Here is a 144,179-nt window from a genome sequence, read left to right as displayed (position 1 = left end):
AGAGATTTTTCCAAACTCCCTCATCACTTGATGGCAGCAGATCCACCACACAGGCCTTGGCTGCAAGCTTCCCTGTGGAGGTACTTAACACACTCTCTGGGAACCCACATCTAAATTTCAGGGGATGCTAAAATTAAAAGTTCAACTTAAAAATAAATAAAGAATTTTTAGGAGACTTTGGATCAAATGTAGGTATTTCCACTGTTAAAAATACCAGAAGGGCTTTTCTGTCAACAAATCTTTTATCACAGTTATATAGTTCTACTATTTATATTCACTTTTAAATCACTAGCTAGTAGATTAGGATTAGAGAACACAAAAGTATTAAATAATACTTATCATAATCACAAATAAAATGCAGTTATATGATTATCTATAAGATATCTGGCTCCTGTGCCAAAACTCATCTTCCTGAGAGCAGGCACTCTGTCTGCCTTGTTCACTCCATCTCTCCAGTGCCTTCACAAGAGCCTGCTAGGTGAAACATTCAGTAAATACTTGTTAAGCAAATAAATAACAGTTACCAGGATTAACCAATTTACTGATCTCTAGTCCCAATCATATTTCCAATCAAACCCTGTCCTGGGCCTGTGCTAAAGCAATAAAAGCACAGCCTTAAGAAAAGCATGCCCAAGATTCCAATGCCAGGGGATCCCTGGGTGGCGCAGTGGTTTGGTGCCTGCCTTTGGCCCAGGGCGTGATCCTGGAGACCCGGGATCGAATCCCACATCAGGCTCCCGGTGCATGGAGCCTGCTTCTCCCTCTGACTCTCTCTCTCTCTCTCTCTCTCTCTCTCTCTCTCTCTCTCTGTGTTGTGTGTGTGTAACTATCATAAATAAAGAAAAAAAATATAAAAAAAAAAAAACCAAAAAAGATTCCAATGCCAGCTTCACCACATCACATTTGCTTTAGTGGGTGATTTAATTATCGGTTTGAGCATATTTATCTAGTGTATAATACAGAATATATAATGCAAATTAGAGCAGGTAACATAAACTCCCAGAATGTTAAACATGAAATGTGAAATCCTGCAGCAGCCAGGGCTCCAGTCCCTGGGCACCAGCTTTGGAGCTATAGGACACCTACATGACAGTCGGTGTGGTGCTGGGGATAAGGCCCAAGAAGCTGCATTTTAGACGAAAACTCCCAGAAGATTTTCATGTACGGAAAAAGCCTAGTTACTAAAGTTACTAAACAAAGAGCATAGAATGGAGACTCTGAATACCCCAGTGCTCCCAAGACTGACTCTGCTTTGAGCCAACCAAGTCACTCACGCAAGGTGGCTTTCAATGGGGAGTGGTGACATTTCTGGAAAGGATTCCTATCTGATGTGGGCCCTGCTTCCGTGATTTGGGTTTTAGGGCCTCTACTGCCCTGTAGGTTTCCTCCTCTGCTCTAATCCCTGGGGGAATGTCATGTCTCTCATGGGAGTCATTCCTTTATGAAGACCTCCGTCATTTATTCTCCTCCTGAAGAAGAGATGGCAGAGATCAGTTCTGAGGCTCCACAATTCTAAGCTTCCTCCTAAGCCACTTGGGTAAGTGTAAAGAATCATGACAGAGAGAAATCAAGTCAGGGAAGAGGATCCTGGAGGAGTGAGATGGTGAGGGCAGCCCCTCATGGGGGAGAGAACCACAATAAGGTCACTATCAGACCTGTTCATGTGGAGATGACATTCCAACCATTAAGGGGAGGATGCTGCCATGAAGAGAAAAAGGAAGAGCCAGAGGCCTTTGAGAGAAAGAAAAATAATAATGATGAATTAAATGAAGATGCAAACAAATGGGAACTCAAAGACAAAGCCTCATGTCACAGAGGATTATTCCCGGGTCTTGAAACCTAATAAAGGAATTACTGCTGAAGTTTGCTCAGGTGAATTTCCAAATTACTATGGAACAGTGACCTTTTTATGCCTTCCATTTTCTCTCTTTTTGAGTTGGAACCTGAAGAAATGTTATCCTATATCTGTCCCACTATTGCACTTGGGGAGTAGTTTCACAGGTCCACAGAGGAAGGAGACTTGTACCCTGTGCTTAATGGACACCCTCAGGAGTCTCATCCACAGTTGATATAAATGACTTAAGTGCACTTTTGGAATTTTGAGCTGATGAAAATTACTTTTTTTTTTTTTTTTTTTTACTTTGAACTGATGCTGCCATGGGATGAAACTTTGGGAATCTTAGGGGTAAGGTAAAAGTATTTTGCATTTGGAGGGGACATGTAATCCCTGAACCCAGAGGTTGGACTATAGGAAACAGAAGTCTAAAATGCTCTCCAAATATATCTCCCCCAAATCCCTGGAACTTGTTAGACTGAAGAGATATTGCTCCCATGATGCTGCTGCTATATGGCATGGCTGACTTTAAGATGGGGAGTAATCTGAGTGGGCCAGATGTCTAATTGAATGACTCCTTAAATATGAGAGTTCTCTCTGGCTGTCAGGAGAAGACAAAATCAGAGTCAAGTATGAGAAGGACTAAGTGCACTATTACTGGTCTGACAATAGAAAAGGCCCCATGGGGAAAAAAAAAATGCAGGCAATCTCTAGAAGCAGAGCATGGCCTTTGGTTGATAGCTAACAAGTAAACAGGGACTTCAGTTCTACAACCATAAGCAAATGAATTCTGCCAGTTACTGTATTGAGCCTGGAAGAGGAGCCTGAGAATTAGATGAAAACATAGCAAGCTGACACCTGTATTTCAGACTTGTGAGACTGAGCACAGAACTTACCCACACTATTCCAGACTTCCGAATCTACAGGTCTGTGAGATAACAATTATGTCTTGTTTTAAACCACTGTTTTTGTAATCTGCTAATATGCACCAATAAATAACTAATTCAGATGCTTATCTTTATATCTCTATTTTCCTGATTTTTATTTTCATTTTTTAAAGATTTTATTTATTTATTCATGAGAGACAGAAAGAGAGAGAGAGAAGCAGAGACATAGGCAGTGGGAGAAGCAGACTCCATGCAGGGAGCCTGAGGTGGGACTCAATCCCAGATCCCGGGATCATGCCCTGAGCCAAAGGCAGACGCTCAGCTGCCGAGCCACCCAGGTGTCCCTATTTTCCTGATTTTTAAAAAATAATTTATTTATTTATTTATTTATTTATTTATTTATTTATTTTAGAGAGAGAGGGCTCATGTGTGAGCAGGGGAGGGGCAGAAGGAGAAAGAGAATCTTAAGCAGACTCCCCAGTGAGCCCAGAGCCCACTACTGGGCTCAATCTTACAACCCTGAGATTATGACTTGAACCAAAATCAAGAATCACATCTTAACCAACTGAGTCACCTAGGTGCCTGCTAATTTCCTGATTTTTTTAATTTTCAGAAACATTATTTTAATTCCTGTAGGAAAAAAAAAATTTTAAAAGCACAGTAAAAATCTTGTGCTTGCTTTCACATGACTTCTCATGACATGACTAAAGGACACTATGAAGAGCATTTCAGGCTTGGAGAATTATCTCTCTAATGTTACTAACCAAATTTCTGAAAGAATAAAGATGGTATAATACTTAATTCCAGGTAACATCATCTGAGAATTCATCATCTATCACCATTTCATACAGTAGATTTGTTGTTGTTGTTGTTTAACTCCTTGTTCTCCTGAGTTACAAGAAAAGATTTTATAGCAAGTGCCACTTAGGAGCACAGGAGAACCACTTCAAGAAGAGCAATGGAATAGCCACTATGTGAAGTTCCCCCAAACAAAGTCCAAAATGCATCTTTCTTCTAATTATCACTAATGTAAGGAAACGATCCACTAAAAAAAAAAAAAAAAAAAAAAAAAAGGATCCACTATAGAAAGTCCCATCTAATAAATATTTGAATTTAATGGTGTCTGTTTCCAAATTGTTCTTTTGCTCAGGTGTAGTCATGGTGAGGCAGGGATTGACTGCAAAGAGGCTTGAAGGAATTTGGCAGGGCAAAGAAAATATTCTAAAACTGGACTCTGGTGACAGACAACCCTAAAAGTATACTAAAATCATTGATTTATACCTTTGCAATCATTGAATTTGTATAATATTGCATAAGCATTCTCCAGAAAAAATAGAACCAATGGAGATGTATTATGAAGAATTGGTTGATGCAATTATGAAGGCTAAGAATAAAAAGCCCAATGATCTGCCATTTGCAAGCTGGAGACCGAGAAAGCCAGTGTTGTAATTTCCGTCTGAGTCCAAATGACTGAGAAACAAGGGAGCCAATGGTAAAAATTCCAATCCAAGAGCAGGAGAAGACTGATGTGCCAGCTCAAGCAGAAAGGCAAAAAAGGAAAAAAGGGATCAATTTCTCCACTTTTTGTTTTATTCAGGTCCTCAAATAATTGGATGATACCCACCCATATGATAGAAGGCAACCTACTTATCTGAGTCCATTGATTCAAATGCTAATTTGATCTAAAACATCCTCATGGAACACCCCAAAACAATGTTAATCTAAGTACCCTTTGGTTCAGCCAAGTGGACAAATAAACTTAAAATGTTATTGACTTGGGATCCCTGGGTGGCGCAGTGGCTTGGCGCCTGCCTTTGGCCCGGGGCGCGATCCTGGAGACCCGGGATCGAATCCCACGTCGGGCTCCCGGTGCATGGAGCCTGCTTCTCCCTCTGCCTATGTCTCTGCCTCTCTCTCTCACTGTGTGCCTATCATAAATAAAAATTAAAAAAAATAAATAAAAAATAAATGTTTAAAAAAAATGTTATTGACTTAAAAAAATCAGGGCACCTGGGTGGCTCCAACGGTTAAGCATCTGCCTTCAGTTCAGGTCATAATCTCAGGGTCTTGGGATCCAGCCAGTGTTGGGTGCCCCGGGAATCTGCTTGTCTCTCTCTCTCTGCTCCACCCCTGCCTCACTTGTGGTCTCTCTCTCAAATAAATAAAATCTTTTTTAAAAAGTCAAACTAGGTTTCTATTCCAACATGAAAAGAACTTGGAAGTCCTTAGTCTAATCCTTACAAGAAAAAAATGCTAACAAAACTGAAAATCAATGACTCTTTATAGACCACACAAGTGAGGTCATAGGCCATGTCAGCCTCAAAACTAGAGAGAAGGCTAATGCAGGGAATCACAGCTTACTAGGAACAGAAGCTATTGGAGCCAGCAGCTAGCAGAAATCTTCAACAGTAATTGACAAATTTCTAGAAGCTGATTATTGAATAGCTTGAGAGTTTAAAATTCTTGGGGGCATGGATTTTGTGAGATATTACCTCCAGGAACCTGAGCAGGTTCTCATAGTGAAGATTAGGAAAATCCCCAAAGGATTGATGCTACCAACTTCAAGGTAATAAAGCAATAAAGCTATAGAAATCCAAACAGTGTGGAAGTGGTGAACACACAGACAAATCAATGGAACAGAATCAGAAATAGACCTACATAGAGTCAGCTGATCTTAATAAAGGAGCAAAAGCAACTTAATGGTGAACATACAGTGATAGCCTTTTCAACAAACAGTGCTGGAGCAACTGGACATCTACATGCTAAAAAAATAAAAAGACTCTAGACAGAGACATACTTTTCACAAAATTTAGATCATAGACTGTATAAAACTATAAAACTTCCAGAAGATAACACAGGAGAAAATCTAAGTGACTTTGGGTTTGGTGATGACTTCATAGATACAACACCAAAGGCACAATCCATGGAAGAAAAAAATGATTAGTTGGACTTCAGTAAAATTAAAAACTTCCACTCTATGAAAAACACCACTAAGCCAATTAAAGACAAGACACAGACTGGGAGAAGATCTTTGCAAAACATGTATCTGATGAAGGACTGGTATCCAAAATATACAAAGAACTCTTAAAGCTCAAAGATAAGCAAGTGAGGGATTCCTGGGTGGCGCAGCGGTTTGGCGCCTGCCTTTGGCCCAGGGCGCGATCCTGGAGACCTGGGATGGAATCCCACATCGGGCTCCCGGTGCATGGAGCCTGCTTCTCCCTCTGCCTGTGTCTCTGCCTCTCTCTCTCTCTCTGTGACTATCATAAATAAATAAAAGTTAAAAAAAAAAAAAGATAAGCAAGTGAATCACTGCATTAAAAATGGTCAAAAGATCTAAACAGATACCTCATCAGAAAAGATATACAGATGACAAATAAGCCTATGAAAGATGCTCAAAATCATTTGTCATTAGAGGATTGTAAATTAAAACAACAATGAGATACCACTACATATTTATTAGAATAGCTAAAATCAAATCACTGATAAAAAAAAAAATCCTGGCAAGCATGTGGATGAAGAGGCATTCCCATTCATTAGTGATGGGAATGCAAAATTGTAAAATCACTTAGAAGACGCTTTGGCAGTTTCTTACAAAACTAAACATACTCTTACCTTTGATCCAGAAATCACAGCCCTAAGTATTTGCCCAGATGAGATGAAAACTTATGTTCAAGCAAAATCCTGCAGATGAATATGTATAGCAGATTTTTTCACAATTGTCAAAACTGGAAGTAACCAAGATATCCTTCAATAGCTGACTGGATAAACAAAGTGTGACACATCTATAAAATGGTATTTAGCAATAAAAAGAAATGAGCTACGAAACCATAAAAGACATGCAGGAACCTTAATAATACATAGCATTAAGTGAAAGAAGCCACTCTGCAAAGTCTACACATTGTGTAAGTAGCTAGCTACAGGACATTTTGGAAAAGGCAAAACTATAGATAGAGACAATAAAAAGATCAGTGATTACCATAGGTCTGTGAGGGGAGGAGGGATAAATAGGCAGAACAGGGGGACTTTTTGGACAGCAAAACTGTTATGTATGATACTGTAGTGGTGTTTTCATGACTTGCATCTGTCAAAATCCATAGAACTGTATGACAAAGAATGAACTCTAATGTAAACTACGGGCTTCAGTTAATAATGTGTCAATATTATTTCATCACTTGCAAATGTACCATAATAATGTAAGAATGTATGGGGAAATTGTGTGAGGGAGAACAGAGTGCATATGAACTCATTTATTAATTTATCTGCAAACCTCAAATTGTTCTTTAAAAATAATGTCTATTGATAATAATAAAAAAGTTAGGATGTGACACCCTCAAGTCAAAGTGTTAATGGCATCCTGTAATGGTGTGGATAATACTGTCTTGAGCCTCAGTAACCTAGAGGCTGACCACTTGGTGATTTTTGAGGCCTGTGCCTTCAGCCTCTGGCCCCAGCAGTTCTCCTGGAATCCAGATGTCCATCAGCTAGGTCATCAGATGTCATCAGATGTGGACTTTGCACTCCAGATGGCACAGAGGGACCAGAGGCACAGAGGCATCTGGTAAGGATGGAAAGAAGCCATGGGACAGGGCAGAACTAGGTGAATTAAAGATGACTGAGACTTGTAGCTGCCCCAGCTGTGCCCGCAAATCAAAATGGAGTGGGGGGGTGATCTTGGAAGGGGGATACTGAGAGCTCCTGGGTGAGATCACCACTTGAAAGACAAAAGCAGCTGGAAAAGCTTTGGTAATTGAGAGCCAGAAAATGTGTTTAAGTAAAGATGAGAACTTCTGGTGATGGGCTTGAAAATCACCTACCTTTCCACTGACAGCGAATAGGTGCTGATTAGACCACAGAGACCAAGTTATTACAAAATTTTGGTGTTGCCATGGGTGACAACTTGCTCCCCAACCCCTCCATCCTCTGCTAAAAACACACTCAAAACCCGCTGGCACTGGAGACATTGAGTCTTAATACTTGGCACATTTGGGGGGCACTGATTCTAGCACATGGGCATTCAACACCCCATGCCAGGCTCAGGGGCCTCCCTGCCTGCTCCTCTCCTCCCCCTGCTCTAGGTGATGACCACAGGTTCATGGGCCTAAGTCATCCATTTGCCATTCCTCCCTGCGCGTCACCCCTAGAGCTCACCATGAGTTCCTTGGCCAGGACAGGTGCTGTGGGAAGGACACAATGGGCTGTGCCCCCAAACTGCTGCGTGCTCTCAGTGCCTCCAGAGGAGGGCTCCACAGGACAGGGCCTGGGGTCTACTAACCATGCAGCCCCCATGCACAGCAGGGCCTGGCACCCAGTAGGCACCCAACAGATGTCTGGTGAAGGATGCATTCCGCGGCAGGGTGCTGGGAGGGACCAAATATTTCACTTGGGCTAATAAGTTTTAGTCCTAGAAGAACCCCCGAATGGAAGGATGGGAAATGCTTTTAAAGGTGGTTGCTGTTTAAAACTTTTACAAGGGCAGCTGAATCATGTAAATGTCCAATCGTGGAAAGGTCTAGAGGGCACCACTTGGAATTGCACGGAGCTCTCCACTCAGGATCTTGCAGCAGCCTCAGCCTGTGAGGACTCTGGCTGGTGAAAGGTTGAAGAAGAGAAAGGTGGGAGTGCGACAACCAGGTGAGAAGAGAGAAAAACGAGAGACAGAGACAGAGATGCAGATATAGCCACTGAGGAAAAAGGCCCAGGAGAAAATGTTATCACCTACTTACAGCGGACCACACCACTGCGGGTCGTGGAGGGCCGCGAGACTTGCTCATGGGGTGGGGTACAGGGGCCCGGGCAGCTTTGCGATTCATAGTAGGGAGAGGACTCAGTCCCGAATTGAAGCCGGCAACGCTGTCTGGTTTTACCCTTCGGACCTGGGAGCTCTCCGGGGGCGAGGCTGTGCCGAGCGCCCCTCAAAAGGGCCTTTAGGTGTGTACAGGCGCTACGACTCGGCCCCAAGTCCTCGTGCGGGGACGCGGCTGTGCTCCCAGGACCAGGCCACGGTTGCGCGGCTCTCGGGCTCCCGATTCGGCCCAGAGCACAGGCGGGGGCGATTTCTTGGTAAGCGCCTCGGTCCAAGGGGACCTTCTTCTAACTGGGAAGTTGGACTGGTTTTCTTCTGACAAGACCTTGCAGCGTCCTAGGTGGTGCGGACCCCGGGATGCCGTCACCGCGGGCCATCAGGAGGCGCCGTGGTCCTGCCACGTAAAAGGGCTTGCGGAGGGCGAGGCCGCCGCAGGTCTCGATTCCCCTGGACTTCGCCGGCCAGACTGAGTCTTGCGGAACGCGGTGTGGCCTACGTAGGGTCGCCCCAGGCACCGAGTCGCCTTGGCTCAGCCTCAGCCGTGCCGCTGGGGCCACTCATTCCGCCTCCCTCCCAGCATGGACCCCCAAAGGGTCCTGACCAGAGACAAGTCTTTCTCACCGTCCTCTCAGGCTGGGTAGTCCATTCCCACGCTGGACTGGACAGTGGTGGTCTGGAGAGCCCGGAGCGAAGAGATGCAAAGGAGTAAGGAGTAGCCAAGAAGGAAGGGACGGAGGAGATTGGGGCAGCCACAGAAAATGGGTGTCGAGGAAGACAGCACGAAGACAGGAAAGAAACAGGGTCGGAAAGGAATGCGGGGGGGGACCCCGGGAAGTCCCAAGTCCCGCTCGGTCGGTCCCCCGAGCTCCCAGGGCGGTGGGAAGAGATGAGGCGCCAAGAGAAGGAAAGGAAGGCTTCTTTCCCTCTGGCAGGAACTTTACCCTGGGCAGGAGACCGCGCCTCCGGGCAGAGCAGGTGCACCCGGGGGACGCGCCCCCAAAGCCCGTCCCTGTCGTTCTCCCGCAAGCGGACTCGAGCTGGCTCCCCGAGACGCGAGCCCGGGGAGCGGCAGGGAGAAGGTGAGCCCCGGCGGGCCCTGGCGGACGAGGAGCCGAGCGCCGAGCGCCGAGCGCCGAGCGCCGAGCGCGAGGGGAGAAGACGCCGGCAGGAGGCGCGTGGCCGGCGCGCGGGGCGGAGGCGGGCGGTGTGCACACCTCGGAGAGCCGAGGAGGCCCGCCCCCGGCGGTTCCATGGTGTAATGGTGAGCACTCTGGACTCTGAATCCAGCGATCCGAGTTCAAGTCTCGGTGGAACCTTGCGCGGGGGCCGGGCCGCGGCGCCCCCTTTTTATCCTCCTCTCCAACACCCAGCGAGTGGCACGTGCCCTCTGGGTCCGGGAAGGGGCAGTCCGGGGGACCCCGCGCCGCGCGGGTGGGCGCCCCTCCCTGTCCCGGCGGGCGCCCCTCCCTCGCAGCCGCGGCCCCGCGCTCCGCCTCCTCCGCCTCCTCCTCCTCCTCGAAGCCGGGGACCCCGCAGGCTGCTTCTCAGAGCGGCGCCCCTCCGCTCCCCGCCCCCGGACCCTGCGGCCACAGGCGGGGGGGTAGGCGGACCCTGCGGCGGGGGGGGGGGTAGGCGGAGGCTGCTGCCGTCAGACCGTGCCCGGCGACCCGCTCCCGCCGCGTCCCGGGACTGCACCCCTCGGCCTGCGCGGGTAGAAAACGGCGCGAAGGCGGCGCAGCGTGTCCCGCCGCCGTGGTCGGTGCTGAGGTGCGGTTCCGGGTCCCGGGTTCGAGCGGAAGGTTGGGCGCATTTCATCTTCTTTTCCTCGGGCCCTTTCCCGCCAGTCTCAGAAGAACCTCGAGTGTCAGTCAGGCCAGGAGGGCCGCGGTCGTCCGGGACCGTGTCCTTGGGCGTGGGGCGTCTCCGTGAACCCTGAACTTGGCGGGAAAGGGAGATGCTGGCGGGGACTCCCGCTCCCCGACCCGCGGCCGCCGGCGGAGCCCCTCGGGGCGAAGGTGACACGAGACCGGGGGGCTCGTCCCGCCCGCGGGGCGCCCCCTCGCTCCAGGAGAAGACGCCTCGGCCCGGGATGCGCTGGAAACACGCTCGTTCTCTTCTGCTCCGTAGAAAACTCCGGTCACACGTCACGAAGGACCTCATAGCTGGTGACAGTGTTCGCCGCCAAATCTCTCTCAGTTTTTTGGAACTTCCACCGGGCTAGAAAGGGCTCTAAAATACCGCTGTTATTTAAGGGCTCGCTTTGAGGGTCTGGAAGACCAGGGGTCACGTGAGGGCCCGAGGGACGGAGCGCAGGGAGGGGACCAGCGGAGACGCCCGGAGACAGGAGGTCGGGAGGAGCAGGGCGGAGCCCGGGGTCACCGCGCCCTGGGTGGCCGCCCCCGGCTCCCTGTGGAGTGCTCCCGCGGGGGGGGGGGCTCGTGGATCCCCCGGGGAACTTTGCCTCTACCTGGAAAGCCCGAACCTTCGTGCCTGGCGTTTGTCCTTGCTCTTTTCGTTAATTGTGGGAGTCGGAGTCCGAGGGTAAATAGACCTGCAAATTATTAGGAACCAAGTTAGGGCTTTGTTGAATTCCTTGGTGCTAAATGGTAAGTAGCCTTTCCCTCTCTTTTCTTCCCTTCCAGGACGACTGCTGGCAGGACAGGCTTGGAGAGGGTGGAGGCACCCAAAACGACGAAGGTTGCCAGGACATGTGGTGGCTGAGCAGACTGTGCCTTTCCAAAGTGGGGGGGGCGGGGTGTCTGGCCAGGAGACTGAGCAAAATGAATAGTCAGGGTTAATCAACAGGTTTTCTCTGTGGCATGGCAGGCATTCCTTCTTGACCCGCGCCTTCTTTACTAGTAAAAGTGATTCTTTTCATGGAACTGCACTTATACATAGATTTTAGTACCCTTATCTGGCCAGCTATAGCCTCACTCTCTACCAAAACTGGACTCCAGACTTTTCTTCAAGGAGGAAAAGCCCTTTCCTGTATTTTTCCACCTGAATTGTTTTAGTTCAAGGCCAGTGTCTGCCTGGTGACAAAGACACTCACTAGTCTCCTCAGGTTAGGAAGGGCAGATCCTCATCAGCATCCAGCCCCTCTGCAGTCCCACATGTGTGTGCATAGCTTCAGCCCATTCAAGCATATCCAAGGCCTACATCTCTCAAAAATCCTTTCCCTTCACCTTGGATCCATACACTACTACATATATGCATTGCAGAGCAATATAGCTTTCTTGTCCTTCTTGTTGCCTACTCAACACCCCAGCATTTTTCTTCTTTTGTTCTTGGAATTATTGCTTCTTCCTTGTACTGTTCATGAAGGTGCTCTGCCCTGCCCTCATTGGCTCAAGGTAAGGGCATGACCCACGCTGAACCAATCATATCCAGTACTTCCCTGGAATATGAAAGAAGAGGGGAGGTGATCAGAGAGGAAGTAAACCTCAAATTTATCCACTTGAGAAAAAAAGTCCCTGAAAACATTGGGGTTTTTGTTCCTGCAATCTGTATCCTATGTGGCCCAATTGCGAATATAGAGCTTACATAATTAAAATAATATAATAATTGATCTATCAAATTATGATACAAATATACTGGAGGATAAAGCAAGAGGAAGCATGTTTGGGTGTGGGGGTGATGATGAAGTATGTGAAAGAGAGACAATGTTTACAATTTGAAAGTCAAGGAATAGTAAAGGGGGTTTGCTGTTTTTCTAAATAAACTTATGAGTATATATAACTTTGACAAAAATGTGTCCCCAATACAAAATAATTCCTTTGCCATATATGTACATATATGTACATTTAAAATTTATTGTTTGTGTCTCAAATATAGATTTTTATGTAGTCATAATATTGGCTCTTTTCATGGAAGAATTCTGGGTTTGGTGTCTTGCACAGAACGTTTTCCCACTGTAGGTCTATAAAAATGTTAACACAAAAAGGTTTAAACGAACTGGTAGGTAAGTACTATCCAGTTTTAAAAAAATATTTATTTATTTATGATAGAGAGAGAGAGAGAGAGAGGCAGAGGAGGAGGGAGAAGCAGGCTCCATGCCAGGAGCCCGACACAGGACTCAATCCCCGGACTCGAGGATCACGCCCTGGGCCAAAGGCAGGCGCCAAACCGCTGAGCCACCCAGGGATCCCCAGTACTATCCACTTTTGGCAAAACATTGGAGAAAAGAATATTCATAAAATGTGGGGAATATAACCTACTACATTTTCTTTTCAGGGCAATTAGGCAGGAATTAGCAAAATTTGATCTAACAATTCCCTTTTCAGGATTCTGGAAAGAAGAAGAAGAATGATGACAGATATTTGTAAAAAGGTGTTCCCTGCAGTAGTATTTGTGATAATAAAATAGGAGCCAATTGCATGACCATCAATTAGAGTCTGAATAGTGACTCATTCATATCAAGAAGGATCCTTTCTTTTTTTAATTTTATTTATTTATTCATGAGAGATAGAGACAGAGATTGAGAGAGAGAGAGAGAGAGAGAGAGAGAAAGGCAGAGGCACAGGCAGAGGGAGAAGCAGGCTCCATGCAGGGAGCCCAACGTGGGACTCAAGTGGGACTCAATGACGTGGGACTCAAAACTGGGTCTCCAGGATCAGGCCCTGGGCTGAAGGCAGCACTAAACTGCTGAACCAACCAGGCTGCCCTCAAGAAGGATCTTAACTAAAAAGAACAAAGCAGGTAATGAAAATGCTGATGGCAATGACACTGGTAAGAGCTAATGTGTATTAAACATTTGTTATGTGAGAGTCATCGGCTATGTGTTTCCCTACACATCTCATTTAAACTTTGGATAAGCCAAGTACTTCATGTGGCTCATTATATGTGTAAAAATGGAGGCACAGAAAACTCAATTAACTTTTTTGGACTGAATACATTTCCTGCTCAGAGCCTGTGCCTTCACCGTGGATATGACCGGGGTTCTCTTGTTCTCCATTTTAGGGATTTACAATGTTCCAAATACACTAAACTGAAAGAAACAGCCTCAGAAATAGTAGGAGAAGGTGTATGGCAGGTGTGCTCTGAAGCTCCAAAACTTTTTCTCCAAAGGGGCACTCTTTTTTTTTAGTGGTGCCTAGGAATTAGATGCACACATAAGCCTGGTATCCTAAGGAGAAACAGGAGGACTTTGAAAGCCAGTTTCTCCAGAAACACAAGCATCCCTGGATGGGCTCAAACCATCAACCTTTGTTAGCCAAAGGTACTAACAGATTGAGCCACTGAGACATTTGGCAAAGTCAGCTGTAGGCTATTGGTCATTTGTATTATATACATAATTGGCTCACGTTCCTGGTCAAAATCTTATGATTTCTAGTTATAAGAGAAATCAATACTGGGGATATAATGCACAACATGACGGCTATAGTTAATCCTGCTGTATAGTATATTTGAAAGTTGTTAAATAGTTAAGAGTTCTTATCAAAAGGAAAAAATACATTTCAAAAATTTTGTATCTGAATGAGATGATGGATATTTACCAACCTTGTGGTAATCATCTCACAATATGTAAGTCAGGTCATGAGACTGTATATCTTAAACTTATAAAGTGGTGTATGCATCTCATTTCCATCTCATTAAAACTGGGCGAGGGGAGTATATTGTACATAATCATTTCACTGTACAGAGTACAGAGAAGTGTTCTCTGTGTGCAAGCAACACTTCTGTTTTGCCTAACCTCCCTCCCTGCTCCAGAAGCCTAAGGGCACGGAAGGCTCTGAGTCCAAGAGTCGTGTGGTTACCCAAATTTGGGCGCTGACCAAAAGAGCGGAGAACTCCCAGGATCGAACATCAGGCTCCAGGGTGACAACTGCAGCCTCTCGTTCTGAAGTCATCCATTTTCCAGTTCGTTGCTCCACTTCACATGTCCTGCGCCTCACGAGTCCCCCTAAATCCCTGGGTGGAGGGGTGGGCAGAGCAGGCGCGCGCGCAAGTGCGAGGAGAGTCGGTTCTGCCTCCATCGCACTCCCCACCCTCCCATCCCCCCGCCTCACCTGAATTCCTCTAGTCGTGAACTCCACCCGGGCAGGGACTTTGGGTTTGCTCACGATGCACCTCCTCTCTTACAGAATTGCCTGACACTTAGTAGGCGCCCGATAAATGCTCGGTGGAGGAGTCCGTTCAGCTGCAAGGGCCTGGAGGGGACAGGAAGGGCACCAAGAAATTCACTTGGACTATGAATTTTAGTTCTGGAGAATGCCCTGAATGGGAAGACGTGAAAGCCCGCCATTCTTTAAAATCTTTATCCTGGAAACTGATTGAGAACCAGCTCAATGTCCCAATCGTGGAAACATCTAGAGGACACCACCTAGAACGTCAATGAGCTCCCCTCCAGGACAGTGTGGTGGCCTCAGTCTAGGGATGGGATTGGCACAGGGAGAAAGATGAGGAGGAGAGGTAAAGAGAAGGAGGTAGGTGAGAGTGAGAGCAGTCTGGAAGATGAGAAGAAAAGGGCAAAGGAATGAAAAGAAAGCTGAGAGACACCAACACTAGCCACGGAAAGAAAAACCAATTTAAAAAGTTGAGGTTATTTGGGTGAGTTAATTGCTCTCAACCACAGCACAGCAGGTTGTCGTTGGCCAACGGTGATGGTACAGTGGTTAGTACTCTGCATTGCGAGCCTAGTAACCTTGTCTTGAATCCGAGTTATGATGTTATCTAACTCACTGTTATCTAACTCATTGTTTTCCTCGTTAAACAACCCCCATTAAAGCCGCTATGATGAAACTTCCCGCTATGAAACTGGAGACTGCAAACAATTGAATCAAGCTTTCAAGGTCCCACCTGGTGGAACTCCCAGCCTCAGCTCACAAGGAGCAGAGACCTGCCTCATTTGGAGGAAAGGCCAACAGTCGCCCAGAGGCTAGGTCTGCAGCACCCCCAATCCTAACCCGAGCCCCCCGCTCCTGAGAGGCCAGGCAAAGGCAGCAAAAGGGCTTGACCCCCGTGCACCGGAACAACTCTTTTTATTTTATAGGAAAGATTGAAGAAAAGCACCCAGCATTGCCTTGGAAAGCAAATTCTTTGCTACTACTAGTTAGAAGGCAAAATTCCCCCCCCCCAAAAAAAAAATAGAAGACAAAATCCCAGCTGTTCATCATCTAGTTTGTTCAGTCCGTAGTGTATGACTTCCCCCTGATGTCCTAATTATCGTACTGAAATGGACTTTTTCTTTTGGTACAAATTCTCCGTAAATTTTAACATATATGTAGATTTGCGGAGTCATCACCATAATTAGAATACAAAACAGTTTCATCTCACCAAAAATCTCCATGCTGTTTTGTTACTGTCACAACTCCCCACAAACATAGCCCCTTGCAATCACTAATCTGTTGATCGCTATAGTTCTATCTTTTTGAGACTGTCCTAAGAATGGAAGCATATAGTACATAGCCTTTTCAGACTGGCTTCTTTTATACAGCATGGAGACTCTGAGATTCTTTTAAGTTGTATATATCAACAATTTCTTTTCATTGTGGAATATTCTATCCAGTGGGTATACCACTGTTTTGTATATCAATTAACACTTTGAAGGATATGTGATGATTGTAGCTTTGGCTTTTTACAAATAAAGTTTTTATGAGCATTCCTGCAGAGATTTTTGTGTGAACTTAAGTTTTTGTTTCTTTAAGGCAGATTCCTAGCAACCCAAGTTTGCTAAATTGTATAGTACTTGCATGCTTAACTTTATGAGAAACTGCCAAATCTTTTCTAGGGTGACTATACCATTTTACATTCTCATCAGCAGTGTTATGAGAATTCTAGTTACTCCTTATCCCAGAGACTTGGTACTATCATTTTAGTAGATGTGTAATGATATTTCACTATGGTTTCAATTTGCATTTCCCTAATATCTAATGATGTTCATGTACTTATATCCTTTAAGGAAGTCTGTTCATGTCTTTTGCCTAATTTTTCCATTTTTATTTCCTTATTGTTAATTTTAAGATTTGTTCATATATCCTTGTCACCAGCCTTTGTTATATTTGTGATTTGTTAATTTTTTTCTCTCAATCTATAACTTTTCTTCTCTTAGCTGTTTTTTTTTTTTTAAAGATTTTATTTATTTCTTCATGAGAGACACAGAGAGAGGCAGAGACACAGGCAGAGGGAGAAGCAGGCTCCATGCAGGGAGCCCGAAGTGGGACCTGATTCAGGGTGTCCAGGATCAGGTCCTGGGCTGAAGGCAGCGCTAAACCGCTGAGCCACCCGGGCTGCTCTCTTAGTGTTTTGTTTTGTTTTGTTTTGTTTTGTTTTGAAAACTTTTTAATTTCAATGATGTACAATTTATTTTTTTCTTTTTCTGGCTAGAACTTTTGCTGACATACTTAAGAACACTGCCTAACCCCACATTATGAAGATTTTCTCCTATAAATTTTCTATTTTTACATTTTACATTTAGTCTGTGCTCCATTTTGAGTTGGTTTTTGTATAAACTGTATGGTTTAGGTGGAATTTTTCTTCACATGTATGTCCAATTATTCGAACAGCTCATTGAAAAGGAGAAAAAAAGACTTTCTCCACCGAATTGCTTTTACACCTTTGTCAATAATCAATAGGACATGTTTCTCTAGTCCTATTTCAGGACCCTCTGTTCTGTTTCATTGGTCTGTGAGTCTATCCCTTTGCTAATCCGCAATATCTTGCTAACTGAAGCTTTCTAGTAAGTCTTAAAGTTGGGTAGTGTTATTCCTTTAACTTTATGCTACACAAGTATATTTAGTTCTTTTTAGGTCTCTAGCTCTCTGCCATTGCAGACAAACAAAATGAGACTCTGTTTATATCTACAGAAACTTTAAAACTACAAAGATTCTGTGAATAGAAGGAAAAGATCATGGCCTTCTTTTCCTATGGTGTCTTCTGGGTAGATCCAGGCAGGACGAAGGGGGAGCATCACCGGCGGCCGCGGGTCGGGGAGCGGGAGTCCCCGCCAGCATCTCCCTTTCCCGCCAAGTTCAGGGTTCACGGAGACGCCCCACGCCCAAGGACACGGTCCCGGACGACCGCGGCCCTCCTGGCCTGACTGACACTCGAGGTTCTTCTGAGACTGGCGGGAAAGGGCCCGAGGAAAAGAAGATGAAATGCGCCCAACCTTCCGCTCGAACCCGGGACCCGGAACCGCACCTCAGCACCGACCACGGCGGCGGGACACGCTGCGCCGCCTTCGCGCCGTTTTCTACCCGCGCAGGCCGAGGGGTGCAGTCCCGGGACGCGGCGGGAGCGGGTCGCCGGGCACGGTCTGACGGCAGCAGCCTCCGCCTACCCCCCCCCCCCCCCGCCGCAGGGTCCGCCTACCCCCCCGCCTGTGGCCGCAGGGTCCGGGGGCGGGGAGCGGAGGGGCGCCGCTCTGAGAAGCAGCCTGCGGGGTCCCCGGCTTCGAGGAGGAGGAGGAGGCGGAGGAGGCGGAGCGCGGGGCCGCGGCTGCGAGGGAGGGGCGCCCGCCGGGACAGGGAGGGGCGCCCACCCGCGCGGCGCGGGGTCCCCCGGACTGCCCCTTCCCGGACCCAGAGGGCACGTGCCACTCGCTGGGTGTTGGAGAGGAGGATAAAAAGGGGGCGCCGCGGCCCGGCCCCCGCGCAAGGTTCCACCGAGACTTGAACTCGGATCGCTGGATTCAGAGTCCAGAGTGCTCACCATTACACCATGGAACCGCCGGGGGCGGGCCTCCTCGGCTCTCCGAGGTGTGCACACCGCCCGCCTCCGCCCCGCGCGCCGGCCACGCGCCTCCTGCCGGCGTCTTCTCCCCTCGCGCTCGGCGCTCGGCGCTCGGCGCTCGGCGCTCGGCTCCTCGTCCGCCAGGGCCCGCCGGGGCTCACCTTCTCCCTGCCGCTCCCCGGGCTCGCGTCTCGGGGAGCCAGCTCGAGTCCGCTTGCGGGAGAACGACAGGGACGGGCTTTGGGGGCGCGTCCCCCGGGTGCACCTGCTCTGCCCGGAGGCGCGGTCTCCTGCCCAGGGTAAAGTTCCTGCCAGAGGGAAAGAAGCCTTCCTTTCCTTCTCTTGGCGCCTCATCTCTTCCCACCGCCCTGGGAGCTCGGGGGAATCCTCAGATTTTTCTCTCGCTGCGCGAGCCTTCGGTCGGCTCAGGAGCAGCCCGGAGCTCAGGACGGTCCCGGGGCTGGGGCGCTTCCAAAGTAAAGGCCTGAGGCTCCGCGCGGCTTAAGGCCGGCTGGCCGAATCCCACCAGGTTGAGCCTGGAGCCCCGTTCTCTGCTGTCCCTGCCGGGGGATGCGATGCGCCCGGTATCGCCCCAGCGTCGCGGAGCCGCGCACAGCGCTCGCAGCTCCGCGCAGAGCAGGACTGCCTGGGCCAGAGGTGCCGGAAAATGCACAGAACGCTGCGCTGTACTCAGGACCTTGAAATTAAAAGTCAGACCATCGATTAAACTAGGTGCATGGAAAAGAAAGAAAGGTGTGCTCCTGTCTCCTGGTACCAGCGGGGGTTGAGAACGCCTCTTAGATAGGGCTTTAAGATTCAGAGTGGATAGTCCCCCAAATGTGAACATGCCAGGCAGAAGACTGAGTCACAGAACCCTCAGCCTTCTGCAGCCAGCTCTCTGCTTTTTAAATTTCCAGTAGCACAGAGATGGCCAAAGCTCGCCTGCTCTCATGTTTTCACAACTCCTGAGCACCCGGACATTCCTACTAACTCTGGAGCGGCGAGTGGAGAGGGGCAGGGAGATCTTAGACTCGGAGTGAGAAAGGAGGGAAGACTGGGCGAAGTGTGCTAGTCAGATTCAGTGGGGAATTGTCAAAGAGCCGGAGCTGTGGTTTATATCCCGTTAACAGTGGTTAGTCACTCTTATGGAAATTAGTGTGGAGGTGAAGAATAGCCCCAACACCGCCCCCCATCCCCCCCCCCCCCCCCCGCATTCTTATATCGTGTAACTTACCAAGAGACCATATCGTTATGTTCCTTAGGTTTAAGAAGAAGAAAAAAGGACGAAAATAAAAAATGAAAGAAAGATGCTTCAGATGCCAGTGTGGAGGCAATTTAATTGGGGAGGGGGAAAAGAGAGCCTCTTTGGGGAAAGAAGTCTGAGAGGGCGCCAGGGTTCTGAGAAGATCCTAGGGGATAAAGCTGGAGCTTCACTCTAGCCAGTTGGGGCAGAGGAAGGAGGTTGGCTGTTGGACTGAGCAGCAGTTTCCTACAGGTGGGTTATTTGGGGATCTATACCCAACCTCTTACTCTCCTGGAAATGGCCCTCAAAACCACCTTCCGCCCTTGTAAATTTTCTTTGTACTCAGTTTCTAAATACCATTTTCCACTAAAAGACACTAATAAGCATTGTATAAGTGCCTGATTTGAGGTTTGGAGAGTAAAACTACAAGGTGAGCCCAGAACATCTTGTGTTCAACGATTAGTAAGAGACAAGTCAAAAGGTCGCAGAAGCCAGCTTGAAGAGTTCCCCTGGTCAAATTGAAAGCTATTGGAAGATCAAAAAGAATAAAGATTATAATATATTATGACATTGAATAAGAAAGGAATCTGTCACTGAGGTGGACACTTGACGGGATGAGCACTGGGTGTTTTTCTGTATGTTGGTAAATTAAACACCAATAAAAGTTAATTAAAAAAAAAAAAAAAAAAAAAGAAAGGAATCTGTATACTATACATGTAGTATTATCCATAGTATACTTACAGAAGAGATGGAGGAGGGAACGCTGTACTTTATAGAATAACATCTATAGTTGTTATAGATGACATAGATGTTGATATGTTATAGAATAACATATTAGTTGTTTATAATGACTTTAGTTATTCCACAAATATTTATTGTCTATGTGGTGGGGACTTGTGTAGTGGAAAGACAAGACAGATCCTACTCACCTGAAGATTATCTTCCACAAGCCAGATATTATATAGATATTAACTAAAAACATTGTAATTATGATGAATGTTAATTATTATTACTTTTGTGTTCCTTGGTCCAGTTTCATCAGTTAAGGATTGAAAGCTGACTGAGCATAAAAAGTGGATCTATAGAGTCCATGAGAATATATTTTTCCTGGGCAAGAATTTTCTGATTTATGTGTCTTAAAAGTGAGAAAACATTGTTTATTCCACAGACCCCTGATATTTTAATACGAGGTCGTATGTATGGCATGAGAGCACTAACCTGTGAGTCTTTTTTTTAATAATAAATTTATTTTTTATTGGTGTTCAATTTGCCAACATACAGAATAATACCCAGTGCTCATCCCATCAAGTGCCCTCCTCAGTGCCCGTCACCCATTCACCCCCACCCCCGCCCTCCTCCCCTTCCACCACCCCTAGTTCGTTTCCCAGAGTTAGGAGTCTTCGTGTTCTGTCTCCCTTTCTGATATTTCCTACCCATTTCTTCTCCCTTCCCTTCTATTCCCTTTCACTATTATTTATATTCCCCAAATGAATGAGACCATATCATGTTTGTCCTTCTCCAACTGACTTACTTCACTCAGCATAATACCCTCCAGTTCCATCCACGTCGAAGCAAATGGTGGGTATTTGTCGTTTCTAATGGCTGAGTAATATTCCATTGTATACATAAACCACATCTTCTTTATCCATTCATCTGTTGATGGACACCAAGGCTCCTTCCACAGTTTGGCTATTGTGGACATTGCTGCTAGAAACATCGGGGTGCAGGTGTCCCGGCGTTTCATTGCATCTGTATCTTTGGGGTAAATCCCCAGCAGTGCAATTGCTGGGTTGTAGGGCAGGTCTATTTTTAACTCTTCGAGGAACCTCCACACAGTTTTCCAGAGTGGCTGCACCAGTTCACGTTCCCACCAACAGTGTAAGAGGGTTCCCTTTTCTCCGCATCCTCTCCAACATTTGTGGTTTCCTGACTTGTTAATTTTCCCCATTCTCACTGGTGTGAGGTGGTATCTCATTGTGGTTTTGATTTGTATTTCCCTGATGGCAAGTGATGCAGAGCATTTTCTCATGTGCGTGTTGGCCATGTCTATGTCTTCCTCTGTGAGATTTCTGTTCATGTCTTTTGCCCATTTCATGATTGGATTGTTTGTTTCTATGGTGTTGAGTTTAATAAGTTCTTTTTTTTAATTTTTATTTTTTTATTTATGATAGTCATCACAGAGAGAGAGAGAGAGAGAGAGAGGCAGAGACACAGGCAGAGGGAGAAGCAGGCTCCATGCACCGGGAGCCCGATGTGGGATTCGATCCCGGGTCTCCAGGATCGCGCCCTGGGCCAAAGACAGGCGCTAAACTGCTGCGCCACCCAGGGATCCCAATAAGTTCTTTATAGATCTTGGAAGCTAGCCCTTTATCTGCTAGGTCATTTGCAAATATCTTCTCCCATTCTGTAGGTTGTCTTTGAGTTTTGTTGACTGTATCCTTTGCTGTGCAAAAGCTTCTTATCTTGATGAAGTCCCAATAGTTCATTTTTGCTTTTGTTTCTTTTGCCTTTGTTAACCTGTGAGTCTTGAAGCTCGTGGGTTTATAAAGGTAGCTCTGCCACCAAGCTGTGGGAGCTCTAGCAAGTTTGCAAGTGTCAGTTTTTTAATCTATAAAATTAATTTTAATTTTTCTAGTTTTCCAAGTTTCTTATAGAGGAACAGCCCCACATAGTACCCTGGAGACCTTGTATGTACACAGCCACACAGGCAGAGGCTTGAATTGCAGCTAATCTAAGTCTTGGTAGAATTTCTTTTCATCTGCTACAACATGAGACGATGGGACACTTGTGAAAAGTTGCCCTAAAGATTCCACTCACCTCCCTATTTTCCCTGATAGGCTCTCATGAGATAGGCTATCAATACCTACCAAGTTTTGGTGAGATATGATGCTTTTTGCCTACCCCCCTCAAGGTAGAGCTGAGACAATAAAACCATTTAGCTGCAATCCAGAACTGACTTACTCCTTAGCAATGGGTATTCTGCAGCTTACACCGTAGATACCAGTCCCTTTTGTTTTGGTGTATAGGATAGTGGCCAGGAAGCTGGCACATTTGGCTATTCTTTCTTTCACTGTGTATGTAAGTAATAAACTAAATCCAGAAGTGGTTTGCTGTATTTTTGCTGGTTTCATCAGTCAGGTCTTTCTTTGGCCTCATCTTATGTGCTCAACAGTTCTTTCTTCCCCAGTATTCTCTGTGTCTATGATGAACTGAGGTATGTGTTAAAAGGATCATTAATTGCAACCAAGACCGACCCATAGTCCCTGGTGTATGTGTTTGCTGAAAAAATGCTATACTTAGCCTGTGCCCTAAGAACATATAGCTGAGAGATTAGTTAGAAGATAGAGTATCTGTAGGTTTAGAGAATGAGAACAGCATGCAGAAAGATGAGCTGATGGTGGTGTCTTGATGGCATAAGTGGGTAGGAATGAGGACAGTCTTCAGGCTAGGATCAGAAAGCTTGAGGGGAAACTAAGGAATGCCTGCAACAACATCGAACACCTTAAGGACCAGTCTCGGCAGATCAATGAGGACTGGAAGAGTAATTCACCCTACACTGAACTTATGTACTTGGCCAAGGAGAACCACAGGTGGACCTGGGGTTCTCTAAACTGTTGGGAATAATCAACTCCAAGGGGAGGAGGATGTAACTGTAAGACTCTGCTGCACACCTCAGAATGTGACCTTTGAACTCTCCTCACAGTGGATGCCCACCAAATAACTGTTGAATTGGCAGGAATGAAATGCCTGAAGAAGTGCTGGAGAATTTTATCTTAATGGTTCTTCTTTATGGGATCAGGAGGGGCTACGGAAAAGGACCGTTGCATGTAAATAAATAGTAATAATTATATTTTTCTGTATGTTGTGCCCAAGATTGCGAATCCGAGAAACCACCAAGTCGCCGACACCGAGGCAAACACACGAAGGTTTATTTAAAAGCTCGAGCCTGGGTCCAAGTGTACCCGACACAGCGGAGCAGGGACTTGGACCCCGAGACTAAGAGGCGTAGCAGCTTTATAGGGGCCAGTGGCCCATGGGATACGCAGATAGTTGCACAGTCATGTCGGTCCACACGCAGGTGGCCGATTGAATTACATCTTACTGTAGGGTAAGATGCTGGCCTATTACTTTGGTCAGAATCAGCGTGCAGTTTTGGCGGGCACAAGGCAGGGTTACACTGTTATGAGCCGATTTCCGATTAGGGTGTGTCCAGCAGCTTGACTAGGGTGGGGCAGCGCCTTAAGCAATAAGCAGGTCATGTGGGGGTCATACAGGAGGTGGCCGGTGTAGCACAAAATGGAGTTAGTCCTGCTTTGCTTGTCCAGGGGTAGGGGATTTTTGTTAAATTTCCTGGGTCCCACACTGTACTTTTGGTTTTAAAGGGTTTTATATACATTATATCATGACTATTTATTGAGTAATTAATTTTCCTGACACTGTGCTGGGTCCTGGAGGCAAAGAGGCCAGTCACTTTCTCTTTGAGGACTTCAAATTAGTAAGAAATAAATACTCAATACAGTTTTATCAAAATGTGGCAGCTTTCCTAACCTTTGGATATTACAGTGGCATAGAGGAGGGACATGTAGTTCAGGACAAGAATATCTTTTGCTAATGAAAAGGTGAAACAGTGAGAATTTTCAAGGACAATCCCATTCTCATTAGAATTCACTACAGGAGACTGTCCTGAAGAATGGATGGTATGAGGAAGGGTCTTCTATAAAGAAGCATCTTTTCCGCATTTTGGAGAGTGCTGAGAATCCCTCAGAGAACTCTTGTAATAAGAATGCAGGTAGCCGAAAGACACACAAATTAGAAAGGAAGAATTAAAATTGTCTCTGTTCACAGATGCTATGATCTTAAATAGAAAACTCCAAAGATTTCACACTCAAAAATTCTGTCAGGAAAAGTGAATTCAGCAAAGTATCAGGATACAAAATTAATACACAAAAATCATTCGTGCTTCTATACCCTAACAATGAACAACTGAAAAAGGAAATGAGGAAAACAATTCCATTTGCCTCAGAAAGAATAAAATATTTAGGAATTAACCAAGGAGGTGAAAGACTTGTTTGTACAGTGAAAACCACAAAACACTGCTGAAGAAATTAAAGACGACATAAATAAATAGACAGCCCGTGTTCATGGATTGGAAGACTTAATATTACTAAGATGTCCATACTCCTCAAAATGATCTATAGATCGAATGCAGTGCCTATCAAAATCCCAAGAACATTTTTTGCAAAAATAGAAAAACCCTCCTTAAATTCATATGGAATCTCAAGGAACCCCAAATAGTTAAAACAACCTTGAAAAAGAATTAAAGCTGGAAGATTCCTCATGTTTTCTGCTATCTAAACTTACTACAAAGCTATAGTAGTCATGGTAATCAAACAGTATGGTACTTGCATAAAGACAGATGTAAAGACTAGTGGAGGGATCCCTGGGTGGCGCAGCGGTTTGGCGCCTGCCTTTGGCCCAGGGCGCGATCCTGGAGACCCAGGATCGAACCCCACGTCGGGCTCCCGGTGCATGGAGCCTGCTTCTCCCTCTGCCTGTGTCTCTGCCCCTCTCTCTCTCTCTGATTATCATAAATAAATAAAAATTAAAAAAAAAAAGACTAGTGGAATAGATAAAGAGCTCAGAAAAAAACACTCACATATATTGTCAAATAATTTTCAGTAAAAGTGCCAAGACCATTCAGTGGGAGAAAGGACAATCTTTTCAACAAATAGTTCTAAAAAAAAATGGATATTCACCTGCAATAGAATGAAGTTGGACCCTTATTTAACCCCATATACAAAAGTTAACTCAAAATGGATGACAGACCTAAATGTAAGATGTGAAACTATAGAACTATTAGAACAAAAGATGGCAGCAGAAAGCTTCCTGACATTGAATTTGGCAATGATTTCTCACATATGACAACAAAGGCACAGGTGACACAAGAAAAAAATAGATAAATTAGACTTTGCCAAAATGAAAAACTTTGTGAATAAAAGGACTCTATCATCAGAGAAAAAAGGTAACCCACAGAAAAGAAGGAAGCATATATCTAATAAGGAATTAATATCCAGAAAATATAGAGAACTCCTAAAATTTGGTAAGAAACAAAAACTCAATTTAAAAATGAATAAAGGAGTTGAATAGACATTTCTCCAAAGAAGATATGGTCAATAAACATGTGAAAAGATGCTCAACATGACTAATCATTGGAGAAATATAAGTCAAAACCACAATGAGATGCCACTTCACACCCATTAGACTGGCTATTATAAAAAATTTAAAACCTGCCAAACAAAAAACAAAACAGAAAATTCCCAGAAAATGATAAGTATTGGCAAAGATGTGGAAAAACTGGAACCTTTATGTGCTGTTGGTGGGAATCTAAAACACTGTAGTCACTATGAAAAATAGCAAGCTCCTCAAAAATTAAAAAAAATTACAGGGGCACTTGGGTGGCTCAGTGGTTGAGCATCTGCCTTTGGCTCAGGTCATGATCCCAGGGTCCTGGGATTGAGCCCCACATCGGGCTCCTTGCAGGGAGCCTGCTTCTCCCTCTGCCTATGTCTCTGCCTCTCTCTCTGTGTGTCCCTCATGAATAAAAAAATAAAATCTTTAAGAAAACAATTACAGTATAGTCCAGCACTTCCACTTCTGGGTATAAACCCAAAAGAATTGAAAGCAAAACACAAATAGATACTTGTACATTCATGTTTAGAGTAGCAATATTCACAATAGTCAAAAGTTGGAAGCAACTCCAGGGTCCATTGATGGGTGAATGGATAAACAAAATGTGGTATAAACATACAATGGAACATTATTCACCTTTAAAAAGGAAGGAAATTATGATACATGCTACAATGTGAGTGAATATTGAAGACATTATGCTAAGTGAGAGAAGCCAATCACAAAGGATAAATACTGTGTGATTCCACTCATGTGATGTACTTATGAAATTCGTAGAGACAAAGAAGAGAATGGTGGTTGCGGGGGGGGGGGGGGGGGGGAAGGAGGGGAAAATGAAGAGTTGTGTAATGGGAACAGAGTTTTAGTTTTGTGAAGTGAAAAAAGTTCTGGAGATGGATGGGAGTGATGATTGCACAACAGTGTGAATGTACTTAACGCCACTGAACTGTATGCATAAAAATTGTTAAAATGGTCAATTTTATGTTATGTATAACTGTTTAAGTGAATAATTTTAAAGGGGGGAGGAAGCCAGTTACACCTTTCAAAATAGAACAAAAATAGACATTACCCCAGCTCTTGAGGCACCCTTTGTCTCGAAGCCATCGTTTGTCAAATAGCATACAAAGTGCTGTTACAGCAATGTGAATTAAAAAAAAAAAACGCAGAGTTTGAAAAAAAAGTGCCCAGTGATGTCTGGGAGATGACCTTATTGACTCTTCTGATCTCCACACCTGCTTCTTCTAATAGCTGAATGCCTTGTCTCCGGGTCTCCGGCAGATTTCAGCCTCTCTAGATTCCCCCAGCACCTGAGCTTCGGGCTGGCTCAGTGCAGACAGTACTGCCAAGATCTCCAGGAACTGCTGATGTCAAAGCTATTGTATCTGCCTTAGCCAGTCAGCTGGAAGAAAAGAGAGGCATGTTTAATGAGTTATGTAATTGGAGCATTCCCACAGTGATGAGTGATAATGTATCTTCTTCCTGAGAAGCTAACTGCTTTCCAGATTTCACTCTATTCCCAACCTCAAAGTAAATGCAATCTTCATCATTTTCCTGAGAAGATAGATCTCAGTTTTCAGTTTAAAAAAAGCCTGAGTTTGCAACAACATGGATGGATGGAGCTAGAGAGTATAATGCTAGGCAAAGTAAGTCAGTCAGAAAAAGACGAATATCTCACTCATGTGGGATTTAAGAAACAAAACAAATGAGCAAAGGAAAATAAACGAGAGACAAACCAAGAAAGACTTAATTATAGAGAACAAACTGATGGTTACCCGAGAGGAGAAATGTGGGGAGGTGGGGGAGATAGGGGATGGAGATTAAAGAATGCAATTATCGTAATGAAAAATTAAAATAAAATGAAAAGGAATAACAAACATTTTTTTTTTTTTAAATCCTGAGGTACAAAGGAATAAAGTACTGTAGGGTAAAACTGGGATCAAAATCCAAGATTACTGATTTCTACTACAGTCACTCAACTGCCTTACCTCTCTAAGGAATGTGATAAACTAATCTGTTATTAACTATTTACGCATCTGATCCTGCAAACATAGCATCTTTGCTCATCTATTTTGGGATTCTAACTTAGAACTCAATTCAGGCACTTACTGAGATCCAATGGGTAAAGTGTTGTTCTACAAATTATAAGTTATAGTTATATAGTTATAAGGACACAGAGTTGACCATATATAATGTGTGACTTTAAGGACCTTAAAAGTGTTTTCAACAGAATCTACATATATATGAGAACAGCAGTATCAGGTAGAGATAGGCTTATTCTGCTGGAGAGAAAACAAGATATTTGGAGAAAATTATCTCTTCTCTCACATAAGTTAAGAATCTAACACTCTCCAGATCTGACACTCACCTGTTTCCCAAATGGATCAGGGTATGTGAGCTTGAGAATGTTGCTGGAAAAATCAAATATTCCATAAGACTCTCTCTATCTTTTCCTGAGCATGTATATGAAGTTATTTTCTTATAGAAGAGCCATAAAATTATACAAAAATCCTTATTTTCTCAGGGACAGAGTTTTTTCTTAAGAGCAAGGTTTTTTCTTACATAGTCTGCTAATCTTAATATTTTATATTTTACTTGAAGATTTTAGTTCACTGAAATTGAATGTAATTATTGTTATAGCTGGGTTTATATCTACCACGTTATTACTTGGTTTCTCTCTATATATCATCTATTTTATATTCCCCTTTCTATTCCTTCTTTGCTTTCTTTTGGATTAGACAAATATTTTATGTTACTACATTGTTTTCCCATTAACTTGCTAACATTTACCATTCTTTGAGAGCTTACTGTAGAAATATTAACATATTGTTAATTTATTATACACATTTTTAAAGATTTATTTATTTATCTGAGAGAGACAGCATGAGCAGGAGGGGCAGAGAGAGAAAGAATCTCAAGCAGACTCCACACTGAGCATAGAGCCTGAAACACGACTCAATTCCACAACCCTGAGATCATGATCTGAGCCAAAATAAAAAATCAAATGCTTAACCGAGCCCTCCCAGTGCCCTGATTTATTATATTTTTATACAAAAGATTAGTTTCACAATACTGCTAGAATCTTAGAAAACTGTAACTATTTTTATCCACTTCTCCCTTTTGCATTATTGTTGACAAACTATTGTCAATTCCTGAAGTCATTAAATTTTTTATACCCATGTATCTACTTTTTCCAGTATTCCTCATTCCATTCTACATTGCTATGTTTCCAACTAGAATTCCCTCTTTTCATTATTTCATAAAAATTACTTTTTAAAATATTTTATTTATTTATTCATGAGAGACATAGAGAGAGAGACAGAGACATAGGCAGAGGAAGATGGAGGCTCCTTGCAGGGAGCCTGATGTGGGACTCAGTCCCAGGACTCCAAGATCATGACCTGAGCCAAAGGCAGATGCTCAACCACTGAGCCATCCAAGCACCTCTCATAAAAATTTCTTTTAATATATTTGTAACATCTGTGCTGGTGTTGAATTTCCTGTTTTTGTTTGTCTAAAAACATTTATTGCACCATCACTTTTTTTTTGCTTTTTTAACTTTTTTATGCTTTATTGAGGTATAATTAACACATCATTGACTACATTTATTTAAAGTACATACTGATGTGTATATATGTATATATATAAAGCATCACCACAATCAAGATAATGAACATATTATCTTCCCCCAAGGTTTCCTCTTGCTCTTTTGTAATCTCTCCCTCTCTCCTATCTCTACTATCTCTACTATTCACATACCTCCCCAGGTAATCATTGATCTGATTTCTGGATCATACAATATATGCTTTATGCTCTTTTTCTGTTTGGCTTCTTTTGCTCAGCATAATGATTTTGAGTTTTAACCATGTTATTATGTTGTGGTAGTTAATTTTATGCTGTGGTGGGCTAAGATGCCCAAATAGCTGGTAAAACATTATTTTTGTGTGTGTCTGTGAGGATCTTTATGGACGAGATTAGCATTTGATTCAGTAGACTGAGTAAAGACATCCACCCTCACCAATGTGAGTGGACATCATCCAATCTTGTGATGGCCTGAATGGAACAAAAAGGCAAAAGAAGGGAGCATTCATTATCTTTTCTTGGTCTAGGACATCCATCTTTTCCTGTCCTCAGGCAGTGGAGCTCCTGGTTCTTGGGCATTTGGACTTGGACTGAATTATATCACTGGCTTTCCTGGCTTGGGTTTCCATTGTATAGAGGACAGATTGTGGCATTTCTTGGCCTCCAAACCACATGAGCCAATTCCCATTATATATATATATGTGTGTGTGTGCGTGTGTGTGTGTGTATACAAACATGTATACATTTGCATCTATATTTCCTATTGGTTCTGTCTTTGTGAAGAATCCTGATTAATATGTGCCTGTATCAGAAGTTGTTTCCTTTTATTGCTGAATAGAATTTCATTGTATGGATAAGCCACAATTTTTAAATTCATTTGCTTGTTGAAGGACATTTGATTTTTTTTCTGTTTGTAACTGTAACCAAAAAATTGCTATGTATAAGTTTTTGTGTGAACATATACTGTCATTTATCTTGAGTAAATAGGAGTAGAATAGCTGGCTCATATAATAGTTGAAATTTTAAAGAAATCACCAAATTGTTTTCCAAAGTATCTGTATCCATTACATTCCCACTAGAGTGTGTAAGAGTTCTAGTTGTTCCGCATTCTCATCAGCACTTGACATGGTCAGGTTTTTAAAATTTCAGACATTCTAGTGGGCATGTACTGGCATATTTTGGTTTTAATTTCCATTTTCTTAATGACTAATGATGCTTAGTATCTTTCCATGTGCTTATTTCCCCTTATTATACATTCTTTGGTGAACATTTGTTAAAATGTTTTGCCCTTTTTGTGTTATTTATATTCTTTTTAAAAATATTTATTTATTTTAGAAAGAGAGAGAGAGAGAGAGAGAATCTCTAGCAGACTCTGTACTGAACACAGAGCCTGACTCGGGACTTGATCCCAAGACTCCAAGATCATGACCTGACCTGAAATCAAGGTTTGGATGCTCAACTGACTGAGCTACCCAGGCATCCCATTTATATTCTCATTATTTAGTTGCAAGAGCTCTTTATATATAATAACTCTTTATATATATAAGAATTTTGTCAAATATATATTTGGCAAATATTTTTTCCCAGTCTCTGACTTGTCTTTTATTTTCAAAAAGTATCCTCTTAAAGGGAAAAGTTTCTAACTTGCAAGGTCTAATTTGTTGACTTTTTCTTTTATTGTTTGTGTTTTTATGTAATATTTAAGAAATCTTTACCAAACCTAAAGTCATTAAGATTTTCTATGTATTTTTCTAGAAATTTTATAGTTTTAGCAAAATTAAGTTTATAAAAATTCTCAAGTTAATTATTTACCCAAATAAATTATTTTGAATTTTTAATTCAAAAAAAATATATGCATCCCTGTTTGTTGCAGCATTATTCACAGTAGCCAAGATATAGAAGCAACCTAAGTGTTGATAGATAAAGAAGATGTGGTGTGTGTGTGTGTGTGTGTGTAATGTAATATTACACAACCATAAAAAGGATGAGATCTTTCCATTTGTGGCAACATGGATGGCCCTAAGAGGTATTAAGCTAAGTGAAATAAATTAGACAGAGAAAGACAAATACCATATGATTTCACTCTTATATAGAATCAAAGAAATGAAACAAGGGAATAAATAAACAAAAGGCAGAATCGAACCTAGAAATGCAGAGGACAAACTGATGGTTGCTACAGGGCAGGTGGGGGGTGGGGATGGACAAAATGGGTGATACAAAGTGGGAGATACAGGCTTCCAGTTATGGAATGAATAAGTCACGGGAGTAAAAGAGACAGCATAGGGTATATAGTCAATGATATTGGAATAATGTTGCATGGTATTAGGTAGTAGTTATAATTGTGATGAGCATAGCATAAGGTATAGAGATATTGAGTCACTATGTTGTACACCTGAAACTAATGTACCATTGTGTATCAACTATACCCCCAAAATGAAAAAAAAGAGTAAAGATGGAAAAAGATAAATTATGCTAACAGTAATAAGAAGAAAGTTGGAGTGGCTATATTAATATCTGACAAAATAGATTTCAGACCAAAAAATATTACTAGGACCAAAGAGAGTCATTCATTAAACCTGATAATGGGGTCAATTATTCAGAGCCCATACAAATTCTAAATGTTAAGCAATGAATAATAGAGCTTCAAATTACACAAAATCAAACTGATAAAACTGCAAGAAGAGATCAACACATTTACAGTTATTGTCAGAGATTTTAGTGCCCTTTCTCAGTAACTGGCAGAACAAACAGACATAATATCAGTAAGGTATAGAAGACCTAAAAATACCATAAACCAAGATTCCTGGTTGACATTTATAGAATACTCCATCCAAGAGAGCAGAGAACATATTCTTCCAAAGTACACATGGAACATTTACCAAGTTAGACTATGTTTTGGGCCATAATACAAGTCTCATTAAAAGGATTCAAGTCATACAAAATATGTTTTATCAAACAAATAAAATATGCTTTATTGCTGCAATGGAATTAATTTAGAAATCAGTAACAAGACATATGACATATGGAAAATTCTCCAATATTTAGAAACTAAATAAAACACTTCTAAATATTCCATAGATCAAAGAAAAAGTAGAGGAGATGATAGAACTTCCTTGAACTGAACAAATATGAAAACATAAAATATAAAACTTTGTGAAATGCAGTATGATTTTCACTAGCTTTGCCATTCTGGGATGACAGTTCTTTTAGCACTTGAAAAATGTTGTGCCACATCTTCTGGCTGCCATGGTTTTGAGAAGTCTTTTGTCATTCAAATGGTTCTTTCTTCTATGTGTCATTTCTTTCACTGGTTTCAAGTGGTTTGTTTGTTCCCCTTTAGTTTTCAGAAGTTTGGCTATGATGAGTTTTATGTATTTCTTTGGGTTTATCCTGTTTAAGGTTTGATCTCCTGGAAGCTGCAGATTTATGTCTTTTGCCAAATTTGGGAAATTTTTCAGCCATTATTTTTCTGAGTACTTTTTAAGCCCCATACTCTTCTCTCCTGGGACTCTGATAACAGGCATGTTAGTTTTTATTATTATTATTATTATTATTATTATTATTATTATTATTAACCTGTTCTCTGAGGCTGTTAATTTCTTTTTTAGTTTCTCTCTGTTGTTGATTCTGTTGTTCTATCTTCCATTTCATTGATTCTTCCTCTGTTTCCTCCATTCTGCTGTTGAGTCAATCTATTGATATTTTATTTTAGTTACTGTATTTCTCAGTTCTAAACTTTCCATTTGTTTCTTCTTTATATCTTTTATTCTTTACTGAGATTTTCTTTTTCTTTGATGAGACTTCCTTTACTTCATTTGTTTCAAGTGTGTTAGTAGTTGTTCATTGAAGCATGTTTATGACAGCTGCTTTAAAATCCTTGTCAGATAATTTTAACATCTGTGTCAATTTATTGTTTTTATATACTAGTTGTCTTTTCCCATTCAAGTTGAACCCTTCCTCGTCTTGATGTGATAGGTAACTTTTGTTTGAAACCTGGATAGTTTGAGCATTATGTCATGAGACTCTGGATCTTCCTCAAGGCTTCTTTCACTAGATTCCTCTGACAGAGTTGAGGTGAGGGTGTTGGGGTAGAAGTCTAGGTTCTCCACTCAGCCTTACTGACACCCAAGAGGGGACTCCATGTTAATTCAGGACGGATGGGAATTATAGCTCTCCATTAGGTCCTCCTGATATCCTATACCTCCAGGCTGGGAGGGTAGGAGTGCCTCTTTATTGTTCTCTGAATGGCCTCTGTGTCTTGCTAGGCAGCCCCTTTGCTAGTCCATACTAGAGAGATCAGGGAACTCATCATTGTCTCATTCCTTGCATCCTGAGGTCCCTAGTCAGCCTGCCCTTTTCTGTCTTTCAGGATCTTCTTATGTTTTTTTGTTTATTTGTTTGTTTGTTTTGTCTTATGTTTGTTTTATATATAATATCCAAGGTTTTAGTAGTACTTGGAAGAATAGGAATTATTAGTATGTGTATCCATCTTTCCAGGCAGAAGTCACTCTTTCAGCTTTTTACTGTAAGAAAAAGTCCTTTTTTGAAACATATTTTCTCTGGGTCAATAGTTCAAGGTGACAGGTTTTGTTGTTGTTGTTGTTGTTTTAGTACTTTAAAGATATTCTTCCACTGTGTTCTAACATGTTCTTTTCTTTAAAGATTTTATTTATTTATTCATGAGAGACACACAGAGAGAGAGAGAGAGAGAGGCAGAGACACAGGCAGAGGGTGAAGCAGGCTCCATGCAGGGAGCCTGATGTGGGACTCGATCCCAGGACTCCAGGATCACACCCTGGGCCAAAGGCAGGCACTAAACCGCTGAGCAACCCGGGCTGCCCTAACCTGTGTTATTTCTGATGAAAACTCTGTTGCATCCTTATCTTTGTTCCTCTTTATATAACTAGTCTTTTTTCCTCCCTTAGGTTTCTCTTGCATCTTTCTCTTTATAATAGGTTTTGAAAGATGTGATTGTGATTTGTCTTAGTTTGGTGTGTTTTTTTAAAAAAAAATCTTATGCTTGGGTTTCTTATGCTTGGGTTTGTTGAACTATTTGGATCTGTGGCTTTATGGTTTTCATCAAATTTGAGGAAAATTTGTCACTATTTCTTCAAATACTTGTTCTGTTCCTCTTCCTATTACCTCTTTTGGGGACTCTAATTGTTATGTTAAAGTTTTCCCCAATTTACTGATGTTCTATTCATTTTTACAAGTCTTTTTTCATCCTGTTTTATTTTGTGTAGTTTCTATTTTTATATCTTCAGGTTTGATCTTTCTGTTGTAGTGTCTAATCTAATGCTTATTCCATTTAGTGTGTTTTTCCTCTAATGATTTGTAGTTTTCATCTCTAAAGTTGAAAATCGTATCTGATATATCTCTACTTATAATGTTCAGGGGCAGCTGTGTGGTTTAGTTGGTTAAGCATCTGACTCTTAATTTCGGCTCAGGTCATGATCTCAGGGTTATGGGATCAAGCCCAGTGTTGGGCTCCCTGTGCTCAATAAGAAATATGTTTGAGATTTACTCCCTCCACCTCTCCCCCCACTCATGCATGCTTTCTCTCTAAAATAAATCTTCAAGAAATATTAAGTCTCTCTCTATATTTTTGACATATGGAATATAAAATAATAATAATTTTTCCACTTTCATTGTCTGCTATTTCTAACCTCTTGTGTCAATTCTGAGTCATTTTGAATTGATTGATTTTTTTTCTCATTATGGTTTGATCATCCTATTTCTCTGAATAGCTCACATTTTTAAAATTCAATGCCAGACATTGTAAGTTTTGTCTTGATTGGTACAGGATATTTTTGTGGGTTTTTTTTTTTTTTTTTGTATATATTCTTTAGCTTTGTTATAGGATGAGTTAAATTACTTGGAAGCAGCTTGATCCCATGGCTTTTGCATTTGAGATGTTAGGTGAGATGATAGCAGTGTTGTATTCATTTTCTATTGCCGCTGTGACAAATTACAACAAACTTAATGCCTTAAAATGACACAGATTTATTAGTTTACAGTAGTTTATAAATCCAAAATGGTTCTCACTGGAATAAAATAAAGATGTCTGTGTTTTTGTTTTTGTTTTTCTGGAGGCTCCATGGGATAATCCATTTCCTTGTCTTTTCTAACTCTTAGAAGCTATGCACATTCCTTGGCTTCGGTCTTCTTTTTCTATCTTCAAAACCAAGAAGAGCAGGTTGAGTCCTTTTCATATTATATCACTCTGACCTCCCTTTTGCACTTATTAGATTGGGTCCATCCACCTGAATAATCCAGAGTTAACCACCCCCTCCCGCCCATCTTAGGGTCAACTGATTAGCAAACTTAATTCCATGTGCAATCTTAGTTTCCTTTTGGCATGTGATCCAACATATTCATAGATTATGGGAATTAGGACATAGACATCTTTGGAGGGCCATTATTCTGCCTACCACAAGCATTTTGTTTTGGGTTAATTGTTCCCCAACTAAGGCAAGACTCTGCTGAGTATTATACTCATTATTCCACAAATTATGAAGTTTACCAGGCTGGTAGGAGCAGAGACTATTCCTGGCCCTGTATGAGGTCTGGGTGCTATTCTCTTTATTCTTTCTGATGGTTCTTTATCTAGACTCAGAAAGTGTCTTTTTGCACGTGCATTGGTCAGTACTCTGCTTTATACACAAAGGAACTCTCTGCTGATTAAGTTCTGTCTGGGTATCCTTGGGTGGCTCAGTGGTTTAGCGCCTGCCTTCGGCCCAGGGTATGATCCTGGAGTCCCGGGATTGAGTCCCACATCGGGCTCCCTGCATGGATCCTGCTTCTCCCTCTGCCTATGTCTCTGCCTATGTCTCTGCCTCTCTCTCTCTGTGTGTCTCTCATGAATAAATAAAATCTTAAAAAAAAAAAAAAGCTCTATCTGTGTGTAGCTCTCTTTCCTTAGTACTCTACCCTGTGCTTCTAGCAGAGTTGGATTCTGAAGACTCTTAGCTCTGTGTCCTCAACTCAGGCAGTTCACCAGCCTGGAAATTCTCAAGGAAGTCCACTTAGGCAATTAAAGGGCTCATTTCATTTGTTTCCCATATTTCAAGGATCACTGTTCTTTACTGCTTGGTTTCACTGAAAACCATTGTTTCATATATTCCATCTGGATGGCTCATTGTTTTAGGTGGGAGGGTAAATCTAGTCCCTGTTATTTTGATGAGAAACAAAAGTCTCCTGGTTATTTTTGATTGGATATCAAATATTGTGACTGTTTACCTTGTTGACTGCAGCATGTCTTTGTATTCCTATAGATATTCTTTTTTTTTCTAAACATTTTATTTATTTGGTAAAGAGAGAACTAGTGCATGCAAGAGTGTGCACTAGTGGGGGGGAGGGACAGAGGCAGAGGAAGAAGCCGACTTCCTACTGACTCTGAGATCATGACCTGAGCCAAAATTAAGAGTCAGATGCTCAACTGACTGAGCCACCCCTTTGTGCTAGCTCTTAAGCATCCCACGTAAGTTCAGACCTCAGTAAGTATCCTTTGGGGAAAACTAACAATGCATCTGAAGTCCCTCAAGTTTTCAAGTCATCCCTTTATCACTACATGACAGTAAGAGCTTTGTTGGTTTTACTTTATCCCATCAGATATCCTCTGCCTGGGCAAAGTCCAGTCTTCAGTCCATGCGCAGCATCAGCAACTGCTACAGGGAATAACTAGTGATCTCAGTTCATCTTGGACAGTTCTACCTTGTTTCATGAACTTGAGTTCATCTAGACCTGGTTGCTGCTATAGTTCTCTTTTATAGCTAGAAGTTCTAAGCTCAGTCTGGCTCTTTATATAGGTAGATCCCTGGATTGTCAAATTCCTCTATTCTGTCCCCAGATATCCTAACTCTAGGTCACTCTCCTAGATAACCTATAAACCAGATCTGCTAATTGGGGGAGAAAAAGAAACACTATCTTCAGGTTGGCAGAAATGTTTCCATTTGTGGATAAAACAGAAAACCCCAAACATCCAAAATATCCTCAGCCTGTCTCCCGACCCCCCAAAATATTTTCTGAGATCCAACTGAATGCAACACCCTCCCACTACCTGATCTCAACACCTAACTTCTGTGTTGTGACCCAGAACTATTGTAATCTATAATTAAGATTTCTGGAAACAAGAACTAAGCTAGGGTATAGGTCATAGTTTTGAGGAATCAGTCGACCTGGGGTTAAGGCTTCCCCTAAGATCCAGCTACACAGGTCTGCAGTAATCTTGGTGGCTATTTCAGGGGCTTAGTATTCTTACCTGATGTTCTTATCATAATTTATCACGAAGGTGGGCTTTGGAAGCTGTAGTGAAGCTAAACTAGTTCAGAAGTAGTAGAGAAGTTTGTTAAAACCTGCTTATGGTTTAAACATATCATACATCATATGGACTTTAGGTCTTCTGACAGAGAACCTTGCCCTACCCCCTAGGAAGTCAATGAAAAGAGAAAAGTCTCATGACAGAAGTCTCCTTTGGAGCACAATTAAGTGCCTGAATAATTCTAACTGGTAGGAGAGCACGGAGAACATTCATCTTGAGCCAGTGTAAGTGCCCTGGGGCCAAGGAATGTGTTGAGGAAAGAGAGGAGGTACTCAAGACTTCTGCTGGATGAAGGAGGGAAGGGGAGAGATTCAGGAAGTCTTTGAAGATCCTGTGTTATAAGTGACAGGACAGAGGACAAGGGGACTCTGGAAGGAATTTAAGACCCCAGCCAAGTGGGCCAGAGAGAAATGCTTCAGGAAGCACACACCAATGCAAGTTTGGGCTTTGATAGAATTCTGATGCCATGCCATTTCAGTGACCAGGGTGCATATTTAGGAGAGCATTCTGTCAGAGGCTAGTCCACATCACATCTGGCACTGTGCCTTGTCTGCAGTTAGTTTTTGATCTGCTCCTGGGGGTTGAGGTTAATGTTTGTTGTTTCTGCAACCACCAGTCTTCATCACTTGCCCCACTTCACCCCTTCATACTTCACTTCTCTCATCACCTCCTCTACTCTTTTAGCTAACCATTCCCAGTGTCCTTTCTCTGGTCTCCCTCAAAGAAATTTAACCCATGTTAGATGCTGTAGAGTGGCAAATACAGTGGAGTCTATGTTGTTTTAGGAAAAGTCCAGAGGTCAGCTATGTAAGAACTCTGTGAAATAAAGCGATGGAAGCCAAAATTATCCTGTTTCCATCAAGAACAAAGCCATTCAAGGAGAGTGATTTTCTGTCAGAATGAAGCACATAATCTGCTTTCATATATAATGAAGTATTGTCTGATAGTAAGAATAAGTAGGGAGGATCTTCTTCCTGGATGTGCATTTGAATCATCTGGGGGCTTTAATACAGATGCCTAGATCCCGTATCAGATATTTCCATTTAATTAGGGATGAAGTAGTTGATGGGACATCAGTATTTTTACAGAACCTGCAGAGGTGGTATGAATGTAGAGATAGGGGTGAAAACCCCTAGTCTAGGGTCTCAGCAAATCTAGCACAGGATAACAGCTAAGTATGCAGATTTACAGAACATGCCAAATTTCAAATCACTGAGTTTGCATTCCTCTAGTTAATAATGGCATAGCCTGGAACAAAGAGGAGAAGTAGCAGATGGATGATTTGTGTCATACACCTACAACTTCTCTCTTTACACAGAGGTGTTTGTGTGGTTCTGAGACTACCAAAGCAGATAGATCTTTATAATATAATTAGTGACCCATGAAGAACTCAAGTATTATTGCTGTATAATACTTTATTCAACAGTTTTATGGGAAAAAACCTCACATTTCTGTATGTGTTACATCACATAGTCCAGTAACAAATTACATTTGGGGAAAAGCTTTAAAATCCATTCTTATATGCCAATCCTTTGTGGAATACCGAGAAGCAGCTCTGTACCTCAGCACTTAAAGGTTACAAAAAGCACCATTTAAAGGAGGATTCACGTATTTAATTCTCTTCCAAATTATAGTCTTATTCCCCTTTTATGACAGAGCTGCACTCATCCAAAATGCTTCAGTGAAATAATAACTAGCATCCTCCAATCTACCAAAATTCAAACAAGTCTCACATATGGGGCCCAGTGTGGAGATTAGGACTAACTGACATCAGTGAGCTTTGGCTGTTCTAAAACTGTAACCTAGGTAAGGTAAATGTTCAGTGAATAGGAACAGAAAAGATGATGATCTGATCAAATACATAATATAATACTTATGGTAGGTAGGTATCCTTCGACCATTTAACCTGACTACAAAATCCACAGTGTTTGGCATTTCACAGCAATCTTACTGCAAAAGCACTGTGCTACACACAATTAATTCAACTCCAACTAGTGTTGGAACTAATAAAAGACTTCATTTTTAATGAAACAAATCATTTCAAAGCACAATAGAGAAAAGCAAATCGAGACAAAGTCCACATTTGAATCCTATAGGGATTCCATTGCTAAGAATTGGATTTCTTAAGTAACAGACTCTTGAGATTTCTGTCTCTCTCTTTTCTTTCTTCTTATAGTTTTAAAAAATAGATTTGGCCCTTTTACTCCAGAAATTTGGGTTCACTGCAGAAACAAGAGCCCCTCAACCTTCCACTATGATGGGTGCTTATGGAGAAACAAATGCCTAGATCTAGAGTCTCCGTAACCCCTACCACTCCCAGGTGCTCTATCCCATGGGAGCTAGCAGTCCCTGATAGAAGACCACAAGGACTTGGCTGTAAGGATGAGCCCAAATAATATGCGAACAAACTGTGTTATCTGCTCATAAGCCTATGCCCCGAATCACTAGAACATGAGGACTTAGAAATCTCTGAGAATATTTTTCAAACACATACAACATAGACTATTGCATATCGTTGCATATGAGGTCAAAATTTTAAAAGCCCTATTTCCCCAGTTAGAAGCAGGGATTTCTATCATTAGTATGTCTCCTTCATTTATACCCAGATTAATATAAGCACAGTCTGGAGGTAACACTTCATTCCAACTTAACTTCATTTTAGCAGCATACACAGAGTACTGACACTTTGCAAAGGTTTTATCTCAGATCCACTAGGTATACAAGAGACAAGAAATAATTGTAGGGAGGCCTGGGTTTGTATGATTCTCTCAGAATCTCTTCTTGGATTCTTCTTTTACAGGGTTTCTCTACCATATAAGCATTGTTAAAAAAAAAAAAAAAAGCCAACACTCGAGGCCAGGTATGCCCATAGTGGGTGTTACAGAGTGACCCAATCCCATTCAACTCTAAGCTTCATGCAAGCTAATAACCATGACCATTACCAGCAAAATGACTGACATTTGTTTTAGGTAATGTTTGACCTGAGACTCTAGTAAAGTCAGTTTTACAAACGAAGGTAAAGCAGAATATAGAAGAAAGGGTAGAGACAAGGAAAAAGAGACAACGGGATGCTTTATACAGTAGGTTCTGTACAAGGAGATACAAGGATACCAGTATATCTCATTTAATTAACAACAAAAAGGCTATTTTTAGCTCTGAGTTAAGCCTTTAATTTTCTAGTATCTTCCTCAGCTCACTCTTCGTTTTCCCCATAACCCCCAAATCAAGCTGCAGTCCGTGAAGGGTTAGCCCTCCTAAAGAGTGATTTTCTAACTCTTCTTTGATTCTCTGAAACTCCTATAAGCAAAACAAAACAAAACAAAAAAAAAACAAAGAAAAAAAACCCACAGAAAAGTAAACTTTTTTTTAAAGGCTAAAGAGCAGGTTTTTTTTTTTCCTGCCTTTATGCATTTTCAAAATCTGCCAAGCTCTCTTCTGCAGAAAATAAACTATCCCTTTAACTAACATAAAAGAATGAGTTGGTTGTACTCTGGGCTACCTTCCTCTTTCCCTCTCTACCTTCTGGAACTGTTTCTTAGGGACAGACTATGTGTGATAGGGCTTCTCAGGGCCATAGGGTATATTAGCAGGGCAGAGAAGGAACAGTGCTGAAGGAGGCATCATCCAGTTGCCCTTGCCAGTCTTCTTCTATACTGGCTGGTAGGCTCTCATTTCACATTTGGCTGGGAGATTACCGAAGAATTTAGAAGACTGACCCTTTTTGCACATATCCAGATTTGGAAGATATGAAGACTACAAGCACCAAGACCTAGTGTCACTGGAGCCAGAGCTAGTTCACAGAAGCCTCTTGCCTGAGAAACTTCTCCTGTCCCACTCTACTGATACATCTGTGTAAAAATTTTAATACAGAACACATAGGCAATTACACTTCAATACTGTTGACAAGAAATAGTAGTGTAACAAAATCCTCCATGTAACAACAATTTGAATTCTCCTAAGTGGCCCACTTATTTAATGGGTATTGGAAAAAACAATAGTATAACTAAAGACAATGTAGATCCTGAGAGTACATTAGGATTCAGCTTGGATTTTTAAAATAACACACCACTCAAAAAGTGCTTGGGACCCTAAAAAGTTTCCCACAAGAGCTTTTTACTGCAGAAGGGTCCTTGAGTGGCTAAAGCAGTACCTACTTTCATCAGGTAACCCTCAAAGCACTCAGCAATTTACATTCCCAGCAAAACAACCCCAGTGCCCTACTGCCTCCATCCCAGCATCTAAGGTCTACACACCCAAAGACAACTGTATAATCAGCTTTAAATAGGAAAGACAGGAGGTAGCTAAACTGACCTATGGGTGCCCTTTTGGTGTGGCTGGACACATCCTAACAGTCCAGGTATCTCTCGAGCATCAAGTTTGGCCTCCTTCAGTGTTAAGTGTTTTGATTTGCATTTATCTGTAATGGAAGAGCCACAGATACTTGGGAAAAAGTTTTATCTCTGAACCCCAAGAGTGGACTGGATAGCTACTTTTCATTCCACAAATGAAAATCATTGATGCCACTTCTTCATCAAACACTTTTAAAAAAGAGAAAAACAAAACAATCCCGTTTGTACTTGGTGCAGGGAAGCAATAATGTTCATGGTTAGGAATCCTGGGGGGACTTTCTTGCTTCTTGGCCTATTGAGTCTCTAAGCTGAAGGATCTTTTTAGGGGCACCAAATGAGCCTGAATTTGTATCTAGAACAGTGTTCAGCATAGTGACATGCACAGGGTTGGCCACATTAATGTCAGATTGCAGAAGGCTTGACTACTTACTACTTTCTTGTTGAAGAAAATCTTGGGAACCATTTATCAAGAGCCTAAAATTTTCCTATTCGGTCTCTTAAGAACAATGAAAAGGCATTTTTTTAAAGAAAAATGTAGGCACATAAAAATCTCCCAAGGATGAAAGACATTAAAGTTTTCCTTGGTTTCACTTCTACCTTCAATGCTATCTGTGAAAGAAAATATGGAAGCAGGGCCAGGCCTGGTGGGAAAACCTATGGGAATGCGCTGGGACAGCCTGAGCCGTGATGGCACTAAGCTAAAACAAGGAAGTCAACCTTCTACACTCTGCCTTTCCTATAATGCTGAGACATATTTTCCTTATTAGGAGTTAAAACAAGTGGTAACAAAGTGGCCCAGGCCTATGCTGGGCAGAAAAGGAGACTTTCTGTCAGCCCTAGTCTGTGCTGTAGGTCACGTCTCACATAGCTTTGGAAGAAGGGGTCACTTGCCAGTGAGTTTTGTGTTAGGAAAGGGATAATGATCTGAAGGTTATCAAAGCAACAAGTGAAGTGAAATGAAAAGAAAAAGGGTTCCTGCGGGGCATCTGGTATAAAAAGCACAGGTTGTGCCACATACTCTAGGAATACAGAGAACCCATGCAAGAAAAGCTGCCCCTGAAAGGAGGGCAGATGTCTGGCACAAGCCCATCCCTTGGAAAGCTAAGGTAGCAGTAGAATCTCTACCCAACAAGGATCCTGAGAGTTGGCTCTTCATTCATTCTAGGAAAAAAGCTTCCTTTAATGGTTCTTCCTGCAGCTCCCCCAAACTGGTCTTGGCGAGGCCCCACAGGCAGAGAGAACACATCTAGCTAGGAGGCTTCCATTAACTTTCCTCTCATAGATGTATATATATATGTCTATATATATATATATATATATATATAATTTTTTTTCTTAAAAATAAATTCCATGAACTCATAAAGCTCTCGTCTGCAATCAAATGCAAAAGCAGAGCATCCTACTCAAAGGCTCTGAAACACACATATCAGCCTCAAAGCAAATTAGCCTTCCAGTCTTAAGTAAGACTGATCCAGTCCAGAAAGGCAAGGGAGGTGCTTCTCTTAAATCCTGGGAGGCAGGAAGGGATCCCTTCAGATAGGCTTGTACAGCAGAGTAGTGACATACTTCTTCTTGTAGCGATGGGTTGCACTAAGGACCATCACACTGTCCTGCAAGGGAAAGAAAACATGCAGCTAATTCGCTAGTTCAGATGATAAGTGGCTCTTCCCCAGCCATCAGTCCCTCAGTCTGTCACATTTAACAGAGACAGTTGATATTACAGAAACAGGTTGGTTTGGGAGTCAACTCAACTTAAATTCCAATCCTGACTTCTCTATTTGTGGCCCTGAGTAATCTACTTATGCCTTTAAGCCTTTTTTCTCATCATGACAAAGGACAACACCTACCATGAAGGTGGCTCTGATGATTATATGAGAGTATCTGGCACAGTATCTGACACATAATAGGTGAAGAAATATTAGTCTCCTACCTCACTTCTTTCCCCACTTCAAAATTGAATATTGGGCTTAAAACTAGCATGGAAAAAAAAATCCTGACATTCATTTTTAGAAGGAAGTCTAAAATGCAATGAGAAGAAATGGCAATGATCCTTCCTCCCCACCCATTTCCAAGCCCCAAAGCAGGTCTGATTTCCACTTAATACCAGGGATGAACTTAAAAAGTTCATTCTAATCAAAAGGAGACTCAGGAATCCCTCTACATCCTTGAACAAAGTGGACCCCAAAAACTTCTTTGGAAAGACACTCAATCCGATGGATCAACTCCAAACAGCCTAAACAATCTGACAGAACCAGGAATGGGTCAAGGCCAAGCTGAATCACAGTAATCAAGACCTGGACCTGGGTCAGAACCAATATGAAGAGTAAGAGGTACTCTTTTCCTGGCTGTGTTAGCTCAAGAGTATGACATGGGAGATGGTAGCCCTGTGAGAGTATCAGTTGATAGCCAAGGAGCAGTTACAGGAGGCAATACTCAGTCTGATCCCACGGAGCTCCAGGAAATCCAACTGAGAAACCAATGCATCTTCCCATTTTCCCATATGCTGTATTATCTACAATGAATGCTTCTCAGACTAACCTTCTATGACCAGACTATGCTGGTCATAGCTTAAATATGACAGAAGTTAAGCAGGTAAAAAATTCAACTCCAGGTAGGGTTTGATAGAGATGAGAAGCAGGTGAAAGAAAGACCTACTTTGAAAGACCTGAAGCAGTGATCTCTAGGAAAGAACATGGAATGAGGACAGGAGGACCTCCGTCCTCTCTCTGGTACTTACTGGCATTATGACCTTCTCTGAGCCTTATTTTCTTTTATCTATAAAACAGGGGTTAAAAATAATACTTACCCACAAGGTTATTACAAAAATTAAATTCAGTAATATATATTTGAAAAGTACTACATAATCTGCTAAAGATAGCTGTATCAGTGATCTCTCTAATCGGGATGCACATCTAAGAAATATAAGCAGCTTAAAAAACAATTACTGGGGATCCATCCTAGATGCACTTATTCAGAATCTCTGGGGAGGTAGACTTTGAATGGTAGTTTTACAAATTTCCCAGGTGATTGTGATGATAATCAGCCTAGTCCAGTAACTACAGAGCTCATAAACCTATGAGCTATAAAACCTCATTCCAAAAGCCACACCACAAAAACATGACAAGATTGAATGTGTATTTTCAACCCAGACTCTAAAGCAGTAGAGAAACTAAAAAGGACTCTAGAATTGGAGGGGACAGAGCAAATGTGGTCACATTTCTCCTTTACCTGGTGCAGAAAACGATGGAGCCAGTGAGTGTATATGACTGAAGAACCCAAAAGCAGCTCACATCCACCTTTAAAAGTCAAACGTCTAAATCACATTCAAGCAGTCTCTGAACTAGAGGATAAACTTGCTTCATCTGCAAATGAAATCCTAGTGCTAATGAACTCTAATTTAATTGAGTAGGTCGTACAAAGGTTATAGCTATCCAAAAAGAAAGCAGGAAGAAAAAAGTTCATTCAGTCACAGGGCAATTCAGCTAGCCAGAACATTGGGATAGGGACTAAGATTAAAAACAAACAAACAAAAAACCCATCTACTAGTTTAAAAAAAAAAAAAAAAGAAACTTCTTTTCCTATAATTTGACCATTACAGCCAGCTTTAGCTTCAGTGAGGTAGCAGGGCAAGTAACCACTGGAGAACATCTGTTACCCTTGCCTTGCCATTTTGGGAAGAGCCAGGCCCACCACTTACCTTAATGGACAATGCATAGAGATGGTTCAGCATAACATGATTGGGCTCAGGAAGCAAGGCTGGGTCACACTAAGGAGGAAAAAAAAAAAATCACTGACTAAGGTTAAATGCACAGTTTTAAAGCAAACAGTTTAATTTACTCTTCCTTAGAGCTCTTTGGAACTGTTGAGAAACTCTATACTAGAATATGTATTTCTTTTAAATAATACACTCAACCTAATATATATCAATCATTATGTTCTCATTACAGAGAATTAGGAAAATTCTGAGTCCAGGGCAGAAACTCTATACCTTCGCTTCTATTTATCTCCCTTAACAGAGCTAAAACAAAAATCTTGCCCACAACATATATAGATTTGTGTTAAGAAGCAAAAAATAATCTTAGTGGGAATCAAGTAAATTGACTAGAGATATAAATTATATGGACCAAAAAACCCCAACCCAAACCCCCTATACTCCTTTTGTATATCCCCAGATGGTAAGTGTGCCTTATCTTGTGTTGGAACAGAAGTCCCAGAAATTGATTCTAATATTGTTAGGCCCAGAGGATAACTATGACTTTTGATATCAGTACCTGGACAAGTCACAATTCAGACTTGGAAAAAGGAATCTTTAATGCTATTGATATGTATGATTTATATTCTCAACACAGCTTTGTAATAATCCCAACCTTTAGGATTACTAACTTTGGCTCAAACAGTCCTAGTAACACCAACATGCCCCAGCAATTCTCTTAGGATACTCACAGAAATATTAGTGTCCTTGTTAAGAATAACTTGAAGAAGGTGAGGAGGTAGGATGGGTGGGGATTTGAATCTTTCCTCGGATCGAAATACATACATTTCTTGACCATAAGGCCCTGGGGGAGAGCTGGAAAGGTCTGGAAGATATTTATCCAAATATAAGAGAAAGTTGAAGAGCCAGTAAAAATATATGAAAAAACTGTCACTACATGGCAGCTAATATTAAATATGGTAGAAGTCATCGATCATATACTTGTAACCTGCTGGGTCTACCATGTAAGACAAAGAGAGTCTGAGTTATCCTGAACATGGACCCTGAAATTCTTCAACATGGCAACATGATGTGGAGGACAGAGGAGGAGATGAGGAGTGAAAGATGTAGGTTCAGAGAAGAGCTACTCTATTTATCAATTGTATAACCTGGGACAAGTCCTTTTACTACAGTCAGTTTCTTCATTCATAAACTGACAATAATAATCCCTATCCTATTTCACAATGTTTTTACAGGAATCAAATGAGTTAGCAGATATGACAATGCTTTGTAAACTGTCAAACGATGTGAAAAAATTAGGTTTTTCCTTTTTTCCACCCAAGCAACAAACAACAAGGTTATCAACTCTAAGACTGCTGACATTACAATGACTGCAACAATGATGACAAGACTACTAACAACGTAGTAGTTGTTAGGGAAATGTAAATCAAATACCACTCTACACTCATTAAAATGGCTATGATAAAGAACACAATAATAATTGGTGGTGAGGCTGTGGAGAAATTGGAACCTTTTTACTATCCCCATTGCTGGCAGGAATGTAAAATGGTGTAGCAGCTTTGGAGAACAATTGGGTAATTCCTCCAAAAGTTAAAATAAAGCAGTCATAGTCTTGGGAAATGAAAACATATGTCCACACAAAGACTTGACCACAAATGTTCAGAAGAGCACTGTTTATACTAGACAAAAAGTAGAAATGATCCAAATGTCAATCGGTTAATGAATGGATAAACAAAATCACATATCCATTCAGTGGAATTTTATTCAGCCATAAAAAGGAGTGAAGTACTAATACATATTACAACATGGATGAACTCTGGAAACATGCTAAGTGAAAGAAGCCAAACACCAAAGACCACATATTGTGTGATACTATTTATATGAAAAGTCCAAAATAGTTAAATCTATACAGATACAAAGTAAATCAGGAAATTGGGTGAAAGAGAGAAGAGAGAAATATCAAAAGTATGCTAGTTCTCTTTCTATATAATTTTGATTCTATGTCTCTTGTTCATCAGTTGCTTCGCCAGAATCATATAATGCAAAAACGTAGAGCTGCAAGTGGTCTCATCATTTAATTCAGTATAATTAAACCCTTGTTAACCACTGCCCCACCAGTCAAGAAGAATGTTCACCTTTATTTTCTGAGCTTATATGATGAAAATATTTGCATGATTTTCATAAACAAACAATTACTATACTGCTGGTCTTTTGGAAGCTACATAAACCACCCTTGTGCCCTGAGATTCTAATATGCTCCACTGAAGCTTGTGTCTCCTCAGCTGAGAATCACTGCGATTCTAAGCCTCTGATTTTAGTGATACGGAACTGAGAACCAGAAAGGTTGAAGAATAGTCCATGACTTCAAAGTTAGTGAGTAGCAGGCTTTGAACACACAAAGTGTGCTCACTGGAAATAAGGTGCCCAGTTCTTTAGATAGTTATAGCCTTCAATGTAGCATACTGAGATGGTAACTGTGGATGTGGTTAGCAAATCACTCTTCTGATGCTGGAGCAAATGCGATGAAAGCCATGGAAAAGTAACATTGGGAGAAACCAAAGGATACAGGTCTTTTCCTCTACCAAGAACATTTTTTTTTAACCAAAACTTACAAAACTTCAGTTAACATATATACCAAAGAGTTGTGGGTTTTTGTAACCCTTTCCCCCCAAAGGCTGCCATAGTTAGAGGACTAAATAAAAAAATACTGCCAGCCAACCTATCAAACTGGCAGGATTAAACTAATGCAGCTAAACAAGGCAAACTAAACAAAACTAGCCTGGGTTGGGTAAATTGTCAAAAGGTCAATGAAAACTTGAAATATTACCAGAAGTAGATTTTTAAACTATAAAGCACTTTGGAAGCTCATGAAAGAAAGTATAAAATAGAAAAAAAACTGTATCACATGGGGCAACCCCGGGTGGCTCAGCGGTTTAGTGCCACATTCAGCCCAGGGCCTGATCCTGGAGACCTGGGATAGATTTCCACGTCGGGCTCCCTGCATGGAGCCTGCTTCTCCCTCTGCCTGTGTCTCTGCCTCTCTGCCTCTCTCTCTGTGTCTCTCATGAATAAATAAAATCTTTTTTTTTCTTCTAAAGAAAATCCCTTAAAAAAAAAGGGGGGGGGTATCACATGTAACAAAGACACACATTCTGCTGAGACTTGTGTTACAGGCGTGGGGGGGTGGATGGGGAGAGAGAGAGAATTGAGTTATAATGTAAAACAAATGTCTTGCTGTAGATCCTAGTTAAAAAGTTTGAAATCATGGGGCACCTAGGTGGCTCAGTTAGCCTTTGGCTCAGGTCATTATCCCAGGGTCCTGGGAGAGAGACCTGCATAGAGATCCCTACTCAGCCGGGAGTCTGCCTCTCCTTCTCCATCTCCCTCAGCTCATGCTCTCTCTCACTGTCTCAAATAAATAAAATCTTTTTAAAAAGTTTTTAAATCAAATACACTGAGATTTCTTTTCTCTCAGAGGAGATCTAAACGTTTAGAGGAAAAATATACATATATGTACATATAACGCATATATGATTCAGAAGATTCTTGAGGAGAAAATGAAAAGACAAAAACCACTCTTAGGAAGAAACTTGCATTGTAAGAAAAACACATTAAGAAAGAGCAAATACTACAAAATTACCTCGACAAGATGTCTCCGAGCTTTCCATTGAATCTAGTTTTAAAGCATCAAACACCTCAAAGTCAGATTTCTTGACATGGATCAAATTGTTAATTGTGCCAAGCTGACTGGTAACCACAGGCTGAAACAATGAATGGAAAACATTCATAAACCCTGTTTTAATTCATCGCTTCCATCTAACTCCTATTTTAAAAAATGATCTTACTCAGCACCTCCATCTTTAATCAAGAGAGAAATCCTCCAGTGTAGGAGCCCATCAATCCTGACAGGAATGATGTTTGATACCAAAGGGAGTAACAGCCAAAAGAACATAGTTAAGATAATGGCTACCCTTGGAGATCAAGACCTTACCTCTGACGGATCATGAACCCACTGTCCATCCACGAAAAACTTGTACTGGTGCTCTCCCTCAGGGAGGTCTAAGATGGCAACAAAGTCATTATGGCTACAGAAGAAAACACAAAGTTAACAGACCAAGTTCCTGTTAGAAGACAGAATGCAAATATAAAAACCATGAGACATTCACAACATCATACCAATGATCTCCCACAATCCTAAGCGATTGTTCCCCATGGAATAAAAATAATTTATAGACTCATTCTCCTTTTCTGTATCACCTTGAGCATATATTTGCCAGCCCGTCCCAATAACTTTAGTTCTTAATTAATATCTGGAAAAGAATAATAGATGTTAATCCCCCAAAATGGTTCACCTTAGTGCAACTAATTTGCTTTAGGAACAGATCCCTCACAAGTGTAAATAAGATAGCAGGTAGCTTCAGAATACAGAAGTGCCTCAAGATACCCCTTCCAAATTTTGGTGAGCCTTTTCTGAAAAAATGACCTACATATAAATGAAGGGCCATTCTGATTAACAAGTAATTCATTATTGCTCTGCAAGCAACAATTCACATTATTACCTAGAACATCATGTGTTTTGTTTTAGTGCAGAAATCAGAGCAAGTGGACTCAGCCAGTTACAGATGACTTCCCACAAGCATAGACAGGACTTGTGTTAACACAGTCCTAAAGAATGTACCCACAAAGCTGAATAAGTTCCTCTGAGGTAATGATATTCCAAGCAGTAAAACATCTCTGACTCACTGAGATTTAAAAAGAAAAAAAAAAAAAAAAGGTCACAGATGTAGTTATTGGTCACAGAAAATATTCTAGAGAGAGTCCCTAGCTGGTGAAGAGGAGTAGTCCAGCCAGGTCTCTCTCCTGAGAAGGGAAATCAGGTCCCTACTCCTGGACCCTATAGACTCAACCAAGAACACTTGTCTTCACCTCTTAATCAGTGGAATCTTGGTGCTCCAATTGTTGAAGGACCCAGAGATGAAGACCTCTTTGCCTCCTTCAGACCATCGGATAACAGTGGGCCGAGCCTGCTGTGTGGGCTTTACGGAGTCCTCCAAATCCTGTTGCCATGATACAAACTCTTTGTCCCCAGGGAGCTGTAAGAAGGATTAGGTCATCCCTAAATTGTGACCCAGGAATTCTTAAAAGGTCACTCTCCTCCCTAGGGCAGAGAGGGGTGCTATGTTTCTGGTAAGAATCAATAAGCCTTGAAATTAGCAGTTGAATCAGATTTTGAACAAACTATAGAAAAATAAGTCATCTAGGACCCAAATGGTCAAACAGCTTATGCTCAGGGGTTGACCAAATCACAACCTAACTTTAGAGTTTGCATGTATCACTCACCCTTTCAGAGCCTTTGGATCTCCCTTTAAAACAAGTTGGGGGAGGGGGTGTGCTTACTCCCAGTTACCAGATCAACCCACAGGCAGGCAATTATGATATACTTTTGAGTACCTCTTAAGAGAAAAAAATAAGAAAAAAAGTATGTTTCCATAAAAAGCAATGAACTTAGCCATGTATTTTTCGTATGTAAGTATGATCAACTCTCAATTATCGGTAGTAATGCAAGTTAGAGATACTGTAATTCGTAAATAATTAATAAACTTCATTTTAGCTAATAGGTTACAAAAGGACATTAAAAGCATAAAAAAAATCATGTATCATTGGTTTCTTAAATTTTGAGAAGTGGTTATAAATCTTACTTGCTCACTCCTGCCAGGTATATACTAATTATTTCAGGAGTGAGGATGAAAACTCTGGACCCTCAAGAAACATCAGATCAAAAACACGGCTTTTGTTTAAGGAAGCTTCCTTTAACAAAAGCCGTTTCAATAGCAAATGAGGTCTGTAAGGATTCTAAAAAGAAAAAACAAATGGACTCCTTATTTAGTTTATTTTCATTACCATCCTTTAGAACAAAAGTTGGCAGAAGATGGTCAGTGAGCCAGATGCTTTTATAAATAAACTTTTCTTGGAAAATTGCCACACTCACTCATTTACATATTTATCTACAGCTATTTTCATGCTATAGTAGCCAAACTGTTGTGATAGAGACTGTATAGCCCACAAGGTCTAAAATATTTACTGTCTGGTCCCTTATAGAAAAAGTCTACTGACCCCCACTTCAGAATGGTTTAAATGACTTCGGTAAATAGGACTGTACTGTATCAAGTCAAAATGTCACCAAATAAAATAATGTGGGTTAAAAAAAAAAGGATTAACTTATTCATATGGGCTTTACTTTCAAAATGGCTAAGGACTTCCATATTGTCTCTCAACATTCCTCAAAACTATACTAATGAGTATAGTAACAGCATAAACTGAAGTAAACAGAGAATTGAAGGGACTTTCACATTACATAAGGAAGTGACTTAAGTGAAAACCTTGATCTCCATATTCCTAAAGGAATGCACCTTTGCCAGACTGGCTGCATTAGAATTACAAAAATTTTTACATATGCCTAAGAATAACTCAGATTCTGGTTTACATATGGGACCTAGGAACCTGTTTTTAAAAAGCTTCACAGAGAATATTATTACTGTGATTATGTTAAACAAAGGAAAAAACCTCAACTTTACAGATACATCCTAAAATATTTACAGATAAAATAATATTTGATAGGATGTCTGGAATTTGTTTCAAAATATTTGGTAGGGGGAAGTGGGTTGGCATAGACATGACATAAATTTGTTCAAATTTAATCATTGTTTAATCATTGTTTAAACTGGGTGATGGGTATATAGGAGTTTACTATATTACTCTAACTACTTTGAAACATGGAAAATGTCTCTAATTTTCCATATAGTGTTTAAACAAATTTTAGGTGATTTTAATGTGCAAACAGGGTTGAGAACCACTGACCTAGTCCACTGAAGAGGACTGGCATTTGAAGCAATGTTGGCCCCACTGCCACTGTTTCTATGAGTTACTTTGATGATTTAGTATTTTCAATTTCGAATTTGAAAGCTACAAACTATTAATATGCCCGGCTTTGGAAGAAAGCCCTTCCACATATGACATGACATTTCTGTGACAGGCCTGAGTGCAGCTGACTAGCAGAAAGACCATTTACTCCAAGTTAAATCGTCAGCAAAATCATTATGAAAAGAGGCAAAACAATGAGAACTACAGTTTGAAAATATTTAAGTAAAACAATGAAGGAAGAAGTAAAGAGACTAGATTGAGAACTATAAAATTTTACATGTATAAGAGACCTTAGGAATTATCTGAACCAATTTTCTTATTCACAAATGGCAAGACTGGGGTTAGGGAAGGAAGGAACCAAAATAGGCTCCATTTCAGATGGAGCAACCTGGCTTTTATTCAGCACACCAATTATTGCAGTCAGTCTGACAAATACACTGTACTTAAATCCTGAGTCATTGACATAGGAAAAGGGTAAAATTAGGAGGTGGATCACCTTGAGAAAGCTCCTAAGGAAATTCAAAATGACTGGCTAGATGGCCCAAATGCTGAGAAAGAAGTTCTAAAGTGGGAGAAGGAAGAAAGGAATGGAGAAGAAACCCCAAGATGGTTCTTTTAACCACCTTCACTTCTTTTTCTGTAGTTATGTTTTCAACTGGGATTCAAGAAAATAAACAGAATCCAAATTTCATGTGCTACCAATGGGGCAAATCATTTCTTTACTCCCTAAAACCCCAATTTGGTGAAAGGTTTGAAGTGATAAAAAACATCAAACACACCTGAATCTCCTCAATCCCTCCATTTTTTTCTACTTCCTCCCACTCGGACTGCCTGGAGGGATTATTGTTATTTCATGCTGACAGCTCTAAATGGGACTAGAAATATTCAGATGGTAATCCCATTGCAGTCAACTCTATCTAATCCAGGGGTGGGCACAAGTTGCCGCTTTTCTGGAAGTCCTTGGATTTGAGAGCAAGGTCTCAAATCCTGCCCGGCAGCTGCGGGTTGTCCGTTTTCAGCGATGGGAACATCATGAATTCCTACTGGAAGAGGAGAAATCCTGGATCGTTTGCTCTCCCAGTTGACCAGTAGCTGGGTGTGAAGGAAGCACCTCAGCCACCACAATATAAAGGATGAGATGAAAACTGAGCAGTCAGCCAAAGGAAGTCCTTTACTGATCTCCAAGACGAGGAGAAAGTATCAAATAGGCAAGTGGTTGCTGCTCACGATCGGGCCAAAGGGGAAGAGGATCCGAAGTGCTGGGTTCTTAGAAGAGCAGAAATGATACTGATACCTACAGGTTATCAGAAAAAAAGAAATTCATTTGCCTACCTCAGGATAAACCTGAGAAACTGTCTCAGATGATCAGCCACTCAGGCAACCTACCGTTCTTTTAAGTTTTCTACCAGGGTCTATAGGGTTTACAACCTATAAACTCATCAATACTCTCCAAGAGGGCCCCTGCCTGTTCGGAAAACCAGGGATGGGTGTGTGTGTGTGTGTGTGTGTGTGTGTGTGTGTGTGGCGTCGGGGGGGGGGCTCTACAGTCCCCATCGTAAAAATATGGCCAGCAGGTCAGGCGAACAACAGAAACTCCGCCTCTATAGTATTTTGAGGCAGCACCGCAGGCCTAAGTTGCCCTCCAACATCTCCGTCCCCCCCAGCCCCATCCCTTTAACTCAGAAAACCGTAGCCTAGGTCAGCGTGATAAGGAGGAGCCACGAAGGGGAGGAGGAGCCGGACAGCCGGACAGCCGGCCTGCCGCGCTGGGCCGCCGGGGCGCGGGGAGGCTCACCTTGGGGTCGGGCAGGCTGAAGACGCTGGGGTCGTCCGTACTCCCCACCATGATCTTGTGCTCCTTGCCCGGCGCGTGGCCGCCGGCGCCCTCGGCGCGAGAAGCCTTGGCGCCGTGGCGCTCGCCAGCCACCCGGTCGCTGGTGGTGTTTCCCATGGCTGTAGCCCGAGTCGGGGGCCGCCTGCCGGGGCGAACGACCCCGGGCTTTAACACCCGGCGGCCGCGTCGGGGCGCCCCCCGCTCCGCCCCTGCGCCTGGGGACCCGGGCCAGGGAATCCCCGCCCCAGGGAAGCCGAGCCCGGGGTCCCCTCCTTCGTCGGCCTCCGGGAGCGCCCGGAGCCACCCCCCACCCGCCACCCGCCTCCCGACGCCCGCTGCTGGGGGAACCCACTTCGGGGAACTCCCCGCATCCCCGCGTTCACTGCCCGGGGGCGCCCCCACCCCAGTCACCTCCCGCGATGCTCTTCCTCCTCCCCTAGCCACTCGTGAGATGGCTGTTCTGCGGTTACGTCCACCAATAAAGTTATTGAAATTGAAGCCGCGCCCCGGGCCAGAGATCCGGGTTTCCTCCTAAAATGGCTACGAGGCCAGGGGCGCCAGGCCCGCCAGGCCCGCCCCGCGCGCGTTCCCTACGGCCGCGCGGCGACGGCTCCCGAGCTCGCCGGCCTCTCTAGCCGCCACCGCCGCCTCGGTGGTGGGCAGCCTCCCGCGCCAGGCGGGGGCGCCCGCTCCGCGTTGGCCTCGGGCGGGGCGGGGCGGGGCGGGGCGGGGCGGGGCGGGGCGCGGGCTCCGCCGACGCCGACCCGGCCTCCTTGGCGCGGTCAGCCGCGGGCCGGCCTTCCGGAGGAGACGGTCTCCAGGGACGGCGGGGCCGCCTCCCCGGCCTCAGGTGCTCCGTGCCCGGAGAAGCGGCGCTGCTTCCTTGCCGCCCGCCTCACCTGGCTTCAGGTTAAACAGAACGTTCTCTGGGCAACCCGGACAGGTGGGTTCCTCCAGGGATTTAGAAACAGTATTTCCTACTGGAATCAGAAGGAAGTAGTGGCGACTGCTTGACGTACCTACCAGCCGGCTGCGGTGGGGAGCAGCCAGCCTGGACTGGGGCCCCAGTGAGGAAGGAGTAATTAGGGGAGAAACCTTGACAGATGCGTGAAACTAGTCTGAAGAGGAGGAGAAAGCTATTCTGAGCTAAGAAACAGCGAATGCAACGAGCAACCCCAAAAGAAACACCATTTGAGGAAGACCAACAAGAAGAGAAGGAACAGTGAGAGCGGAAAGGGACAAAGATTGTCCTCGCGTTGGAACGGATCTAGGTTTTTGCTGATGATTAATGGAACGTGTATGGTATTTACTAATTCATTCTTTGTGTTATAATTATGTGCATTTCTGATTCCCTACCGGAAACCGTTATCACTCAATGTGTGTTACACAGACCAGCAGCTTTGCCATCACCTGGGAGCTGGCTAGAAGTGTAGAGTCTGAGGCTCTATCCTACAGGATCAGAATCTGCATTTTAACAAGATCCTCAGGGGAATGTGTATACATATTAAAGTGTCAGAAGCACTGCTTTGAAGGCTGGCAGAGAGCAAGTCTAGTTTTGATTCCTCTTCCTGTTCTGCATGCATCTTGTCCGGAGTAAGCTTTTCATAAATATTTGCACAATGAAGGGTATAATACCATTTACTACATTTCTAACAAGATAATACCACTTAAACAAACAGCGATGGGGGAATGCCAAGTCGTACAAGGCCACCCTTTTTGAGTGAACAGCTTTATTTTGTTGAAAAGTTTATTTTTCATTAAAAAAAAAAAACGTACACTTAGGTTTGACAAATTCGCTTCTCTGCCTTTTGTCTTTCCTCTGCCCTAGTAAACTCAGAGATTCTCTGGTTCTTTTTTTTTTTTTTTTAATTTTTATTTATTTATGATAGTCACACACAGAGAGAGAGAGAGACAGAGACAGAGACACAGGCAGAGGGAGAAGCAGGCTCCATGCACCATGCACCGGGAGCCCGACGTAGGATTCGATCCTGGGTCTCCAGGATCGCGCCCTGGGCCAAAGGCAGGCGCCAAACCGCTGCGCCACCCACGGATCCCCCTATTCAGGTTTCTAACCACAGGGCAGTTTCTCTATGCCAAATAATAGGTCCTTACAGTAGTCAAATCAGCATAGCAGAAGCAAACCAGATATTATATTGGGAAACTTATTAAGAAAAGAAACTTCTTGTCTAATAGAAATGACTTTTGGGTCATCTCCTTTGGGGGATTACCCATGACATCGTTTTGCTCTAGTAGCATTTATGAGTCAGTCCATAGTTAATATTATATTGCATATATGGATATACATTATGCAACTATGCATAATATGCATAATTATATGCATATTGCACATTCAGACAGTAATTAACACTGTTATCCTACAGTAATTAACATCCTACAGTAATTAACACTGTAGGATGGATTAATTGCTTCTCCCCAGTCCCAAGTTTGTTTGTTTGCTGTCACTCCAGTATTTTCTCTTTCCTTTAAGAGGGAAGGAAAAGGAGGTAACAAAGTAACCTGTGGGGGTTCTCTTGATGTTACTGTGTCTCATGCCATTGCCACTCATTCTCCTCAGATCAGCCTTTCTGCCTGATAAACAGAGGAATAACAGAGAGCATGGAAAGCATCATAGCACAGTAAGCTTTTATGTACACTGCTGAAGGTGTCCTTCTGAGAGTTAAAGATGTGGGAATGGGAGAAGAGTATACTGATTTTACAGAACTTGATGACAGGTTAGATTAGGCATCTGGAGGTTTACATTCCCATTTCCCCTCCCATTTGTGGTCAGGGATGAGTAGGATATCTCATCTTGGTGATTTACATTTCAAAAGGCAACCTGATATTTTTTTTATAAAGTCAAACGTTCACTTAACATGTAGTTTAGTAATCCCACTCTAAGGTACTTATCCAGGGGCAGCCTGGGTGGCTCAGCGCTTTAGTGCCGCCTTTAGCCCAGGGTGTGATGGAGTCCCACATTGGGCTCCCTGCATGGAGCCTGCTTCTCCCTCCACCTGTGTCTCTCATGGATAAATAAATAAAATCTTAAAAAAAAAAAAAAGGTATTTATCCAGGTGAAATAAAGAGCTCACACAAAAACCTGCACACAAAACTTAATTTGTACAAAACATGTGTGGCTTTATTCATATTTATTCCCAAATGGAAACAACACAAATGTGCTTCACCTGGTGAATCGATGAACAAAATGTGGCATAGTTGTAAATGGAAACTACTCAGTAATAAAAAGGATTAAACTCTCCATACACACATGGATGAATTACAGATGCATTATGGGGAGTGAAAGAAGCCAGATTCTATTTACATGACTTTCTGTAGAAAGCAGAGGATCAGAAACAGAACCATGCCTTTCAGAAGTTGAGGATGGGAACGCAGGGGTTGACTACAAAGGGCAGGAGGGAATTTGGGGGGGGACGATGACAGAACTGTGTCTGCCAAAATGTACAGAACTGTACAATTAAAAGGGTGAGTTTTATTGTAAAAAAAATTATACCACAGGGGTGCCTGGGGGGCTCAGTCGGTTAAGCATTTGCCTTCAGCTCAGATCATAATCCCAGGACCTCTAGTTGGGCTTCCTGCCCGGTGGGGAACCTGTTTCTCCCTCTCCTGATCCCCCTCCCTGCTTGTGCTTTCTTTGTCAAGTAAATAAAATCTTTAAAAAAATTATACCTCAATAAGAAATGAAAACAATTTAATACTATTTTTCTTCTTTTTTTAACATTCAGCACTTTATTAGTTGTGTTTAACACCCAGTGCTCATCACATCACATGCCTTCCTTAATTCCCATCACCCAGTTACCCCATGCCCTGCCCCCCACTGCCCCTTCAGCAACTGTCAGTTTGTTTCCTATAGTTAAGAGTCTCTCATGGTGTTTCTCCCTCTCTAATTTCTTCCCATTCAGTTTTCCTTCCCTATGATACTCTGTGCTGTTTCCTATATTCTACATATGAGTGAAGCCATATGATAATTGTCTTTCTCTGACTGACTTATTTCGCTCAGCATGATACCCTCCAGTTACATTGATAATGGTAATTGGTGCAAATGATAAGTATTCATCCCTTCTGATGACTGAGTAATATTCCATTACATATATATATATATATATATATATATATATATATGTCAATGGGACACCTGGGCTCTTTCCATTGTTTGGCTATTGTGGACATTGCTGTTATAAACATTGGGGTGCAAATACCCCTTCAGATCACTATGCTTAGGGATCCCTGGGTGGCGCAGTGGTTTAGCGCCTGCCTTTGGCCCAGGGCGCGATCCTGGAGACCGGGGATCGAATCCCACGTCGGGCTCCCGGTGCATGGAGCCTGCTTCTCCCTCTGCCTGTGTCTCTGTCTCTCTCTCTCTCTCACTGTGTGCCTATCATAAGTAAATAAAAATTAAAAAAAATTATTTGAAAAAAAAAAAAAGATCACTATGCTTGTATCTTTGGAGTAAATACCTAGTAGTGAAATTGCTGGGTCATAGCATAGCTCTTTTTTTAACTACTTTTGGAACCTCCATACTATTTTCCAGAGTGGCTGCATCAGCTTGCTTTCCCTCCAACAGTATGAGAGGGTTCCCCTTTCTCCACATCCTCCCCAACATTTGTTGTTTCCTGAGTTGTTACTTTTAGCCATTCTGACTTGTGTGAAGTGGTATCTCACTGTGGTTTTGATTTGTATTTCCCTAATGCCAAGTGATGTGAAGTATTTTTTTCATGTGTCTGTTGGCCATTTGTATATCTTCTTTGGAGAAATATTTATTCAGATCTGTGTTATTGTCATTTCTAACCAGAAATATTTATTTGGCATTTATCCCACTTCTGGCACAGAGCTCCTGAAACCCTTGGAATTTCCTAAGTGCCTACTACAGTTGTCTCTTGTTATGTTAACGAAGTGACTATTATTATTATTATTTTTTATAAATTTATTTTTTATTAGTGTTCAATTTGCCAACATATAGAATAACACCCAGTGCTCATCCCGTCAAGTGCCCCCCTCAGTGCCCGTCACCCATTCACCCCCACCCCCCCGCCCTCCTCCCCTTCCACCACCCCTAGTTCGTTTCCCAGAGTTAGGAGTCTTTCATGTTCTGTCTCCCTCTCTGATATTTCCCACTCATTTTCTCTCCTTTCCCCTTTATTCCCTTTCACTATTTTTTATATTCCCCAAATGAATGAGACCATATAATGTTTGTCCTTCTCCGATTGACTTATTTCACTCAGCATAATACCCTCCAGAACATCCACGTCGAAGCAAATGGTGGGTATTTGTCGTTTCTAATGGCTGAGTAATATTCCATTGTATACATAGACCACATCTTCTTTATCCATTCATCTTTCGATGGACACCGAGGATCCTTCCACAGTTTGGCTATTGTGGGCATTGCTGCTATAAACGTTGGGGTGCAGGTGTCCCGGCGTTTCATTGCATCTATATCTTTGGGGTAAATCCCCAGCAGTGCAATTGCTGGGTCGTAGGGCAGATCTATTTCAAAGTGACTTTTAGAAGGAGGGACCAACTTGGGTAGTTTAGAGGGCTGGAAATTTCAGTCCCACCCCACTGACCTTCAGGAGTAGAGAGGGTCTGGGGGTTGAATCAATTGCCAATGGCCAATGATTTAATCAATCATGCCTATGTAATAAAGCCTTCATAAAAACTGAAAAGGACAGGATTTGAAGAGCTTCCAGGTTGGTGAACATGTGGAGATTCAAGGGAGAGTGGTGAGCTAGGAAAGAGCATGGAAGCTTCACGCCATTTCCCCATACCTGCCCTGTGCATCTCTTTATTGTTCCTGAGTTATATCTTTTTATAGTAAATCAGGAATCTAGTGAATAAGTGGGTTTCCTGAATTCTGTGAACCACTCTAGCAAATTAATGGAACCTAAAGAGGAGGTCTAGGAACTTCCAATCTATAACCTGTTGGTCAGAAACCCAGGTGACAACTTGAACTTGTGATTGGTGTCTGGAATGTGTGCGTAAGGAGGTTGGGGGCACTTCTGTAGGAAAGAGCCCTTAAGCTGTGGGATCAGACACCATGTCCAGATACATAATGTCAGAATTGAGTTGAATTGTGAGACACACAACTAGCGTCCTAAAAATTGCTTGTTGGTACGGGGAATTATTCCAACTCTGACGTTGGAATTCATGACCAGAACGCTTAAGGACCTTTGCATATTTTCTATTTGAATTATTTGTTTTCTTGCTATTGAATTGTTTGATTCCTTATTTTGAATATTAGTCCCTAGTGAGATATATCAGATATATGGTTATATATCAGATAAATGTTTTCTCCCATTCAATAGGTCACTTTTTCATATTGTTGATTGCTGTGCAGAAGCTTTTTAGTTTGATGTAGTTCCACTTGCTCATTTTTGCTCATTGCCTTTGCTTTTGGTGTCTAATCCAAATCATAACCAACACCAATGCCAAGGAGTCTGCCCTTTATTTATTTATTTTTTTTGAGAAGTTTTATAGTTTCAGGTGTTAAATCTTTAATCTATTTTGAGTTAGTTTTTGTGAGTGATAAGGTAAGGGTTTAGTTTCATTTTTGTATGTGGATAGTCAGTTTTCCCAGCACTACTTATTAAAGAGATTTTCCCAGAATTTTGTGGTTTTGGTGCCCTTGTCAAAGATTAGGTGACTATATATAGATGGGTTTATTTCTGAGCTCTCTACTCTCTTCCTTTGGTCTGTGTCTACGTTTTTATGTAGGTACCTTACTGTTTTGATTACAGTAGTTTGAAATCAAGAAATGTAATACCTCCAGTTCTGTTCATCTCTCTCAAGATTCCTTTGGCTTTATGGAGTCTTTTGTGTTTTTTTTTATTTTATATTAAAATAATCTTATTCTGGCCTAGAAGCAGTAGTAAGTTCTGATATTCTCTCTACCCAAAGGAAGAGGAACCAAATTAAAGGGTCCAGAATTTTCCTCACATATTATCATAATTAGGATTTGCATGTGAATTTTATCTTGTAATCTCAAAATTGCCCTGTGAGAGTAGACAAGACAGAGAATTATATCTCATTTTATAAATAAGGCTCTGGTTAAATATATAGCCAGCATTTCCTTAAATGATATTTATACTTCATTCATTTCTCGAAAACTTGATGAGGGTCTAGTACCTGCTGGGCTATGCTAGGCAGCCCCTGCTCTGGAATTGCTCACAATCTTGAAATCTCCAAGTGAAGAATGACTATGACTCCAAGTAGGTATGACTCTAAACCTGATATTTATGGACACATAAATGTTTATAGTGACACTTATGGCTAAACATTCACTGAAAATTTCCTTTTCTTAAAGTATAAACTTAAATTATTTGAAGAATTAGTATCTCAGTTAGCATCATAGTTAGCAGGCATTGATTGAGCACTTAATATATATATCACCACATGGGTATTGATTTGGTACAAAGAGACTGTTAACTATAAATTGTTTGACTTAGGGCAAGTACCCTTATCTTTCTAATTGTAAATTTTGTCATATGTAAAATAGAGGATTATGGCAAAACTAAATCCTGAGTTATAGTTGATGACATCATTCCAAGCTCTGTCCTCTGAAGGGCCTAGAGAAAAAAATGACACCCAGTAGCTACGAGCACACCTAGCACCTAGTTTTTGGCTTCTCATACCATTCTTTAATAAGAGGAACCAGGACTCTTGGAAGAAGTGGCTGCTTTTAGGACTGGGACACTGAATGTACAAGATAAGTCTGGGGCATCTGGTAGTGCCAGAAAGTGAAGAAGTGCTTAAACCAAACAAACAAATGCCACACAAAAAAAAAACAGTTGGGGATATGTCACAGGGACAGAGGAGCCAATGCAATAGCTCCTAATGGCTAAAGATGGAATAATATGAGCAATGAAATAAATATTACAGTATTGGATTATAACCCAAATTATAATATAAATATCTGTGAGTCTATGCTGATATAAAGAAATAATTAAATAAGCAAGTAGAAGGGGAAGAATTCTTCCCATACAGAAGAATTCTAAGACATTTATATAGATACCCTTCCCTCAAAGAGATGAAACATAATTGTCAACTGTTTAAGTGTAGGCTGAGTATAGTAATTCCTTCTAAGGGGTACAGTATATTGGGAGGGGGGAGAATAACTTAACATTAGAGAAACGTGACAAACACAACTTCAGCCAGTTGATCAAGATTAACATCATCAGTGACAAGTCAGTAGCATGTACCCTTGATATAATGTAATGAGAATAACACTTTACTTCTGTGATCTTTTTCCTGAAAAACTGTACAGCCTCATCATGAGAAAAAGTATCAGATACTCACCAGTAAAGGATATTCTACAAAATGCTTAACCAGTAGTATTCTTCAAAACTGTAAATCATCAAAAACAAGGAAAGTCTGAGAAACTATCAAACATTATATGGTCTCATTCATTTGGGGAATATAAAAATTAGTGAAAGGGAAAAAGGGGAAAGGAGAGAAAATGAGTGAAAATATCAGTGAGGATGACAAAACATGAGAGACATCTAACTCTGAGAAATGAACAAGGGGTAGTGGAAGGGGAGGTGGGTGGGGGGTTGGGGTGACTGGGTGATGGGCACTGAGGGGGGGCACTTGGCGGGATGAGCACTGGGTGTTATGCTATATGTTGGCAAATTGAACTCCAATAAAATTTTTTTAATTAAAAATAAATAAAATTAATAAAAAAGTTTAAAGGAGCCTAATGATGAGGGGTAATGTATTTTGAGTGGGATACTGTGACAGAAGAAAAATCATTATTAAATAAATTTTAAAATTATGGAACTTAGTTCTTTTTAAAGTGTCAAGATCAGTAGACTTAATGATGTACTATAAGCTGGCTAATTGAATTTATTTTTTATTTTTTGGCTAATTGAATTTAAATTTTAAAAAAAGAAGAAGAAAGTGTCAAGATCGGGGATCCCTGGGTGGCGCAGCGGTTTGGCGCCTGCCTTTGGCCCAGGGCGCGATCCTGGAGACTCGGGATCGAATCCCACGTCGGGCTCCCGGTGCATGGAGCCTGCTTCTCCCTCTGCCTGTGTCTCTCCCTCTTTCTCTCTCTCTCACTGTGTGCCTATCATAAGTAAATAAAAATTAAAAAAAATTATTTGAAAAAAAAAAAAAGATCACTATGCTTGTATCTTTGGAGTAAATACCTAGTAGTGAAATTGCTGGGTCATAGCATAGCTCTTTTTTTAACTACTTTTGGAACCTCCATACTATTTTCCAGAGTGGCTGCATCAGCTTGCTTTCCCTCCAACAGTATGAGAGGGTTCCCCTTTCTCCACATCCTCCCCAACATTTGTTGTTTCCTGAGTTGTTACTTTTAGCCATTCTGACTTGTGTGAAGTGGTATCTCACTGTGGTTTTGATTTGTATTTCCCTAATGCCAAGTGATGTGAAGTATTTTTTTCATGTGTCTGTTGGCCATTTGTATATCTTCTTTGGAGAAATATTTATTCAGATCTGTGTTATTGTCATTTCTAACCAGAAATATTTATTTGGCATTTATCCCACTTCTGGCACAGAGCTCCTGAAACCCTTGGAATTTCCTAAGTGCCTACTACAGTTGTCTCTTGTTATGTTAACGAAGTGACTATTATTATTATTATTTTTTATAAATTTATTTTTTATTAGTGTTCAATTTGCCAACATATAGAATAACACCCAGTGCTCATCCCGTCAAGTGCCCCCCTCAGTGCCCGTCACCCATTCACCCCCACCCCCCCCGCCCTCCTCCCCTTCCACCACCCCTAGTTCGTTTCCCAGAGTTAGGAGTCTTTCATGTTCTGTCTCCCTCTCTGATATTTCCCACTCATTTTCTCTCCTTTCCCCTTTATTCCCTTTCACTATTTTTTATATTCCCCAAATGAATGAGACCATATAATGTTTGTCCTTCTCCGATTGACTTATTTCACTCAGCATAATACCCTCCAGAACATCCACGTCGAAGCAAATGGTGGGTATTTGTCGTTTCTAATGGCTGAGTAATATTCCATTGTATACATAGACCACATCTTCTTTATCCATTCATCTTTCGATGGACACCGAGGATCCTTCCACAGTTTGGCTATTGTGGGCATTGCTGCTATAAACGTTGGGGTGCAGGTGTCCCGGCGTTTCATTGCATCTATATCTTTGGGGTAAATCCCCAGCAGTGCAATTGCTGGGTCGTAGGGCAGATCTATTTCAAAGTGACTTTTAGAAGGAGGGACCAACTTGGGTAGTTTAGAGGGCTGGAAATTTCAGTCCCACCCCACTGACCTTCAGGAGTAGAGAGGGTCTGGGGGTTGAATCAATTGCCAATGGCCAATGATTTAATCAATCATGCCTATGTAATAAAGCCTTCATAAAAACTGAAAAGGACAGGATTTGAAGAGCTTCCAGGTTGGTGAACATGTGGAGATTCAAGGGAGAGTGGTGAGCTAGGAAAGAGCATGGAAGCTTCACGCCATTTCCCCATACCTGCCCTGTGCATCTCTTTATTGTTCCTGAGTTATATCTTTTTATAGTAAATCAGGAATCTAGTGAATAAGTGGGTTTCCTGAATTCTGTGAACCACTCTAGCAAATTAATGGAACCTAAAGAGGAGGTCTAGGAACTTCCAATCTATAACCTGTTGGTCAGAAACCCAGGTGACAACTTGAACTTGTGATTGGTGTCTGGAATGTGTGCGTAAGGAGGTTGGGGGCACTTCTGTAGGAAAGAGCCCTTAAGCTGTGGGATCAGACACCATGTCCAGATACATAATGTCAGAATTGAGTTGAATTGTGAGACACACAACTAGCGTCCTAAAAATTGCTTGTTGGTACGGGGAATTATTCCAACTCTGACGTTGGAATTCATGACCAGAACGCTTAAGGACCTTTGCATATTTTCTATTTGAATTATTTGTTTTCTTGCTATTGAATTGTTTGATTCCTTATTTTGAATATTAGTCCCTAGTGAGATATATCAGATATATGGTTATATATCAGATAAATGTTTTCTCCCATTCAATAGGTCACTTTTTCATATTGTTGATTGCTGTGCAGAAGCTTTTTAGTTTGATGTAGTTCCACTTGCTCATTTTTGCTCATTGCCTTTGCTTTTGGTGTCTAATCCAAATCATAACCAACACCAATGCCAAGGAGTCTGCCCTTTATTTATTTATTTTTTTTGAGAAGTTTTATAGTTTCAGGTGTTAAATCTTTAATCTATTTTGAGTTAGTTTTTGTGAGTGATAAGGTAAGGGTTTAGTTTCATTTTTGTATGTGGATAGTCAGTTTTCCCAGCACTACTTATTAAAGAGATTTTCCCAGAATTTTGTGGTTTTGGTGCCCTTGTCAAAGATTAGGTGACTATATATAGATGGGTTTATTTCTGAGCTCTCTACTCTCTTCCTTTGGTCTGTGTCTACGTTTTTATGTAGGTACCTTACTGTTTTGATTACAGTAGTTTGAAATCAAGAAATGTAATACCTCCAGTTCTGTTCATCTCTCTCAAGATTCCTTTGGCTTTATGGAGTCTTTTGTGTTTTTTTTTATTTTATATTAAAATAATCTTATTCTGGCCTAGAAGCAGTAGTAAGTTCTGATATTCTCTCTACCCAAAGGAAGAGGAACCAAATTAAAGGGTCCAGAATTTTCCTCACATATTATCATAATTAGGATTTGCATGTGAATTTTATCTTGTAATCTCAAAATTGCCCTGTGAGAGTAGACAAGACAGAGAATTATATCTCATTTTATAAATAAGGCTCTGGTTAAATATATAGCCAGCATTTCCTTAAATGATATTTATACTTCATTCATTTCTCGAAAACTTGATGAGGGTCTAGTACCTGCTGGGCTATGCTAGGCAGCCCCTGCTCTGGAATTGCTCACAATCTTGAAATCTCCAAGTGAAGAATGACTATGACTCCAAGTAGGTATGACTCTAAACCTGATATTTATGGACACATAAATGTTTATAGTGACACTTATGGCTAAACATTCACTGAAAATTTCCTTTTCTTAAAGTATAAACTTAAATTATTTGAAGAATTAGTATCTCAGTTAGCATCATAGTTAGCAGGCATTGATTGAGCACTTAATATATATATCACCACATGGGTATTGATTTGGTACAAAGAGACTGTTAACTATAAATTGTTTGACTTAGGGCAAGTACCCTTATCTTTCTAATTGTAAATTTTGTCATATGTAAAATAGAGGATTATGGCAAAACTAAATCCTGAGTTATAGTTGATGACATCATTCCAAGCTCTGTCCTCTGAAGGGCCTAGAGAAAAAAATGACACCCAGTAGCTACGAGCACACCTAGCACCTAGTTTTTGGCTTCTCATACCATTCTTTAATAAGAGGAACCAGGACTCTTGGAAGAAGTGGCTGCTTTTAGGACTGGGACACTGAATGTACAAGATAAGTCTGGGGCATCTGGTAGTGCCAGAAAGTGAAGAAGTGCTTAAACCAAACAAACAAATGCCACACAAAAAAAAACAGTTGGGGATATGTCACAGGGACAGAGGAGCCAATGCAATAGCTCCTAATGGCTAAAGATGGAATAATATGAGCAATGAAATAAATATTACAGTATTGGATTATAACCCAAATTATAATATAAATATCTGTGAGTCTATGCTGATATAAAGAAATAATTAAATAAGCAAGTAGAAGGGGAAGAATTCTTCCCATACAGAAGAATTCTAAGACATTTATATAGATACCCTTCCCTCAAAGAGATGAAACATAATTGTCAACTGTTTAAGTGTAGGCTGAGTATAGTAATTCCTTCTAAGGGGTACAGTATATTGGGAGGGGGGAGAATAACTTAACATTAGAGAAACGTGACAAACACAACTTCAGCCAGTTGATCAAGATTAACATCATCAGTGACAAGTCAGTAGCATGTACCCTTGATATAATGTAATGAGAATAACACTTTACTTCTGTGATCTTTTTCCTGAAAAACTGTACAGCCTCATCATGAGAAAAAGTATCAGATACTCACCAGTAAAGGATATTCTACAAAATGCTTAACCAGTAGTATTCTTCAAAACTGTAAATCATCAAAAACAAGGAAAGTCTGAGAAACTATCAAACATTATATGGTCTCATTCATTTGGGGAATATAAAAATTAGTGAAAGGGAAAAAGGGGAAAGGAGAGAAAATGAGTGAAAATATCAGTGAGGATGACAAAACATGAGAGACATCTAACTCTGAGAAATGAACAAGGGGTAGTGGAAGGGGAGGTGGGTGGGGGGTTGGGGTGACTGGGTGATGGGCACTGAGGGGGGCACTTGGCGGGATGAGCACTGGGTGTTATGCTATATGTTGGCAAATTGAACTCCAATAAAATTTTTTTAATTAAAAATAAATAAAATTAATAAAAAAGTTTAAAGGAGCCTAATGATGAGGGGTAATGTATTTTGAGTGGGATACTGTGACAGAAGAAAAATCATTATTAAATAAATTTTAAAATTATGGAACTTAGTTCTTTTTAAAGTGTCAAGATCAGTAGACTTAATGATGTACTATAAGCTGGCTAATTGAATTTATTTTTTATTTTTTGGCTAATTGAATTTAAATTTTAAAAAAAGAAGAAGAAAGTGTCAAGATCGGGGATCCCTGGGTGGCGCAGCGGTTTGGCGCCTGCCTTTGGCCCAGGGCGCGATCCTGGAGACTCGGGATCGAATCCCACGTCGGGCTCCCGGTGCATGGAGCCTGCTTCTCCCTCTGCCTGTGTCTCTCCCTCTTTCTCTCTCTCTCACTGTGTGCCTATCATAAATAAATAAATAAAAAAAAAAAAAAAAGAAAGTGTCAAGATCCTGAAAGAAAAAAAGACTGAAGAACTGACAAAGATTGGGGGGGAGTAAGGCTATATAACTAAATACAATATGGGATCCTGGGTTTGAAAAAGGGAATTAGTTTGAAACTGTTGAAATTTGAATAAGGTCTGTGGTTTAGTTAATAGAATTGTATCAATGTTAATTTCCTTGGTAGTTATTGTAATGTTATATGAAATCTTATAATTAGGGAACCTGGGTAAAGGGTATATGAGAATTCTCTGTACTATTTTTTTTAATTGAAGTATAATTGACATACAATATCCCAGTAGTTTCAGGTGAACACCAAAGTGATTTGATATTTTTATACATTATGAAATAATCCCCCTGATAAGTCTAGTTACCACCTTTCACCATGCAAAATTATTACAATATTATTGACTGTATTCCCTATGCTGCATATTACAGCTGCATTACTTATTTATTTTATGACTGGAAGTTTATACCTCTTAATTCCCTTCACCTTTTTTGCCCCTCCCAACCCTTCCTCACTCTGGTAACCAATAGTTGTTTTCTGTATCTCTGAGTCTTCTGTTTTGTTTTGTTTGTTGTTTTGTTTTGTTTTTTTAGATTCCACATATAAGTGAAATCATACAGTACGTCTTTCTCTGCCTGGTTTATTTCACTTAGTATAATATCCTCTAGGTCCATCAATTCTGTCACAAATGGCAAGATTTCATCATTTTTTATGCCTGATTAATATTTCTTTGAATATATGTACTACAACTTCTTTATCCATTCATATATCCATGGACACATAGTTAGCTTTCAAGTCTTGGCTATTGTATATAATGCTACAATGAACATATGGATGCATTTATCTCTTCAAATAGGTGTTTTCATTTTCTTGGATAAATACCCAAAGGTGGAATTGCTGAATCATAGGGCAGTTCTATTTTTAATTTTTTTAAAGATTGTATTTATTTATTCATGAGAGACAGAGAGAGAGAGAGAGAGAGAGGCAGAGACATAGGCAGAGGGAGAAGCAGGCTCCATGCAGGGAGCCGAATGCAAGACTTGATCCCGGGACTCTGGGATCATGCCCTGAGCTGAAGGCAGATGCTCAACTGGTGAGCCACCCAGGCATCCCTGTTTTTAATTTTTGTGAGAAATCTACATACTGTTTGCCATAGTGCTGCACCAATTTACATTCCCACCAATAGTGGGTGAAGATTCTCTTTTCTCCACATCTTCACCAACACTTGTTATTTTTTATCTTTTTGATAATAACCAATCTGGTGTAAGCCAATCTGATGAATAAATATCAGTTGTGAAGTGATATCTTATTTTGGTTTTGATTTGCATTTTCTTGATGGTAAATGATATTGAGCATCTTTTCTTGTGCCTGTTGATCACCTATATGTCTTCTTTGAAAATATGTCTATTCAAGTTCTCTGCTCATTTTTCAATCAGGTTGTTTGTTTTTTGGATATTGTATAAGTTCCTTATTTGGATAGTAATCCCTTAGCAGATGTATGATTTGCAAATATCTGCTCACATTCAGTAGGTTGCCTTTGTTTATGGTTTCCTTCATTGTACCAAAGCTTTTTGGTTTGATGTAATCTCATTTGTTTATTTTAGTTTTTGTTGTCCTTACCTGAGGAAGCTGGTCCAAAAAGATATTGTTAAAGTTGACCTAAGAGCTTTCTGCTAATGTTTTCTTTTATTTCTTTGGTTTTAGGTCTTACATGTAAGTCTTTAATCCATTTTGAATTTATTTTTGTACATGGTATAAGAAAGTGGTCCAGTTACATTCTTTTGCGTGTAGCTGTGCAGTTTTCCCAACACCATTTGTTGAAAAGACTATCTTTTCCCCATTGTATTCTTTTCTCTTGTCATAGATTAATTGACCATATACGTATGGGTTTATTTCTGGGCTCTCTCTGCTATTCTGTTGATCTATATCTGTTTTCGTGCAAGTACCATATCATTTTGATTACTATAGCCTTGTGGTATAGCTTGAAATCAAGGAGCATGAGACCTCCAGCTTTGTTCTTCTTTCTCAAGATTACTTTGGCTATTCAAGAGTCTTTTTTGATTCTGTACAAATTTTAGGATTGTTTGTTCTATTTCTGTAAAAATTGCCATTGGAATTTTCATAGAAATTGAATTAAATCTGTTTATTGCTTTGGGTAGTGTGCATATTTTAACAATATTAATTCTTTTACTTCATGAGCACAGATATCTTTCCATTCATTTGTGTCATTTTTAGTTTCCTTAATCACTGTATTATAGCTTTCAGTCTACAGGTCTTTCACCTTCTTGGTTAAATCTATTCCTAGGTATTTTATCTTTTTGATGCAATTGTAAATGAGATTGTTCTCTTAACTTCTCTTCTTTGTTATTAGTGTATAGAAATGCAACTGATTTCTTCAGTGTGCAGAAGTCTGTTGCACTTCTATACATCAGTAATGAAGCAGCAGAAAAAGAAATCAAGGTATCAATCCTTTGCAATTGCATCAAAAATAGAAATACCTAGGAATAAACCTAACTAAAGAGCTAAAAGATCTGTACTCTAAAAAGTATAGAACACTTATGAAAGAAATTGAAGAGAACACAAAAAAATGGAAAAACATTCCATGATTAGAAGAACAAATATTGTTAAAATGTCTATACTACTCTAAACAATCTACATGTTTAATACAATCTCTGTCAAAATACCAACAGCATTTTTCACAGAGCTAGGAAAACAATCCTAAAATTTTTATGGAATCACAAAAGATCCTGAATAGCCCAAACAATTCTGAAAAAGAAAAAACAAAACTGGAGGCATCATGATTCTGGATTTAAAGCTGTATTACAAAGCTGTAGTTATCAAGACAGTATGGTACTGGTGCAAAAACAGACACATAGCTCAATGGAACAGAATAGAAACCCAGAAAGGAACTCACAACTATATGGTCAACTAATCTTCAACAAAGCAGGAAAGACTATCCAATGGAAAAGACAGTCTCTTCAGCAAACAGTGTTGAGAAAACTGGATAGCAACATATAGAAGTATTAAACTGGACCACTTCCTTATACCATACAGAAAAATAAATTCAAAATGGAAGAAAGACCTATATGGGAGACAGGAAACCATCAAAATCCTAGAGAACCCAGGCAGCAATGTCTTTGACCTTGGCCAGAGCAACTTCTTACTAGATATGTTGCTGGAGGCAAGGGAAACAAAACCAAAAATGAACTATTGGGACCTCATCAAGATAAAAAGCTTCTGCATAGTGAAGGAAACAATCAACAAAACTAAAAGGCAGCCTACAGAATAGGAGAAAATATTTGCAAAAGACATATCTGATAAAGGGTTAGTATCCAAAATATATAAAGAACTTATCAAATCAACACCTGAAAAACTAATAGTCCAGTTAAGAATTGGGCAGAAGACATGAATAGACACTTTTCCAAAGAAGACATCTAGTGGCTAACAGATACACGAAAAGATATTCAACACCCTCATCATCAGGGAAATGTGAATCAAAATATGAAAATCTTTGGATTGCTTATTTCAGAGAAAAAAAGAAACAAGGTGATTTGCTGACTGTGAGGAAAGGGGGCAGGTTTGAGGTTTGAACAGGTAAACATGTGAAATAATCAACTAGGAGAGTAGAACAAAGAATTGACTAGAAAAATGAAGTGGGATTGGCAGGTAGCACTGAAGGCCAACTTAGGTTTGGTCATCATGAATTTAAGATGTTAAGTCGGCATAGTGGTGTTTTTCTCTTGCTATATTTAGCTGTTTTAGTGGAGGAACATAACCAAAGGTAAAATTTAGCCAAGAAAGTATGGGGGAGAGGGACAAAGAAGTTGAGAGTGCATGTAGGGAGTAATTACAATGTTGGACCATGGATTTTAAGCTGGGTAGCCTGGGAAGTGAAGACAGAGTAGATTGATGGAGGTCCCAGTGGAGTTAAAGAACTGAAGGTGTTGGAATGAATGAGCTGAAAAGATAAGAGGTGGTTTTATAGAGTAGGAAATTGAATTTAAAAACGACATTGAGATTTTGGTGATGTTGGAGTTACTGGTAATGACAATGTCTTAGATATGACCATGGGTGTTGGTAGATAAGATGAGGTAGATCATAAGATCATTTGAGTGAGAAGGTCATTGAATTGAGAGACTAGGTGGCAGAGAGTGTTAAGATCTACTGCAACTCTCATTCTCATTCTCCCTTCCTCCTTAATAACAGAACTTTGATTTTTACATGGGCACTTTGACTCTTTGTATAAAGATGTATTTCTTAGCCTCCCTGGTAGCTAGATGTATATGACTAAGTTCTGATGAGATCTAAGTGGGAGTGTATACTAAATGGAAAATTCTAGTAAATCACCTTAAAAGATTCTAATAAACCTCCTACATTTCTCTTTCCTTTTGTGTAGAATGTTCACATAATAATTAGAGCTCCAGCAACCATCTTGGACCATGAAGTAAAAATGACATGCTGAGAGTGGAGCAGAAGGAGGAACTGTGGAGCTGTTCTAGCATCTTCCTCAAGACACTCTTCCTCCAGACTATTTATATGAGACAGAAATAAGTTTCAATTTTAAGTCATTGTTACCTTGGGTTTTTCTATTATATTGCAGCTGACCCAAATCCTAACTAATACACTGAATTAGTGTAAATATTACCTATATAGATGTTAATCAACTACAGGAGTAGTTATATTTATAAAGAGAGTGAGGCAGAGAGCATAGTGCTAAAACCTTCCCTGAATGAAGGGGAATAAATGGGAGACCTGTAAATTACTTCAAACAGTAGAGGTAGTAAGTGGAAGAAGGTGGGGAATTTGAGAAAGGAGGGAGAAACAGAAATGAAGATGAAGGAAGACATTTTACTCCACTCTCTTTCCTGTGTTAAGATAACCATTTATTTATATAAATTTTATACTTTTAAATTTCTTTAAATAAAAAAAAATTAGAAGAGGGAGCAAAAGGAGAGGGAGACACAAAATCTTAAGCAGGCTCCATACCCAGCATGTGAGCCCAAAGTGGGGTTCCATCTCACAACCCTGAGATCATGACCTGAGCTGAAATCAAGAGTCAGATTCTTAACTGAGCCACCTAAATGCCCCAATACTTTTTAATTCCTGTGTTTGAGTGAGGAAGTAAATTGTACACAGAACATATAACATCTATTTCAAAACAAACATAATATTAGAGATGACTTACTGACTCAGATCAGTGATGTATTCCAGAATATTTTCTAGGACAACATGCTTGCCCCATAGACATTTCAAGATGGTAAGTGTTCTTAAACTCCTTAATCACTTTTTTATAAAAGTATCAGTCACTATTTTATATTTATATATGTATGTATGTATGTATATTAGGATATATTCATGATTATATTTAATCCTTTGAAAACATTAGTATATTAAAGAATACTCATGTTGAATTTTTTCTTTAATTATTAATGCACTGATGACTTATTATGTTTTAGGCAGCACTGGGAATATATAGAATAAATACAAAATGTCTTCCTTGAATTTACTAGTTCAAGGAAGAAACAGGTGAAAGAACCAATTGATATTAAATAATGTGACAAAAGATTCACCAAATAAAATTGAGCAAAATACCAGGTATAACAAGAGCACAGAAGGTCACCTATTTCATACTGGAGATCATCAGTAAGATATTCCTGGAAGATAACAGATGAAATGGATCTTGAATATAAAATAGGTGATAGCCATCTGGGCAAGTGGAGAATTTATCAAGAGGAGGATACAGCAAAAGAATATTTGTAGAAGCATGGAAAAATACAGCACTTTGGAAAATTCCAAGTAGGCAGTCTGGAGGATATTTATATACTATTATATATTATATTGCCATTGACAAAAGTAATAGGACACAGATCTAGCATATTAAGTAAAATTATCTCATTTATTAATGTACTTGTCATTAATATACCATAAATTTAGCTTGTGGAGACTATTGGCTCAATGTGCTCAGCTACAGGAAAGAACTTAATCTAAGTGATCTTAAGAAAATGTCTCTTTTGACCTTATTTCACCATTTTCTCCTCTGTATAATTATAGCTAATGTTTATTCAGCAAAGAAAACAAAATTGCCATAATAAGTTACATTATGTTTCATTAGCACAACTTAATTTATAATCAAGGTAAAACATAGTAATTTATTTTGTAATTTCTTGATTAATTGATTGATTTAAATTCAAATTAGTTAATATATAGAGTAGTATTGTTTCAGGAGTAAGTGACAAATCTCCTGATTTATCTAATCTAATCTTTAAACTAATCTCCTGATTTATCACTTATATATATCACTGAGTGCTCACCACAAGTGGCCTCCTTAATACCCATCACACCACACCTACTTCCCTTCCAGCAGTCCTCAGTTTGTTCTCTATAAATAAGAGTCACTTATGGTTTGACTTCCTCTCTGTTTTTATCTTCTTTTTCCTTCCCTTCCCCTGTATTCATCTGTCTGGTTTCTTAAATTCCACATGAGTGAAATCATATGATATATGTGTTTGTTTGACATATTTTACTTAACATAATTCACTCTAGTTCGATCCACATCATAGCAAATAGCAAGATTTTGTTATTTATATTTTCTTTTCTTTTCTTTCTTTCTTTATTGAAGTTCTATTTGCCAACATAGAGCATAACAGCCAGTGCTCCCCTCAGTGCCCATCACCCAGTCACCCCATCTCCCTGCCCACCTCCCCTTCCACTACCCCTTGTTCGTTTCCCAGAGTTAGGAGTCTCTCATGTTCTGTCACCCGAACTGATACTTTCACTCATTTTCTCTCCTTTCCCCTTTAATCCCTTTCACTATTTTTTATATTCCCCAAATGAATGAGACCATATAATGTTTGTCCTTCTCCAATTGACTTACTTCACTCAGCATAATACCCTCCAGTTCCATCCACGTTGGAACAAATGGTGACAAACGACAAATTTGTCGTTTCTAATGGCTGAGTAATAATCCATTGTATACATATACCACATCTTCTTTATCCATTCATCTTTCGATGGATACCGAGGCTCCTTCCACAGTTTGGCTATTGTGGACACTGCTGCTATAAACATCAGGGTGCAGGTGTCCCAGCGTTTCACTGCATCTGTATCTTTTGGGTAAATCCCCAGCAGTGCAATTGCTGGGTCATAGGGTACTTCTATTTTTAACTCTTTGAGGAACCTCCACACAGTTTTCCAGAGTGGCTGCACCAGTTCACATTCCCACCAACAGCACAAGAGGGTTCCCCTTTCTCCACATCCTCTCCAACATTTGTTGTTTCCTGTCTTGTTAATTTTCCCCATTCTCACTGGTGTGAGGTGGTATCTCATTGTGGTTTTGATTTGTATTTCCCTGATGGCAAGTGATGCAGACCATTTTTTCCATGTGTTTGTTGGCCATGTATATGACTTTTTTGGAGAAATATCTGTTCATGTCTTCTGCCCATTTCATGATTGGATTGTTTGTTTCTTTGCTGTCGAGTTTAATACGTTCTTTATAGATCTTGGATACTAGCCCTTTATCTGATAGGTCATTTGCAAATATCTTCTCCCATTCTGTAGGTTGTCTTTTAGTTTTGTTGACTATTTCTTTTGCTGTGCAAAAGTTTCTTATCTTGATGAAATCCCAATAATTCATTTTTGCTTTTGTTTCTCTTGCCTCCATGGATGTATCTTGCAAGAAGTTGCTGTGGCCAATTCAAAAAAGGGTGTTGCCTGTGTTCTCCTCTAGGATTTTGATGGAATCTTGTCTCACATTTAGATATTTCATCCATTTTGAGTTTATCTTTGTGTATGGTGTAAGATAATGGTCTAGTTTCATTCTTCTGCATGTGGCTGTCCAATTTTCCCAGCACCATTTATTGAAGAGACTGTCTTTTTTCCAGTGAATAGTCTTTCCTGCTTTGTTAAATATTAGTTGACCATAAAGTTGAGGGTCCACTACTGGATTCTCTATTCTGTTCCATTGATCTATGTGTCTGTTTTTGTGCCAGTACCACACTGTCTTGAACACCACACTGTCTTGATGTCTTGATGATATGGGTCTTGATGACCACAGCTTTGTAGTACAACCTGAAATCTGGCATTGTGATGCCCTCAGCTATGGTTTTCTTTTTTAATATTCCCCTAGCTATTCGGGGTCTTTTCTGATTCCACACAAATCTTAAGATGATTTGTTCCAACTCTCTGAAGAAAGTCCAGGGTTATTTGATAGGGATTTCATTAAATGTGTAAATTTCCCTGGGTAGCATTGACATCTCTGAAAAGCTCACAGCAAATATCATTCTCAGTGGAGAAACATTGGGACCCTTCCTCTAAGATCAGAAACAAGACAGGGATGTCACCACTGCTATTCAGCATAGAACTAGAAGTCCTAGCCTCAGCAATCAGACAACAAAAATAAATAAAAGGCCTTCAAATTGGCAAAGAAGAAGTCAAACTGTCCCTACTTGCCCGGGGTAGCATTGACATTTTCACAATATTAACTCTTCCAATCCATGAACATGGAATATTCTTCCATCTCGTTGTGTCTTCCTCAGTTTCTTTCAGAAGTGTTCTGTAGTTTTTAGGGTATAGATCCTTTACCTCTTTAGTTAGGTCAATTCCTAGGTATCTTATGCTTTTGGGTGCAATTGTAAATGGGATTGACTCCTTAATTTCTCTTTCTTCAGTCTCATTGTTAGTGTATAGAAGTGCCACTGACTTCTGGGCATTGATTTTGTATCCTTCCACACTGCCGAATTGCTATATGAGTTCTAGCAATCTTGGGGTGGAGTCTTTTGGGTTTTCTATGTAGAGTATCATGTCATCTGCGAAGAGGGAGAGTTTGACTTCTTCTTTGCCAATTTGAATGCCTTTTATTTCTCTTTGTTGCTTGATTGCTGAGGCTAGAACTTCTAGTACTATGTTGAAAAACAGTGGTGAGAGTGGACATCCCTGTCATGTTCCTGATCTTAGGGGAAAGGCTCCCAGTGTTTCCCCATTGAGAATATTTGCTGTAGGCTTTTCATAGATGGCTTTTAAGATGTTGAGGAATGTTCCCTCTATCCCTACACTCTGAAGAGTTTTGATCAGGAATGGATGCTGTATTTGTCAAATGTTTTCTCTGGATCTATTGAGAAGATCATATGGTTCTTGTTTTTCTCTCATCGATATGATCTATCATGTTGATTGCTTTACGAGTGTTGAACCATCCTTGCGTCCCGGGGATAAATCCCACTTGGATATGGTGAATAATCTTAATGATTGTTGGATCCTATTGGCGAGTATCTTGTTGAGAATTTGTGCATCTGTGTTCATTAGGGATATTGGTCTATAATTCTCCTTTTTGGTGGGGACTTTGGTTTTGGAATTAAGATGATGCTGGCCTCATAGAACGAGTTTGGAAGTATTCCGTCCCTTTCTATCTTTCAGAGCAGCTTTATTAGAATAGGTATTGTTTCTTCTTAAAACATTTGATAAAATTCCCCTGGGAAGCCATTTGGCCCTGGACTTTTGTGTCTTGGGATGATTTTGATGACTGCTTCAATTTCCTCCCTGATTATTGACCTGTTCATGTTTTCTATTTCTTCCTGTTCTAATTTTGGTGGGTTTTGGTTTTCCAGAAATGTGTCCATTTCTTCTAGATTGCCTAATTTATTGGCATATAGCTGTTCTTAATATGTTTAAAATTGTTTGTATTTCCTTGGTTGGTTGTGATCTCTCCTTTTTCATTCGTGATTTTATTAATTTGAGTCTTTTCTCTTTTGTTTCTAATAAGGCTGGCTAATGGTTTATGTATCTTATCAATTCTTTCAAAGACCCAACTCCTGGTTTTGTTGATCTGTTCTACAGTTCTTCTGGTCTCTATTTCATTGAGTTCTGCTTGAATCTTTATTAACTCTCTTCTTCTGCTGGGTGTAGGTTTTATTCGCTGTTCTTTCTCCAGTTCCTTTAGTTGTGAGGTTAGCTGTGTATTTGAGTTTTTTTCCAATTTTTTGAGGGAGGCATGTATTGCGATATATTTCCCTCTCAGGACTGCTTTGCCGTATCCCAAAGATTTTTAACAGTTGTATTTTAATTTGCATTAGTTTCCATGAATCTTTTTAAATTCTTCTCTAATTTCCTGGTTGACCTTTTCATCTTTTAGCAGGAATCTCTTTAACCTCCACGTGTTTGAGTTTCTTCCAAATTTCTTCTTGTGATTCAGTTCAAGTTTCAAAGCATTATGGTCTGGAAATATGCAGGGGACAATCCCAATCTTTTGGTATTGGTTGAGACCTGATTTTTTACCCAGTATGTGGGCTATTCTGGAGAAAGTTCCATGTGCGCTTGAGAAGAATGTGTATTCAGTTGCGTTTGGATGTAAAGTTCTGTAAATATCTGTGAAATAATCTGGTCCAGTGTATCATTTAAAGCTCTTGTTTCTTTGGAGATGTTGTGCTTAGAATATCTGTCATTTGCAAAAAGTGCTGCGTTGAAGTCTACCAGTATTAGTGTATTATTATCTAAGTATGTCTTTACTTTGATTATTAATTGATTGATATACTTGGCAGCTCCCACATTAGGGGCATAAATATTCATTATTGTTAGGTCCTCTTGTTAGATAGATCGTTTAAGTATGATATAGTGTCCTTCTTCATCGCTTACTACAGTCTTTGGGATAAACCTTAATTTATCTGATATGAGGATTGCTACCCCTGCTTTCTTTTGTGGACCATTTGAATGGTAAATGGTTCTCCAACCTTTCATTTTCAGGCTGTAGTTGTCCTTAGGTCTAAAATGAGTCTCTTGGAGATAGCAAATATATGGGTCTTGCTTTTTTATCCAGTCTGATACCTTGTGTCTTTTGATGGGATCATTTAGCCTATTCAAGTTCAGAATTACTATTGAAAGATATGAATTTAGTATCATCGTAATACCTATTCAGTCCCTGTTTTTGTGGATTATTTCTTTGGGCATCCTCTTTCTTTTACAGAATCCCCCTTAATAATTCTTGCAGAGCTGGTTTGGTGGTCACATATTCTTTCAGTTTCTGCCTATCTTGGAAGCTCTTTATCTCTCCTTCTATTCTGAATGGGAGTCTTGCTTTATAGAGTATTCTTGGATGCAGGTTCTTCTCATTTAGAACCCTGAATATATCCTTCCAGCCCTTTCTGGCCTGCCAGTACTCTGTGGAGAGGTCTGCTGTGAACCTAATATTTCTCCCCATATCAGTTAGGGATCTCTTGTCTCCTGCTGCTTTAAGGATTTTCTCTTTATCTTTGGAATTTGCAAGTTTCACTATTAAATGTCGAGGTGTTGAATGGTTTTTATTGATTTTAGGGGGGGACCTCTCTATCTCCTGGATCTGAATGCCTGTTTCACTCCCCAAATTAGGAAAGTTCTCAGCCAAGATTTGTTCAAATATGCTTTCTGGCTCTCTGTCCATCTCAGTGCCCTCTGGAACCCCAATTAAATGTAGATTTTTCCTTCTGAGGCTGTCATTTATTTCCCTTAACTTTTCCTCGTGGTCTTTTCATTGTTTTTCTCTTTTTTTTCATCAGCTTCCTTCCTTGCCATCAACTTGTCTTCTATGTCACTGCCTCTTTCTTCTGCCTCATTAAGCCTCATTGTTAGGACCTCCAGTTTGGATTGCATCTCATTTAATTGATTTTTAATTTCAGACTGATTAGATCTAAATTCTGCAGTCATGAAGTCTCTTGATTCCTTTATGCTTTTTTTCCAGAGCCACCAGTAGCTTTTTAATTGTGCTCCTGAATTGGCTTTCTACCTCAAATTGTAATCCAAATTCTGTAACTGAGTACTGTTTCTGATTCTTTCTTTTGTGGTGAGTTTTTCTTTCTAGTCATTTTGCTCAGTGCAGAGTGGCTGTATGAGCAGGCTGAGTCAAGAATATCAACCATGTCCTAGGTAAATTTCACCCTAGATGATTCTGCCAAGGTCAGAGACCAGAAATTGAAAACAAAGATCAGAAAAAAATAAAACAAAAGGACCAGTAAATTGAAAAACAAATTTTAAAACAAAGTAGTAAAAAATAAAAGGCCAGGAATCCTAAAGAAGAAGAGAGAGAGAAAGAAAAGAAAGGAGAAAAAAGGGAGACGGAAACAAAGGGTGGCAGGACTGGGAGATGGTGGTGGTGACGAAGTTGTAGTGGAGAGGGAATGTAGTCTACCTGAGGGGTTCTAGAGGGTGATCCTCTTGTTTCTGAGTATATTAAGTTCTGTATGTTAGAAGACGCTCAGTCCCAAATTTATATAAACCAGAAATATGTGTAGAGTGCCCCAACATTGACCACCAAAACATAAATGAGATAAAAGAGCAGGGCAGAATGGGAATGAGGACTCTCACAGAATTAACCAGCATGGTATACCACTTGGTTCTGCGTGCATGCTGGTCATGAATCAGAAGGTATTAACTTCCGCTATTGTAGAACAAAATGAGGCAGAGAAAAAAAAAAACACAAAACAAAACAAAACAAAAACATATCTTGTATATCTCCCAAAACTGAATTGACTATGTTGAAGGAAATCTAGAAGTGGGAAATCTATCTAGGACCTGTAATTGTAGAAATATGAAAGTCAAAAAGGAGAATCTTAAAAATTAAGCGGTGGTAAAATATTATAGTTAAGGTGGGGAAAAGAGAAAAAAATTGGAAATTTACAGTCTGATATAAAACGAGTTGTACTGGAAAAAGGAAGAAAAAAATAGGAGGAATACTCTCTGGTTTTATATACTGTATATCCCTCAACTTCCCCTGGATCTTTCCAGCAATGCTCGGTCAAGAACTTGCTCTTCCCCTGTCCTTCCAGCTGGTCTTCTGGGGGAGGGGCCTGCTGTGCTAATTCTCAGGTGTGTGCACCTGGGGGAGCTGCCCCACCCCCGCCAGGTGCCGGGCTCAATGGGAGCTGTTTACCCCGTGAGGCCTCTCTTCCCTGGCAACCCCACCCCTCCCAGGCACAGGGTGACACCAGGAGGAACAACAACAGTGGCCGTGGCCAGCTCTCCAGCCCTGGAGTCAGCTCCCGCAGTAACTACCCCAGCTCCCAGTTCGCAGGGGCTGGATGCTCCGGGGGTGGGGGGAACGGATCTTCACAGTTTGGGGGAGCCCTGCGGCAGGAGCGTCCTGGCTGTTCTGTGCCCTCCCTGCCTCCGCCTGTCCCGCGGGGAGCGCAGGATCATGGGCTGTGTCCCCAGCACCCTGGGATCTGGCCCCTGTGCTGCGGGAATCGCGCTGCCAGGGCTGTGTCTCCCAAAGGCAGCAGGGCGCAGACCCCTCAGCCTGGAGCTGCCGCCTGACCAACATTTGTTATTTTTAATGGCTGAATAATACTCCATCATATATGTATACCACATCTTTACCCATTCATCAGTCACTGGACATTTGGGCTGTTTCAATAATTTGGCTATTGTTAACAGTGCTGCTATGAACATTGGGGTGCATGTGCCCCTTTGAATCAATATTTTTGTATCCTTTCACTAAATACCCAATAGTGGGGGCACCTGGGTAGCTCAGTCAGTTAAATATCTTAGTCTTGATTTAATGATCTCAGGGTTGTGGGATTGAGCCCTGCCACAGGCTCTATGCTGGGCATGAAGCCTGCTTAAGATACTCTCTCTCCGTATTCCTCTGACCTCCCCCCCCCCAATATCCAGTAGTGCAATTACTGGATCATAGGATAGTTCTATTTTTAACTTTTTGAGGAACCTCAATACTGTTTTCCAGAGTAGCTGTACCAGTTTACATTCCCACCAATGGTGCAAAAGGGTTCCCTTTCTCTACATCCTTGCCAACATCTGTTATTTGCTGAGTTGTTAATTTTAGCCATTTTGACGGCTGTGAAGTGGTATCTCACTGTGGTTTTGATTTATATTTCCCTGATGATGAGCGATGTTGAGCATTATCTTCTCATGTGTCTGTTAGTCATTTGTATGTCTTCCTTTGAGAAATGTCTGTCCATGTCTTCTGCCCATTCCTTAACTGGATTATTTATTTATTTATTTATTTATTTATTTATTTATTTATTTATTTTTGTATATTTTTTATTGGAGTTCAATTTATCAGGATTGTTTATTTTTGAGGTGTTGATTGTGATGAGTTCTTCATAGATTCTGGATACTATAGCCCTTTATCTGATATGTCATTTGCAAATACCTTCTCCCATTCCATAAGTTGCCTATTAGTTTTGTTGATTATTTCCTTCACTGTGCGGAAGCTTTTTGTTTTTGTTGTTGTTTTTTTGTTGTTTTTTAGAGAGAGAAAGAGCACGGTGGGGAGAGGGGCAAAAAGAGAGGGGGAGATAAAGAGAGACTCTCTAGCAGGTTCCATACTCAGCCTGATGCAGGGCTCCATCTCACAGCCCTGAGATCATGACCTGAACCAAAAGTGAGTCAGATGCTTAACTGACTAAGCCAGCCTGATGCCCTTGTGCAGAAGCATCTTGTTCATTTTTGCTTTTGTTTCTCTTGCCTCTAGAGATATGTCTATTAAGTTGCTGCAGCTGAGGTGAAAGATGTTGCTGCCTATTTTCTGCTCTAGGATTTTGATGGTTTCCTGTTTTACATTTAGGTCATTCATCCATTTCTAATTTGTTTTTGCATATGGCACTTAAATTCTGTATGTTTCTGTCCAGTTTTCCCAACACCATTTGTTAGAGACTATCTTTTTTTCCATTGGGTATTCTTTCCTGCTTTATTGAAGATTAATTGACCATATAGTCATGGGTCCATTTATGGGTTCTCTGTTCTGTTCCATTGATTTATGTGTCTGTTTTTGTACCATGCTGTTTTGATTATTACAGCTTTGTAATATGGTTTGAAGTCTGGAATCATACCTCCACTTTACTTTTCTTCTTCAACATTACTTTGACTATTTGAGGTCTTTTGCGGTCTCATACACATTTTCAGATCATTGTATTCTAGTTCTGAAAAATGCTGGTGTTATTTTGGTCAGGATTGCATTGTATGTGTAGATTGCTTTGGGTAGTATAGACAGTTTAACAATGCTTGTTCTTCCAATCCACGAGCATGGAATGCCTTTCAATTTCTTTGTCTTTTTCAATTTCTTTCATCAAGTTCTATAGTTTTCAGATATTTTACCTCTTTGGTTAGGTTTATTCCTAGATATCTTATGGTTTCTGGTACACTTGTAAATGGGATTGATTCCTTACTTTCTCTTTCTGCTGTTTAATATTGTTGTATAGAAACGCAACAAATTTCTGTACATTGGTGTTATATCCTGCGACTTTGCTGAATTCATGTATCAGTTCTAGCATTTTTTTGGTTGGAGTCTTTTGGCTTTTCTACAGAGAGTATCTTGCGAAGAGTAAAAGTTTGACTTCTTCCTTGCTGATTTGTATGCCTTTTATTCTTTTTGTTGTTTGATTTCTTTTTTTTTGTATATATATTTTTTATTGGAGTTTGATTTACCAACATAGAGCATAATACCCATGCTCATCCTGTCAAGTGCCCCCCTCAGTGCCTGTCACTCAGTCACCCCATCTCCCCACCTCCCCTTCCACCACCCTATGTTCGTTTCCCAGAGTTAGGGGTCTCTCATGTTCTGTCACCCTCACTGATATTTCCCACACATTTTCTCTCCTTTCCCCTTTATTCTCTTTCACTATTTTTTATATTCCCCAAATGAATGAGACCATATAATGTTTATCCTTCTCCGATTGACTTGCTTCACTAAGGATAATACCCTCCAGTTCCATCCACGTGGAAGCAAATGGTGGGTATTTGTCGTTTCTAATGACTGAGTAATATTCCATTGTATACATATACCACATCTTCTTTATACAGATATTTTAGGTGTAAGGAGAGGTTATGTATTTTATACTTTTCTTGCTTCTTAACTAAGGTCTGTATTGCTAGATACTTCCCTCCTGGGGCTGCCTTTGCTGCATCCCAAAGATTTTCAACTGTAATGTTTTCATTTTCATTTATTTCCATGTATTTTTAAATTTCCTCTTTAATTTCCTGGTTGACCCATTTATTCTTCAGTAAGATGTTCTTTAACCTTCATGTATTAACAAATACATGATAATTTTAATAAATTTTATAATTTTTTTCATGTGGTTGGCTTCAAGTTTCAAATTTTTAAAAATTTTATAATTTTTTTCATGTGGTTGGCTTCAAGTTTCATAGTGTTTTGTTCTGAAAATATGTGTGGTATGATCTCAATCTTTTTGTACTGGTTCAGGTCTGATTTGTGACCCTGTATGTGATCTATTCTGGAGAATGTTTCATGTGCACTTGAAAAGAATGTGTATTCTGCTGCTTTAGGATGAAATGTTCTGAATATATGTTAAGTCAATCTGGTCCAGTGTGTCACTCAGAGCCATTGTTTCCTTGTTGATCTTCTGCTTAGATGATCTGTCCATTGCCATACGTGGGGTATTAAAATCTCCTACTATTATTGTATTATTATCCATGAGTTTCTTTATGTTTTTTATTAACTCTTTCATATATTCAGCTGCTTTCAAGTTGGGAACATAAATATTTAAAATTTTTACATCTTCTTGTTGGATAGATCCTTTTTATTATGATATAGCGCCTTTCTTCATCTGTTATTACAGCCTTTGGTTTAAAATCCACTTTGATATTAGCATGGCTACTCCAGATTTCTTTTGATGTCCATTAGCATGATAGATGGTTCTCCATCCTCTCACTTTCAATCTGGAGGTATCTTTGGTTTTAAAATAATCTCTTGTAACTAGCATATCACTGGGTCTTTTTTTTTAATCCATTCTCATACTCTGTGTCTTTTCATTGGAGAATTTAGTTCATTCACATTCAGAGTGATTATTGAAAGATATGAATTTAGTGCCATAATATTACCTATAAAGTCACTGTTCTTATATATTGTTTCTGGTTCTTTCTAGTCTTTGTTGCTTTTGGTCTTTCTTTCCCACTCAAAGGGTCCCCTTTCATATTTCTTGCAGGGCTGGTTTAGTGTTCATGAACTCTTTTAGTTTTGTTTGTCCTGGAAATTCTTCCTTTTTCTCTTTCTTCCTTTCTTTCTTTCATTTCTTTCTTTCTTTCTTTCTTTCTTTCTTTCTTTCTTTCTTTCTTTCTTTCTCTTTCTTTCTTTCTTTTTCTTCTTCTTCTTCTTCTTCTTCTTCTTCTTCTTCTTCTTCTTCCTCCTCCTCCTCCTCCTCCTCCTCCTCCTCCTCCTCCTCCTTCTTCTTTTATTCTTTTTTTTTTTTTTTTTAAGATTTAATTTATAGGATGCCTGGGTGGCTCAGCAGTTGAGTGTCTGCCTTCAGCTCAGGGCATGATCATGGGGTCCAGGATCGAGTCCCACATCAGGCTCCTTGTCTGCCTATGTCTCTGCCTCTCTCTGTGTGTCTCTCATGAATAAATAAATAAAATCTTTAAAAATTTTTATTTATTTATTTGATAGAGTGTGAGAGTGAGAGAGAACATGAGCAGGGCAGAGCAAGAGGAAGAAGCAGACTCCCCACTGAGCAGAAAGCCCAAAGTGGGGTTCAATCCCAGGACCCTGGGATCATGACCTGAGCCTTAAGCAGACACTTAACCAACTGAGTCACCCAGGGACCCCTGTTCTGGAAACTCCTCATCTCCTCTATTCTGAATGACAGCCTTGCTAGATAAAGTATGCTCATCTGCCTATTTTTCTCATTAAGCACATTGAATATATCATGCTATTCTATTCTGGTCTGCCAAGTTTCTGTGGGCAGATGTACTGCTAAGCATAGGTGTCTACCTTGTAGTTTAAGGACCTTTTGTCCCTAGCTGCTTTCAGAATTCTCTCTTTATCTTTGTATTTTGCAAGTTTCACTATGATATGTCTTGGTGTTGGCCTATTTTTGTTGATTTTGAGAGGGAGTTCTCTGTGACTCTTGGACTTGAATGTCTATCTCTTCCCCCAGGAAAGCAAACAATTTCCCTTCCTGTGTCCCAAGCTCTTATCAGATCCCCACCCCCAACCTATCTGTGCCCAGGCCATTGGCATACTCTCTCTTATGTTTTATCTCTGGCCAGCAGCTGGGATTCAAAACTCCAAATCATAAAGGACTCAGCAATGCATGGACCCACTCTCCTCTCCCAGAGGGGAATCTTAGAGCACTACACCCAGCGCCATTCTGCCTCAGAAAAGCAATTGCATGGCCACAAAAGTGCCTGGAGTCCATGGTGAAGCATAGTGAAAAGCTATGACCATGTTATCTGCCTTCTGTGCATGTCTCTGTGCATGTCTCTGTCCCTGACTTTTGAATGGCTTCTCAGTGGCACCTGGTGGGTCTTTTATCCATGGAGAGGTAATATACCGTCTTCCAAATGTAATCCGGGAAGGGAAATGTTCTCTCCCAATGTGACTCAGGGGATCCCCACACCACAGCCTCATAGACAAAACCAGTGTACCACTCTATCTTCCATTCACTCCTTCTCTCCTTGACTTCTCTCCATGAAAAGGGCTCCCTCCTCTCTATAGCACTGTGGATTTTCTCTTCCCCAATTCATGTCTCTGAACCTTGCATCTATCAAATTCCCTCCCTCCACAATTGTGCAGATTTTCTTAATCCTCAGATTGATTTCCTAGTTGTCAAAAATGATTTGATGTTGATCTAGCCATATTCAAGGGATGAGGTGACCTAGGGTCCCCCTTCTACTCTGCCATCTTAACTCCTCCAAAACATAGTAATTTAAATAAATGGTACTATCCAATAGTCTTCCTCTTTCTGAGACAATTCCACTAGAATGTGGTTCTGGTTCAAATCCTGAACCAAATAAATATATTTCTTTTTTTAATTTTAATTTTTTAATTAAAAAATTTTGGCTCAGCTCATAATCTCAAGGTCATGAGATCAAGCCCTGCATCAGGTTCCATGCTCAGTATGGAGTTGGGTTGGTATTCTCTGCCCCTTCCCCTGCTTGCATGCACACTCTAAAATAAATAAATCTTTGAGATAAAAGGTCAATATGAAATCATTTGATTATAATAGCAATACCTAACATGTGACATGCATCTATGCTCTTTTGTATAATCATATTAGAATCAAGTATATTTATTTTCACATCCATTATAACTGCTATTGCAAAGGAAGAATATTGTCTTATTTTCCAAAAGATATACAGAGAACAATTTTTTTTCTTCAGGGGATTCATGGAAACCTACATAAGATTTAATTTCTTCACAAAATGTGTAAAACAAGAGAAGCCTCTTCAGCTTCCATCCCATTTGAAGTCTGGAATGCTAATACTTCCCAGTTAGGCAACAGTTCATACCTGTAATCTGGCCCAGAGGTGCTTATTACATGTCTAAAGTAGAAGATATGATTTCTTTCCTATTTATCTGTCTGAGCATATCATAAAATATCTCATTAATGTTGATCTTTGACTTTGCATAAGATTCTAAAAAGGTACAGTCACATCACTGTCATGTTAAATTCTGACCTATTCTTTGCCAACTACTCATTCATCTTCCAGGCCACATTTATTGGCAACCAAAATCATTGGAACATCCTCTGTGCCCTTCACCCATCAAATGGTCCCATAAGTCATTAAACATGGGTTAAGCTATAATAGAATATACTAGTGCAAACCCTTGGCCATTCTTCATATACAAATCCCTCATCGCTGTAAATTTCTCTGTCCTGCTGTGTCCAGAATTTTGAACGTGTGCTGTTGGCAATCTACTTCAACTTGCTTTCTGTAGGAATCTTCTATCATTAGATCATATTTTTCAACAAAAATTCCAGGAACAAACTGAACTGTCACACCTCCTTAACCAAGGACTACTAGTTGGTACTCATGCACGATGTCTTTTTAAATACTGACATTCAGTGCCATTGAAGGTGCAGTGAGATACACACTGTTATATACAGGGTAACCACCCTCTGATCCAGTTATCTTAATTCTGAGAATCTATCCCCGCCTGCCCCACCGAGGTCCGGGCCTCCTCCTCTGTGTAATGGCTCCTGCTCTGGCTCAGCAGAGTAGCAGCATCACTGGCTGCACCTCCAGAACACACTTGCCTGTTTAATTTTTACCTAATCTTCTTTTTATGTTCCAGTTCCCATACAGGATATATTACATTAGGTCATTTATTTTGTTGTTCAGATTGTCTTGTCTTTGACCATTGAGACCACTTTCAGTTGGCTTCTGTATCCCTTTGACATATTCCTATCAGGTTTGCTTTTTGAGCACTTTCTTACTTTCTGGCACAACAATGTGTGTGTGTGTGTGTCTGTGCATGTGTGTAATATAAAGGAAAATTATATAATGGGAAAGTGATATAACCTTTCAACATAATTACAAAAGCAAGGTATGGTAAATTGATGAATATTAGTATATAGTCATCAGCAACTAGGGCTTTGTATCTTGAGTTGTTTTTAGTTCAGTTTCTTACTCACAACTTACTTTTAGCTTGGTTTAGAAGTTAACCAATGATTTTTTGGTAACCTTGCATATTGTAAGTAAAATGAGAGAGTCAATGAATTTAGAATGATACACTTTTTATTTAAAGAGGAAACTGAGATACTGATGATGATATTACATTATCAAAGGACTATTGAATTCAAAAAGCTCACATGTTAAAAGAGGTAAATTTATAGGTTAAAAGAAGAAAATGAAAAAGAAGCAAGCAACTTTTATTTTTGAACTAGAATAACCTGCAGGTTGTAAAATACTAAGACCATTTTTACAGATGATAAATCACTAGTATCACAAGTTTTAGGGAAGAAATAGGAAGAAGTTGTTCTCACATTTCTGTTCTCTTATGTGTATTCACATTGGGAAAGATAATACTTGCTACTATTGTTCCTTATTCAGATTTAATCTTTCGTTAAATAATAGACAGCAATGGAAAAATGTATTGCACAACAACTTATTTATGAATATAAACCTGACTGGTATATCCAGTATTATTTTTTTATGAAATTCGATGTGCCCAGCAGTTAACACTTACTGAACTTGTGAGACATGAACAGAACAAGGCTTTTACTGATTAGACTCTTATCTAAAATCCCAGGCATTTTAACCAAGTTGACCTATTGACAGATGCTAGATTATCAGAATGATTCATGAGCCTAGAAAGTTGAAGATAGTTTTCTCATTGAAAAAATAAAGAAAAAAGAAAGATACATGCTTAGGGGAAAAGAGTTAAAAGAATCAGAATCAGACACACTAGTGAATAGCTAGAAAAATAAAATGATTGTTTATCTTATCTTAGATGTATACAAGACCAATATTTCTCTTATATCTCAGGAGATACACTTTTAGTTACAATATTAAAAACAAACAAAATATTGAGCTTCTAATAGGAAACCAAATCCTATCAGACACAGAATTACATGGAGTAACCCATTTCTTATATAGATATTGAGTGCTCCCCACCATAATATTTGATAAACAACAAAAATTTATTAAGCACATACCACATGTCAAGAAGTCTGCTAAGGACATACAAAGATGACTAAAAGAATACCTGAGCTCATAAATTCAGGGGTTACTGAAAGGAAAAAGTGATGGGTCATAGAAGGAAGAGAGGGAAATCAATATGAATGAAAGTCTATAATCTCATTGTAGGGAAAAGAGGACAGAGGATTAATGCTTTGGTAAGAAAAACAAAAGAAGATTCTTGGGCAATGTGAAGCTGAGAGGTGTTCAATCTCATCAGATTCTGAAGGCATCTCTAGATCCAGTTTTCCAAAGAAAACTGGAGCAATGACAAATGGACAGCTAAAAGTAGGTCATAATTATAGCAAAGAAAACAACAGCCACCATAAACCTGACCATTGTTATTGTTGAAGTCGTGGAAGTACTGCTTTCAATTATTCTGGTCATCATTGGCTTCCTGATACGATCTTCTGTGCTAAGAATAGCTTTTCGGGCACCATCCCATTTTCCAGGGCCTTGTAGACGATACTGGATTGGAGTACAGGGTCCCCAAAATAGCTGTATTGCCAGTTTGGGGTCAGTGAAGGCCAGAGACAGCAGATTGGGCCTGACACCCACCAGATCAGCAAGCTCTTCCATGGTATCTATATAGTCTCCCTGAATAGTATGGCGTTGGCTCTCCACATACCTGAAAAAGGGAAGACAAAAACCATGGCCTATCATCAATTCAATCAATCAGTCAATTATTCAATGCTTCTGAATACCTGTTATTGGTTCCATATTTGGCTAGGAGCTGTAGAAAACAGAGAAGAAAGACAAGACATTGTCCCCAATCTTAAGGATCTTATATAATCTACTGGGGGATATAACATATGTACACATGAGGGAGAAAGGAATATAAGACTTTTAATATATTGTATGGTTTTGTATTGCTAAATAGAAATGTTAGAGGAGGGTAGTTAAAATAGAGCAATAAGTCCTTGAAGGATGTGGAGGATATATCTGATAGCAAATGACAAAGTGTTACAAGTCAGGGGAGCAGCAGAGTGAAGGAATAAAGTACGAATAAGTGTGAAAAATGAGCATGGAATATCTATGGGTACTACCTATGGTAAAAGAGGCATGTTGTAGAAAGCAAGGATTGATAAAGAGAGTCAAATATAGCAGATACAGATACAGAAAACTCTGATGTTATGAGAGTGCTCATCACCAAAATTCTCAGATTTGGGATTTTCAATTGTTTTATGAGGGCAGTGGTAGTGGGGTCCACAGACCCAGGGCCAGTGCTAATTTGGGATCCTAAAAGGAGGGGGAGAATGACTTACCCCACAAGAGGAAGTGGCCGTCCAAACAGAACCAGATGGAGTGATTACACCAAGTGCAGATTTGAAGAGCTACAACTTTTTATGAGAAAATATAGTAACAGATACTTGTGGAAGGAATGTGATTTAGAGAGCTGAGGGATGCCTGGGTGGCTCAGTGGTTGAGCCTTCTGCCTTGGCTCAAGGCATGATCCTGTGATCTGGATGGAGTCCCGCATTGGGTTCCCTGCAGGGAGCCTGCTTCTCCTTCTGCCTATGTCTCTGCCTCTCTCTCTGTGTCTCTCATGAATAAGGAAATAAATCTTTTAAAAAAAGAGAGAGAGAGAGAGAGAGAGCTAACTGATAACTCTTTTTACTTCCCATAAGGAAAATAAATTATAGTAGGACAGAAAGGAAGCAGGAGAAAAGCCAAGTCAAACTAATTGAGATTACATGGGGAATCCAAAAACAAGGACAGGAAAAAATGATAGAAAATAAATTTGAGGTAGAATCGATAAGATGGAATTCCAGAGGAACTAACAGATGGTCAAATTGGAATTTATTGAAATGGGACTAATTTCATGGAAATGGGACAAAACAGGAAAGAATTTGAGAGCCTCCCCTTATGGATGTTATATTGGCTCAAGGGTCTCTAAGCCTTTATCCTCTAGGCATTTACCCTATAGTAGTTGAGTCAAGAGCTGAGTATTCATGAAGGTTTCACAACCGGGATTCACTGGTACCAGCCTTATAGGGTTGTTGCAAGGATTAAATAAACTCATGTGTATGAAACACTCTGTGTACAAAGGTGATCCTTATATTCTATCTTTGGGGACTGCTTACAGTCAGAAGGTAGTTAGACAAAAGTAAGTCAAAGGAAAGAGAGGAGGAAAGTTGAAATAGGATAGTTTACTGCCAGAAAATCGAGGAAAGTAAACACTTTATGAAGGAAGAGACATTTAGAAGCACCAAACTCAGAAGTAGAAGAAAAATGGGGTTGGTCATGGATTACCTTCAAGACAGCAGTTGCAGAATTAAGGATGGAAGTTATAATGCAGGAGGGTTAGGAGAGAGAAAAGAATGAGAATTTAGAGCATATATTATAGAATATTTCTTGTAGAAATTTGGCAGTGAAATTAAGAAGGGAAATAGAGTACCTAGAAAGGATATCAGGGTTAATGTAAGCTTTCTCCTCTTGCCAGATAGGGGAGAGTTATGCTAGTGCAATCAATTAAAGAAGATTATCTCTTTGGCCTTGGAATGACTGTACCTCTGACTTTTCTATAAAAATTTAGAACTTACCATCAACTTCCACTTTGTCCAAATAAAAATCATCCAGTGAATAAACTCAAGTTCTGAAATTCAGATTGCTGACTTACCATGTTTACCCAAGCAACTAATTGATGTTACCACCTTCCCAAATCACACTCATGAGCCACTATGACCTGGGTATGTTGTCACATGATGACAGCCAGCAAAGTAGCCTATACTAATTTATAAATCTACCTACAGATTTGTAACTGGACCGTATCTTTCTCCCATTAATTCATTGACATTCTCTCCTTTGGAGCTCCACTAGCATTTCAAGCAATCCAACCAAAACTAATATACCTGATTTTCTCTCCATGTACTTTTTCCTACTTGACTTTTCTTTTAGGTTCTAATCATTGGCTTTTAAATTCCTTTCTCTCCTTTTCCATGCATATTCAAACCACTTGGTGCTATTTCTCCATTTTATTGTCACAAACTACTATTTCCCTTCCCTTCAAAATGTAATCTAAATCCTTCAAGTAACACAAGGAAGATTAAATATAATATAATAGGGGCATGTCAGTGGCACAGTTGGTTGAGTATCTGACTCTTTTTCTTTTTAAGATTTTATTTATTTATTCATGATAGACACACAGAAAGAGGCAGAGACATAGGCAGAGGAAGAAGCAGGCTCCCTGCAGGGAGCCTGATGCAGGACTCCAGGATCATGACCTGAGCCGAAGGCAGACGTTCAAGCACTGAGCTACCCAGGCGTCCCAAGTATCTGACTCTTGGTTTCGGCTCAGGTGTGATCTCAGAATGGTGGGATTGAGCCCTAAGTCAGGCTCCATGTGCAGTGCGGAGTCTGCTTAAGATTCTTCCTTTCCCTCTGTCCTTCCCTGCTGCATGTGCTCTCTCATATAAGCAAGTATTTTTAAAAATTAATATAGTGCAACATCAATCTAATTAAGAGCTAACAAAGTGGAAAATTAATCACAAACCCTCCTGGGAGAATTTCTTACCTTTTATCAATTTTATCTTGAGCCTTAGTTATTTCTGCTTTCATTTCACTTTCTGAGGGCAATGTCTTTAGCCCTAAAGAGGAAAATAAAAATTTTAAGTGTAAAATTACCTCACTGGGAACAAAAATTCTATAATTACTATGCATGGAGAACTCAAAGAAATAGAGGATAATTTTCCATAACTAAGGAGGTTACAATCCACTTGATCACCTTAGCCTATCACCACCACAATATGACATTACTGACAGTAACTTACTCTATTCTACTTTGTCTTTGCAAGATATTTCTCCTATTCTGCCTTCTAACCAATATCTTCCTCCTCCTTAACATCATCTTCCTCATTGGGAAATGAAATAATGGACATGAGGAAATGATAAATCATCCCAAAAGTATGTGAAAAATAAGGAAGTAAAAGGGCAGAGTAGGGGAACCACATCCACATTTGTACTCTTTGTAACAAAGACGCTTTATACCACAGAGAGAAAGATGGAAAAATAAACTCTTGATCCCATTTTCTACCAAAAGTCCTATTAAGATAAATGTTTTCCTATTCTGTTTGGATTCTTCACAATTTCAGAGGCAGCCCATTCCATCTTAAAATGGCAATAGCTGACAAAAAAAAAAAAGTTGTCAAGTTTCTTTTTAATGTTAAGCTGATTTTGTGCAACTCTTTAAGTTTCACTCCTTGATTCTGATTCAACCATTTGAAATGATAAGGATAAGCAAATAATATTATTTTGCTATGGGACATTCTTCAAACATTTGAAGGGAATTCTACAATCTTCCCTGAATGTTATCTTCTCTAGGTAAACCTCTCTGGCTCCTTCAGTTGTACTTCAGATTCTTTCATCAATCTTGTCTCTCTCCTTTTCATGCACTCCAGTTTCACTATTAAAATATCTTTGGCAAAAAAATTTTTTAAATAAAAAATAAATAATAAAATTAAATTTAAAAAATAAATTAAATTAAAAAAATAAAATAAATTAAAAGTCTTTGGTTAAGTGCTGACCAGTTTAGAGAGGAACAATTGTAAGTTATAGGACATTATAATTATTTAATGATGCTAGATATAATCAAGCCTTGTAGAAGCCATATCATTCTCCTGACTCATAATAAGCCTACTATCCCAAACCCCAAAGTTTTTTATCATGTTCTCCTTGCCAAAACTTAAAGAGGGGAAAAGTAGGAATTTGAGAGGTTGATCTTAAACATTCTGGACTAGTCTCTAACTAGGTCTTAATTTTTGACACATTGAAATCAATGGAGGAATATTTTCTCAGAGATCTTATGTCTGCCTCACCTTAGATTTATTACATAAACACCACCAGGCAAAGCATACCTATTTTGGGACAATTTCCCAGGAGATTCTAATATATGTCTACAGTTATAAGTTATTACTTTACATTCACTCAAAAATAATTTTTGAGTACTAATTTTTTGACAGGTAGTGTTACAGTCATACACACTGTTTCAGCTATTTTAAAAGCAAGAACATAATTAAACATACCCACTAGGTAGTTAGGTAGTCAACTTGCATGGTCACCTACCTTTAAATACTTGAGTGACCCAGCGTCCTTGCAGCTCTGAAATAGGCATAATGGCACCCAAAGGCTGGATCAAGCCTATGATTGCAAGAGTTGGCTTTTCCAGGTTAGGAGGGAAGACCTTTTTATAAAGGGATATCTTGTTTTTTACTACTGGGACAGAATCTTCAAGAAAAGGGAAGGCAAAGGTATAGCCTGTGGCAAAGATAACGGCATCAATGTTGTCTTCCCTGGAGCCATCCTCAAATATGGCAGCCGTCTCTGTGAATTCCTTCACATTTCCTTTCACCTTCACCAAGCCAGAAATTATACGATTTGGCAGGTCATCATTCACTGTTGGATGCTGACTCAGAGCTCTGTGAATAAAGACCAGAAGAAGGAGATAGGAGAGAAAGGAAAAATGAGACCAGTAACATGTAAACAAAATTTTACTTTGATGAAGATTCTTTCTCTCTTGGTCTATCCATGAAGTTTGGGAAAGGTCTAGCATATACCAGCTTGGCACAGATCAGGATCTCAGAGCAGAAGTTAGGCCCTGGATGGCAGTGAAAGAGAAGACATTGGAGAAGTAAAAGAAGAATGGTCTTATCTGAAGAGTATATATATGGTTTCTCAAGGAATAGTAGTAATATTCTCAGTGATATAAGGCTACAGGCCTATAGTTTCTATCCTCATATCAGTAAGTCTGGAAAACTGAACTATCTATACTCTGTTGAGTCTCATTTCTAGTTTCAAAGACCCAAGGGCTAGAATTAGACCATCATTTTCCAAACTGTATAATAAATTACATGTATATAGTTATAAATTGATTATATATACATTCATTTGAGTCTCACACAAAACCAAAAAAGGAGGCAGAACAGGTGTCATTATCTAGGTTTAGAGGTGAGGAAATTGAGGCCTAAAGAAGTTAAGTGGCTTGCCCAAGGTTACACAGACTAGGATTTTAGAATTTACATGAAAATGGTTTTCTATGAATTTCCTTGGGAGCCACTGAGTCTGTTAAGCAGTATTTTCCAGAAACAGCATAGGATAAGGGTGCCAAAAAAAAAATAGGATTTCCGTTGTCTTGGACCTTTCTCAAAATCAGTCTGGGTCTTTGGACCCTTAGTTAACAGGCTCTGAGAATTCTCAGCCCATCATGTTTAGATAGAGCTGGCCTAGCCTCAGGAACATGGCATTACTATCACTGGTTTGTTGCATTTGGTTATGCTTTGACTCTAACCTTTTAGATACAGATTCTGTTTCCATTCTGACCTCATGATTTTATATTTTTCTCCAAACTACTGCTTTTCACAAACCATACCACCATCTACATAGTTGCCCAAGCCACAAAACTGTGAATCTTAATATCTGGTTGCATGGGCTTTTCCCTTTCTCCACTTAACATCCCCAGAATAGTTTTATCTATTTTCTATCTTATCTAGACTATTAAAATTGTCTTTAGGGCCTGCTGCTCCATCTCCCTCAGTCTGTCTTCTACATCATTTTTGGAGTGGTTGTTCCAAAATATATTTATCTGTTTATTTTTCAAAAATATATTTATTATTAGTCACTCACTTGCTTGAAATCTTTTAATGGCTCTGGACTGTCTTCATTCCACATATTTTATTTAGCAGAGTATACAAAAGTTTTAATGTACCTGTCCAGTGAGGCTAGAGATGTACTCAATCACTCTTTCATCTTTGTCATTTTATTATAGTCCAGCCAAACCAGACTACATGAAGTTCCAGAGAAAAATGTATTTTTCATATTCTAAGACCTTGTACTTATAACTAGAATGCTACTTCCTTATCCTATTTATTTGACTAGCTCCTATTATTCCAGCCTTAATTAATTTTGTAATCACCAATGTTATAAATGCTAGTTTCCATAAATGGGTGAAATAAATGAGTGAAAGATTGTTGAGGAGCATAGTCTCAAAGTATCACCCCACTGATCAAAGGAAAAAAGTCTTTGCAAAGGAGAAACCTAGGGGCACTTGGGTGGCATCTGCCTTTGGCTCAGGTCATGGTTCTGGGGTCCTGGGATCAAGTCCCACATCAGGCTCCCTGCAGGGAGCCTGCTTCTCCTTCTGCCTATGTCTCTGCCTCTCTCTGCATATCTCTCATGAATAAATAAATAAATAAAATCTAAAAAAACAAAAAACAAAAAACAAAGGAGAAACCTGGTAGGTGCCACCTTAACCAGGTGATCAAATTTAATATCATTAATGCTGATAAACTGATATCATATGAATGCTGGCATGATCCACAAAGAAGGCACAATGTAGCCTATGAGAATTTGTGCCAGAATGTTTAACCTGAATACAGTAAAGGTACAACAACTATGCAAGTCCAAGCTTAGAGCTTTTCTATAAAACAATTGGCTCAATTCTTCTTAAAAAAGTGTATGTCAAAAAAATGGTGAATTATTTCAGAAGAAGAGAGATTAAAGAGACATGACCATTAAATGCCATGGGATAATACCTGAAAGGATTCCAGATTTAAAAATAAAAGAGCTGTACATGATACTTTTGGGACAATTTGGGAAATTTGAATATGTCAATTATTAGATAATAGTATTTTATCAATGCTGAATTTCCTGTGTGGTCACTATGTTATGTTTATGTGGGGGAATGCCCTACTTCTTAGGCAATATATGTTGAAGAATGTAGGGTAAAGTGTCTAAGTGACTGTGACTTACTCTCAAATGGTTCAGGAAAAAATATGTATGTATGTATCTGTGGATCGATGGATGCTGAATATACAGGGATTTATCTATCTTCAGAGAGAGGGAGAAAGAGAAAACAAACATAGCAAACTATTGATAGGTGAATCTAAGTAAAAGGTATATAGGCACTCTGTACTTACTGTTTTGTAGTAAGTAAATCTAAACATTAAAAAAAAAAAGTTGGGAAAAAGCATTTAAAATCAGCCTCTAGAAATGCTTTCACAGTCTACCTCCTTGACTATGTGAGGACTGCCACTTCATACCCCCATAGCACTCCATGTATTTATCATATTCTATTGCCTGTCTTCTCCTTAGAGTATTTAAGGTAAGATCCATTTCTCGAGTCTGACATTTATTTCTTGTGTGACAAATTAATTTTTCTGTCAGTTTTTATATCTGCAAAATGAAGATTAAAAAAGAGTACTAAAAAAAAAATAAAAAAAAAATAAAAAAGAGTACTAACCTTAGAGTTGTTGTGAGGACTAAATGAGTTCATATATGTAACTCATTTACCCATGTGCTTATATTAAGTACTCAGAAAAGTAAGGTGTTATTATTTGTATTAGTATTACTATTAGGTCTTTAGTCTCTATTCTCATGCACAGAATGAGAATTATACTTGGCTCATAACAGGTGCTCACTGTTGGATGAATGAATGAATGAATGAATGATACACAGCCATCATCTACCATTTTGTTGTTGTTACTGGGTATCATGTAAAAAGAGCTTGTATCTGAGACAATGATAAAATGAATAATGCCAAGGAGAATCATAGGTTGAAGATTACAGATCAGTAGATCCTGGACTTCTAAAGGGGCAAGGTAGAAATCTGATCTCAGATCTGTGGATTTTCTTAATGTACGGATAGAAGTAGCTATACTGTTAGCCTGTGTGAACAGTCCTTATTCTTGTGCCTTGGCTATCACTGCCCTGCTACCATCGTGGCAACATACCTGTGTTTAGGCTTTAGACCAAACATTTCATGGTCGAACCTTTGGTTCATCTTTTTCTCCAAAAAATTGTTTATTAATGATTGACCACAAATCTTCGAAAGAAAATAATTAAATCGAGAAGAGAGTAACACATCAAAAGGATATCCATAGTCTGCTACACGATTGAGGATCCAAGCCCCTCTCCTGGTGCTGAGGAAAACCTGGGGCATGGGAAAAAAATTATTTGCTTTTGCCATCCTCTGCTCATGATCCTTTAATAGCACCGCACTCCCTTCAAGATTAAGTTCAAACTCCATCTTTTTAGTCCCTGCACAATCTTTTTTTAATTTCTTGCAATTTTCCTTTTGAAACACTAAGTATACAATTAAATTAGTACATTCACTAACCAAGAATCTTTCTCTGAACCACCACTGCATTTGTTTAATGTCATTATGCCTCCTTGAAAAGTCACCTAATCTCTTAATTCTCCAAAGCCTTTTTTTTTTAATGTTTTTTTTTTAATTTATTATAGTCACAGAGAGAGAGAGAGAGGCAGAGACACAGGCAGAGGGAGAAGCGGGCTCCATGCACCGGGAGCCCGATGTGGGATTCGATCCCGGGTCTCCAGGATCACGCCCTGGGCCAAAGGCAGGCGCCAAACCGCTGCGCCACCCAGGGATCCCTCCAAAGCCTTTTTAAGATCAGATCAAGTGTGCCTCCTCCATAAGACACCACTGACTGTTTTACATGACAATTTTCTCTCCATCCTCTGAGCTTCTCTAGCATTTACCACTTGTCCAACTTATTTAAAATCAAGAAGCAGTAGAGTGGAAAGCAACTGGACATCATTTAATCTAAAACCCTTAGTCTTTTTTGCTTTTGACATTATTTGCATTACCTAAAAAACCCCACTATTTATCATTTATATTGCTATTAAACTTTTTACACTCTTATTTCTGTCCTGCAAATGTGCTTCCTCCAGGGTGGGAGGTACAGCATACATGTCTTTTAGTCTCCCCAACACATCATCATCATTACTTCCATTGATTGAGAATTGTGGCCTGCAAGTCACTATGCCAGGTCCTTTATCTATATTCTTATTTAATCAATGTAACAACCTCTTAAAGTAGATATTATTATCCTCATTTAACAATGATAGGCATGAAGACGATGAATAACTTGCCTGAGATCATACAGTTAGTATGTGGCAGAGTTGAATTTCCAACCCAGGTCTGACAACCCCAAAGCTTGTGCTTGAAGAAATGTTTCATTGATTATTTAATGGAAAAACTGCAGATCACTACTAAAACTACAGGAAACTGATCAGTCTTTATGTGTCCTCTGCTGGCTAAAGTCCACGTTCAGAGCTGATAAAGTTTTGACATTCAACTACCTGGTGAAAGTGTCCCTTTCCATTCAAAACTCTCAGGATACAGTTTCCAGGATTGTAAGGTATAACACCTGCTTTATAGTCTTTTGCGTAAGCTCTCATATAAAAAAGTGATCAGTCTACAGAGGGATAATAATGTACTTCATTCATACATTCTCACTGATGGTAACCGTATATACTTTGATGATTAAGCTGTTTTACATGTCACAGTTGAAAGAGCATGCCTGGTCTCAGGAACACACAGCTTTGTGTGCAGTCTGTATAACTTCTGTTATATAAATATGTGAATAATATAAATGCTCAGAGTCTCAATTAAAAGATTCCCTATGTATAAAGTAGTGACAATAATACATCACAAGGCTGTTGTGAGAATTAAATAGTGTTTTTGCAAAGGGTGGAGCATATAGTAAACATTCAATAAATGCTTAATGGCTATCATCATACTTCTCAATTCAGTTTTCCATCTGTTCCTGATTTTAAGCAAACACTGTATTTACAAATCCAGATTTATAAGAAAAAAATGTAAGGAAGATTGTTTTATAAGAAACGTATGTCTTCTAGAACTTTACAAAAGCATTATACCACAAAACTTATTATACCAAAACTTCCCTGATATGCTGAAACTTTTAGGTCCATTAAAATTTTTTTGATCTACAAATAACTTCTAATAAATACAATTTAATATATAAAGCAAAAAGTTAGAACCTGGCAATTGTGTTTCTTTGGCTTGCATTAGTGGTGTGCTGGTGTTGCCCCTGCCATGCAGACATGGTTGTGCTGTGTGTTGTCCCCAGGCTTTCTCAGACACAGCCACATATCTCCACCTACTCTGGATGCTTTGTTCTTTTTTTTTTTTAAGGTTTTATTTATTTATTCATAGAGACACAGAGAGAGAGGCAGAGACACAGGCAGAGGGAGAAGCAGGCTCCATGCAGAGAGCCTGATGTAGGACTCGATCCAGGGTCTCCAGGATCATGCCCTGGGCTGCAGGCAGCACTAAACTGCTGCGCCAGCGGGGCTGCCCTGGATGCTTTGTTCTTTAGCAATCTAGAGTTCTCCCTGCATGGAAGGCCCAGCTTCCTTATAACTGACCATTCGATAAGCCAGTGATATTAATGTTAAAGATATTAAGGTGATATTAAAACCAGTGACTCATGCTTTGGGTCACCGTAAACATACCTTGCACACTCTTTTATCATAACACCCATACAAATTTTTACCCTTTTTTGTTTATATACCTATTTTCTTTTTTTTTTAAGATTTTATTTATTTATTCATGAGAGACCCAGAGAGAGAGGCGCAGAGACACAGGCAGAGGGAGAAGCAGGTTCCATGCAAGGAGCCTGACGTGGGACTCGATCCTGGGTCTCCAGGATCACACCCCGGGCTGCAGGCGGCGCTAAACCGCTGCGCCACCGGGGCTGCCCTATATACCTATTTTCTGATGAAACTTGTTGAATTAATTTATGAAGTAATATATGAAATTACTTTTGTGGTGATAGATGGGGACAATACTGAGAAGTGCTATTGAATGGGAATTTCTGGGTAAATCATTTAACAAAGTTGTGGCATTAAACTCCCATTTAAAAACATTTAAAACATATTTGCGAAGGAACACAGCTTAATTAAAGTTGCTGGAAAACGACCAGACACTTACCTATTGCCAATAAAGTTATTCAGTAAAGACATGAATAACAAGATATAACAATGACATGTCTTTTTCTGGGAATTTATAATGAAGACATTTTCTTCCCAGTTCAAAATCTATGACGCAAGAAAACAAAACAAAACAAAAAACCTCTAGGACATAGAAATTGCTTAAGTATGAATGTCATTCTATTACCTAACTGTATGTAAAGGCTGGGGTAAACTCCTTGCACATGTGCATGCTACAGCATGGATGCTTTTCATACGTATATCCATGTTCTTTGGAAAGATTAGACTGTTTCTATTTTCAACTGGGGAGTGAAAAGGAAAATCCTATGAGTGCAAAGTCTTCCACTAAACCAGTGTGCTTTCCTTCACATAAGAGTGTGGCACTTCTGGTGGCCTAAACAGGAGCATTCTGAATGCTGCGTTCAACCAAGCAACTGCTTGGTCTTCAAAGTCAGAGGCATACTCAGAAGAGACAGCTCATTGGGATCCTTGGGATTATTTAGTGTGAGGTCAACTGAATGATGGGAATCTAATAGGGAACACTGGCTCCGTCATATCATCATCGTAATGTTGCCAACCGAAGCAACAGAGCCAAGCCCTGTTTGCCATTAGCACTGATGGGCTATGTGTGGAGGTATCTGTACTCTATGGTGGGTCCACATACAGCTTCCTTGGTGAAGCAAAGTAAATAATTAACTGATTCAAACCTGCTTGGCTGTGTGGCAAATTTCCACAGCCAGATCCCCTCCAGAATTCCCAATGCCAATTATAATGACTCTCTTTCCAGCAAAAATCTCTGGATTCTTATAGTCTCGGCTATGGAAGTACTGTCCTTTGAATTTCTCAATTCCTGAAAGAGAAGGGAAAATAATTATTGGACAAGGTTTATATGCTCTCATTTGTCAAACCATTCATTTTGCTGGCAGTGTGTAGAGTTTAAGCACACATCTCCATATAGTCTCCTTTTACTCAACTGCACACTTGCCTTTCTGAATACTTTTGCCTATTTTCTTTTCTCGCAGTCTCAGAGCAGAACCTTGTGACTTTCTTATCATGAATAGCCTGCTTACCTCAGGATTTGTTTGTATTTTGGACTTGTAGACTCTCAAATCCACACTGCTGCAGAAAATATACTTTATCTTTTGTTTTTTTCATCTTTAAATACCTACTCCCATTTCAATTGGAGTATATATGTTTTCATATACTCTAAAGTATACAGAGTGCTTTTTTTCAAAATGAAAATCTAGGTCAAAGACTATAATTAAATTCTTTATGTTTTCATTTCTTCCTTAGAAACTCAATCTTTATTTCCGTGATTGCTGAAAAAGTCCTTATTCAACCTAATATGGATCAATTCCATGTTTTCTTTTGATCCTTAGAAAAACTAAGATTGTTGTGAAACCAAAGATAGAGCCCTCTAATTGTTCTCTTGTCTCCAAAATGAATGTTATTTCTATTTCCCAAATGGCAGTAATCAAAGTTATGCCAACATCTTTCAGAGGAACACGTAGAATTAGAATTAGCCTTATCTGTAGGTAGGAGTCACTCAAGCCACAATCCTCCCATTCCTCAGAGATCAGGTCACAGGCATGGTTCAAGGGTCTCCTTCCTTGTAGGCTACTCACCAGGAAAGCTTTCCAAGGGTAAGTGAGCATTGGTGTGATGGCCAGTGCAAACCATGACTCCATCAAAAACATGTACCTCCTTTTTCCCTTCAGATTCTGTAACTACCTCCCATTGGCCTGACGTGGAGAAATCAGGCTGCTTCTTCACACTGCACACAGTGGTCTGAAAAGAAAAGTGATAGCTATAGGAGACTAACCACAGCCAATACAGTGGACATCTTCCCTGACATAACTCTCTTTGCAGAGTGTTACACAAGGCTGATATCACATAATAGAGCCCATGTAGGGATATTTGATTTTCATATTCCACACATAAGAACTTTTTGGTCTGGGCTGTGGTCAGAGTGGGAAAACTCCTATGAAGTAGGCTAAATAAAATAGTTGGCAGGTTAACATTGCACTCTCCTCTGCTTTTAGAAGTGTGCAAACTACTAGTTCTCTTAGACCATGCCCTAAGATATCATGTGACACTTGAACAGAACTTGAACTTCTGTGCTTCTAAGACCTTCCATGCACTAAATGCCTATTCCTCTCCTGACCCCTGGACATCTTCTTACCTCAAGTTCTGTTCTCACTGTCCAGTCTTAAACTTGTGACTGAATCATAGGACTCTTTCTCTTAGAGTATAGAAACATCCCAGTGGCTCATATTTTATGAAAATGAACCTCTCTTTGGATCCCTTAATGCCCATTTTACAAGTAATTACAAAGAAAGAGGCTGCAAGATAGGATAATCAGTGGTATAATTTTTAGGTTTTAAAAAATGCATTATTCTGTCCAGCCTAAGGAAACATTAGGAATATGTTCCTATGTAGTTCTAGGGTCTCTGACTATAATGTCTTGGTGGATTCAGAGATACCACTTCTGTATACACTAGTCATCCTGCAGTATTTACAGTTCTTCTCCATAATGTTCTTGCTTTTACACAGGTTCATGTCTCTGTGTGGATCATCTTTTATTCCTTCTTCATTTGGCAGATTCCTACTTACCTTTCAACATTTAGCTTATATATTATCTCCTCTAAGAAAACTTCCCTTGGGCCTATTGTCTCATGCCCTGATGAGTTAAGCACCCTTCTTCTGAGCTAACAATATATAAATCACTGGGCATTTATTACCCTGTGACTCTTTACTTTTTTTGGTTAAATTTATGAAAAATATTTTCTTTATTTTTATATCTCCTAACCATGCTATGAAGTCGGCTTCTTTTGTTTTTATATCTCCATTGACTAGTGTGGTAACAAACTTGTTAAATGTGTTTAAACAAATAAAAGGAAGTCACTGAGCTATAAATTACTTACTTTGGAAGTTGTTACTAGATATTACCAATTTATTATCATTGTTAAACAGAAAAAAACATGATTTAGCAGAATGATCAGAAGGTAGAAGGGAGGTGGGGGTGGGGAATTGGATGAAGGTAGTCAAGAGGTACAAAATTCCTGTTATAAGATAAATAGGTATTGGGGATACAATAATATACAACACGATGACTATAGATAATACTACTGCATGGTATATTTGAAAATTGTTAAGAAATCCTAATAGTTCTCATCACAAGGGGAAAAAAGGGTGGAATATTTAGGCTTTTTTGCCAGCTGTCAGAAATACCTGTTCTTCTATGGCCATGGTTAAAGATGATGGAAAATTATGGAAGACTTAACAACATAAAGAAAGCATTGGAGTGATCTAATATAATCATCTTGTTTTACAAACAAGAAAACAAGAGTCATCAAAGTTGAGGAATTTACTTATCTGAAATCACAAGTTGATTAGTCATAGAGCAAAGACTAGAACTCAAGTTTTTGTTCCCCAATTCAATGTTCTTCCCCCTACACAAGACTTGACTTCTTGGCTTCCTAAATAACTTCCCAATAACTACCTCACTGGGTTATTATCACATAAAAATAATGCATTGGCAAGTACTTCAAAAAGCACCACAGCTTGTGGTGGATTCAGAAGTTTTAAGTTCCCATACCCCAAATGAATGAGAACATAAAATAGTGAAAGGGAATAAAGAGGAAAGGAGAAAAAAATGAGTGGGAAATATCAGAGAGGGAGACAGAACATGAGAGACTCCTAACTCTGGGAAACGAACAAGGGGTAGTGGAAAGGGAGGTGGGCAGGGCGTGCATGTGACTGGGTGATGGGCACTGAGGGGGGCACTTGATGGGATGAGCACTGGGTGTTATGCTATATGTTGGCAAATTGAACTCCAATAAAAATAAAAAATAAAAAGTTCCCATACCTGTCAATTACCCTCTCTAACTGGGAAAACATTTCCCCTCATTTATTTTATTGCAATCGGATAGTATAGTATAGTATAGTATAGTATAGTATAGTATAGTATAAAGTGAAGGAATGAAAATATTCTGGTGGGTGGCTTCTAGGATCTGTAGCTAAAATATAGAAAATGGACCTTGGGACACCTGGGTGGCTCAGCGGTTGAGCGCCTGCCTTCGGTTCAGGTCTGATCCCACGATGTGGGATCGAGTCCCACATCAGACTCCCTGCGAGGAGCCTGCCTATGTCTCTGCCTCTCTCTCTCAGTCTGTGTCTATCATGAATAAATAGATAAATCTTAAAAAAAAAGAAAAGAAAAGAAAATGGACCTTTCCATGAATATATTTCAGGCACACAGAAGACAAAAAAATGGAGTCTTTGTCTGGATAGGATAGATACATGGGCATATTAAATCACTCTTTACATGTAAGCCCCGGTCAATGAAGCCATATTATTCATTTATTTGACAAACAACTTTGAACACAAAGACACCCACAATATTCCCTACCTTCAATTGAATATACTTTAGAAGATCAAATTCTTTCGCATACATCCTAAAATATTCGAGGACCTGGGAGTTATGCATGAAGTTGGGATAATGATCTGGGATGGGATAGTCACTGAAGCACATCATCTCCTTAGATGTGTTGATGATCACTGATTTGTAAATACTGGCCCTTCCTTCTTCAGGATTTTCCTGCATTAAATAAGAAGCATACATAGCAACCTGAGAATTAACTTCACAGTTTATAAACAGTCAATAAACATTTGAAAAACTTTTCTGAAAGAAATACCAATTTAAAAAAGTTATACACACACACACACACACACACATCCCTCCACATCTCCCAATATTTGTGCCCTTGTGTAGTCTCTTCCCCTTGAATCTGAGTTGTCTTTGTGACTTGGTTTTGACCAACAGCATGTAGTTGGAATGATACCAAATAGCTTTCAAGAGAGTCCTAAGTAGTCTTACGGCTTCTGCCCTCTGTCTCTTAGCTTAATCTGGTAGAAATCAGCAGCTATGTAAGAAGTCCAACCACCTTAAGCTACCATTCTGTAAGCCCAAGTCAGACAAATGAAGAGCATGTTTGAGATACAGAGATGTGCAGCCAGCCCCCAGAAATTCCATTTATCCCAGCTGAAGTTCTAAACATGTGAACAAAGAAACCATAGCAGATGTTCAGTCTCAGTAGTCACTTAATTGCAATGACATAAGATTCCAAGTGAGATCTGCTCATCTGAATAATAGTCTTACAAATATTTTATATATTTCAACACCTTGGTGAGTTTCAAGGTTCATCATACACTGGTGAGGCTGCTCTCCAGGAAACATTATACTAACTCCTATTTTCTCCAGCATACGTTGCCGTGTCACCTCATTTTTACTCATTTAAAAGACTGTTAGTCGGTGTTAGGACAAACAGAAACTTATGAAATGGGAATGTATGCTGGAGAGTGTAGTTAGTGTAGGGTCTGGGGATAGGGGTTCAAGTGGGTGGCTCCTTCACAACTTTAAACTTTAAAAGTACATATTATTGTTTCTTCATTAGAAAAATCCCTATCTATCATTCCAGAATCACATCAAATGGCACTTCTTTGGAGAAGACTTACCTGTTTTTCTGGAGAGCAATGTCGCAAGTATATGAAAACCCCTGAAATTTATTCAGCCTTTTTAAGAAAAATTCAGCATAGTAGACAAAGTTATGTTAAATGCTATTAAAGACTGCATTATTTATAGAAAAGAAATAAGCTAAATGCCTGTGATATTGTGACTTATAAGAAATATATGTTTGATCATTCAGACAGCCAAAATGTATCTCTCCTATGTATTTGGTCTTTGTATACATTTTGCATATTTTTGTGGACTTGCCTGTAGTTCCTGACTCTTAGCTCCCCAAACCCTTGGAGTTTCCTACGTGTTAAGAATGATAAAGATGTCTTTTGTTGTGTTAATGAGGTGACTTTAGGAAACCATTTAAGGTTAGGGACTGATTGCCAAAGGAGCCAACCAAGGGGCACCTGAGTGGCTCAGTCAGTTAAGTATGCAACTCTTGATTTTTGGCTCAGGTCATAATCTCAGGGTTGTGAGACTGAGTCCCGCACTGGACTCCAACTGAGTGGGGAGTCCACTTGAGATTCTTTCCCTCCCTCTCCTTCTGTGGCTCCTCACCATACATATGCTCTATCTCAAAAAAAAAAAAAAAAAAAAAAAGGAGCCAACCAAGTGATTAGAGGGCTGGAACTTTCAGTTACCCCACCCCGAACTTTGGGGAGGAGAGAGAGGCTGGAAGTTGAATAAACTGTCAAGGCCATGATTTAATAATGTCATCAACCATGCCTACAAAACGAAGCCTTGATAAAAACTGGAAAACATGTAGTTCAAGGAACTTCCAGGTTGGTAAAGCTGAGGAGATATGAAGAAAGTAGGGCACTCCGAAAGAGCACAGAAGCTTTGTCCCCTGTCCCCATACCTTGTCCTATGTATGCATTTCTTCCATTTGGCTGCTGTGAGTTACATCCTTTTATAATAAACTGGTAATCTAGTGAGTAAATGGGTTTTTCTGAGTGCCGTGAGCCACTCTAGCAAATTAATCAAACCCAAGGAGGGTGCTGTGGGAACCTCTGATTTATAGCTGGTTAGTCAGAAGTACAAGTTACAACCTGAGTTTGTGACTGGTAACTAAAGTCGGGTCTGGGGATAGGGGTTCAAGTGGGTGGCTCCTTCACAACTTTAAACTTTAAAAGTACATATTATTGTTTCTTCATTAGAAAAATCCCTATCTATCATTCCAGAATCACATCAAATGGCACTTCTTTGGAGAAGACTTACCTGTTTTTCCCCACAGAGTCAGATGTCCCATTCATATTCAAGCTCTCAAAGGCAACTTAAACCTAACACTGTATTATGACTGTGAGGTACCCGAAGATAGGATATATATCTTATTCTTCTCTGTGTCTCTACCATCTGTATAGTACCTCATATATATTGGGTGTTCAATAAATGCTTTGAAATGAATTAATGACTTAACTATGGAAAATGAATTTGGAGATACCTAAACTATAATTTTCAAATCTATGTAGGAACACTGAAAAAGACATATAACTTCTCATAAAAAAAGTAGTATTACAAAGTTAAATTCACATTCTCATTACCAAATATATAAAATATGTCTGCATGGGGCAATTGTATACTACCTATGTTCACCCATGTTTATATACTTATATGTTGTATAACCTCTATTCTGTCAGCTGGTTCTGCTTACATTTTTTAAATTTTAAGTCAATAGAACTTGAAAATAGGAAAAACAAGTTCATTTATTAAGGAGGTAGTATTTTTCTTTTGTTTTTGTTGAAATGTTGTTTATAGAACACCCATTCATGATTTAAAATGAGGAGTCTTCTTGAGATCCTTTCTCTCCCTCTCCTGCCCCTCCTCACCATACATATGCTCTCCTTCTCTCTAGCAAACTTAGAGAAAAATTTCTTCAATTTGATTTTAAAAATCTACAAAATACCTACAGCTAAACATCATAACTTAATAGTGATAAAATGGACAACTTTTCCCTTAAAATTAGGAACAAGACAAAGATGTCCTCTCTCACCATTCCTGTTCAACGTGTAGAAATCTTAGTTGGTATAATAAGACAAGAAAAGGAATAGTGGCTGTACCAGATTGCATTTCCAACAAAGCAAGAGGGTTCCCCTTTCTCCACATCTTCACCAATATCTTCTCCACATCTTCACCAATATCTATTATTTCTTGTGTTGTTGTTTTAGTCATTCTGATAGGTGTGAGGTGATATCTCATTGTAGTTTTGATTTGTATTTCCTTGATGATCAGTGATGTTGAGCATCTTTTCATGTGTCTGTTGACCATATGTAGGTCTTCTTTGGAAAAATGTCTATTTGTGTCTCCAGCCCACTTTTTAATTGGTTTATTTGATTTGGGTGTTGAGTTTAATAAGTTCTTTATAGATTTTTGGATACTCCTCCTTTATCAGATATGTCATTTGCAAATATCTTCTCCCATTCTGTAGGCTGCTTTTTATTTTGTTGATTGTTTCCTTTGCTGAACAGAAGCTTTATTATTTTGATGAAGTTCTCATAGTTTATTTTTGCTTTTGTTTCCTTGCTTTAGGAGACATATCTAGAAAGAAGTTGCTATGGCCATTGTAAAATATGTTGCTGCTTGTGTTCTCCTCTAGGATTTTTATTGTTTCATGTTTCACGTTTAGGTCTTTCATCCATTCTGAATTTATTTTTATGTCTAATGTAAGAAAGTGGTCCAGTTTCATTCTTTTGCATGTTGCTGTCCAATTTCCCCAACACCATTTGTTAAAGAGACTTTTTTCCCTTTGGATATCCTTTCCTACCTTGTCAAAGACTAATTGGCCATAGAGTTGTGGGTTTCTTGGTGGGTTTTCTATTCTGTTCTATTGATCTATATGTTTATTTTTGTGCCAGGACTATACTGTTTTGATTACTACAGCTTTGTAATATAACTTGAAGTCTGGAATTGTGATGCCTCCAGCTGTGCTTTGCTTTTTCAAGGTTGTTTTGGCTATTTGGGGAAAATAGTATGGAGGCTCCTCAAAAAGTTAAAAATAGAACTACCCTATGACCCATCAATTGCACTACTAGGTTTTTACCCGAATACAAAAATACTAATTCAAAGAGATACATGCACCCCAATGTTTATAGCAGCATTGTCTACAATAGCCAAACTATGCAAGTGTCCATCAACTGATGAACGGATAAAGAAGATGTGGTATATATACATACAATGGAATATTAGAATATTACTCAGCCATAAAAAAGAACAAAATCTTGCTATTTGCAACAACATGGATAGAACTCTAGTTCTAAGCAAATAAATCAGTCAGAGAAAGACAAATACCATGTAATTTTATTTATACATGGAATTTAAGGAACAAAACAAATGAGCAAAGAAAAAAAAAGAGAGACAGACTCTTAACTATAGAGAACAAACTAATGGTTTGGTAACTGATGGTTACCAAAAGGGGAGGTGGGTAGGAGAATAGGTGAAATAGGTATTGGGGATAGGAGTGCATTTGTTGTGATGAGCACTGTGTTTTATGGAAGTGTTGAATCACTATATTGTATACCTAAAATATTACACTGTATGTTAACTGACTGAAATTTAAATAAAAACAAGCTAACTAGTAAAGTGGCATTAAAGCCCTCCCCAAAAGGAAAGGAAATAAAAGTATACAGATTGGGATGGAGAAATAAAATTATTTTTAGTCACAGATGACACGTTTATGTAGAAAATCCCAAAGAATTTAAAACAACAACAACAACCTGGAACTAATAAGCAAGTATAGCAGGGTTGCAAGATACAAAGTTAAGGTATCTTTTCCTTTAACTAAGGAAAGTTAATTGCTTTCCTATATACCAGAAATGAACAATTAGATTTAAAATTTTTTAAATACCATTTACAATATACCCCCAAAAGGAAATATTTATGCATATAAATCTAATAAAATATGTATAGGACTTATATGCAGAAACTATAAAACACAGACGAAAAAAATCAAGGATCTAAATAAATAGAAAGAGATTCTGTGCTTATAGGTAGAAGGAATCAACATTATTAAGATGTCAGTTCTTCCCAACATGTTTTTAGCTATTATCAACTTGATTCTAAAGTTTATATGGAAAGACAAAAGGCCTAGAAAAGCCAACTTTGACCTTAAGTATGTATTGCGCATAGTGACTTTCAAAGAGTACAGTATAACAAGGGGGGGAAAATGAAGAGTGACTTTACAGTGGTAAAACCTGACAAAAACCGTCTCAAGCCAGGTCATCGAGGTTAATATCAATAGTGAAAAGTCATATTTATAGTACTACTGATATGATATGATGAGAATGGCACTGTATCTCTATGGTCTTCTGCCCCCAAATCCATAACCCCAGTCTAACCATGATAAAAACATCAGACAAATCCCAACTGAGGGACATTCTATAAAATAATTAATAATCCTTAAAACTGTCAAGGTCATCAAAAACAAGGAAAGTCTGAGAAATTGTCATAGTCACAAGGAGACATGACAACTGAATGTAATGTGGTATCCTGGATGGGATCCTGATACAGAAAGGGCCATCAGAAAATAATTGAGCAAACGTGAATAGAATATGGACCTCTAGCTAATAACTATTAGTATTGGTTCATTAATTATGACAAATGTATCATATTAATAAAAAACGTTGAGAGGGAAAACTGGGTGTCATGTATTTTGGGATTCTGTACTATCTTCCTAATAATTCTGTAAGTCTAAAACTGTTCTGAAATTAAAAGTTTATTTAAACATATTTGCACATAACACATTTCTTAAAGAAATTAAAATGAATGAGTGGCAGGCTCATTTTGGAACTAAGATGTTTATGGGGGTAAGGGTAGATATGTTCCTACCTTCTGAAATTTATTTCATTCATTTATTCAACAGATATTTCTAAAGTCATTCTGTAATAAAAACACTATTTAGTTTGTCCTTGCCTTCCAGAGGTTCAAAGTTGAGTATAAGGAGTAGAACCACACTTTGTAGAGCAGGTCTGTTGGAGTCACAGAGCTAAATGAATCACAGATTTTAGCCCTGTAGCAAAACTCATATATTTATATTCTTTTTCACAGTACTGACACAGCAAAGTGTTTTCTTGTGTCAATAAAAACAATCAAGCTCTTCCAAATACTTGATTGGATCCCAGGTAGTGTTTACCACTGTGTCAACTCACTGCTTTTTATAAAAGAGAATAGGAGCAGAACAGTATTGGGTCAGAAAGTGGAAAAAGAAGCTGCTGCTCCTGGGTTTTAAATTTTCCTACAATCAATTAATAAATCTGCCCTGTACAAATGCACCTTGCTTGTATTTCCTGCCTGAGCACATGATTCACACATTTGAGCAGGAAGTTCATACAAGAAAAGAGAACAGGGGCAGTGTTGCTCTTCTGTTCCTTTGGCAGACTCAGAATTCCATGGGACAGAAGCTTTAGGACTGTTCTCAACCTTGTCTGCACATTAGAATAATCCGGGGAACTCTAAAATAAACAGTAACATAACGCCTCATCCCCACTCCTAGAGGCCCCATTTTAATTGCTCCTTGTCTAATATGCAGACAAAGTTGAGATCTGCTGGTAAGATGTAGTGTGCAGGCCCGGGAAAGCTCAGGGCATCAGAGCTCATCCCATCAACCTCAAAAGTCTTTTCTCCACACATTCTCAGCAAAACTGCAGAATGTTTGAGGACAGTGGCAGGAGTTTATCTATCTAACAGCATCTAACAAAGTCCAAAGTCCAGTAAACTGGTACTGATTTTGCATGTCATCCTCATTTATCAACTGGGAGAGCTGGGTTTAAAAACTATAGGGCAAAAGTCTCTATATCAGCTGCACAGGGGACATTAGTAGTAAAGAGCTTTACTGGTACCACAAGCCAATCACACCAGAATTTCTGGATGGACTAACATTATTATTTGTTAAAATTCCCCCAGGCAATTCTTTAAAGTATGGCCAGTGCTGAGAACCACTGCTCTCCACCCTCTTCTAAGTGGTTTTGAATTTGTTTGTTTGTTTGTTTGTTTGTTTGCTTTTTCAGAAGGGAGAGAGTTAATAAGAATTTTTTTAAAACCTAGTTACCTGCTTAATTTATATTGCATTTTGTTTTCATTTTATCTTTTAAATTAACATGCCACATCTTATATTATCCTGTATCCACTTCATATATTTTCTTGTATATGCTCTGTTTTCCAAAGATTTTATTTTTAAGTAAGCTCTACACCTGACGTGGAGTTCAAACTTACAACTATTAGATCAAGAGTCACACACTCCACTGACTGAGGCAACCAGGTGCCCCCTAACATATACTCTTTAGAGATTTTTTTTTTAAAGACCTTTTATTTATTCAGGAGATACACAGAGAGAGGGAGAGAGAGGCAGAGACACAGGCAGAGGGAGAAGCAGGCTCCATACAGGGAGCCCAACATGGGACTCAATCCTGGGACTCCAGGATCACACCCTGGGCCAAAGGCAGGTGCTAAACCACTGAGCCACCAAGGGATCCCCATCTTTAGAGCTTTACTACTGAGAAAGTAGTTCTCACATCAGCAGCATTGGTGTAACGTAGGGGTTTATCAGAAATTCAGAATCTTAGCAGCACTCCAGATTGAGGAATCAGGATGTATATTTTGGCAATATTACCAGTGATTCCTATGTATATTAAGGTCTGAGAAGCTCTGTTTTGGTATGCTTTAAGGATTTTAAAAATTCAGGTTGATTACAGAATTAAAAAAATATTTTCCAGCATTAAATACTTATTAAATCCTCAGCATTCATAAGGGGTTTATCATGTTAAAGTTCTTTTACTCATAAAGTAATATTAAAGTATGAAAAGTCAAAGTGGTATGTTTCACATTAGCACTACTTTCCACTGTCACTCTGATGTGCTCACGAGGAGACAAGAACTAACTGAAATCAATGTCTTGAGAACTTATTATTATTTATAAGGACCTCAAATAACAAACCAGGGGGTGGTAGAGCAGCAGATCTCAGAGGAAATTCTTTTTTTTTTTAAGATTTTATTTATTTATTCATGAGAGACAGAGAGAGAGAGAGAGAGAGAGGCAGAGACACAGGCAGAGGGAGAGGGAGAGGCAGGCTCCATGCAGGGAGCCCGATGGAGGACTCGATCCCAGGTCCCCAGGATCACGCCCTGGGCTGAAGGCGGCGCTAAACTGCTGAGCCACCCAGGCTGCCCCTCAGAGGAAATTCTTAAGGAACACAGCATCAGCACATAAAGCATGTTTAATCCAAAATTAATGGACGTTTATATACCTCAGGATCCACATTGTGTAACTGTGGAATATGTGAGAATGAAGGTCTCTATTTCCACAAGGATTCTAAGCAGCCCCTCAAGACATTTGGCCTCTTGAGGATTTATTTATAAAACATAAATATATTTGGCACCTAACACATGTCAGACATCACATTTGACTCTAGAAATACAAGAGTGTAGTTGTACACATGTATATGTATGTATATAGATGTGTGTAAAATATATTACATATGATATATAATGGACACAGATGTAGTCTGTCTTAACAGAAGTCAGAGCGTCATGACAAAATATAGCTTATTGATTTTCAAAGAAGCAGTTCATATGGTGTTGAAATTTTGCCAAGTGGATATTCAGGAAAAAAAAATCCCACTTTTTAACAGAGAACAAGTTTAAACCGTTTTGCAGTCAAAAAACCAGAAACCTGATACTCAGGTAGAATGGGGATCTGAACTGATTTCACTGGCTGATCAGTTATTGGCAAACTTGGCTAGGACACTTTCTAGAGACACCAAATGCATGGGGCGTACTCCAGGTCTACGGAATAATAATAATTGCAGAGATGCCTGGGTGGCTCAGTGGTTGAACAAGTTTTCCTGCCTTTGGCTCAGGTTGTGATCTCAGGATCCTGGGACTGAGTCCTGCATCAGTCTCCCTCTGCCTATGGCTCTGTCCTTCTCTCTGAGTCTCTCATGAATAAAAAACCCAAAATCTTAAAAAAAAATAACTATGACATGTGGCACTTGCTGTACACTTGGCACTGTTATTAGTGATCGACATAATTATCCATTCACTTACTCCCTGCAGTAACTCTATGAGGTGAGTGCTAATATTATCTCCTTAAAGAACACAGAGATCTAATGATATTCCCCAAGGTCATGCTGCTCTTAGGTACAGACCTGGGATTTGAACCCAGACTGTGCTCTTAACCTCTATACTATGTTGTGACTAGATTTCAAAAGTATAATTTTATATTAATTACCAAACACTAATTAACAGCCTTTTCAGTTCATGCCCCAGATGAGGCATGGGGGTACTGCCAGGAGGTATTCACTCTAGGACTGAGTAAGGACTACTGTCAAATAGAGTTTGTTCCCCCCAACAGAGCCAAGTTGCAAAAGGACTGTTATGGTATTCAACTAGGGGATGCTATAAAGCCATTTATGTAATTTTAAACAGAGAGTGAGTGCACAAGTGTGAGGGGCAGAGGGAAAGAGAGAGAAAATCTCAAGCAGACTCTGTGCTAGGCACAGAGCCCAATGTGGGGCCCCGTCTCATGACCCTAAGATCATGACCTGAGCCGAAATCAAGAGACACTCACCTGACTGAACCACCCATGTGCTCCGCTAGAAGGCATTTTTAAGTGGCTGAGCAATGCTATATTCATTTGTACAGAACACAAAACACATCTGGATACCTTAATACCACTGACTGGTTTAGAAAACGAGTTTAAAAGCAAACCCAATGAATGCCTGCCACTTTGAAGTTCAATAAAGGAGGTTGGTATTCTTTGGCATATTATTAGCTTAATCATCTTTTAAGTAGATGATACCTAAACTCAGGAACAAGTTGCAGGGCTGGATGTATGTATTAATAACTCAACTTTAAAACTGAATAAATACAAGGACAAGAAGTACCAGTTGCAGATGCCCTCTGCCCTCTTCTGAAGACAGGCCCTGGAACTACCAATTTGATTTTTCAAGGGAAAGAAAAGTTCAAAGCAAAGAAGGCAGCCAGATTTTATATTTTATTCAAGGACAGGATTATTATAGAATTATTTAAATTGAACCAGAATTCAAAGAAAGGAAGAAAAAGAGAGAGAGAAGGAAGAGTGGGAGAGAGGGAGGTAGGGAGAGAGTCAGGAGAAAAGAGAAGACCAGAAGGTCATAGAGAACTGAAAAGGAGGAATCCCTAGAAGGAGTTGTAAGCGAGTATTCTAGACACTTACTAATGCAGACCAGGAGCAACCACTCTAAATTTTATAGCCACTTTACATTTTCTAATGTTTGTTATCTTGTTACACTCTGCCCTCCCCCCAAGATTGTTTACCCTCTTTCAGATAGCAGCGAAACTCATTAAGTGAAAATGATCACTGTGCCATTTTCATTTTCACAGATATCAGTAAAGGACAAACAAGGGATATCTGTGTCCCATTTTGCTGCTAGCATAGGGAAAGAAAAACCTGAACAGAACCTGAGGTGATGGCTCTGAGAAGAGGTCAGCAGGCTCAATTCTAGCAAATTTGATCATATTTCCTGACACAAGATAAAATATCTCATTGTTGGAGGAAGTCATCAAGAGGACATGACCACCAGATGACTGGCAAGCTGGACTCAGGCAATTGGAGGCTCTCACCCGTCCCCTGCTCTTGGGCAAATCTCCATCAGTGAATTCCACCTGTGGGTAATCAAACCAGTGCTGTGGTTTGGTTTGAAGGGAAGTGTCAATTAGTAACCAGTAAGCCTGTCATCTCTGTAGAGTGGTAATTGTCTATATAAATTTCCTGGAGGGCATAGGAAATAGGATAAGCAATCCCAAACTGCAAATGGCCATTAAAAAAAAAAAAAAAGATCAAATCACGGGGGATGACAGCACACTACTGAGAACTGAACAAGGTAGTCCCTCCCCATCCATGCAGCTGTGCCCAACACTGCCACGATCTTAGATACCTGGGCCATAGTCCTAGGAGTGTACTATGCTGTGCTGGACTTAGCAAATGCCTTTTCCCAGTATATCCTTGACCACTGAGTCACAAGATCAATTTTCATTTATATGGGAGAGGTGACAATGGGTATTTTGAGTGCTTTCCCAAGGTTGCCTGCACAGCCCCACAATATTTCATGGGATGCTAGCCTGAGATCTGCCCTGTTTTCCTTCCCCACATCACTAAAATTGATCCATTACAATGATGATATAATGTTGACACGGGAAGATTTGCCTTTGCTGCAGGGCACCCTGGAGGCTTTGCTGGAGCATATGTGAGAGAGACTATAGGCAGTGAATCCATAGAAAATTCACGGTCAAGGAACTACTATAACATTTTTGAGAGTTGTTTGCTTAGGTAAGACTTGTGTTGTTCCAGAAGCTGTGATCGATAAGGTGCAAGCCTACCCAGCCCCTAAGAATGTGAACAAGATGCCAGCCTTTCTAAGATTTTGGGGACTTTGGAGGACTTTTATACGCTACCTGGCACAGTGACCCCATTCCTTTTACAGTCACTTGGTAAAGAAAGGGCACATGTGGAACTGGGGATCAGAGCAGCAAGCTGCCTTTGAAAAGGCCAAAATACTAGTAAAGCAAGTTATGGTTCTGGGCATCTCCCCAGCAGGACTACTATCTGAATCAGATGTGTCTGCGACTCTGGAATATGTGAACTGGGCACTAGCACTAGAGAAGGAGAGAGTACTCCTCGGATTCTGGTCTCAGCTCTAAAAGAGGGCAAAAACCTATCTACCACCGTAGAGCACCAGCTCCTATCAGTATACAAAGGACCCCTCCTGGTTAAGCCTCTCACTAAGGAATAGTGCATTGTGCTAAGAACTTCTCTGCCCTTCAAGGGATGGGATGAGCATACGTTCCATTGACCCACCTCTGCCACAGCTCAGATTCCCTCTGTGATGAAGTGACATGCCTATTTGCAGCAGAGGAGCATCCTATCCACCAGCCTACTAGAAATGCAGGTGCTACTATGACCTGTGGAATATCCAGATCCTCCAGATGCCCCTGTCCATATACCTGTTGTGTTGCTGTAGCCTGTAAGGAGGGAGTGAGGAAATTCCAGCTGATGCCTGGTAAACAGATGGGTCTAGTCAGGGTAATCCCTTCCAGAGGACTGCAGTCACTATTCAATCCAACAATGACACTATCTGGATGGAAATCGGAACAAAGTACAGTAGCCAGTGGTCTGAACTCAGGAGATCTTGGCTGGTGATCCATCATTCATGAGTTTGGCTGTTACTCCCTTGTTAACTCTTTGCACTGATCATTGGCCTGTTCTAAAGGGATGGAACCTATGGCTTGGACATTGGGAAGCCAAGGGTTAGATGATCATGAATGAGCCCTTGTGGGGATTAGAATATTTAGAAAGACATTTTGGTCCACCTATAAGAGCCTGAGGTATAACTCACTATTTTCTGGATCCCTGCTTATAAAGCACTGACATCTCCTGGCAATCAGGAAGCTGATACCCTAGTTTATACTGCCCTTGAACTATAGTGGCTCAAGTTAATGCAGTAACAGCATGTCTTGTATGTTCTAAACAAAACCAGATACATCTACCAAGAAATTTGGAGCTACCCATCAGCGTTCTCAATCAGGGAGAGATTGTCAAATTGATTATACTGCCTCCCTCCCTCGGAGTAAAAGTTATACATATGCCCTGGTTTGTGCAGACACTGCATCTGGCCTAACCCAAGCTTTCCCTGTTGGTGTGTAAACCAGGCTGCTACTGTTAGTGGATTATAGAAGCTGAGTACCATGTATGGACACCCTCATTAGTAAGACATGATGGGTGGGGGTGTGTGGGGGTCCCATTTCAAAGGTCATGATGTGCAAGACTGGGCAAAAGTCATGATGGCAAATGGAGATCCCAGCTCCCCTAGAACCCCCAAGCAGCAGTTGGTAGAAAGGAAAAGGAATATTATAGGAAGAGATGAAATTACTACCATGTAAAAACATTTTGGCCAAGTAGACTGCTCTAGCAAAGACTGTCTCAGACTTTAACATGTTTGCATGATCAACCAGTAAGTCCTATTACCCCATATGCCAGACTGGCCCCAGTGCCGTGGCCCTGCTAAGGCACTCAATACTGTAAAGGTATGGAGGTTGCAGAATCCAGACATTGCCCCAATGCTCACCAAGGATCAGCATGCTGTGCTGTTGAGAACACCAAACCATGAGAAAGGCATTATCTACTGAAATTTGCAGTGAGAAATTCTGCTGGGATAGGTGAGTTACTTCGTACTCCTGGGTAAGGAGGAACTACTCAATTTCCACTGGGATCCCACTGCCCTACTACAAGGTAGATCTGTTGAAAAGAGGGGGAGAAGGGGATCCCTGGGTGGCGCAGCGGTTTGGTGCCTGCCTTTGGCCCACGGCGCGATCCTGGAGACCCGGGATCGAATCCCACGTCGGGCTCCCGGTGCATGGAGCCTGCTTCTCCCTCTGCCTGTGTCTCTGCCTCTCTCTCTCTCTCTCTATGACTATCATAAATAAATAAAAAAAATTAAAAAAGAAAAAAGAAAAGAAAAGAGGGGGAGAAGATGGGGATTTCTGGTCTGGCATATCCCAGCCCTATCCCAACTCACATCTGAGAGTGCTGCCTCCCCTGGCCAACATGGTTGGTATATGTGACCTGGTCAAATTCCTAAAACTGTAGCCACACTAACATCTAAAGATCAGGCCTTGCCATTCTTGTAGCAGAGAAACACCTCCCCATACAAGTTCCTACTAAATAAATACCTCTTTGACCTTAAACTCTGAGGCTCCTTTGGTATCCAGTTACAGGATAGGCACCTGTAACCTATCAACCTGGAGTGGCTGCCTCTTTTCTGGGTCTCTCTCTGCCCTTCACGAAGGGGATCACTTCCAAATTACACCTGGGATGCTCCTGAGGTTTCAGACTAACACTCCTGCTGGGCATGTAGTAGCAGTGAGGGTTCCAAGTATTAAAGAACCAGGAGACTTACCTGGAACCTCCAGAGCCCTCCAATGTCATTAGTCCTTTCAAAGCAGACTGGCTCCAAGCCTTCTTCTAGGCAGCACTTGATAGAGGAGAGCCCGCTAACACCTCCTCCAATCACAGCAATTCTTTTCTTGGTCATGGTCTCCAGATATCTTCACCAGGCGGGATCAATGTAATCTGTCAAAAAAAAAAAAATGACAAAAGACAGAAAGCATATATCAGCTAACACATGTCAGGAGAGAAAGACCTTGGCCATGGCATCCTCCAGATAAATGCCGTGACAAGTGCTTTGGGAGAAGTCAGATTCTGGGGTCCCCCTAACCATAGGGAATTGCTACGCAAGGGATATGGGAGCCCTGCGTCTGAGAGACCAGGAGCTCAAGAGCCCTGCTGTGGTGGCCGCACTGCCTTTCCCGCAGCACCTGGCAGATCCTTCAGCTGCCATCCAAAGGCTAATCTGCACTTTTGGCTCTTGTTGAGGAAATATAAAGCAACAAAGTGTAAACAGCAACAGCCAATGGCAGGGAGCTGTTCGTCTCCACCTCCTTTCAGCCAAAGCCCTGCCACTCAGCGGCACCCCTTCCCTCCCCCAGCGAGACTATTACCTGAGCCAAACCTGCTTTGGGCAGAAAAGAATCCTACAACCTCTGCTTTTGGGTTGCAGTTGCCTGGATGCTCAGCTACCCTCTCTAGAGACAGAGCAACCCTGTGTTTTGGTCCCTCCCCGCTCCAGAGTATCACTTTTAACTTCCTGGTATCTGCCTTAAAGTGACAAACTCCTCCTGGTGAACGGGGAAACTAGCAACAGACTCAAAGCAAGTCTTGCTCTAAAAGCTTAAATGGAGAACACCTACCTTTCAGAAGATGTGTTAAAACAGATCCCAGTGCCCTCATCTCCGTCTCCACCCCACTCTCACCTCACAGATTGGCTCTTCGGTTCCAGGCTGCTGGCTGCTGGTAGGAATTTACTTAAAACACTGGTGCTCTAAGCTGGCTGCTGGGGTTCAGGGAATTTCTACTTAGAGGAGCTTATAGTTTAGCAGAGAAGACCAAACACAAACAGATACTTTCAATAAAATAGAAATAGATTTATTTTTAAGATTTTATTTATTTATTCATGAGAGACACAGAGAGAGAGGCAGAGACATAGGCAAAGGGAGAAACAGGCTCCCTGGGGGAACTCCGTCCCAGGACCCTGAGATCCTAACCTGAAAGCAGATGCTCAACCAGTCAGCCATCCAGACATTCCTAGAAATACTTTTTAAAAGTGCTTTCTCAGGGCACTTGGGTGGCTCAGGTGGTTAAGGGTGAGCTCTCCATTTGGTTCAGGTCATGATCTCAGGGTCCTGAGATTCAGCCCCACCTAGAGCTCCTGCTTAGTGAGTCTGCTTCTCTCCCTCTGCCCCTCCCTTGGGTGCTCTCCCTCTCTCTTTCTCAAATAAATTAATGATTTTTTTGAAGTGCTTTCTCTCACACAGTCAAATAAGTAATTAAAAACATAAAATATCCACTTTTAAAATAGAATTTGATTTTTTCAAATATGAAATCATGCAGAATAGGCCAGTGTAATGGATGTAGGATATCACACACCGAGTCAAAATTAGGGCTTATCCAACCCAGGAGTCTGTTTTGACAGATGTGAGGGGTTTTTTGAGAGATTTGTGGATGCCCACTATTTTTTTAACCTTCCTACTCCCTCAGTCAACTTGGGTCAGGATGGTATGATGTCAGTAACATCAGCCCTGGGTTTTGACCTGGTGGGTTCACCCCCAAAGTATCCTTCATGGACCAGTAATTATAATTTCTCAAGGGCTCACCTTGTATGGTTCAAAGAACCTGGTGGGAATGAACCCATATAATTTCTTAGCAATTCCATAAGGCAAGTACTATCATCACCCCCATTTTCCCAGTAAGTGGAAAGGCAAGGATGCAACCCAGGCAGTTTAACTTATAAATGAGTTATTTGTAAATCAGGATAATTTTGAATGCACTCGAGATGCCTAAAAATGGGAAAACAGGTGAATACTTTTATAGACTGAATATTAATCTCTCCCTTACTGAATCAATATCACAATTTCAGAACAATGCACGAATAACTTTTAAAACCTAATTTTTTTAAATGTAATTTTAGGCGGCTCTGGCAGAGGCTCCGCGCGGAACGGGCTGCGCGGCCGGGAGCACGGGGCGCCGGGGACACAGCCAGGATCCGGCCTCCCCCCCCCCCCCCCCCCCCCCCGGGACAGGCAGAGGCCAGGAGGGCCCAGGACAGCAAGGACGGTCCTGCCGCCTGGCGGCCCGGAGCTGAGCAGATAGCGGCCCCGCCCCCGGATCATCCAGGCCCCTATAGACAGAGAGCTCCGTAGTTAATGCTGGAGCTGAATCCAGGGCTGGAGAGCTGGCCGCCACCACTGTTGTTGTTCCTCCTGGGGCCTCACAAGATAAACAAACCCCACTGAGCCTCACAGTGGCCTCACTGGATAAACAGGTTAAACATCTCTCACTGAGCCCTGAACCAGGCAGGGGGCTGAGCAGCTCCCCCAAGTGCTAACACCTGAAAATCAGCACAGCAGGCCCCTCCCCAGAAGACCAGCTAGACAGACAAGGGAAAAACAAATTATTGACCAAGCAGCACTGGAAAGTTCCAGGGGAAGTCAAGGGATTTACAGTATACAGAATCAGAGGATACTCCCCCCCCCTTTTTTTTTCTATTTTTCCCCTCCCTTTTTTCTTTTTTCTTTTTTTTTCTTTTTCTTTCCTTCTTTCTCTTCTCTCTCTCCTTTTCCCAATACAACTTCTTTTGGCCACTCTGCAGTGAGCAAAAGGACTAGAAGGAAAAACTCACCTCAAAAGAAAGAATCAGAAACAGTCCTCTCTCCCACAGAGTTACAAAATTTGGATTACAATTCAATGTCAGAAACCCAATTCAGAAGCACTATTTTACAGCTACTGGTGGCTCTAGAAAAAAGCATAAAGGATTCAAGAGACTTCATGATTGCAGAATTTAGATCTAATCAGGCAGACATTAAAAATCAATTAAATGAGATGCAATCCAAACTAGAGGTTCTAAAGACGAGGGTTAATGAGATAGAAGAACGAGTGAGTGACATAGAAGACAAGTTGATGGCAAAGAGGGAAACTGAGGAAAAAGAGACAATTAAAAGATCATGAGGATAGATTAAGGGAAATAAATGACAGCCTGAGGAAGAAAAATCTATGTTTAATTGGGGTTCCCGAGGGCACCGAAAGGGACAGAGGGCCAGAATATGTAATTGAACAAATCATAGCTGAAAACTTTCCTAATTTGGGGAGGGAAACACGCATTCAGATCCAGAAAATAGAGAGATCCTCCCCTAAAATCAATAAAAACCGCTCAACACCTCGACATTTAATAGTGAAGCTTGCAAATTCCAAAGATAAAGAGAAGATCCTTAGAGCAGCAAGAGATGAGAAATCTCTAACTTTTATGGGGAGAAGTATTAGGGTAACAGCAGACCTCTCCACAGAGACCTGGCAGGCCAGAGAGGGCTGGCAGGATATATTCAGGGTCCTAAATGAGAAGAACATGCAACCAAGAATACTTTATCCAGCAAGGCTTTCATTCAGAATAGAAGGAGAGATAAAGAGCTTCAAAGAGAGGCAGGAACTGAAAGAATATGTGACCACCAAACCAGCTCTGCAAGAAATTTTAACGGAGACTTTAAAAATTCCTCTTTAAGAAGAAGTCCAATGGAACAATCCACAGAAACAGGGACTGAATAGGTATCATGATGACACTAAACTCATATCTTTCAATAGTAACTCTGAATGTGAATGGGCTTAATGACCCCATCAAAAGGCGCAGGGTTTCAGACTGGATAATAAAGCAGGACCCATCTATTTTCTGTCTACAAGAGACTCATTTTAGACATAAGGACACCTACAGCCTGAAAATGAAAGGTTGGAGAACCATTTACCATTCAAATGGCCCTCAAAGGAAAGCAGGGGTAGCCATCCTTATATCAGATAAACTAAAATTTATCCCGAAGACTGTAGTGAGAGATGAAGAGGGACACTATATCATATTGTGTCTTGGACACTATATCATATTGTGTGTTAAGTCCTCTTCTTGGATGTATCCAAGAGGACCTAACAATCCTCAATATATATGCCTCGAATAAGGGAGCTGCCAAATATATCAATCAATTAATAACCAAAGTTAAGACATACTTAGATAATAATACACTTATACTTGGTGACTTCAGTCTAGGGTTTTCTATAATCGATAGGTCTTCTAAGCACAACATCTCCAAAGAAACCAGAGCTTTAAATGATACACTGGACCAGATGGATTTCACAGATATCTACAGAACTTTACATCCAAATGCAACTGAATACACATTCTTCTCAAGTGCACATGGAACTTTCTCCAGAATAGACCACATACTGGGTCACAAATCAGGTCTTAACCGATACCAAAAGATTGGGATCGTCCCCTGCATATTCTCAGATCATAATGCCTTGAAATTAGAGCTACATCACAAGAAGAAGTTTGGAAGGATTTCAAACACATGTAGGTTAAGGACCATCCTGCTAAAAGATTAAAGGGTCAACCAGGAAATTAAGGAAGATTTAAAAAGATTCATGGAAACTAATGACAATGAAGTTACAACCATTCAAAATCTTATTAAACTCAACAGCAAAGAAACAATCCAATCATGAAATGGGCAAAGGACATGAACAGAAATCTCACAGAGGAAGACATAGACATGGCCAACAAGCACATGAGAAAATGCTCCGCATCGCTTGCCATCAGGGAAATACAAATCAAAACCACAATGAGATACCACCTCACACCAGTGAGAATGGGGAAAATTAACAAAGTAGGAAATCACAAATGTTGGACAGGATGTGGAGAAAGGGAAGCCTCCTGCACTGTTGGTGAGAATGTGAACTGGTGCAGCCACTCTGGAAAACCGTGTGGAGGTTCCTCAAAGAGTTAAAAATAGACCTGCCCTACGACCCAGCGATTGCACTGCTGAGGATTTACCTCAAAGATACAGATGCAATGAAACGTCGGGACACCTGCACCCTGATGTTTCTAGCAGGAATGTCCACAATAGCCAAACTGTGGAAGGAGCCTCGGTGTCCATCGAAAGATGAATGGATAAACAAGCTGTGGTCTATGTATACAATGGAATATTACTCAGCCATTAGAAAAGACAAATACCCACCATTTACTTCAACGTGGATGGAACTGGAGGGTATTATGCTGAGTGAAGTAAGTCAGTTGGAGAAGGACAAACATTATATGGTCTCATTCATTTGGGGAATATAAAAAGTAGTGAAAGGGAACAAAGGGAAAGGAGAGAAACTGAGTGAAAATATCAGTGAGGGTGACAAAACATGAGAGACTCCTAACTCTGGGAATGAACAAGGGGTAGTGGAAGGGGAGGTGGGCGGGGCGTTGGGGTGACTGGGTGATGGGCACTGAGGGGGGCACTTGGCAGGATGAGCACTGGGTGTTATTATATATTTTGGCAAATTGAACACCAGAAAAATAAATTTATAAAAAAATAAAATGAAATAAAATGTAATTTTATTTTAGTTCTCTATTTTTTTTGCAATTGTTTTTAAATTTGGCAAATATGTTTTGTGTTACTTTTAAATTACTTGTATAATGTTTTAAACCTTGACTCAAATTTTCTCATTTAGTCTGTCAATTTGTAGGTGAATCAATTTCTTCATTGGGATGTAACAATATATAGAAACTAATTTCCAGGTTCAACACAATTACTTATGGTATTAGGAAAGAACAATAGCACAAAAAGCAGATACAATAGATAATAGGGAGTAAATCCAAGGTAATATATGAGGCTTTTGAAAGGAGTGTGCATATGCATACATATGTAATTGTAGAGGAGTTTCTGCCAAGATTTAACCCAGGAGGAACTTTTTTTTTTAATTTAATTAATTTTTATTGGTGTTCAATTTACCAACATACAGAAAAACACCCAGTGCTCATCCCGTCAAGTGTCCACCTCAGTGCCCGTCACCCATTCCCCTCCAACACCCGCCCTCCTCCCCTTCCACCACCCCTAGTTCGTTTCCCCGAGTTAGGAGTCTTTACGTTCTGTCTCCCTTCCTGATATTTCCCAACATTTCTTTTCCCTTCCTTTATATTCCCTTTCACTATTATTCATATCCCCCAAATGAATGAGAACATACACTGTTTGTCCTTCTCCGATTGACTTACTTCACTCAGCATAATACCCTCCAGTTCCATCCACGTTGAAGCAAATGGTGGGTATTTGTCGTTTCTAATTGCTGAGTAATATTCCATTGTATACATAGACCACATCTTCTTAATCCATTCATCTTTCGATGGACACCGAGGCTCCTTCCACAGTTTGGCTATTGCGGCCATTGCTGATAGAAACATCGGGGTGCAGGTGTCCCGACGTTTCATTGCATCTGAATCTTTGGGGTAAATCCCCAACAGTGCAATTGCTGGGTCGTAGGGCAGGTCTATTTTTAACTCTTTGAGGAACCTCCACACAGTTTTCCAGAGTGGCTGCACCAGTTCACATTCCCACCAACAGTGCAAGAGGGTTCCCTTTTCTCCGCATCCTCTCCAACATTTGTTGTTTCCTGCCTTGTTAATTTTCCCCATTCTCACTGGTGTGAGGTGGTATCTCATTGTGGTTTTGATTTGTATTTCCCTGATGGCAAGTGATGCGGAGCATTTTCTCATGTGCATGTTGGCCATGTCCATGTCTTTCTCTGTGAGATTTCTGTTCATGTCTTTTGCCCATTTCATGATTGGATTGTTTGTTTCTTTGGTGTTGAGTTTAATAAGTTCTTTATAGATTTTGGAAACTAGCCCTTTATCTGATATGTCATTTGCAAATATCTTCTCCCATTCTGTAGGTTGTCTTTTAGTTTTGTTGACTGTATCCTTTGCTGTGCAAAAGCTTCTTATCTTGATGAAGTCCCAATAGTTCATTTTTGCTTTTGTTTCTTTTGCCTTTGTGGATGTATCTTGCAAGAAGTTACTGTGGCCGAGTTCAAAGAGGGTGTTGCCTGTGTTCTCTTCTATGGTTTTGATAGACTCTTGTCTCACATTTAGATCTCTCATCCATTTTGAGTTTATCTTTGTGTATGGTGAAAGAGAGTGGTCCAGTTTCAGTCTTCTGCATGTGGATGTCCAATTTTCCCAGCACCATTTATTGAAGAGACTGTCTTTCTTCCAATGGGTAGTCTTTCCTCCTTTGTCGAATATTAGTTGACCATAAAGTTCAGGGTCCACTTCTGGATTCTCTATTCTGTTCCATTGATCTATGTGTCTGTTTTTGTGCCAGTACCACACTGTCTTGATGACCACAGCTTTGTAGTACAACCTGAAATCTGGCATTGTGATGCCCCCAGCTATGGTTTTCTTTTTTAAAATTCCCCTGGCTATTCAGGGTCTTTTCTGATTCCACACAAATCTTAAAATAATTTGTTCTAACTCTCTGAAGAAAGTCCATGGTATTTTGATAGGGATTGCATTAAACGTATAAATTGCCCTGGGTAACATTGACATTTTTACAATATTAATTCTGCCAATCCATGAGCATGGAATATTTTTCCATCTCTTTGTGTCTTCCAGGAGGAACTTTTAAACAGTATATAGCCTCACCTATACTCAGATGTTCTCCTATGTCCTAATTCTTTCTGTTAAGTCTGCATTTTGCATTTGTTCAATAATTATTACCCTCTGGTAATACCCATCTTTTAAGATGGCAGCTATAAAAGATAGAAGAAGCTTAGCTTAGATCTTGTTTAAAGAACTGCCAAGGAAGGCTTCCTGATAAGTACTAGACTGTGACATGAGTGAAAAATATACTGTTGTTGATTTAACATTTGGAGATTTTTTACAGGAGCAAAGCCTATATCAATTAATCCTGGCTAATACAGGAGTCACTTACAGCATAGCAGCTATTTTATGCTTGCTATTTGCTAGGTATTTTGTTAGGCATAGAGGAGGGAGGGAAAAATCATAGCAAAAGGAAATGAGGAAATGAACCACAGATACTGTGGTAGACTGAAAACACGGTCTCCAAAGAGATCCATGTTCTAATCCAAAGAACTAGTGGACGTCACCTTATACAACAAAAAGGACTTTGCAGATGTGATTAAAGTAAGGATCTTCAGATGAGGAGATGGTCCTGGATTATCCAGGTGGGCTTAATGGAATCACAGGTGTCCTTCTAAAAGGGAAAGTGAGGAATATTTGATTGCAGAGACAGAAGGCCATGTGGTTGGTTGAAGGGGGATGGTATGCTACTGAGTTTTAAGATGGAGGAAGGGTCCAGGAACCATCGAATGCAGCTTTAGAAGCTGGAAATGGTAAGGAAAAAGATTCTCCTTGAGAACCTCCGGATGGAGCACAACCCTACAGACACAATGATTTTGGGCTAGAGAAACTCATTTTGGATTTCTGGTCTTCAGAAATCTAAGGGAATTAATTGCATTTTTAAGCCATTAAGTTTGTTTGCGCAGCTGTAAGAAACAAATGCAGATGTGATAAACACTTACACAAGATAAAGGTACACAAATGTGTTCAAAAGTAATATGAAGAAACCCTCTGTGAGTTAGCTTATTTGAGGTGAAATGTCAGGCAAGCAGCCATGCTATTTCCTGTGGATCTGGGGCTGCATGCCATGCTGCTACACACAAAACCAGCAACAAAAGACCCTGCCTTTCATGATTTTCAAAGATGATCAGAAACACAGACTATAAATCCTTTTAAAAAAGGTCTAAACAGGGATCCCTGGGTGGCACAGTGGTTTGGCGCCTGCCTTTGGCCCAGGGCGCGATCCTGGAGACCCGGGATCGAATCCCACGTCGGGCTCCCGGTGCATGGAGCCTGCTTCTCCCTCTGCCTGTGTCTCTGCCTCTCTCTCTCTCTCTCTCTCTCTCTGTGACTATCATAAATAAATAAATAAAGGTATAAACACACTTAAAAACACTATTAAAAACAAAACAGGAGACAGCCTCCTGATAAAGGAATGATTGGTTTCTAAAAGTTTTGAAATCAATTATTGAAAATTTAAATGCATTTTCCCGTGGAAACAATGTTACATTCTGTGTAAAGGCACCTGAAGAGTCATAAAAATCTTTATGAATCTTTAAAATGGCACAAAAGGGAGTCAGGTTAAGTTAAAAATCCTGGATCAGTAGGGAATGAAAGTTTTGTGGTAATGGCTCTGACTTATTCATATAGAAAACAACCCTCTTTATCTATTGAGTCTCTGGGGGCCCTTGTACTCTCATTCACTCCTCAGGCAAAAAGGATCCTTCTTCTGGCATGCACATCAGAGACAGTTGAGACTTGGACTAGGTGGGGGCAGTGAAGATCATGAGAAGTAGATGATTATGGGTATGGTTCAGAGGTAGGATATGATGATGGATGTGGAGCAGAGGTGTCAGAGTGTTTTCTTTGTGCATTGCCAGTCAATGCCCACCTCCAGAGGTAAGAAGTATTCTAAGTATTCTTATTTCTATTACCATATATTAGTCTTTTTTTATTGAGATATAATTGACATATATTAGTTTTAGATATACAGCATAGTGATTCAATGATTATATTGGGAAATGACCACAATAAGTCTAGTTTACATCCAGTAGTTTTGCTTGTTCTTGAACTTCAGTTAAATAGAATTATATAGTAGGGGCACCTGGGTACCTCAGTCAGTTGGGCATCCAGCTCTTGGTCTTGACTGAAGTCTTGATCTCACGGTCTTGAGTTCAAGCCCTGAGTTGGGCTCTGTGCTAGGCATGGAGTCTATTTAAAAATAAAAGAATAAATAATAGAATTATACAGTATGTATGCTTTGTGCTTGGAATCATTATACAACTTAATGTTTTTAATATTTACCCAAGTGGTTTTCATGTATCAGTAGTTTGCTCTTTTTTTTCCCCTATGAATATACAATTTGTTTATTATTTCTTCTATTATGAACATTTGGGTTAATTCACTTTTTGGTGTCATGAAGAAGGCCTTTCATTCTTGTACAAGTCTGTGTGTGTGTGTGTGTGTGTGTGTGTGTGTGAGGGAACATTTCACTCTCATTTTACTAGTGTGCCTGAGTGGAATTGCTGGGTCATATGTTTAATTCTATTTGAAAATGCCAGAAGTTTTCAGAAGTTTTATACAGCTACTAGCAACATAAGGAAGTTCCAGTAGTTACATAGTTTCTCAACCCTTGGTACTGTTAACCATTTGTGTGGGTGTGTGATATTACATGGTGTTTTTAGTTTGAATTTCCCTGATGACTAATGATGTTGAAATTCTTTCTATTTAATTTCTTGGTCATTTGTATATCTTTTTTTTTTTTTTACAAAGCATTTGTGAAAATATTTTGTTCATTTTTAAAAGCTGGGTTGTATTATTATTGAGTTGAGAGTTCTTTGTGTAATCTGTTTACAGATACTTTTGCAGAACTATGCATTTCAAATATTTTCTCCCAGTCTCTGACATAGCTTTTCACTTTCTTAATTGTGTCTTTTGATGAGAAGTTTTAAATTTTGATGAAATCTATTTAACAGTTTTTCTTTTATGGTTAGTACTTTTTGCTACCATTTAAGAAATCTTCGTGTATCCTAAGCTCCTATAGCTCCTTGTGTTTCCAGCTAGATGATTTTTAAATTTAGATCTATGATCCATTTTAAATTAATATGAATGGAATAAGTGTAAGAGTAATGGTGAATTTCTTTCTATCTGAATATTGGGTTCTTCCAGCAGCATTTATTTTAAGACTTTTCTTCCTCCTTGAATGGCACTGGTGTCTTTGTATGCAGCATATTGGTCATATACATGTGAACCTATATTTGGACTCTGTTCTGTTACATTGATTTATTTATTTATCCTTCTATCCTTATACCTTAACCCCATTGATCTATTTGTTTATACTTATAACTATACCATATGATATTAATTATTTACCCTCTATTCTAAAATTTTATATATATATATATATATTACATTGAATACATAGACCAACCTAGGGAGAACAGACATCCTAACAATTGAATCTTCTAATCTGTAAAATAGACTATCTTTCCCTTTATTAGGTCTTTGATTTCTCTCTGTGTTGTTTCATAAATTTCAGCGTGGAATCTTGCACATTTTATTTAGTCTTATGTATTTTATTTTTAAAATCCTATTGTAAATGGAATCATTTTTACAATTTCTTTTTTTTAAGATTTTATTTACTTATTCATGAGAGACACAGAGAGAGGCAGAGACATAGGCAGAGGGAGAAGCAGACTCCCTCTGGGAAGTCCGACACAGGACTCCATCCCAGGACCCCAGGATCCCTGGGATCATGACCTGAGCCAAAGGCAGATGCTCAACCACTGAGTTATCCAGGTGCCTCTTGTTTTTACATTTTCATCTTCCATTTGTTTGTTGCAAGTATGAAGAAATACAATTTGTATATTGACTTTATATTACATAGCCTTGCTAAACTCACTTGTTGCTTCCAGGAGTTTATAGGTTCCTTGGATAGTCTATGTATACAATCAAGTCATTTATGAATAATGGGTTACTGTTTTTTTTTCAAATTTATTATTTTTAAATTTTTTCTCTCCTCATTGCATTGGTTAGGATCTATATTATGGTACTGAATAGAAGTGGTGATAATAGACATCCTTGTCTTGTTAGGGAGAAATATTCACTATCTTATCATTAAGTGTGATGTGATTTGTATGCTTTAGGCAAATAATCTTATCAAATTGAGGAAGTTTCTATTCTTAGCTAAGAATTTTTTATTATGAATGGTGCTGAATTTTATAAAATACTTTTTCCATATCTACTTAGATGATCCTACTGCTAAAATTATATTGATTTTTTTACTTTTATTTTTTAAGAAGATTTTGAGAGAGATAGAATGAGTAGGGGGAGGTGCAAAAGAAGAAGTAGACTCCCTGCTGAGCAGGGAGCCTGATGTGGGGCTCAATCCCAGGACCCCGAGATCATAATCTGAGCCAAAGGCAGACACTTAACCAACTGAGCCACCCAGGTGCCCTTTAAATGTTTTTTTTTTTAATGTTAAGCAAACTATGTCTTTCTAGAATAAACTCCCATAACCATGATGTGTGTAATTCTTATATAACATTGTATTTGATTTGTTAAAATTTCACTTAGATGGATTTTTTTTCCATCTATATTTTAAAGGGATATTGCTCTACTTTTTTTTTTCTTGTAATGTCCTTAATAGATTTTGATATCAAGGTTATGCTGGCCTGTCTGAAAGATTCTGTATAGAATCGTTCATCTTTTTTCCTTAAAGGTTTGGTAGCATTTACCAGTGTAGCCATCTGGATCAGGTGTTTCTATTGTTGGAATGTTTTTAAATTATGGATTTAATTTCATTAAAAGAGAATTATTAAAATTTTCTCTCTTCTTGTGCCAGTTTCTGTAAGTAGTGTTTTTCTAGAAAGTTGCCTATTTCATATAGGTTGTCAAATGTGTTAACATAAAGTTATTCGTGACATCTTTTTTTTTTTTTAAGAGAGTGAGACAGAGAAAGAGAGAGAGATAGAGAGACAGTGCATGCATGGGAATGAAGAGGGGGAGGGGCTGAGGGATAGGGAGAGAGAATCTTAAGTAGGCTCTATGCCCAGCAATGAGCTGACACAGGACTCGATATCACAACCCTGAGATCGAGACCTGAGCCATATCAAGGTTTGAATGTTTAACTGACTGATCCACCCAGACACTCCCTTCCTATTATTCCTTTAAAATGTGTGGCGTCTAGAGTGATATTGCCTCTGTCATTCCTAATATTAGGTATTTGTTTTTCTCATTCTTCTTTTTCCTTGATCAATTAGTCAATTTTTATATCTTTTTAAAGAACTGTCTTTGGCTCCATTGACATTCTCTGTTCTATATCTCTTTTCTATTTCATTAATTTCTGATTTTATATTTATTATTTCCTTCTTTCTAACTTTGCTCTTTTTTTAGCTTGTAGAGATACTTAATTTATCAAATCTCCATTTGAGAACTATTACAGCTACATCCACAAATTTTTGTATGTTGTATTTTAATAACTGTTCCTTTTAAAATATTTTCAAACTTCCACTGCAATTTCATCTTTGATGAATGGATTATGTAGAAGTGACTTAATTTTCACATGATTTTGGTTTTTCTAGATATTTTGTTATTGATTTCTAGTTTAATTTTGTTGTCATTAGAGAATGTAATTTGTATAATGTTAATCCTTTGAAAATGATTACTAGTTTTATGGCTTAGATTAGGGCATATTGTATTCAATATTTCATATACATTTGAAAAGACTGTAACCTATAGCTATTAAGTATGGTGTTCTGCAAGTGATATGTTAAGTTGCTTGATATTGCTATTCAAATGTTCTATATCCTTACCAATGTTTGTCTGCTTGTTCTATTGATTATTGGGGAGACATTAAAATCTCCACATATAATTCTAAATTTGTATTTCCCATATAATTCTGTCCATTGTTTGCTTCATAAATTTTGAAGTTATGTTGTTAGGTACGTACACATTTAGGATTATGTCTTCTTCCTATGGAATTAATCTTCTAATTATTATAAATTTCCTTCTTTTTTTCATTTCTTCCTTAAAATTTACTTTGACAGTTATTAATATAGCCACATCAATTTTGATATGGTTACTTTTTACGTGGGATATATATTCTCATTATTTTATTTCCAATTGCTTAAATCAATTATATATTTTTTCTTTTTGAATATGTTTAATTTTAGCTTTAAAAATATCATATTTAGTTTCTTTTTTAATTTAAATTTAATTAGCCAACATATAGTACATAATTAGTTTCAGATATAGTGTTCAATAATTCATCAGTTGCATATAACACCCAGTGCTCATCACATCTCATGCCCTCCTTAATGCCCATCACCCAATTACCCCACCCCTACACTCCTCCCCTCCAGCAACTGTCAGTTTGTTTCCTATAGTTAAGAATCTCTCCTGAGTTTTCTCCCTATCTGACGACTTCCCATTCAATTTTCCCTCCCTACCCCATGATCCTCTGCATTGTTTCTTATATTCCACATATGAGTGAAACCGTATAATTGTCTTTCTCCAATTGACTTATTTCACTCAGCATAATACCTTCCAGTTCTATCCATGTTGAATCAAATGGTAAGTATTCATCTTTTCTTATGGCTGACTAATATTCCATTGTATATATACATCACATATTTTTTATCCACTTATCTGTCAATGGACAAGTGGGCTCTTTCATAGTTTGGCTATTGTAGACATTGCTGCTATGAACATTGGGGTACAGGTGCTCCTTTGGATCACGACATTTGTATCTTTGGGGTAAATCCCCAGTAATGCAATTGCTGAGTTGTAGGGTAACTCTATTTTTAACTACTTGAGGAACCTCCATACTGCTTTCTGGAGGGGCTGTACCAGTTTACATTCCCACCAGCAGTGTGAGAGGGTTCCTCTTTCTTCACAACCTCACCAACATTTGTTGTTTCCTGACTTGTTAATTTTAACTGTTCTAAGTGGTGTGAGGTGGTATCTCATTTGGTTTTGATTTGTATTTCCCTGATGTGGAGTATTTTTTTCATGTATCTGTTGGCCATTTGTATGTCTTCTTTGGAGAAATGTCTGTTCATGTCTTTTGCCCATTTCTTTAATGGATTATTTTTTCTTTGGGTGTTGAGTGTGATTAGTTATTTATATATCTTGGAGACTAGCCCTTATCTGATATGTCATTTGCAAATATCCTCTCCCATTCTGTAAGTTGTCTTTTAGTTTTTGTTTTTTTTTTTTTACTGTTTCCTTTGTTGTGTAGAAGCTTTTTTACCCATAGTTCAGTTTGTTTCCCTTGCCTTTGGAGATGTGTCTAAGCAAGAAGTTGCTACAGCCAAGATCAAAGAGGTGGCTGCCTGTGTTCTCCTCTAGGATTTTAATGGATTCCTATCTCACATTGAGGTCTTTCTTCCATTTTGAGTTTATTTTGTGTATGGTGTAAGGAAATGGTCCAGTTTCATTCTTCTACATGTGGCTGTCCAATATTCCCAACACTGTTTATTGAAGAGATTGTCCTTTTTCCATTGGATATTCTTTCCTACTTTGTTGAAGATTAGTTGACTATAGAGTTGTGGGTCCATTTCTGGATTCTCTATTCTGTTCCATTGGTATGCATCTGTTTTTGTGCCAGTACCACGCTGTCTTGATGATAACAGCTTTGAAATATAGCTCAGTCTGGAATTTTGATGCCCCCAGCTTTGGTTTTCTTTTTCAACATTCCTCTGTCTATTTGAGGTCTTTTGTGGTTCCATACAAATTTTAGGATTGTTTGTTCTAGCTTTGTGAAAAATGTTGATGGTATTTTGATAAGAATTGCATTGAATGTGTACATTGCTGTAGGTAGTATAGACATTTTAACAATATTTGTTCTTCCAATCCATGAGCATGGAATATTTTTCCAGCTCTTTGTGTCTTCCTCAATGTCTCTCAGAAATGTGCTGTAGTTTTTAGGGTATAGATCCATTACCTCTTTGGTTAGGTTTATTCCTAGGTATTTTATGGTTCTGGGTGCAATTGTAAGTGGGATAAATTCCTTAATTTCTCTTTCTTCTGTCTCGTTGTTAGTGTATAGAAATGCAACTGATTTTTGTACATTCATTTTTATATCCTGCCACATTGCTGAATTGCTGCATGAGTTCTAGCAATTTTGGGGTGGAGTCTTTTGGGTTTTCTACATGGAGTATCAGATTATCTGCAAAGAGTGAGTTTGACTTCTTTATTGCTAGTTTGAATGCCTTTTATTTATTTTTATTGTTTAATTGCTGAGGTTAAGGCTACTACCATGTTGAACAACAGTGGTGAGAGTGGGCATCCCTGTCTTGTTCCTGATCTTAGAGGAAAAGCTCTCAGTTTTTCCCCATTGAGAATGATATTCACTGTGGGCTTTTCATAGATGGCTTTTATGATATTGAGGTATGCTCCCTCTATCCCTACACTTTGAAGAGTTTTAATCAAGAAAGGATGCTGTATTTTGTCAAATGCTTTTTCTACATGTATTGAGAGGGTCATATGATTGTTTTTTTTTTATTAATGTTAGTGTATCACATTGATTGATTTGGAAATGTTGGACCACCCTTGCATCCAGGAATAAATCCTACTTGGTCATGGTGAATAATCCTTTTAATGTACTGTTGGAACCTATTGGCTAGTATCTTGGTGCAAATTTTGGCATCCATGTTCATCAGGGAAATTGGTTTTTAATTTTTCTTTTTGGTGAGATCTTTGTCTGGTTTTGAGATCTAGGTAATGCTGGCCTTATAGAGTGAGTCCTTTACGTGTAATTTTAGTTAGCGTAACTGAGACTTTTCTAATTTTTTGAGAAAGGCTTGTATTACTATGTACTTCCCTCTTATGACCACCTTTGCTGTATCCAAAAGGTTTTTAACAGTTGTGTTTTCATTTTCATTTGTTTCTATGAGTTTTAAAAATTCTTCTTTAATTTCTTGGATGACCCATTCATCCTTTAGCAGGATGTTCTTTAACTCCAAGTGTTTAAATTCTTTCCCAGTTTCTTCTTGTGATTAAATTTAAGTTCAAAAGCACTGTGGTCTCAAAATATGCAGGGAATAATCTCAGTCTTTTGGTACCAGTTGAGACTTGATTTGTCACCCAGTATGTGATCTATTCTGGAGAATATTCCATGTGCGCTCAAGAAGAATGTGGATTCTGTTGCCATAGGATGGAATGCTCTGAACATATCTGTGAAGTCCATCTGGTCCAGTGTTTCATAAAGTCTTTGTTTCATTGTTGATCTTCTGCTTAGATTATCTTTCCATTGCTGTGAGTGGGGTGTTGAAGTCCTCTGCTATTATTGTTATTATGACTATGTTTCTTTAATTTTGCTATTAATTGTTTTATATAATTGCTTCCAAGTTAGGAGCACGAATACTTATAATTGTTAGATTTTCTTGTTGTATAGAGCCTTTAAGTATGATATAGTGTCCCTCTTCATCCCTCACTACAGTCTTTGGTTTAAAATCTAGTTTGTCTGATATGAGGATTGCTACTCCAGGCTTCGTTTGATGTCTATTGGCATAATAAATGGTTCTCCACCCCCTCACTTTCAATCTGGAAGTGTCTTTGGATCTAAAATGAGTATTTTGTAGAGAGCATGTGAATGGATGGGTCTTGCTTTTTTATCCAACTTGATGCCCTGTGTCTTTTGATTGTAGCATTTAACCCACTTACATTCAGACTATTTAACGATATCAATTTAGTGCCCTTGTATTACCTGTAAAGTCCCTGTTTCTGTAGATTGTCTCTGTTTCTTTCTGGTCTAATGTTATTTTTGGACTCTTTCTTCACTTACAGGATCCTCTTAAAATTTCTTGCAGGGTTAGTTTAGTGATCACAAATTCTTTTAGTTTCTATTTGTCTTGAAAGTTCTTTATCTCTCCTTTTCTGAATGACAGTCTTGCTAGATAAAGTATTCTTGGCTACATGTTTTTTTTCATTTAGTACCCTGGTCTGCCAGGTTTCTGTGGTTAAGTCTGTTGCCAGTCTAATGTTTCTATCATTGCAGGTTACAGAGTTCTTATCTTAAACTGCTTTCAGGATTTTCTCTTTATCTCTGAAATTTGCGAGCTTCACTAGTATATGTTGGGGTACTGATCTATTTTTATTGATTTTTGAGGTGGCTGCCTCTTGGGTTTGAATTCCTGTCTCCTTCCCCAGATTAGGGAAGTTCTCAGCTATGATTTGCTCAAATATACCTTCTGCCCCAATCTCTTTTTCCTCTTCCTCTGGGACCTCAGTAATTCTAATACTCTTTTGCTTTGTGCTATCACTGATTTTTTGAAGCCTCTCTTCATGGTCCATTAGTCGTTTTTCTCTCTTTCCCTCATATTTCTTCCTTTCCATCAATTTGTCTTCTATGTCACTGATTCTCTCTTCTGCCTCATTTACCAAGCTGTAAAAGCATCCATTTTAGACTGCCTCTCAGTTAAAACATTTTTAATTTTGGCCTACTTAGAGAATATCTTAGTGCAGAAATAAAATCTCGTGTCTTTTATGTTTTTTTCAAGCCCAGCTAGTAACTTTATAATCGTTATCCTGAATTCTAGCTTTGATATTTTACTTATATCCATAGTGATTATATCTGTGGGAGAAAGTATTACCTCTGCTTCTTTCTTTTGTTGTGAAATCCTCCTTCTAGTCATTTTTCCCAGAAAAGAATGAATGAGAGAACAAAATAAAAAATACCCACCATGAGCCAAGCAAAATCATATTAGACAAATCTGAAGAGGTCAGAAACCAAAAAAGAAAAGAAAAAAAAGGAAAAAGGAGAGAATATAATCTCCCAGGTGGACAAAAAAGGGTGATCCACTTGATCCTGGGTATATTTTGGTTTGTTAGAAGACACTAAATCCCAAAATTGTGAAGAAAGTGTAATATATATATATATATATATACATATATATATATATATATAATTGAATACAGTGAAAGGAAGCTAAAAATTAAGAATATATATACTGTAAATGGAAAAATGAAAGTTAAAAACACTTAAAGAGTTGATAATAACTAGTTAAATAAGAAAAAAGGAAAAATAAAAGGAAAATTTTACAATGAAAAAAAATCATGAGAAAAAAACCTGGAATTCTATATACTATTTTCCCCTAGTGCTGGAGTTTTTCAGTCCTGTGTGCTGCATAAATTTGGTATTTGCCTGATTTTCCAGTTGGTCTTCAGGGGAGGGGCCTGCTGTGCTGATTCTCAGGTGTCTTTGTCTGAGTGAAGTTGAATTGCCCTTGCCAGGGGGCCTGGCTCTGTGTAAACTGCTTCTGGTTGCTCTATGTGGTTTTTGTTCCCTGAAGGCTTTTTGTACTACTTTAAAGGATGAAAATAATGCTGAATAGTCAGGGGAATATTGAAAAAGAAAACCAGAGCCAGGGGCATCACAATGCCGGATTTCAGGTTGTACTACAAAGCTGTGATTATCAAGACAGTATGGTACTGGCACAAAAACAGACAAGTAGGGAAGCCCAGGTGGCTCAGTGGTTTAGCACTGCTTTCAGCCTAGGGTGTGATCCTAGAGACCCAGGATCGAGTCCCACATTGGGCTCTCTGTATGGAGCCTGTATCTCCCTGTGTCTGTGTTTCTCTCCCTCTGTGTCTCTCATGAATAAATAAAATCTTTTTTTTAAGATTTTATTTATTTATTAATGAGAGACACACATAGAGACAGAGACGCAGGCAGAGGGAGAAGCAGGCTCCATGCAGGGAGCCTGATGTGGGACTTGATCCCGGGTTTCCAGAATCATGCCCTGGGCTGAAGGCGGCACTAAACCACTGAGCCACCGGGGCTGCCCAATAAATAAAGTCTTTAAAAAAAAAACAGACACATAGATCAATGGAACAGAATAGAGAACCCAGAAATGGGCCCTCAACTCATGGTCAACTAATATTTGACAAAGCAGGAAAGACTATCCACTGGATAAAGGAAAGTCTCTTCAATAAATGGTGCTGGGAAAATTGGACAGCCACATGCAGAAGAGTGAAACTGGACCATTCTCTTACACCATACAAAAGATAAACTCAAAATGGATGAAAGATCTAAATGTGAGATAAGAATCCATCAAAATCCTAAAGGAGAACACAGGCAACACCCTTTTTGAACTTGGCCACAGCAACTTCTTGCAAGATACATCTATGAAGGCAGGGGAAACAAAAGCAAAAATTAACTATTGGGACTTAATCAAGATAAAAAACCTTCTGCACAGCAAAAGAAACAATCGACAAAACAAAAAGACAACCTACAGAATGGGAGAAGATATTTGCAAATGACATATCTGATAAAGGGCCAGTATCCAAGATCTATAAAGAACTTATCAAAGTCAACAGCAAGGAAACAAACAATCCAGTCATGAAATGGGCAGAAGATGTGAACAGACATTTCACCAAAGAAGACAGACTTATGGTCAACCAGCACATGAGAAAGTGCTCCACATCACTTGCCATCAGGGAAATATAAATCAAAACACAATGAGATACCACCTCACACCAGTGAAAATGGTGAAAATTAACAGGACAGGAAACAACAAATGTTGGAGAGGATGTGGAGAAAGGAGAACCCTCTTGCACTGTTGGTGGCAATGTGAACTGGTACAGCCACTCTGGAAAGCTGTGTGGAGGTTCCTCAAGATGTTAAAAATAGAGCTACCCTATGACCCACAATTGCGCTGTGGGGATTCACCCCAAAGATACAGATGCAGTGAAACGCCGGGACACCTGCACCCCGATGTTTATAGCAGCAATGTCCACAATAGGCAAACTGTGGAAGGAGCCTCGATGTCCATCGAAAGATGAATGGATAAAGAAGATGTGGTCTATGTATACAATGGAATATTACTCAGTCATTAGAAATGACAAATACCCACCATTTACTTCAATGTGGATGGAACTGGAGGGTATTATGCTGAGTGAAATAAGTTATCGGAGAAGGACAATCATTATATGGTTTCATTCATTTGGGGAATATAAAAAGTAGTGAAAGGGAATAAAGGGGAAAGGAGAGAAACAGAGTGAAAATATCAGTGAGGGTGACAAAACATGACAGACTCCTAACTCTGGGAAATGAACAAGGGGTGGTGGAAGGGGAGGTGGGCGGGGGGACGGGGTGACTAGATGACGGGCACGGAGGGGTCACATGAGGGGATAAGCACTGGGTGTCATGCTATATGTTGGCAAATTGAACTCCAATTAAAAAGTATACAAAATAAAAAATTTTTTTAAATGGCTTAATCTCCGGTCTCAGAGCTGAAAGATACAGCCCCTCTCCAGTAAATCCTCAGGGAAAAGCTGTCTTCACTTTTGTGTGGCCAAACTCTGCAAACTCCTGCAGTTCACACCTATGCCACTACTCCAGAAGAAGGAGGTTCACTGCATTTCTGCCCTTTGCAGGGACCCCACCCAGAGAGTGGTCACCTGCCTGAGCTGAGCCGTGGTTTGCAGTTTATGGAACACCTGGCTTGCTGACTGTAGTTGGTTTCCGTCTCCAATGCTTGGCAACTCTGCTGGCTCAGGCAGCCCCATTCTTTCTGTGACCCTGGGGATCCTGAGACCACACTGTCTCACTTAGGATTTTGCCCTAGTTCCCCACCTGAGCATCTTTCAGTTAGGGATGTCTCTCTCACTGGAGCAGACTTCCTAAAGTTCTGATATTGCGCTCAGGGCTATATCACTTTCTGGTACCCAGCTTACAGAGGCTCCCTCCCCTTGCTATTAATCTTCTGATATCTCCCCTCAGATTCATTTCTGTGCACCTCCTACCTTGCAAAAAATGGTTGCTCTTGTATTTGTAGAATTCCAGTAATTTTTTTTAACACATCTCAGGTTGGATTCACAGGTGTTCAGAATGATTTGGTAGATATCTAGCTAAAATTCAAGGGACCAAATGAAAGGAGATCCCCTACTCTTCTGCCGTCTTGACTTCCTCCTCAATTACTTATGTTAAAGTTTGTTTTTTTTGTAGGTAGGATGTTGTTCAGTCTTTTTTTTTTTAAATAATCTTACAATCTTTTCTTTTTTATTCTCTAAAGACTTATTTGTTTTTTTTATAAGTAAGCTGTAAGCCCAATGTGGGGCTTGAACTCATGACCCCACGATCAAAAGCTGTATACTTACCAACTAAGCCAGCGAGGCACCCCAAGAATCTTTTTCTTTAAAGAGTAATTAATCCTTTTGAATTTTTGTGATTACTGATATGGTTACTGAAAATTGATTTATTTTTAAAATAAAATTTAAAACACATAAAAGTTTTTTCTGTTCTTCCTGTTTTCCTTCAGCTTAATCAAGTTATATTCTAGTTCTTCATTTTTCTTCCTTTATTATCTTTTTAGATCAATTTTTTATATTCTTAATGGTTATTCTAATCATTATAATATGCATTCTTATTTTATTACTATCTTGAATTATTTAACTGCTCCATAATGTAAGAGTCTAATGGTATACTTATATTTTTATCTCCCTTGGATTTTGTATTATTATCATATATTTTACTTTAACATGTTATGAACCCTAAATACATCAACAGTTTTGTTTTACATGGCAGATAGTCTTTTTAAAAGAGTTTGAAATGAAAATTTTAAAAATATCAGTAATATTACATCAAAATATCAAATTACTGAGGGTAAACCTAACAGAAGTGGGAAAAAGTGGGGAAAGAAAGAGAAAATGTGGGGAAAATATAGGAAAAAATTAAAGAAACCTAAATTAATGGAGTGAGATACCATGTTTATGAGTTATAAGGGTAAATATTGTAACAATGTCAGTTCACTGCAATTTAATCTTTAAATTCAATGCAATGCCAATCAAAATCTCAATATGTAGGAGTGTGTGTGCATATGCATGTGAGGCTGGTTTCAAAATCTTGGCCAAGACACCTGAAGAAGAACAAGGCTCACCAAAGATGTGCAGATGGCAAAGAAACATTTGAAAATATTTTCCACATCATATGCCATCAGGTAAATTCAGATTAAACTGAAAGTGAGATCATACTAAATTTTATATATATATGATTACCACATTTATTTAAAACATCTATGTTTTAATTATTAACTATAAGCTATGTCTTATAGTTACTGTGTATGTGTGTGTGTGTGTGTCGTGTGAATGCTTAAGATTTATTCCATTAGCAGATTTAATGTATATAACATAGTATTTTTAGCTATAGTCACCACTCTGTAGTTCCTTAGAACTTCCTCATCTTAAAACTAAGATTTCATATCCTTTGACCAATATCTCCTCAATTTTCTCCACCTGGTGGCCCTTGATAACCACTATTCTACCCTCTGTTTCTCTAAGTTCAACTCTTTTTTTCAAGATTCCACATATAGGTGATACCATACAATTTTTGTCTTTCTCTACTAGGCTTATTTCACTTAGCATAATGCCTTTAAGTTCACTGTGTTTTAAAGAATGACAGGGTTTCCTTTTCTTATGGCTGAATAATATTCTGTGTGTATGCGTGATATATATACACATATACATATATACACATATATATACATATATATATACACACACACATATATATCACAGTTTCTTTATCCATTCACCTGTTGATGGCTGATGGCTAACAACAACTAATGTTGTTTCCCTATCTAATTATTGTGAATAAACATGGGAGTGAAGGTATTTCTTTGAGATACTGATTTTTCTTCCTTTGGATATATACCCAGAAGTGGGATTTCTGGATCATAATGTAGTTCTATTAATTTCTTGAGGAACATCCATGTTGTTTTCTATAATGGCTCTACCAATTTACATTCATTTTTTTAAGAAAAAAGATTTTATTTATTTATTCATGAGAGATGGAGAGAGAGAGAGAGAGAGGCAGAGACACAGAGAAAGAGAGAAGGCGGCTCCCTGAAGGGAGCCCGATGTGGAACTCGATCCCGGGACTCCAGGATCACGCCCTGGGCTGAAGGCAGGCGCACCAAACCTCTAAGCCACCCAGGGATTCCCCCAATTTACATTCTTACCAACAATGTCAAGAATTCCCTTTTTCTTATGTCCTCAAGAACATTAACATTTTTTATCTCTTATCTTTTGATAATAGTCATTCTAACTGGTGTGAGATGATATGTCATTGTGGTTTTGATTTGCATTTTCCTGATGATTATTGATGCTGAATACCTTTTCCATTTACCTGTTGTAGAGAATACATTTGTCCAGGTAGAAGCTTCCAATGAATGCATACAAGAAGCTACTAGAACTAATATGTGATTTAACCAGGTCATAGTGTACAAGGTCAACATAAAAAAATCAGCTTGCATTCCTATATATCAGCAGTAAAAAGTTAGAATCCAAAAGTTAAGAACAGTTCCATTTATAATCGCTCTTCATAAATGAAATAATAGGTATCATTCTAATAGTATATGCAGGATTTGTGTTTTGGAATTTTAAAAATTCTGATGAAAGAAATTAGAGAAGACCTAAATAAATAGTAACATATCCTTTTCATGGATTGGAAAACTCAATATGGCTAAGATGTCACTTTCCCCTAAATTGGCATAAAGATTTAATGCAATCCCAGTTATCATCCTAGCAGAATTCTTTGCAGATATAGATAAGCTAATTCTAAAAGTCTTATGGAAATGCAAAGAAACAAAAGTAGCTAAAACAATTTTGTAAAACCAGAATAAAGTTGAAGGACTCATTACATGTTTTTTTTTCCATTACATGTTTTTAAGACCTATCATCAAACTACAGTAAAGGAGGCTACATTATTGGCAAAAGATTAAGTACATAGACCAGTGGAACAGAAAAGACTTCAGATATAGACCTTCATAAATTCAACTGATTTTTTAAAAATGAAGGTACAGAGGCAATTCAATAGAGAAAAGACAGTTTTTTCAACAAATGATCCTGGAAAATTA

At 39.6% G+C, this 144,179-nt stretch overlaps 2 protein-coding genes, 2 non-coding genes and 1 pseudogene across 7 annotated transcripts; 1 reads left to right on the top strand and 4 right to left on the bottom strand.

The window, feature by feature from the left end:
* Window positions 1-9,771: 9,771 nt before the first annotated feature.
* Window positions 9,772-9,843, top strand: TRNAQ-CUG. Its single transcript has one exon. It is a non-coding gene; the product is annotated as a tRNA-Gln (tRNA).
* Window positions 9,844-18,120: 8,277 nt separating this feature from the next.
* On the bottom strand, window positions 18,121-18,192 carry TRNAQ-CUG. Its single transcript has one exon. It is a non-coding gene; the product is annotated as a tRNA-Gln (tRNA).
* A 20,729-nt stretch (window positions 18,193-38,921) lies between these two features.
* On the bottom strand, window positions 38,922-54,911 carry PRKAB2 (protein kinase AMP-activated non-catalytic subunit beta 2). Of its 3 annotated transcripts, XM_041755740.1 has the most exons (10): window positions 54,752-54,911; window positions 54,302-54,482; window positions 50,512-50,678; window positions 49,577-49,670; window positions 49,226-49,346; window positions 46,317-46,450; window positions 45,571-45,639; window positions 45,102-45,169; window positions 44,611-44,648; window positions 38,922-43,483 (listed from the first exon to the last, which is right to left on the bottom strand). In XM_041755740.1, exons 2-9 carry the CDS (start codon window positions 54,455-54,457, stop codon window positions 44,645-44,647), a joined length of 813 nt encoding a protein of 270 aa, XP_041611674.1. In that variant the 5' UTR covers window positions 54,458-54,482; window positions 54,752-54,911; the 3' UTR covers window positions 38,922-43,483; window positions 44,611-44,644. The 3 variants fall into 3 exon arrangements, with proteins under 3 accessions (XP_041611674.1, XP_041611673.1, XP_041611670.1); XM_041755739.1 differs by lacking the exon at window positions 44,611-44,648; XM_041755736.1 differs by lacking the exons at window positions 44,611-44,648; window positions 45,102-45,169.
* Window positions 54,912-55,122: 211 nt separating this feature from the next.
* Window positions 55,123-89,118, bottom strand: LOC121491827 (annotated as a pseudogene).
* FMO5 (flavin containing dimethylaniline monoxygenase 5) lies at window positions 88,583-120,453 on the bottom strand. 2 transcript variants are annotated; one of them, XM_041756148.1, is made up of 9 exons: window positions 120,332-120,453; window positions 119,731-119,903; window positions 105,702-105,890; window positions 102,916-103,078; window positions 101,998-102,140; window positions 98,266-98,465; window positions 94,604-94,956; window positions 93,057-93,129; window positions 88,583-90,170 (listed from the first exon to the last, which is right to left on the bottom strand). In XM_041756148.1, the coding sequence occupies exons 2-9, from the start codon at window positions 119,863-119,865 to the stop codon at window positions 89,825-89,827; spliced, it is 1,602 nt and encodes a 533-aa protein (XP_041612082.1). In that variant the 5' UTR covers window positions 119,866-119,903; window positions 120,332-120,453; the 3' UTR covers window positions 88,583-89,824. The 2 variants fall into 2 exon arrangements, with proteins under 2 accessions (XP_041612082.1, XP_041612083.1); XM_041756149.1 differs by lacking the exon at window positions 120,332-120,453 and adding an exon at window positions 120,149-120,227.
* Between the last annotated feature and the right edge of the window lie 23,726 nt (window positions 120,454-144,179).

The sequence above is a fragment of the Vulpes lagopus genome, chromosome 5 (assembly GCF_018345385.1).
Source record: "Vulpes lagopus strain Blue_001 chromosome 5, ASM1834538v1, whole genome shotgun sequence".
NCBI lineage: Eukaryota > Metazoa > Chordata > Mammalia > Carnivora > Canidae > Vulpes > Vulpes lagopus.
Note: the sequence above shows the minus strand (reverse complement) of the source record. Positions and strands in the feature narration are given on the sequence as shown.

What these genes read in the sequence shown, in the direction of transcription:
- PRKAB2 (XM_041755739.1), bottom strand. Translation starts at nt 54,457, where the DNA reads ATGGGAAACACCACCAGCGACCGGGTGGCTGGCGAGCGCCACGGCGCC. An exon ending in AAGATTCCACTGATTAAGAG is followed by an intron (nt 49,671 to 50,511) that starts GTGAAGACAAGT and finishes TTTCTTCTGTAG; the next exon opens with CCATAATGACTTTGTTGCCA. An exon ending in CTCGGAGACATCTTGTCGAG is followed by an intron (nt 46,451 to 49,225) that starts GTAATTTTGTAG and finishes AATATCTTCCAG; the next exon opens with ACCTTTCCAGCTCTCCCCCA.
- FMO5 (XM_041756148.1), bottom strand. Translation starts at nt 119,865, where the DNA reads ATGACCAAGAAAAGAATTGCTGTGATTGGAGGAGGTGTTAGCGGGCTC. An exon ending in GAGGGCTCTGGAGGTTCCAG is followed by an intron (nt 105,891 to 119,730) that starts GTAAGTCTCCTG and finishes TATTTAATGCAG; the next exon opens with GAAAATCCTGAAGAAGGAAG. An exon ending in CAAGATAAAATTGATAAAAG is followed by an intron (nt 90,171 to 93,056) that starts GTAAGAAATTCT and finishes TCCCTTTTTCAG; the next exon opens with GTATGTGGAGAGCCAACGCC.